The following is a 144,179-nucleotide window of genomic DNA, read 5'->3' on the forward strand; positions in this document are numbered from 1 at the left end:
AGGAAGCAGGAAGGAGCCAAAAGGGAAGCAAGTATATTAAGTTGCTCAGCTGACGAACAAGTATGCAAGTAATATGCCCTCAAGGGGGAGATGTAATTGATGTGGTCTACCATTCCCACACGATGGCATGAAGTGTCCGGCAATGGGCCAAAAATGCAGTAAAAGTGATAGGGACGTAACTATGCTGTGTAGGTACAATACTCATGCATGCACATCTGCACAAGCAAGAAGGGGGATGAATACAGGAAGAGGCCTGGCGAGTCATGTTCGACAAGTGACAGGGCATTCCCCAATGCCCCCCACCTTCTTGAGGCACTGAAAATATATAATGACACCTACATGACGACTGATCTCGTAGCTCCCCCTGGGAGCGATGTCAACCTGTTGGTCACGGGGCCAAATTATTCATAAACACAGGATGCAAAAAGGAATAGGATGTGTGTTTCAGAATTCAAAAAGATGGCACATCCGCCGTTGTTGGTACCATTCCAGTTGAGTGTTCCAGTGGGCGGCAAAGGGTCCTGTGACTAATCATGGGAAATTCTGCATGAGGCTCCCATATAAAGAAAAGAAAACATCATCTGATTCATGTTTAAGGTGAAGTGCCAGGAAGCAACCTGCTACGGTGCACGACTGGAATAGCCACAAACATTGCAGCCGTGATATACACCATGCAAAGCATCCATCCAATAGTACAACAGTTTCCCTCTGCGTTTCAGGAAGGGGCTGCCTCAAAGGAGACCGAGTGGTCTCCTTTACCCCATTAGCAGAACATCCTCAGAGAATACCCATTCACTTTCAACCACAGGTTGAAAAGGAACTCAATCATCTACTGCGCTGTGACATTATCGAGCCAGTTTCTGGTCCCACTCTGTGGGCGTCACACATAGTAGCAGTACAGAAGAAAGGTGTGGTGAATGGTAGAAGTCTGTTTGTGGATATGAGCAGGCTAACAAAGCAATCAGAAGGGAGAGACGATCGGGACTGCATCTATATGACATGATCAGTTTGCTGAATGGATCTGGATTCTTCTAAATAAATTGACCCAAATAAGGGACATCATCAGATTGAGCTGGACACAGATTACCACATTTTCCACTCAAATAGGTTTGTTTCGATATAAACGTCTAGCTTTGGCATCTCGTCAGCTCCTGAGATTTATCAAGAGTGCATTCGTAGAGTGATTCAGCACACAGAACTACTTTACAGCGATTACATTTTAATCTTTGGATCCACAGTTGACCAACATGATCAGGAACTGCTGCAAGTGTGAGAGGCACTAAAAGATGTGGGTTTAACTCTTAACCTTCAAACATGTGCATTCCAAAAGTCGCACCTAATGTTTGTGGCCAAATGTTAATCTTACAAGGTAATCCTGACCCGATGTAGAGATTCATGGGCAGCAAAACAAGCTACACTCCATATCACTCAGCCAGCGTTGTGCAACATGCGGCAAGACTATAGGAATTACTGACAGGACCACAATCAGATGCCCAGCAGAGCTGATGTTCCTGAGAAAACAGCTTCCAGATCTACCTGACAAGGTAACTATCCCGGTTCAAGATGTGGCAGTGGTGGATACATTCAGGAAACCGGATATGAAGAGATACACTGATCAGCAAAGGTGTGCTGTGAAATCATCAATACAGGCTGGAGATTGGGTTTTGGTCCGTCGCAGGCAAGAGAGAAAAATCAGGCTCCAGCCGATACTTTTAACAATTGCGCATGTCAAGGGGTTGATGGTAACCGCCCAATCCAGATTGTGTGATCACCTGAAATGTGTCCCATTTCCAAAAGGTACTTTGAGAGAAGATGAAGCTGGTGCCAATAAGCAGCGCAATGGCGTACTGGTGAATGAACAGGAGCCAAAAGTGAGTAGACACATGCCTTCACGTCCAGTCAGGTGCACCAGAAAGCACCTTATTGAAGAACTATGCATAGCTGAAGGGACAGGTCACATCCTGGCCTTGGAGGGGTTAGCCCTGAGATGAACGCCACAGGCACGTCAGATTAGGCAGCCAAATATCAGGTGGTGTGCATGGATGCTGAAGTGGGAAGATGCGGGATAAATGCAGTTTTGCATGCACCGATAATGAAGGGCATCTTCTACTCTGGCTACACACATTTCATTCACCACTCCCACCAACAGCCGTGAGCTGTCAATCAAATAGGCAGAAACAAGTCCCAAACAGTGCCTGCGCTTTACCTCACAAATCTGGACACATGGTTCACAATGTCACAGGAAGTTCCACAGGCAGCTGTGTTGTGGCTTAGGTGCCCCAGACACACCCCAAGTCCACATCCATGGCCTCCTTAAACAATCGAGATTACACAGGGTGGACTAGTGTTTCTGCACTTTCTTGGTGCCTTCCTGTTACTGTTTCACTTGACGATTTGAAGTAATGCAGCAGCTCTGCCACTTCACGATTGGCTGAGCACAGACATATGCACTTTCTGGCAAGAAGCCAACCCATACTGTGGCCCATTTTACAACTGGCTATCTCCTACAATTGTCTTCACATTGGGTTACAAACAACACGCAGGGATTTAAATAAAGATTTGACGAGTAGGAGCCAACAGCAGCTCCTTGGTACCAGACATCCATCGAGGAGGAGCCATCACTAATGATGGGAACTAGTGTTAAGAGCGCTGAAAAATCGAACTTTTACATGGAGAGACCAATTGCATAATTGAATTGTACAGGTCTATTACATGCAGCCCCGCAGAGTAGGGCTGTAACAGCCACTTGCACTCCCTAAAATTAGGCAAATAGCCCCAAAAAAGAAAAACAAGGACTACAAATACTTCGTATTTTTTTTTAAGCAGACAGAGCATCCTCTCCCTCTGCTTTCCTCCACACCGCTCAATGGACACGTTTGGATCAGAAGCGCACATAGTACCAGAAGAAGAAACTACTATTATTACTGCCTGATCGGAAGGGGAAAACATTTTACTTTTACCTTGTATGAATAACTAGATGCAAAGAAATATTATAAAATATTTCTGTTTTACATTTGTACTTGTTTATGAAATATTCCCAATGGGATTAGGACATTAAACCCTAAAACATCATTTTACTCCCACTTCAAAATCTTAGCTACAGCACCGATTGATTACATGCAAGGTAATGCAAATGGTCTTGTCTAATGCCCTTCAGCCCCTATTGGAGACCTCATTGAGCCTAGCTCTATAAGAAGAAAAAGTGTGTGGGGTTCATTAGGGGGAAGAGGCAGATGCAAAACCTGTGCCGTTGATGGATGCAGGTCAGAAGTACTGGTTCCTGTGTGCCAATAAGGGTTTGGTGGAGAAACTTGGGAGTATGTTATGCATAGGGAAGTGGCAGGTTCTGAAAAGACTACGGCTCATTGGGTGTGGCTGGGCACTGATGTGGGAGAGTGGGCAAAGAGAAGAGCTTAGAAGTGGTTCATTTAGTGCTGACATGCTTATGGCAGTTGTCTGTGGGGAGTTTGTGTGTGTAACTTAAGGTGGTAGGAGATCTTAGAGGGGTTCGAGGGGGCAGGAATCAGAGAGTAGGGCTCACAAGGCAAAACGACCTGCAACCCTGTAATCACACCCTGGCCATTTATGTTTCCCGCAAATGCCATCTATCTCTTTCTCTCTTGCTCTTCCTCTCAAACCCCCCCATTCAATGAAAATCAAACAAGTTTGCAGATGAATGAAAGGGGCAGTCTGGAAACTCCAGACATTACATGGAGCTACCTGCAGATAGCTAAGGGAGGTGTGAGCGGTCAGAAATTAGGCCCAGACACAAAATCGGACATTTTATTAAACAAAAAGGGGATTGGAATAATAACTCTAGCCCTATTCTAAAGAGAGACTTCCCTACCGAGAAACTAAAACTAAGTCTGTCAGTGTCAGGGTGTTAGTTGAAGAAAAGCTGTACTTGGTCCAAAACATCCAATTCTGACCCTCACACTAAACACATTCTGTAAGTCTTTCTGTAGTATTTGTGATACTTGGTAGACCAACTGGTGCACCCCACTGCCAGGAATCACACCATTTCAACTGTCTGGTGTACTCGCCTGCCATGACTCTTAAGGTTTCTCAGACCATCCGGTATACTCCCCTGCCAGGTATTTTAATATAACTTCAGCTGCATGTTATGCACCCCGTGTGATACACTTTGTATTGAATTGTTATGGGTTCACTGTTTGATGTGATATAAATAGTATACTCCCCTGCCAGAACTTTTCTTAATGTGTTTCAAAGTTCTTTAGTTATCACAGTTCCTGGATTATACACCACATCAGCATATACCATGAGGTACTTTGGATATTGATCAATGGCAATGTTTATTCTATCTTCTCCCCACATTGGCACCTCATGATGTATCTCTACTTGAATGGGGCTTGCTTTCATACAGTATTGAGTACATACTTTGTCTTGTCTGCATTCAAATATTCGTTGTGCCTTTTCTGTGTTGGCAACATTGTAGCATTCAAACACTTTATGGCGTGCTTGTCGGAACGCCCCGGGGGTCCCCAGCTGCTTTGGGTAGATTCACTGGTTGCTCTTAGCGTCTCCGATGCTTCTCGCACCTCTGCGGTGCGATTCCTTCACCCACCTTCCAGTTCGGACGGTGCAGACGTCTGCTCTGCATCCTGCACGGCTCTGGAGGCAAACGCCACTCTTGCTCGGACCAGATAATGCGGTTGTGTTGAGCGTCCAAACCTCCAGGAGTTCTGGTGTGGCTCCAAGCATCTCCACAGCCCTTCGTGTTCACAGGCGGGACTTCTCCTAGCTGTTCTCTCCATTACACCAGCTCCGTTGGTGTGCCTCGTGTTCCTGAACCCCAAAGTGTGGGGCAAAGTCTCCTCCTAAACTGCTCGACTTGACAGTGCGGTTGCCGGCTTTAAATGTCATGCTCATTAAAGGTTTCAACAAAAAAAAAAAAAAAAAACGAGTCTGCGTGTTAAACTTCAAGCATTTGTCAGTTTGCACAAAGTCTCTTGTCGTAGTCATCCTCGTCTCAGTACCAGGGCGGTTATGGGAGTTGGATTCCATAGTGGTTTTGGGACTTTTACTCCTCAATGGAGTCCCCTATTAATTCCACATAAAGGCACATGAGAGACAAAAGATGTGTGCAAGTTGTGAGTGTTTGAGCCAAAGGTGGAAGCCTGTCCGGAACAGTGTAAGGAAAAGGTCTCGACTTCCTCTATTGGAGGACGTGGGGGGGGGGGCTGCTAGCTGACAATAGGCCATTAAGGTCTTGGGTGCAAGAGGGTCTTCCTCATGGGGAAGGGTGGGGGGTAGGGGTGTTGTGCCTTATCCAATTAAGTCATAACATCTCCCGGTTGTCTCATCCAATGTGATCCTACTCCAAAAAAAGCAACCCCCAGGGTCAGGATCAGGTAGCGGCTGCCATCCCCTGACCACATGGGAGGAGAATCCTGCCTGGGATTCCGTTATGATCGAGTCATCACAGAGGCAAGACTTGATTCAGTGGAAGGGATGCCTATTATTTCAGGATCACATTCACCCATTGTACCTTTTGACAGTTGGGCATTTCTCGGGCATACCCTGGTCAAAGGTCTACCCTGCTGTCTCCCAAAAGCCCCAAACTTTCGTGCACAGTCCAAAATGAAATTCCCCAATACCTGTGCACCCAAAGACAACAACTTGCCAGGTTTTGACGGGACACCAGCACTTCAGTGATGTTGCGAGGGGGTTTTTCACGATGAAACAGAGCAGAAAAGATGGTGATAAAGTAATCCATAATATGTAAATGCCGAGATGGGCCCTAATGCTCCTTCATACACATCACATCCCAAAACAAAAAATAAATGTCATGATTGTATACCACCAATTGACGACTGGTAGATGTTGGTATCAAGTTAAGCAGATTCCTTTAGGATACAGGGGTTGAAAACTCCCAGGCAATTTTTAACTCTGAACACTCATACACATTCTCAGCAGGTTGAAACTAAGGATGCAGGAAAGTTGAGAACTCTCCAAATGCACACTATGGGGCTCATTACGGGTCTGGCGGTAACCATGCCGGTGCAATCAGCGGGTTGCCACCAGACCCGTAAATATTTACCAGCACCTGACTTCCGGGTGCCACCGGGAGAGTGCAACCCTGGCGGCCAGGAAAGTCAGGAGTCCTGTAGGACTCTATGGGAGTGGGGACGACATAAGCACCAGCACCGTTACTAATGGTGCCAGTGCTTCCGTGACGCTTTTCCTACCATGGCCGCTGTGCCCGCCAGGGTCACACCCGTCAGGCACGGCGGCTTCGGCAGACAGACCTGTAGTATGCAGGTAGGGAAACCACGGTGCCGGTAAGCTTACCAGCACCATAGTTTCTGGACCAGCATACTTGTAATGAGCCCCTATGTCTTCTTACTTGCCCACTCACCAATGGAATAATAATCATTTGCATTTATATAGCGCTACAAACCCTCAGGCATCCGAGCGCTGCTTATTACCCCCGGAGTGTGGTGCTCTTTTATCGCCCTCGGAAGGATGAAAGCCCGATTTTGGTCCTACCGGGATTTGAACCTGCCTTGGCAGATTCCGCACAGATGTCAAAGCAAATGCTCTACTCGCTGTGCTATCGGACCCTGCCTGTAGAGTGCAGATTTTGTAGACTGATAAAGTGAATGCTGAGGAAGCTTGTGAGGAGCTATGAATACCGAATGCTTTTAGCTCGTCCAATCAACAGGAAGGTGATTTCGTATGTCCCCTATAGGGACAAAGAAGGTAAATTGATAAGGATCAGGGCTTGAATGTTACCAACAATCCTCAGCCCGTTCAATGGCTTCCCATCATGTGCTTTGAGATTAGTTTGACTGCCGCACTTTGGAGATGCTGTAATTTACAGACTGTCCGATTTCATAAACCATGTCCAGGTTGAGAATAAGTGGAACAATTTAGATAATATTAGCAGTGTTGGGAAGCAGATCTGGAGCAGTCATTTTAGAGGTGATTGAGGAACTTGCAGCCGATTTAATCTCTCAGTTACGTGGGGCTTAGATGAGCGCAAGAGTAAAACAGTGTCTGAAAAGGGTTGCAGCATAGTTCAGATTAGTGCCAGGACTGGTCGGTATGCAGTCCTTTTGCTGTCATTTACGCACAGGCATGTTAAAACAGCAACTCAAATGCAGTTGGCCAACAGCTGGATAGCTTACATTTCCAACTTTCATAGGAATAACTTCATCATATTGTACACATTTTGGCTCCACTACGTAGCATTTCACCCCAAATGCCAAATGCACAGCCTCCGATCTATACATTAGTGGCAGGGTACAAATCTTTAACAGGAAATCACAATGAATCTAAACAGTTTGAGGACAAATAACGCAAGGCAGTTAATAAAGGAGGTTGACACATCTTCATTCTCCAAGTTTATTTTTTTACATGGAAGAGGAGCAATAATCACAAAAAAAAGATATTAAACATTTCCTTCAAAGTCAACAGGCCCTCAATTGTACCATATGAAAAAGAAATTACAGTACATACATTTGAAAGTAGGGGATACCAAGTAACTCCTTACACATAAATTCATAAAATGTTTCAGCAAATTACTTCACTGCAATTTCCTCCTGTGGGGCAACAAGAAAATTATTTTTCTGAAAGCTGTGCAAGTATGATCAGTAGCATAATGATTAGGAGGCATAATGGCTATAAAACGAAGCAACAATAAATCCACGGTCGTATACTTTATGCTTTGGCGAAGGTTGCAATAGTGACTGAAGTCTGGGACATGTTGCTGGTGTATAATGGGTAATGAAGAAACTCTTCACTTGTTGAATTTTTCCTTGAGAAATAACCCAGCTAGACAATAAGCTATTAACCAATTTCTAACCTAAAACATTCAGAACCTTAACTTCAAACCAATTTCTTTCTTTCTTTTTAAAGAGGAAAATGAAGACATCAGTAAACAGCCAAAATTGCAAATTGAGCAAATTATCTTTTCAGGTCGAATTTTTTTATAACCCCAAAAATGCTATCTTAAATCTAAACATTAAAAAAAAAATCACCCGTTTGCAAATCTAGCCACAGTAAGTTCTACTGAACCATCATCAAAAGTGCAATGTTTTGTTGAACCATAGTTCAGATCCATGCAGGTAAACATCCACTTGTCCCAGGCGTACATGGGTGCACCGGGAATGATAACATTTCAGCAGTAAACAATTACCTTTTTTGGGGTGGTCGAGCATCGGTTACCCATGGATGCAACGCCATAGTCACACCTCAAACATTGGTGGATTTTAGTTGCAAGACAATTCTACTTCATTTCGGTCAGGAATATCAGAAAACGGTCTGAGAAGAGGAGAGAAGCTTTTCAGTCAACAGTTTTCGTCAACGTAAGTGGCAACACAAACATACCATTTATAGTGACAGAGTGCCAGTCACATTACACAATGCTCTACAAAGACTGTAGAATATGTTGCCGCTTTCTATAGTAGAGTGGTGTTTAAATCAGAGATCCAGCCCAGATTTCTGGTTGCACAACAAGTGGTGCCATCAAAACAAATCACCCAGAGATCAAGTCACCCAGTCATTAATTGACCTCATCAGTCTTTACCAGTTGGTCGCCAAAAGAGGGCAAGAAAAAACTATCCTGCAACTACCAGGCATCTAAAAGCATAGGGACAGGTTAGAGCATAGATGCCTGAACCAAAAAGGGGTTTTACAATTTCATTCAACTAGCACCTTGCTACTCTTCCCATTTATTTACACTAGTCACCATTTTTCCAAAAAGTGTAAACCCTAGTGGGGAAGAGACAGAAAATAATTAAATTAGAAAATAGTTTTGTACGGGGGAAATTACTGCATTGTCTCATGAATGTCGCCGTTATGACAGAGAGAATATGTATACATAAATAAATCAATCTCCCCAGTCAAATGGTATACGTTTTTTTTTGGTCCCTTCTGTTTCTCAAAGTTGTATTTTAAAAGTTTGAGATCTTTGTTAAGTTGTTCGAAAAAGGTGATTGGTATACATATATAACACTAATCACCTTTTCGAACAACGTAAAGATCTCAAACTTTTAAAATACAACTTTGAGAAACAGAAGGGACCTAAAAAAAAAAACATTTGACTGGGGAGATTGGTGCAATATCTATTCTATTAATCATAGTTCCTGCCCCAAACACACAACATACCACAGGTCTTTCTCATCCCCTCCAGGCAGAAGGCAATTCCCCTGAGGATTGCCCTACCTTACACTACCAGGGGTTTTATAATCGCTTGTTCGAAATGGTACATCCCAATGTGTTTCACTCCCCAGGATTGTCCTTGCATGCCAAACAGAATTATTAAGATCACTCTGCGTAATGTCTCCCTCAACAGATTTCGGGGCGATGGGCAGGTCATCAGGTTACAAGGCACTTTTCTTGTGTGGTTCTTTTGCCCATCAGTGGCTTCCTAAGGATTGGTATGGGGCTGACCCAATTGACTTCCTCAAACCTGCCCTCAGACACCATGCCCTTCCAGAGCTGCTCATTCTGCCTCTAGAACTGAGGAGTTGGCCATATGGGGTTGGTTTATAGGGGCAAGAGGCATATTTTTCCATGGGTTGGCACATCTATGAACAAGGCAGATCTTCACACTCTTGCATACTCTTCATGGAGACGACACCGCATTGACTCGCTCGGAGTTAAATGCAGAAGTAGCAGCTCTCGAAACCTGGTCCTCCAGAACAGAATGGCTCTAGACCTTATCCTGGCCTCCAAGGGTGGTACTTGTAAAATCATTGGACAGGAATGCTGCACGTACATACCCGATCACTCCTCCCATGTCTCAGATATCACTCATCTCAGGGGTATTAGTTCCGCTCTACATGCAAATAAGGAGGGTGCCTCATGGTCCCTCTTTTCCTGGATGCAGATGCACTTTGTTCTTCCATACTGCATGGCATCAGGATCTTCCTGGCCCTCAATGTTGCCCTCACCATGCTGGGATGCATGTTTCAGTGTCTGCTGCATTGCTGTGCACAACAGGTCTCCCATATACCCACAGATCAGAAGCTATGGTCCTCGAAGTGCTTAAAGAACAAGGGGAGATTCCTTGCAAAGTGACATTTCAGGTCTCATGGCCATGGAGGGCAAATTGTATACTCAAATGTATAATCTTTCAAGTACGTTGTGTTCTTCCACATCTGTGTCTTCAATTTGCTGTTCCATTTCTATTCAGTGTGTCTGCTTAGGACATTTGAAATTTGGAATTTTCTGCATTTCCTTTCTGTGGTCTACACAGATTAGGGTATGGCCAAACAAGGGAGTTGTGGTGGTAACATATTGTAGTTTCCCTATGACCCATTCTGGTCCACCCATTTCTCCAGGCTAGGCAGATCTTTCCAGCCCCAGCAACCTGACGTCTCAGCTCACCGTCTTCTACCTTTGCCTTATTTGGTATTCAGTTACTGTTATTTTGCTTTTCATATGTTATTTGCGAAGGTTATGCTAGCTGGACCCATGTTAGGAAAGAGCAGAAACCAGAAGGCCTACATGGTGTTCAGAAGCCATATGTTGTAAGAAACGGTTATGCAGACTGGCTGCTAGCACCCATCTGGATTTGTGCCAATGGTACATTATATTACGGATCAGTCTATATAAGCTGATACTTTTGCACAATCCTCAGACTGCTTTGGCAACTCGGACTTGGCTTGCACTCTCTCAAAATCGCAGCTGTCATTAGTGGTCAAAATACATTAACAGTCAGCCTTGCTCAGTGGGTTTTATTTTTTCTTTGCTTCTCATACAATATATTTTGCATTATCAAAACCCATTATATGCTCTCAAGCTCATTGGTCCTGCTCCATCCCTCCCTTTCATAGTTTCCCTTCCCCCACATTGCTCAGGAATCCAGCTCTGCTCACCTTTGTAGTGCCTCTCGCCCCATCCACTGTCAGTACTTTTGCTCCCCGTCTGCCTGCTTCTATGACCAATTCACCTCCTTGCCAGATCGATTGGCAGAAGGTAAAGATTCAGGATCACAAGCAAAGTTGCAGATCTTGTGGGAGGAAATTCATTTTTCAATGATTCTCCAAATAGATAAACATTCTAATGTAAACACTGCATTCAGAAAACACTAAACCAGTGTGACGTTTCTGAAACCATTGCTGTTGGTCAACGTGTTTGGGTTGAACTCAATAATATGCAGATTACTAAAAGGCAACATGGAACATTGTGTGATTGGAGTATGATGGCAGGGTGAACATGGGTCTGATCGCTGCAAGCCGGGCTCTAGAATGTGTTGCAGCATTGTATAATAGGGAACAAACTGCTATGACATGGGCTGTAGTCTCCGTAGAGAGAGAACGGTTTACAAGCGGGGCTTAGGCAAGAGGTTTTCTTATAGATCTAAAAATACGCTTGCTGCCATCAGAACAGTTCCTCATTTACCCGTAATACATTTTTCTAACTACAAATAAAAAAATACATGTGAGCAATAAGCAAAACGTGAGGCACAACCTGTCAATAGTGAGAACTATTCAAGTTTAATGAAGTGCACGTGCGTCTCGTTCACAGACTACTTTAGCATGAAATGCATGCATTGGCTCGGTTAAGCAAAAAAGAAAACATTTAAAACTACCCAAAGAATTCCTGCCACCTTCAATAAAACACATCTTGCATTATTTCAGGCTCGTGGGGCCAAGTTGTTGATACAATGACATCAATCGAGACACTAAAGGAGGTCATTGCTCAAAGCCTATGCTTTTAGATTATGAATTGCAATTTTAAATTACTATTTGTTAAAAGCAAGAAAAGGCAATAGAAAGCAGCAAAGCATTGGAAACCCGAAGCACTATACTTTTTCAAAGGTCCCGATTATGTTTCAATTTTAACTGCAGGTCACTACGGAATATTTAATTTACTTTGCACATCCCCAATGCAAAGAGTGCACATTTAGACCCCGATTCATGGATTCTTTGCGCCGAAAAAAAAACGGGATTTGTGCGCCATTCTGCCCGCAAATCCCTGTTTAACAAATGGGGATTTGCGGGCAGAATGGTGCAGAAATCCCAATTTTTTTGGAGCAAATAATCCATGAATTACCCCATAAATTTGGTGTGCTGTAAAGACAATAAGTTGGGCCATCTAAATCCTGAAACTTTTAGGCAAGCTATATAAGGCCAGATCGCAAAGGCTGTAGCAGAAGCTGTGAGAAAGCTGTACTAATAGAAATTGAAAATAGACTTTAGCTTAAAAAGATTTTGGGGAAAAGACAACATGGATGATTAAAAAGCTCAGAGGTATAAAGCAAACTAATTAATTTTGCCTGAAACCAGGCGATCAGGTCAATTGTGTGCAGAAGCCTTTCCGAGGCTTATACATGTCACTGTAGGGTCACAGAACCAGTTTGGCCGGTCTCTGGCATTTCCTGGCCCCCAGGGTAATTCACCTTCAGCAACACTCTGTGAGCCTTTATGCTGCCTGCCCCGGCACTCCTTTCTACCCGTGGGTGTGACCTACAGAGAAGCATGCAGCAAGGGGGGCCAGCTTTCGCATGGCACTGAAAGAAATTTCAGACTCAAGTCACGTAATCACCATATACACTTTTCCTACAATCCGCACACAAAGCTGCAGAAAACGCGATCTCAATGCGGTCTCTAAAAAGTTATCAACATATAAAAGGTGCCTCCTGGGATGGCACTGTCCCCCATCTGATGGGTGTTCTTATCGTGCAAGTAGATATTTCTCCAAGGGAACAGCCAGAGGGAGAGAAGTTGCAGTAGCTGCAGCAGGCCAGACAGCTTACACATTTATAGCAGCAGCATTACAGAGAACCTCGTACCTTCTAGTACGTCTAACAGAAAATACGTTTAGAAGAACTTGGAATCTAGAGTTCATCACATTAAGTCTAGTGACCTGCAAGCTTTTCAAGTGATAGTGTTCTCAGAAGTCTTGCAATGTTAGGGCGCCCAATCTTGAGCTTATCTTAAATATATTTTAAAAAAAGGGTTTGTTAAATAGGTCGCTAGATGCCCCTTTTCCAAAGACTGCACTGGTTTGACCATGCACGAGCGAAGTGGAGACAGCCGGGCAGTCTGCGTAACAAAGACTGCATGCACACCTACAATTTCGGAGACTTTGCTTACACTAAACATCTGCAGGTGAATTGTGTAAATATTTAGATCTTTAGGAAGACGTCACGATTTATATCGCATGCAGTAAAACATGCACCCAAAAAACGAATGTTTAGTTTCCTGTTACATTGGGTCTGTACTGGCTGAAGCTTGCAGTGGTCATCACTTTAAACGAAGTACGGAGAAACGCAAGGAAGCCTGGAAGAGGGTTCACAGTCTTTAAAAGGGGACCACATGTCAGGATACAGACCCAAGAATCAGGACATCGAGCAAAAAGGTCAAGAAAATTGTAATGCTGTGTACAACAACTGCTGCGTACTGGGATTGGTTTCATTTTAGAATTTTGAGGACTAGGATAGGGACAGGGGGCGCCGGGCCGCAACAGCCACGTCCCCCCATACGGAGACACTTGATTTGATGACAAAGGCTAGGAGGAAGCTCCGGTGCATTGCTCTATACAACAGCCCAAGCGCAAATCTAAGAGGTCTTATCCAGGGGGGCCGAGTCAGACCGCAAACATGTCCCACACAAGAACAGCTTAAAGCAACTATTTTCATAAAGAGAATTCAGGCACCTTTTTGGTGTTCAAAAGATTCACAAAAACATCACTAGTTTGCGATTCACACATAACTGTATATAAATCGAGAGATAGTGCAATAAAATGAGGTTAGGATGAATGTCTGGCTCTGAAACAAACCGACTTCACAGAGCATTGTCTTGTCAGCCATCTTACACGGGGAGCGACAGTCTCCAAACCGTCGCTTCAAAAAAATCCACTACCTTAAAATGCCCAAAAAAGAAGAGTTCCCAAACAAGATGAAAGCCACAAAGGATGACCCAAGAGATGTGTGCTATAGACAACCTAGTGCAAAATAGAAACAATTTACTTCCAATGCCTAGTAAATGATTTTCATCTGTTCAGTGTTCCGGTATTGCACTATCCACACTTTGTTCCACCACCCGTTATCGATTCTTCAGACGCCAACTGGAGTGCGAGCCCATCAGATCTAAAAGAAATGGGTGAAATAAAAATACATTTACATGAATATTAGAAAAGCTTGGATGTACTTCACATTGTCAACAGGGAGCACTCTGGAATCTGGCTTCCATTTCCAGTATTCTATGGGAGGAACAGCCTTGCACCACACATGCACGGAGCCCTGAATGTAGTCCAGGCTCCCTCTGGGATTAGTAAAGTTGCAGATCTCTGAGCAGAAGCGAAACTAGCGATGCCAAATGATCTACAGAGGACTACATTACCCGACACCTAGTGTGAGGCGGCACAGCATGGGGCCTCAAGCTTGGTTGCGATTGTTAAAAATATCTAATATATGAGAACATAGTTTGACAGTAGATAAAAACCAATAATACACATTTTATTTTAAAAATGGCCACAGTCGCAATCACTTTTCCCTACAAATGTGCCAGTATTGTTGGTGAATTTGGAGAAAACATTGTACATTAGGTCAATAGCGTGGTTCAAAACTACCAGCTGCATAGTGCACAAAATCAAATAAATGGCCCACAGGGTCTCAAAAAAGCAACCCACACTAGCCAGATGGGTTGGCCTCTTGGTCATTGCCCCATTGGCCAGTCAGCGTGTAACACAAGACCTGAAAGTGGCAAAACAGTCTGGCATATGATATGATATAGCATGGCGATGGAGGTGAACCACTGTATTGCATAGGCCAAGATAACCAGCAGAAAAGCCGAGCTACTTGTACCACTTCGCACCACACGATAGTTCTCTTGAGGGACGGGAGGGGGGGGGGGAGCAGGTTGCGTTTATTTCGATGCCACGTCATGGTACAGATCAAAGATCACCCTTCACTGCTGCGAGACAGTCATATGAAAAACCCTTCCCGTGGAGGGGAAAATCTATGGGAAGAAAAGGACATCACCTAAATGTGTATCCCGGTGGCGCAGTCTGGCTCATCCACACACGCTGTACCAACATGCAGGAGGAAGGTTCCGTGAAAGGTTGTTGCAATTTGGGGGCAATTCCTTCCAGTAGCTCAGCACAACTGTCCACAGTCATTCGGAATGACATTTCAGGAAAAAAAAAAAAGGCAGAACGTCCCAAGAACAGACCAGATGAAGGAAACCTCTGCAAGGTCAATCAAGTCCGTATTTCTAGGTTTCATAGCAGACGTATTTTGGAAGGGCTCACCTGTGCGAGAGTCACCCTGTTAAAAATGGATCACCTCTGCCAAATAGAATAAAAGGGAAGATCCCACAATCCCTTTCTCGCCTGCAGCACCAACCTCTCCTGGCAGATCACCGGACAACCTCCCACGCCATGAACAGGATACAAAGAGCAAGGTATTATTTAGGCCACGGAAGTGTAGCGTATTCTTCGGAGGAGTTGCCTCTTTTAAAAGTGCACAGTCCACCAGGGATTAAGGGATGTGTGACCCACCGCGAGGTCTTGCTGCTGGTGGGAGTCCCTCGTGATTGGCCACGGCCACGCACACACACCCCCCCCCCGAACTGGCAGCCGTTTCATCAGTGTCTGCAGCAGACGTAGGTCCTGCAGTGGGTCACCGTTTCCTCCGTCCAGCCTCGGCTCCTGTCGTGCGTTTATGTTCAGGCACTAGTTCTCGCTTCTCAAAGCTCGCAGTTGGCGTTCCCACCTGGGACTAACCCGAGTAACCGAATCAGAACGCACATGCACTACCTGTCCAGGTCTGCTTTTTCGTAGCCCGAAAGTTGCAAACTGCAAACGTCACGCACTTTATGCACACCAAGCTGCACCATTCTGCCAAAAAGGGGACTCTCTCGGGAGTCTAAGTAGAGCAACCCTTAGGACAGGCTGGCGAGATATATAAGAAAACTCATGTGAGATATGAAACAACCATTCCCTGCCTTGATTATTTATAAAGCGCTCCAAACCCAGAGTTATCTGGGCGCATTACAAGAGATTTTCAGTTTCCACGTTACATTACATGTAAAACCAGGTATACATTAGAAAGGTTACATTAAATCACAAAATTACATAATAAGACATACAAAAAAAGCCATTTACAAAGATACAACAGGGTGCAGTCTACGAGGTCCTAGGTTAGGAGTGCTAGGATTGTAGTAGGTCCTTGGAGGGAAGCCAACTTTTGGTATTTTTACTAAAGTTGAAAAAGGATTGGTCTGCTCTTAAAGTTGTGGGTAAGGAGTTCCAGAGTTGGGCAGCCAGAACAGGAAAGCTGCTGCCCCTTCAAGCTCAGACTGCATTTTGGACCTGCGCTTATAATCTGTAAGTAATTAAAAATGACATGCCCTAAACATGCTAAGACTCAGAACAGTTTTTCAGAACTCTGTTTCAGCATATTTTTAAGAAACACGAGTGAACGATTTTCGCTCGGCACCATGTTGCCCTGAAGATGAAGAAAATAAAAGTTGCTCTCTGCCTTCCAATTCCTGACTGAACCTCACCAAGGCACGACTCAAACATTTTCTGTGGCCTTCTTGTGAACATTAGGATCATTGACAGATGAGAAGAGCTCCACTCTGAAGGCTGTGGTGTGCTTCACACCATGCCCCAGTGCGCACACAACGCACAAGCTTGTATGCCAAACGCAGCGATGCAGGGTATGCATCACCTCACTTAATAAAGGAGCAGCGCCGCACAATAAGCAAAGAGCCCGCAGCGGAGACCATGAGTAGAGTCTCCAATGTGTTTATTGGTCCAAGACTGCCTTGGGACTTCGGCCTTAGCAAGGGACCAACTTGACATGTGGCATCCAACCTAACACAAAGGGCCCTCTCATCCAATGCCCAGTGTCCCATCCCCCACCTGGCAGACCCAGGGGTCCATCAAAGTAGGATCCAACAACTGGCGATGAAGGTGGGATGGGGGACTGCAAAGAAACTGATGTACCCCTCGTCCCCCAGCCAAAGACCAGGGCCCCTCACAGACCTGGACACTCGCATATTCATGCTGGAATTTTAAACCCTAGGTTCGCATTCACCAGCGGCCCAAAACGGACACCCTGGGTGGAGCACTCAGAACTGTATTTTGCCACCACTAAAGAAAATGATGCGGCCAATACATCAGTGAGGTGATCCTATGCATGGCTAGGAGTCCATAAGACCTCCTGAGGACAACTTAAGTCACAACGAAAACAGCCCTACTCAAATACTCTATTCGCAAGATGAACTGAAGAGGTTCTGGCTATGCCAAGCGCACATGACCCCATCGACACCTCTCATGCAACGCTGTAGCAGCTGGCATCTACCAGCACCTTAACTGACGAAACAGTTTAAGTCCACGTCCAGCTCACCCAGGGGTGTTATTCGTGCAAACTAAGACAACAGCTATTAGGTGAATCTGGCTTTCCCCTCCAACAAATTCTGGAGCCAAGACGTTCTGATGAGCCGACTAAGAACAGAGCGGAGAAAACTGAGGCGGCCTTCCAACATGTAACAGGTTCAGGCTGTTGCCCAGAAATTGCCATGGAAAAGAGGTGAAAGTACAGAGGACAGCACTGCGAGAGACCCAAGAGCCTATTGACCACAAACCGCTACTAAACAGTACGACCATTGGGATGCCATTATGCCCCAAGCAGGTCGCTGCCCAGCGAGATAGGCCGAAGGCACTAAGTGTGGCAGGCTAAACCACTTGTGAGCATGTGCCAAGCTGGCAGGCGTGCCCCAGCCTCCATACCCCAAATCGACAGCAAGGCAAGGAGTCTGCCTAGTGGACACAACACAGGAATTTGACCCAGATAACTCGGAAGATGATCACACAGTAGTCTTCATAGCCACACTTGGCTGCAGCTCCAAGTGACGGCATCAACCAAGATACAGGGTTCAGGAACTCTGATGCAAGCACTGATCAACACCACCGCATCAGTGAAAGTAATGAGCAGTGAACAGGTCAAACTCGTGAAGCCACAGCCATGGGTTAGGATCACAACAGTCCAGATCTACATGGTAGTAATGCTCCCATCCCACTGGAATTTTTAATGTTTTTATTTTATTGTGCATTTGTAAGGCACTTATACAGCAAGTACATTGTGTTTCAAAGCACCCACAGGGCAGCAGGGAAGGAGCATGGAATTGAAAAATAAAATACAGACCTACTAGGCACTGTGAGCATTCAGAACATACAAGTGCAGAAAGAGGAGTGGGGGAGAGGGTAAAGGCTAGGAATGCCAGTGCTTGAGAGTGAGTGGCAGAGTGGGAGGCTGTTCCATAAAAGGGAGCCCGCTGAGTAAAGAGATCGGCCACCAGCCCTCTGTTTAGCGAAGGTCTCGACACACAGGGAGTTGGTACCAGAGGAACATAAAGATCTAGGGGGAAGAGTATTTAGTGAGAGCCAGTTGTAGATAGCGTGGTGCCCGGCCCCAGACAGCCTTATGGATGATGCAGAGATATTTGAATTTGATACTTGCAGTAACCGGGAGCCAGTGGAGAGTTTTTAGGGCTGGTGAGACGCGGCCCCTGTGCTTGAGGCCAAGAGTGTTGCTGCCCTATTCTGGATTAGCTGGAGGGGTTGTAGAGGGGAAGACTGTAGATTCAAGAAAAGGCTATTGCAATAGTCTATCCTAGAGAGAACCAGTGCTTTGGAGACATTGAGCTTCTGGGGGAAAGTGAGAAAAGGGAGAATTCCTTTGAGAAGGAAGAGTTGAAAGTGGGACTTCTTGGCAATGTCCTGAATGTGAGAGAGGAAGGAAAGAGGAGTCGAAGAGGACTCAGATTTCTGGCTTCGGATGAAGGAGATGGGGAGAGCCCATAGAGGATGGCCATAGGCCCAATAGGAAGGGTTTCTGGCTTCGGATGAAGGAGATTGAGTAGCGAAGATAGCTTTCCAACACAATGAGGTAGTCGACAAGCTTTACATCATGCCAGCCAATAAGTCTGTAACACAGCTGAGGAGCTGGAAGTAGTCCCATTTGCATTGGACATGCACAAAGAGGAAATTGAGAAGCTTTTAGAAAAATGCAATGTGTTATTTAGAAGCGTTGGCTACCTAGGCTTCCACAAGTGAGGCTGCACATCAACAATACGGTCCAGTCCATTGCGCTGAAACACCGGTGTGCGCTATTCCACCGGCTTCCCTAGGTGGAAGGGGAGCTGTGCAAGATGGAAAAGAGCCAGTGGCACCACACTGTGGGGGTCACTCATTGTGGCATGGACGCCAACAAGGCCAGATTAGGTACCCGTCTGTGTGGACATGTGCCTACCTAACCGAGCAGTCAAAACAAAAAGGCACCCTACACCTGGGAGATCTCGTCGCTGATATCCAGGGGGAAACAGTGCAAAGCTTGTTCTTACTGCAGGTTATCATCAGATCCCCTAGCACAAGGGCTTGAGTTCCATAACCATATTCTTGTCTCACAATGGCCTGCACCACTACAGATGCAAGAGTTTCTGCTTCACCTCCACAGCGGCGGTGTTCCAGAGCCCTGTTTAGGGAGCCCGCGCCAGGACCATGGCTGGTGTCCTCAATGTGAGTGAGGACATACTCATTCACCAGCAGTCTGTCTTGTGGGAGTGCAACCATTTCACCATCCAAGTTACTAACTGACCACAAGCCACTACCCGTAAGAGGAAATCGTCCCATTGACAGCTGCCAGCATTGTAATACCCAAACTGGAGAAAAACAATCAACATCCATGGCCTGCAGGTATCACTCAGGTCAGACAACAGACCACCCTTCAAGGGGAGCAAATTTAAGCAGTTTCTGAGCAGCCTGGAGATCAGGAATTGGAGGATCACCCTCTGCTGACCGTGACCAAAAGGAGATGGCGTACTTCATGCGCAATCTCAACAAGATGATCAGAATAGCAGCCGAGCACCAGGACGACCCTGGAAAGGGACATTTTTGAATTCCTATGGGAATACGAGACACAGCCACTTAAGGTGTGGCTCCAGCCAACATTCTGCTAGGAAAGTCATCGTGTACCACCATCCCGGCGACCTAAAACTGTACACCTGCTGAGCTAGATGCTCAGAGATGCGCCATATGGCGTGAGGGACGCCACCAAGCCGAAAGCTCACTCCAAGGAGCCAGAGAACCAGATCTTGGAGTGGAGACACCATCCTGGTAAAGAATAGGAGGCTGCAAGGGAAGGTCAACCTGCTGTTCGCCACACAGCCCCAGCTAAATAGGGCAGCATGGTAACCGCCTCCCGAGGACCAGAAACCATCACAAGAAACTCGTCACACTTCAAACCCCTAGAGAGAACCAAAACAGATGGGAGACCACACGAAGGGGTTGAAGGGGGTGGGGGTGCATCAGAAGAGGAAACAGGCGAGTCCACACCTTAGGAGGCTACATGCAATGAACCCCAGACAAAGTGGCCACAAGGACCTGACCCAGAGAAACTGAGTGAACACTGGTACCCTGTAAGGAGACCCATGCGGCTACTAGGCAAGTTCAAGGAATTTGGTATGGAGTGAAGCTACCAGCAAATGGACTTTATGAACTTCATTGATGGTGCTGAGGGATGTTTCGTCGTAGAGCTCACAAGTCTGCACAAAATGACGCAGTGATTTAGGGTATGCATCACTGCACTTAAAAAGGAGCTGCCGGGAACGTGTGAGCGAGGAGCCAACGGCTGGAACCACAAGGAGCATCTCCTGTGTTTTATTTTTCCGAGACCACCTTGGCCCTTTAAGTATCACATTGCCGAATTGTAGCTAATGCTGACGCCCTCAAGTACTCAGCCTGGTGTGTGGCAGCCAAGCTAGCAGAGGGGCCATCTGATACAAAACACAGTGGCCCCCAGCAGACCATCAAAGTAGGATCTAAAAAGGCTATAGCAGTCTGATGCCCCCATTCACCACTATCCAGGCCACCCATTCCCCCCCACATTGGTGTTGAAAAACTAAGCACTCCCTGGCCTTTTTGTATATATGTGCCTCACCTTGCCACACTGGAGCAAAGGGTAGATTCTGTTCTGCTCATTGCCCCGAATCCATGTTAGATTTTGTGGAGAATGTTGTTGATCTCTATGATCTCCCAAAGCAGAGGTTATATGCATCTTCGAAGTACTGTGACAATGAAAGGTGTGTTGGCCACGTCATATCCGCCAGGGATAGTTTTGCATGCCACCTTCAATTCAATCAGTTTATTTTTGTATAGCGTGCTAAGCCCGGGGGCATCAAGGCGCCGTTACATGTTCAGTTACTCAGTAGGAGACAGCGTATAAACTTTTCTTTCATAGCAGGGGTGCAGATAACATGGATTAATTCGTTTTCAAATTGTTAAATAAACAAGTTACTCAAAGGACTAATTGCGTACATATGCATAGCAGGGTCAACAGATGTTATGGAATAATTGGTTTTCGCAATGATCAAATCATATTAGGTGAACATTAGTGGTTTACACGAAGACCATTGCTGAAGTGGTGAAGTTCCCATCATATTCATTAACAACATTTAGTAGTGGGGTGGTGCGAGGTAAGGTTTCACTTGTAGGGCGTCGGGGGAAGCTATATATCTGCTTAAATATATTACATTTACGTTGAGTGCTTATAGGAAACACTACGTTGGTATATTCAACATTTGTAGTCTTACTTTTTATAGATCAAAAACTAACTTTACAACAACAAAAAAAGCCCCCCCCCCCTACTGAATTCTAATATTAAGTTACAGAAAGTGTGCATTTTATTGCATTGAGGAGAAGGGTATTGCATGACCCAAGAAGGCAGCTCCGAAGCATTGACCATTTGTGTGTCGAACGACAAAACTATTGTCTTTGCCAATGTTTGTCAGATGAGCCTTCTTGTGTATGCTCATACATCACCATACACTTTACGAAACAACAAATACGAAGTTCGGACCATTTGTTAGTCAACGAACAACTGATAATAAAAACTATAGGATTTGCCCGTGCTTGTTATTTCGTAAATTTTTACAGAGCGATTGTTCAGGGTAACTGAAGGTATGCACACTTTGTCAACGCACAGCTTCAAATGCCAAAACAATCGGTCATGCCAAGGCTTGTTTTTCCGTACATTTTTGCGCACGTGATTTCTTGTACTTGAATCGATGACAATTTGTTGATCAATAAACTAAAAGCGGCCGACTAGACCCTTTGCCAATACATAATGTAAGGTTTCCCCACCATGTCACAAGGCGTGCGGGGAAGAGAGGTGAAAGGCTGGTTATGCCCACTCTGCGTTAAGGTGCCTGGTTGGTGCAAGTGTTCGGGGTGCTCTATAAAGAAGAAAATACAGTCCTGTAGGTGTTCAGCCACAACACGCAAGTGGGTGCCCTCACCTTCATCCAAGTGGGTGCAGTAGGAGACAGGACCAATATAGTGACTAACCTTCTGCACGCGAGCATAGGCTCCTCCTATCTGGTTATTAGCATCTTCGTCAAATGTCACCTACCAATGCAGGCATTCAAGAATGCCTTGTTTGCTGGTGCTGCCATCGAAGGCTTGACCCACGTTTGAGCAGCATATAACTTGTGTAAAAGGCCATGGTACCCACCGAGTGTATTCTATTAAAATAAAACACTGAGCAATCATGCTGGACCATCCGCAAATCTCTAAAGGCTTGGCCGTTTACCCGAACATTGGTCTTAAACTTAATGACAACTATCTGTATATCCTTCCTGTGAGTAACTAGTTTAGGTAACAGCACCTCGATGCCCTTGGGTTTAGTGCGCTATATAAATGGAAAAATAAATAAAGGAGTGTCGGCCTACGTCTTTAAGCCTGCCCAATCTGCCAATAGAAGTATTTTGTGTGACCCCAGCAAGGATCTCCAAGCAATAGTGAAGCAGAAAAGGACGCCAGCTCCCTCAAAGCCCCTCTACGGTAAAGGGGCTTTGCTGAAGCTGGGGTCCTTTTTATAGCGCCATGTAAAGCTCTGGGTTCCCAGTGAGGACTGTGACATCTCTTGATGTTCCAGTTGTTCCTTTAATGAGTTTCCAGTACATCTTTTATGTTTCTTATGTCAAGTTCATCTGAGCTTCAGGCAACATGCACCGGCATCCTCCCGGGCAGGCTTCATCTCACCAACTCTCTCAACCATACAACAACATTCTCACCAGCAATATTCCATGTCACTCACTCCGCATTCTACTCATTCTGCAAAACATGAAAACCTAAATCACTACATGCTACCAAGTGGCGAGCAGAAGAGCTACAAAGTAACTGTCCGTCGACGAGGTTACCCAGCAACTCCTCCAAAACATCAATGCCAACAACCGCATTCAGCATTTGGGGTTGTGGAGACTGTGCAGCATACCAGCAGAGAAGAGTTCACCCCCACTCCAGATGATAAACAGCAGTTACTGCAAGAGTAAACATTTAAAATTGCAAGCTACTAGCCAGGCAAAAATCGTCACTCAACCCCATCCAGTCCCCCCACATAACACCGCCGCCCCCCCCTGAGTTGTTCACATATATACAGCATACCATTTCTTACTGGCAAAGCGTCTCTTACTTCTAGTCATGGCTAAGGGAGAGTGCAAGTTTTGAGGCATGAGTTAAGGATCACAATTGCTACAGGCATTTGGAGGATATCCAATGAGGTACAGACCTGTGAAACAGGTGGGGAAGACACCATGGAAGGCCTCTCCTGGTTGAAAGAGGACAGAGCTTCCCTTTGCAATAATTGGCATTGGTAATAATTGTTGCAGCAGCAGTTTTCAGCATCCCCCGGTTACCACTGGTGCTTTGGATTCTAGGTTCCAGTAGTTGACTGCTGAATGGCTCCTAAACATTCCCAAGATTACACAATGCTGTGCTGGAGGTCACTAAGCCCACCTATCAGGGACCATGCAAAATTCATGAGTGCGTATCCATTCCTAGCAAACAGGCTCAGAGGCAGTTGCTGGAAAGAGCCCGCAACGAGGCACGATGAGATATGGCCATTATCCAAAATAAGAGGAAGACCACCAACAAAAACAGTGGTCCAAAAAGAAGCGGATTAAAACAGGAGTAGCCATTGTAGTGGAAAAAGCACCGTAGCACAAATGAAGGCCCACAGTAGTGCAGTGTTTGAAATGAAGATTCAAATAGCAGGAGCTAAAACCAGCGCCTGTGTGTCAGGCATCACCCAGTAGACAGGAGCGTGAACACCGCAAATCTAACTTCCACAGAAGAGGCAAACTCACTTTCTGGCCATTATGTTTAAATATGTTCTAATTCTTCTTTATTATCATTCTCAAATACACAATGTCACATATTTGTATGTAAGGCACCGGTTGGCCTGGGCAGTCAAAGGTTGCTCTGTTTGTTTCAAGATATCCAGGCTCTCCTGGGCTAGAAGCAGGAGCTACATTTCGAACACTGGTAGCACACCAGTAATATACATACAAACAAGCTACTGTGCCACCAGATTGCATGGGACACACCAATAAATTGAGCAAGAAAAGTTCAGAGAAAGAGAAATGGGAGAGGGGGGGGACCACTGCACCAATCTTTCTAAGAGAGGCATTAGAACACCATCACTCCCTCTCCCCTAACCAAGGTCTGGTAGTCTTAGGGACTGACTTGGAGGAATCCAAGATCTGAATTGCAGTGACAAGTGGGGTGTAAAAAAGCACCTCACTTGTCAATAAGGGTCAGGAATAACCAAGAGGGCCAGCAGATACACCAAGGAAAGAGGCTAAAAAGCAGCAAAAAGGAAAAATCTTCCTCAACCTATTTGCACAAGATTCTCACTAAATTAATAGTCCGGAAACAAAGGGGTCGGCAAGAGGACCGTGCCTTTAGAGAGAAGCAAGAGGTCCATGGAAGAGGTGGTGAAAGCCGGAGTGTGGAACGACATTGATATGAACACAAGCCCAGGGAGCAGAGTCTAAATTAGGTCTGGAAAATCTGATGGCAGGGGTTCAGGTGGTGGAAGAAAAGCATGAAAAATAAAGTTATACCATAGCAACTTAATTAGGTAATAAGCCTCTTGATTGGGGAGGAGTAGAGTGGCGGGGGGAGCCCTTGTCCATATATGTATTTGCCCATCCTTGATACGGCCATAAGACATCAGAGCCCTGGGATGCCATGTCTGCATATTATCCAATGAATTCCTGATCAGTTGATTGCTGGCCTCTGCAGAGAGGCTGGGTAGGAGGACAGAGGCCAGGTCTGCATATTATCCAATGAATTCCTGAGCAGTCGATTGCTGGCCTCTGCAGAGAGGCTGGCTAGGAGGACAGAGGCCAGGTCTGCATATTATCCAATGAATTCCTGAGCAGTCGATTGCTGGCCTCTGCAGAGAGGCTGGCTAGGAGGACAGAGGCCAGGTCTGCATATTATCCAATGAATTCCTGAGCAGTTGATCGCTGGCCTCTGCAGAGAGGCTGGCTAGGAGGACAGAGGCCAGGTCTGCATATTATCCAATGAATTCCTGAGCAGTCGATTGCTGGCCTCTGCAGAGAGGCTGGCTAGGAGGACAGAGGCCAGGTCTGCATATTATCCAATGAATTCCTGAGCAGTCGATTGCTGGCCTCTGCAGAGAGGCTGGGTAGGAGGACAGAGGCCAGGTCTGCATAGTATCCAATGAATTCCTGAGCAGTTGATCGCTGGCCTCTGCAGAGAGGCTGGGTAGGAGGACAGAGGCCAGATCTGAATATTATCCAATGAATTCCTGATCAGTTGATTGCTGGCCTGTGCAGAGAGGCTGGCTAGGAGGACAGAGGCCAGGTCTGAATATTATCCAATGAATTCCTGATCAGTTGATTGCTGGCCTGTGCAGAGAGGCTGGGTAGGAGGACAGGGAGCATCATATCTACCAATGCAGCTTCGGTGGATCATTTGCTTAATTAAAAACACGGGACTACAATAATGGAGAAAGTTATTTGCCTTCAGCAACTGCTTGTCTTGATTTACACACAATTAACATGACAATGCGCAACAAGATCCTTTTTTTTCAAATAAAGCCGGTGACAGCAATTAAGCAATACCAAGAATAATACACAAGAGTGCGAATCAAAATCAAATTAGACAATGCAACATAAATTAGCAATTCGGGCGTTTCCACCATAGGTTTGGTGAAATGTACAGACAATGCAACAAATACATTACCTTGTTATCGAGGAACTGGTAATTTGCATCACGTGCACCCCATCCAGCCCCAGACCTCTTCTCCATGCAGAAGGCAATGATCTTTAAGAAAGAGAAAACCTTTAAAAAATGGCAGGTCATCATGCACACCAATGCTACACATCATTCACCTACCGCCCGCTGCGATGGATATTCCTGCAGAGCTGCATGTACAAACCCTTAAGCCATGGCAGTATGTTCAGGTGGGGAGAGAGGAGGGCATGGTGGTGGGGGAACTGTACATGGTATTAAATCTAGAGGCTGGCCAGAGCATGCACATTAAAAGAGACGTCCTAGAAGTACTTTGCACACAACAGTCACACCTCTGGGTACACCCAGGTCCTATTGCTGTGCGGCCTCATATACGGCATTCATTAACAGGTAACTAGTCTCTTCCACACACCCCCACCCCCAAGTCGATTGCACACTTTAGTAGTAATAGGTACGTTGGAGCTTCTTTATTTTTTCCAGGTGCTCTCTGACATTCTCTAGCCATACTCACATGCAGGCATACGGTTCTTCGCTTCGTGTTGCTCGGTCAATGATCAGAGTGATATGAACCTGCATTTTCCATACATGCCCCAGAAAATCAATAGTACAACTCGCACAAAGATGACCCCCTTTTTGGCAGTCTCTATAAATGGATACTTGGCCATCAGCCTGGAGTTTGGAACTTGGTCACCCTGAGTTACCTGCTCACTGTGCTCAGAGAGGCACAGCTTCACCTCACTGATGATGCCCAACAAGGCTGAAACACGTGTATGGGGTTGCTGATGGTACTCTTGTTCAGAGAGGAATTGCCATAGCATTTCGGTGCTGGACTGCCCATGTGGGCAGGACAATGGTTATTTCCCCAACTGTGAAAGGTACAGTGAGCAAAAAGCAGATGGCTGCGAACTCTCAAAGTGGGAAAAAAAACACAGAACAGGTTATCATGCCATGTTCTTTCTGGAGAGCGCCTACTACCTTTTTTGAAAAAATGGAGTTTGGACTCCCCTGTGCCTTTCCTGTGGAGACCTGACCAGCACTAGTGGGCAGCGTTAGGAGCCTGGCACGGACAAGGAGAACCTCAGACCCAAGAACTATCGATCTGTCCCTGTTCATCAGCCCATAGTCAAAACCTTGAATTAACTACAGTGTCTCGAATTGTATCAGTTTAGCCTACACAAAGTTCAGTTCACTATAGTTTTATGGAAGTACACAAAGGCAGTCACACCTTTACAGTAATCAGCCAAATAATACAAAGCCTGGTCCCAGTGCTACAGGGAGCCATTGCATCCCCAGTGCCCAGTGGCTCTAGAACAGCATTTGGGGTAGTAATCAAGATCTAAGTTGAAAGTGTCCCGGGCAGGTGAGGCAGCTCCGCTAGAGGAGTAGCAGATACAGATGTCAATATGTAGTTTAAGATTACAGTTTGAATCCAGACAGGCCCACGAGTCACAAGTCGAGAAGAGGAGTGCCAACACGAAATAAGACCACCCATTTGCAGACATAACCATTTTACGATGTGGACTAGATCAATGGAGAATACTATAATAAAGGTCTAGTACTGTGGGGAAACCAGACCATACATACAAAGTTGCAATTCCGCATGTTTCATGGGCCGTTATTGAGAGCATGCAAGACAATCGGACAACATGAAAGAGAGGGAGGGAGAAAGCTACAGTAAGGTGTGATGAAACTGGACAATTTGTCCCTTCTCCCCAGACGGGAGCCACCCCCTTTAGGGCTAGGGAAGTGAGCTTGCTAAGCAAGACCCTCCCTAGGAGTCTGGGCAAGTGCGACCTCACGACTCCCTTCTGGGGGACAAGGACTTTGATTCCACCAAGGAACTCACGGTCCAATGAGAGATATATATATATGGCATTTCTAACGTGCCTATACACAAGTGTTTAAAGGCGCGACGAGGCAAGGGAGGGGAAACAGAGGGTGGACAGAGAGAGCAATCCTACTAGGCCAGGTGACATTGAGATCCAGCAAGTGCAGGGGGGGGGGGAGGGGTGCTGGGGCAAAGGGAAGGGGACAGTGCAGTACATAGGATAACAGCAAGATAAATAAGGACAATAAATAAGAGTGTGGCCAACTGGTGGCAAGTGCAAGGGTAAGTGCAGACATCCGGTGTGGTGCTAGTAGGGGCTGTAGGGATACAGAACAGTCCCAGGGTGCAAGGGTTGCCAGGGGGGCAGTGCAGGTGTGCAACTGGAGGGGAGGCGACCTGGGCCTCGGGATCAGAGGGTAGCCAGTTAACCAGTGCAGTTTCAGATTCAGCCAGGAGATCAGCAGGGGAGAGGCGGAGAGAAAGCAGAAGCAAAGAGGAAGGTCTTGAAGTGCTTCCAGAACCAGAGATGGTTCTCCTCAAGTTTCAGAGAGGCAGGGAGGCTGTTCCAGAGGAAGACCCCAGCAGAAGAAAGATCTACCACCAACTCGCTGTTTGGAGAAGCAGCTGACCCTGAGGGAGTTGGTGGGGGGATGAGCGAAGAGCTCGAGAGGGTAGATATTTAGGAAGAGAGAGTTGAAGGTATTGAGGCCCCAGAAGGCCGTGTGGACAATGCAGAGGGGTTTGAACTTAATCCTTGCCGCCACTGGAAGCCAGTGCAGAGATATCAGTCCAGGAGAGCTACCATCCCTGTGCTTGAGGCCAAGGACAAGTCTCGCAGTCCTGTTTTGGATGAGTTGCAGTGGGGGGGGGGGAAGAAGAGTAGCGGCAGGCAGATTTAGAAAGAGGATGTTGCAGTAGTTCAGCCTAGAGAGAACCAGAGGTCTGGAGACAGTGAGCTTCTGGGGGAAGGAGAGGAAATGGAGAATACCTCGGAGGAGGTGCAGCTTGTATGGTGACTTTGACAGAGACGTCAGAGATGTGAGGAGAGAAGGAAAGTGTGGAGTCGAAGATGACCAAGTTTTTATGTCTCACAGATGGGAGCAGGAAGAGGGCCAAGAGAGGCCAGCCAGAGTGCAATAGGAAAAGGGAGCAGGTGTGCCGATGAGGAGAATCTCAGTCTTACTGGCATTAAGGCAGAGATCATTGGCGACGCACCACTCCTGGATGGCGGACAGACAGATGAGAGAAGGAGAAGAGGTGGTTGAAGGAGCGTCATCTGCATAGCACTGAAAGGTGGGGCAGAGAGCACCAATGTGGTGGGCAAGAAGTGCCAGGTATTGGTTGAACAGCCAGGGAGAGGGGTTAGACCCCTGGGGAACAGCACAGATAGAGTTAGAGGAAAGACCCAAGTTGGACCTGGGAGGGTCAGAGAGGGAGGTCGTCAGCCAAGCCAAGGCCCGATTGGCGATACCCAGGTTATCACGGAGACGGTTGAGCAGGAGGGCATGGTTGACCAGGTCAAAGGCAGAGGAGAGATCAAGTAAGAGGAGGACACAGATGTTGAATCGAGGTTGGAGAGCAGGTCTTCACGGATGTTCAGGAGAGCAGTTTCCGTGCTTCTGGCGGCTCTGAAGCCAGACTGATGGTCATGGAGACAACCAACAGATTCAGTGCGAAGATTAAGCTGGGAGATGCCCAGCTTTTCCAGGAGTTTGCTCAGGAAAGGAGTGAGGAGATTGGACGATAGTTAGCCCGGCAGGAAGGATCGGCAGAGGGTTTAAGAAGAGGATGCACAAGGTAGTGCTTCAGGGGGGAGCGAAAGAATCTGGTGGGGAAGGAGTGGTTGCAGAAAACAGCCAGAGCAGGAGCCAGGGTGTAAATGTGGTCCTTGATGGCTTTGGAGGAACAGGGGTGAACCGGTTTTGACAAGACGTTCATAGATCAAACTTGTCTAGAAACCTTGTCTGAGGTGAACAGGGGAAAGGCAGAGAAGAAGGGAGGAGAGGTGGCTGCAGAATAGCTAGAGAAGAGCAGGGAGTAGAGGGACGAGGGGGGGGGGGAAGAGAGGGAAGAGAGAGAGAGGACAGGATGTCCTGGGTTTTAGAGATGAAATAAGAAGCCAGAGCCGTGCAGAGGGCCTGGGAGGGAAGAGGAGAGGTAGAGACTGCAGCAGGAATGGCAAGCTCCTTGCAGATTTTAGAGTTTGGCCGAGTTGTTAGATGCCGTGGAGATGCGACCTTGGATGTGGGCCCTCTTCTTGGTGCGGACAGAGAGCCGGTATTGCCTCTCGAGCAGGCAGCAGGTCAGTTTGTCAGAGGATGCACCAGAAGCACGTCATTTCCTCTCAGCCACCCTGCACTTGCGTTTAAGGGTGACAAGGTCCAAGTCGAACCAAGAGTTGCACTTGGCTTTGGGCTTCAAGTGGATTCTCACGACAGGGGCAAGAACATCGAGAGTATCACATATAGCAGAGTGGAGCATGGAAAGGGCTGTGTCAGTGTGTGAGTCAGCCAAGGAGGGAAGGGGGCTGAGAAAGTGGCGGTGAAAGCCTCAACTGACACACGTTTCATGGGTCAGATAAGATGAACATTATCTGCATATATAGGAGAACTGGAGAGACTGTTGCTTCTTTGATGAAAACACCAAACAAAGATTCTGATTCTCTGACTTCAGGTAATGCTGGAGATTGTCCGAGTGCCGCAGTCAAAGAAGGACCCCCCTTCGTTTGTGAGAACTTTTCCAAAAAAAAAAACAAAAAAAAAAAAACTAACTGAATCAGAGGGAGGAGAACCGCTACGCAGAGATGAGCCTCTGCAGAATTGACATCCTGGAGGGGCAGAGCCATGCAAGGCTGCGGACCATGTGGCAGCAAGGAAGGTGAGTGCCGCACTAGCTGAACGCCTCAAGTTGGCATTCTACCTGACCGAGAAGCAGAGGTCGGAGTAGAGGCAGAGAGAGAAACACAATCATCTCATTTGGTGGCACGATCATGAAGCAGCTGTGGTGGGGGCCAGGCAGCCTGTAACTGACACTGAAACCAGATCACCTGAGGGAGCCTTGGTCCCCGAGCTCCTCACGCACACCGTAGCTACCAAGCCAAGTAGCAACGAGGAGAGCCAACAAGGTTTCGGGAGCCTAAGAAATCAGACATCAAATATACTGTTACAAAGAACAAACATTGTGTGTAACAGCTGGAAAAGCTATCAAGGTTACGGGAGCCTGAGAAACAAGAGTGTGCAAATATCATATGGTTTATTCTTTTGTTCACATTATAAGTCTGCTCTATAAAACAGAGCATTATTTGAGTGTGTGATTTTTTTTTTTCTCTTCCCCCTCTCCCTCAGTATCAGTTCCCAGTTCAATATGTATATTGTCCGAGTGCCTTGGCTGTGTCCAATCCGCACCTATAACTCTTGCTCCGATATTACTCCTTCCTAACCATCTTCCTCAGATAGTGAACCTCTTAAGATACTTTCCTCAGACGATCTGGAATCCATACCTCCTTTTCAAAGTTCCTTGCCAAAACACTTTCTCTTTACCTCAATCTCGTGGATACAATGACTTGTCACTGCATCACTTCCCACACCATCTGATGGCTATGCACTTTTCCGTGGCACCGAAAGGATTCTTCTGGCAAAAGCATCCCATCCCTATATCCGTCATTCAATGCCTTTTCTGTTCCTTTCTCATTTGCTGGTGTAGGGCCTTCCTTCTACTAATCTGCTTTGGTATTTGGTGTGGGTCTGCCCCTCATTGTTTTCTGCGTTCCTCACTATCCAATCAGTGGATGGGTGGGTGGGGAGGGAGCGAGGGAGGGGCACTTGCAGCTGCCAATTTACCTTTCACTGTGCATTTCTTCATTCCACCCGCCAACATTTCATACAGCTTCTCATCCCATTGCAAAGATACAAATTGCTGCTGGGACGTGCTGCTGTTCATCAGGGTTGCTTCTCTTGGGGAAACTACATTTTTTTATTTTTTATTTTTTTTTAAACGCATGCCCTTTATTATCCACAACATGCAATAAAAACACTGCCTAAGGATTTCTGGCCCAAGTTTGAAAATTCTTCTTGTGCTACGAGAAGGGATAGGGTGGTCAGGGAGGGGAGTGGAGGGGGGGGAGGTAAGGTATGAAAGAAAGGTTACTGTGCATGGAGAGGTTGGGACCTCCAAAGGCTATCTAAACTATCAAGGTCTTTGAAAAGCGCCGAGTTCAGACCAACCTAATTGCAATGCCGCAGCCCAGACTCTGGATGCCGCATCATTCGTCAGATCCCTGCCTTCCCTTCAGCTCATAGCTTCCACAGACTTAGAGTCTTTGTACTTGTACGCATATGTAGATTCCAGTTTACGTGAAGTGAGAATAGCAACCAATAGCTGGTGGGTTGCCATAGTCCAAACAGGCTCTTTTCTCAATGCACTCGGTCATGAAGGTCCCTGAGAGGTCTTCTAGATCTCATGAGCGGTTTCTCCCACGTGAAGCTCGATGTGGACAGACTGTTTAATGGGTGGGACTGGAGATTCCACCAAAGTGAAAATACCTTGTGCGACTCAAGAGGTACCACGGTTTCAAGGTAAAAGGACTGCAAGGCCTTCGGACCATGAATAACCTCCATTGATGGCCATTTCCCATTGGGATCCCAAACTTCCAGTTCATTCACAGCTATTGTATCAGGATTGTGGGTTGCAATCTGTACTCCTTGCTAGGGGTTGTGTTTGTACCAGGTCGATTGTATTTGCCTTAGGGACAAAGGAACACCCAGGGATAACATTGAACATGGTGATTGGTACCAAGGTTAGGTTGGTCTGCATCCGAGGCCTTCGTTAACACTGGGAAGGATAAAAAGCTTTAGGAAGAAAGGATGGCTGAGCGGGGGTTAAGCGCGATCAGATACCGTTTCAGGCAATGTTAGTTAACTGCAGAGATTTCTTTTTTGGAAAAGGCTGTAAAAGCATCGGTACTTTTAAAAATAACACACATTACCCAGAAAACTCAAGACCCCCCCAAGGGGGACAAGGGACAATGTCACAGTCCAGGCAAGTACCTATTTCAATCACTTCTCAGGAGTTTACAAAATATGTTTCCAAAAGTTGCCTACATGGATCAATTGGGCAAACCTGATAGACCCGCTGTCATTATGGGTAAAGGCTAGGCAAGTACTACCAACTATTCATAAATGCAGCGGGAGAGATAACAAGCAGGCTGGGAAGTTTGAGGGATCCGCACAGAAGAGATCAAGGTTTGGTTTGCTGGTGGCTGGGAGAGATCACTGTATAGTGAGCAGTCTCACAACTGTGCAATATGCTGTGGTATGGCAGAAGAGACACTTCTCTGCACTCAGCACCAAGAGTCCCAGGGCCTGCAATGCAACCTAACATGGGATCAGATCCAAGGGCCCAGGGACAAGACCTCTCAACACAAACTGAAGGAATTGTTCCATAATGGAGGATGCACAGGCGAATTTCAGGGGCCGACCCAAGTCTGGTAGCTGGGATCTCAGGTGGGTGTGACTTGAACCCACTAAACTGCAAGGACCCAGATGAGGTGCTCTCAGCGAGAAAGACAACCTTGGAGGACAGCCGAGAAGGTAGAGGACACTGCAGGGGTTAAAGGCAGCACAGCAGGGTACCAGGGTTCAAGAAAAGAAGTAGGAAGGGTCCTACGATGAAGGCAACAGCTGGAGACAACTCAAGATGTCCCACAATGAGATGAGGCAGAGTAGCAGGTCAGCACAGCAGAGGGGTGCTCACCCTTAACCAATGCCAGAAGGATTTCACAGGAGTCAGCAGGGGCTTCAGACGAGGAAGCGTCCATGAGTGGATTCTCTGGCCATTCTTGCTGGAGACTGGCGAAGGGAAAGCCCTAGGAAGGATTATTGCACCAGCAGAGAGAAGCAGAGGTTTAGAGAAAAAGAAAGGGGGCGCATTCAATATGGCCATACCAGGATTCTCAGCAGCAAGCCATCTCATCAAGCGAGTGTCAAAGCACATATGTGGAATAACCTGGGTCCCCCGTTTATACCATTCATAGAGCAGGCCTAAGCCAATCCAATACCGAGCCAAGCATCACCCACAGTTTTGGAGGCCAGCCACTTGGGGCTGGCCATGAAAACGGCCAAACACACAGGTACTCCCACTCAGGATGTAGCTTTGGAGGTCTGACTGGCTTAAATTAAAACCGAGGGTGTCCTTGTGGAGTCAGAATGATCCAAAGTCAACAAAACGGCCATTTTGGCCATGCCTCCTGAACCACACAAACAAAGGTCACAAAACAGTAGGGTGTATGGTTTGAATAAAATACAGTAGTATGCAAAAAAGCTACACTGGCTACTAAGCCAAAACAAGAAGAGCTGCCCCAGCCTACTCCCCAACATACTTTTAGTGTTATACAACCACCAGGGACCAACATGGAATGTCTAAAAATCACCCCAACCACGATGCCACATGGTGACGGCAGAGCAGTACATCACCATTAGCTGGCGTGAGAAACAGGCTTCAGTAGAAGCTCCGTTGAGAACAAAAAGAAAGTCAGAAAACCGGAAAAGGCAGAGAAATAGTTTAGGGGTCGGGGGGGCACAAAGTTGCCAAAAAAATTGGAATTCTCCTCTAAAGTGAATATCCAAAAACAAAACAGGACAGTGTGCATCCAAACAGGGTAAAAGAACACCGGCTACTGCAGACAATAAAGGGTTGCCAGACTGCTGCGGCATACTCTGCCTGATCCGGAGCAAATGTAAGGGAGAAACAGAAAAAACAAATACAAGTTTCAAAAAGTTCTGCACAACATATTTCAATAAATATGATTTGCTCCATTTGTATGCAAGTATATTTGAACCTGGCTAGCACAGCCTTATCGGTTTGCATGAAGCCTAGTTAACACCTCATTTCCAGTTTCCTGCAAACACATTTAGAAGGTCACTGCCCGTTTTCATTTGGCCCACTTGGCACATCACGGACAGTTTCACTATACCCCGTTAGACCATCATTGGTACTTTTGTAACACCCAATTAACACATCCGTTCAGGTTTGTGGCTCCCCACATCACAGTTGGTTGCCAACAGCTTCACCCAGCATCATTTCCAAACATTACCCCCCTTTGAAAGCAGGCTTTACTCTCTATCGTCGATCATGGAAAGAAGGCTGGCTGAAGCTCCCCACTGTGTTCTACAGCCGTCACAGGCAGCATTGGAAAGAGACTGTCCTTGAGGAAGTGTCCGCTATTGACTTTCAGGCCAGCTGCAGATTTGGTAAACCGCCATGCCGAACCCGCTTCAGGAGGGCGGAAAGCAAATGCACTGGAGTTTGAGCCACAACAGCCTTGCCCCGCTGGGAGCTACTTTATGACAAGTAGTATACACGTGCTATATCGCTGAGGCAATGACGCGCTGTACACTGGTCTTCGCGAACAAGCGCTGACCAGATTTATTTCGCCAGAGAAATGGCAACATATGGCTTGATTTTGCATTGGAGGAATCGAAGAAAAGTACTTAAAAACAGGGCAGAAGGTGTTGAAGGTGCGGTGCCGTGAGCACATGGGCCTCCCTTATCAGTGCTGGGGACGCCCAGTGTATTCTTCTGTTGCCATTGTGGCGGGTTGGTTTGTGGGCACGCAGGCCATCCCGACCAGTGCTGGGGGCACCCATCAGTTTCTCCAGTTGCTGTAGTCACACGGTGGACATCAGTTGCTGGGCGGATCCCATGCTTGCAACTGAGCTGTGATCACACAGTGGACTGGGGGGCACCCAGGTCACACATACTGATATGGGAATCACCCAGATCAGTGATCACACAGCAGGCCCAGTAAATGAGATACGGGACAGAGGTGCTATTTCCTGAGTTTGCAAAATGCACGTGCTGGCTGAGGCTCCTTTTATTGGGAGCCAGTTCCGACACACATTCTTAAAGAGGATACAACACCACAGAAGGTAATACAGAAATAAATAGGAGTTGGGGTGCAGAGGAAGACAATTGGCACACATGGTCGGGTGTGAAGTACAACCCTAACGTTATCTAGTTTTTGGATAGTTGAAATATTTGCGCGCTAAATCACAAGTATTTTGTGTGTGTTAATGATACAGTAAACAGGTTCTCTTGTGCTCCACACTGTAGCCCTACTCTTCCCCATCTACCTCCTTAGTTGCTGCATGGTTGCAGCGGTTGTGAATCGGACAATGGGGAGTAGCCACAGCAATAATGCATGCATGGGACCACAGCACTTTCAGAAACAGCAGACCCCCGCCCACCAGCAGTACAGTGCCCATGCAGACAACCATGTTCCTCACATCTCAGGTGCAATGGTAAAAAGCGTGTCCAAAAGGGAGATAGCCACGTCAGTCGTCACGACTGAAAACTTATGCAACACCGTCTCACTAAGAGCATATGGACAACCACATATATAAAACAAAGACTGTTGATGAAAAAAACTGGCACAAAATTGTGCACAGAATAGTGAAGCATACCTTTCTGTTATAGTGATAAACTGCATACAGAGCGATGGCAATAACCACTGTGGCAATCACGTAGGCATAGAAATGGCTGCTTAAACGTTCCTCCTTTGGCCCGCTCCGGTTCTGCGGGTCTGAAAAGTCATAATCAAGCGATTCATCACTATTGTCCAATGGTGCTTCATAGCCCTCCTCTAGGCTTGGTAAAACATCCAAGCGACTCTGCACTCCATCCTCACCATCAGAAGGCATTGTATCGTTGTTTCTCTGCAGGCCTGGCATGGGGTAATCCTCATCCAGGTTTAACCATGGCATGCGGTTACCATCTTCCTGAGATTCAGATGCTGCCTCGTCATCCTGGTCCTCCTCAAAGATAAACCATGTGTTGTCATTTTCCTCCTGAGATTTTGAAGGTGCATCTTCATAATCATCGTCCTCCTCAATGACAAATATTGTGTAGTGGTCATCTTTCGGAGGTTTTTCCTCACGCCGCGCCTGAAGGATTGACATTAGGTCTTCATCAGACCACTCCACCCGATCAACGGTCACATTTTGCTGCTGGAGAGGATTTGAGTCATTGCCTTCCTCTTCCTTGGAATCCTTTTGAACGTCTTCTACCTTTCCCTGATCGTGGGGCGAATACACCGTTGCCCATTCCTGAATCAATGAATCATCCTCGCTCTTTCCTCCTTCATCGCCCTTCAACAAAGAGGACACTTCAATGGCCGGTGTATTGTCCTCTTCGTCCTCTTCCTGCTCTCCCTCCTCTTCTGACACCAATTCTTCTTCCTCAATAGCTTTTTCCTCATCCAACATTGGTGCCGTTACCTCCTCTTCCTCAGACTCAATTGGAACCTCAACCTTTTCTCGAGTTGGCAACTTCACTTCATCCTTATTTGAGTTAAGGGCCAATGACTTTACTGCCTCACTATTGACGGTTACCTTGATCTCTTTAGCCTCAGTCAGTGTCTCAGCGACAGCCAACACTACCTGATCCTTATCCTGGAAAGTAGGATTCTCCTCTTCCTCAGTTATGGCTTTCGGCCTCTCTTGAAGCAGGACAGGCGTTGTATTGTCATCATTCTGTGCATTGGAACTTTCCTTTGAGACTCCTGGCAACTCCTGCAGATTGACGTTCGACTCCTTACTGATATGGTAAACATTGTCAAGCAGTTCCTGTTTCTGGGCAGCAGGTTTATCCTGTGTGTTTAAATCCTCCTCTAGAATGCTCGGGTTAGGCCATCTTCCTTCCAGAACATTTGACGGGGCAGACACAGGATTCTCATCCTCCACAAGACCTAAAGAACAAGACAAGAATTTAGATCACTACCACTATCCATTGCAAATAGAACAGCCTTATACTTAAGGTCATCACATATGGTTCCCTTACATTTCAGTTGCACGTTCTGGGCTAAAGGTAATATTTAAAAAGGAGGAAAAGCCAAATTCAAACATAAATATTCTAACAAATCTCTTTTCCGCTAGTCTTGGGCAAACCATCTATGTCCAGCCACATGCCCTCAAATAAAAAGAATTAGTTAACCCACACAAAATTCAAGTAAAGGGTACTGTTATTAAGACATGGCACTATGAATCAGATTTCATGGTTCACGATTCCAGAAATGAAGCTTCCCCAGAAATTAAGTGCTTCCCTTACTTTTCCAATGCAGATTATCACAAGGCGTTCTGTCCGGTCTGTTCAGAAGAAACCACTACATTTCCCACAAATAAATTGAATAAGCAGATCCAGGACAAGAAACCAATTTCTTTTTAAAACATCATAGTCTACATATAATTCATGAAAATACCCCACAAGTGTGTAAATAGCTTATGCCAACCCTGGGCTTTAAAAATGATTTGTTCTGAATAGTATGACTTCAACGGTACATTAACCCATGCATTATATCCCATGGGTTTTGAGCCTTCCAATTTACGAGCAAAGTGGAGCTCTGCAAGAACAATACCATTAAAGAGGAACGGATCTCATATGGCCCACTCTCTCTCTAAAAAGGTAGAAAACACTGTTTAAACCAATCAAACTTAATCTCTGTCAGGCCAAATGGAAAATCTAGATATATAGTCAAAAACAGAAGACCAGCATTTTATTAATCCTGTGTAAACAAAGAACATATGAATATGATTTGATGATTGATCACCACAACATGGATAGCGAATCACACCTACTTGAAAACCAACTGACCAAACTGTGTTGGATTAAAAAAAAATAAAAGGAAAAAAAAATAAAAAGTTCAACTAAAAATGTGCAATGATGTACCATTTAAGTGTTAGAAACGCTAAAGAACAGCACGCAAGACTTACCCCTCATAAAGTGGATTATATTGAGGACGAGCTAGCTAAGCCTCTTAATAACCAGGACGGGAATTAATTTCAAAGCATTGATAATTTACCAATTAGAAGTGGATATGGGCACATTCTGTTGAGTTTTCTGAAATCTGAGTCTGAAGTCTGAGCAGGAGTGGGTAACAGAAAATCCAGAATTTGAAGGTATTAATAAAATAATAGAAATAAAATAAACAGTTCAGAATAAAATACTGTTCACAGTGACATTCAATGGAGCAAAACATTGTACCATTGTTGAAATTGCTAAATATGTGCAGTCCTACAGTTTCCCAACCATCAGCAATATCTTCTGTGACTAGCACAGGAAATCAGCGGTTGACTGCATCTTGGTATTAATAAAAATTGTAATAGCAGTAGACAAAATAGCTCAGAGAACCTCCTCTGATAGGTTAAGAGCCCCTTTAAACAGGACTTTTTGAAAGAACTTGGGGTCCCAAAATGTGGTACTCCGTGGACGTATGGTTCTGTTTTTAGAAGTTAAATAAACGGGCTAGTCATCCAGATAATTATTTAATATAATTTAGTTCAGACTCCCAGTTATACCAGTGAAAGTCCGGGATCGAAACACCACAGACCACCTATTCTGTACGACGCCTCACACTTCTGTGTGGCCGATTGCCACTTGATTATGGACTTCTTTATCCAATCAAATCCTGTCTGTTCACTCTACCAATAATGGAAATTGGGAAGTGGCCACATTGAGTGAAAATGGCCTCGGTTTCACGCATTCTCTTTCAAGTGCATTTGCTGGATTTTATAAAGATCCCAACAAAGAAGCCCACTCAGAATGTTTTACTTTCTTGGTTTCATGACCAGTACGTTCAAGGGAATGACTACACTGTTTGGACGGGGTTCAGTTGATGCCCCAACAGTCTTCCATGCACCTAGAATTGCATGGGTATTGTATGATCGGCATCAAAAGGAGTACACTACAAATATCAGCATACAGCAGCAATCCGATTTGTATACCCCTTTCCCTTAAAAACGACACAAAATCGCTATGTTGCTGTATCAGTAGGGTGAAGAGCTCAATATAAATTGCAAACCAGGGGAAACAGCATCCCTACCTGACCTCCGATTCTCTTGACTGATCCCAGTTAAACATAGGGGGGCACTACATAAAAGTATTGTCATGCAATAATGTCAATTAATAAGGAAAAGTCATCCTGGACATCATGACCCAACGCCATTAAATGCATTTTAATTTGTTTAGAAGACTGCAGAACAGAGGAAGGCCATTGGAACATGAAGAGTAAAGAGCAAGATGGGACCCCCCCCCCTTTAGTAGAATACTTCAAAGAACTCGTAAGAGTGTGAACTTGGTTGTTTGAAAAATGTGTGATCAGCTCTTGTGATATGAATCCCCTTGAGACATGTCCTGTCACAACGTCTGTTTTGGATACATCTAAACTCTGCATCACACGAGTGCTGAATTTAACCCATCTACATTCCAGGAGTATAGTTTAAGTTATGTATTCAATGAATGTTACGATGTATCCAATGAAACAGGAGATCGACTTGCATTTTTAACCAACTGCCGCTGGCATTCTCGGAGACGCTGAGACACACTCAACAGTGTGGGTTTGCTTTTACACCGCATTTCAGTTTATTTTAATTTCCTTTTAGGCGCTACTGCGCCAGGCGGCTGACTGGACGCCTTTCCAGCTTTTAGCAACAAAAGCTACTTAAATTTCTATCCTCTTTATTACTTTTGCTTCCTTGTATTCCGCTGCATTGCGGCGCCACGTATGCCTGGACTTGTGTGGGAAAACGGCGCTCGTGCAGAGACTACATTTCCCAGCTATCCTTGTTTTCAATCACGCACACAGCTGGGGGCGAATACTCCCTCGCTTTCTTTGAATCAGTCACTGGGCTCCGCCCAGGACTGGTCTCTGCAATACAATGACAGGGTTACTTAAGAAACCTCACCAGGAGCGCAGCGACTGAGCACAGTCCAGAGTCAGGCCAAAGTTTGGCTCATCTGCGCAGAGTCCATGCTCTGGTCGTGCCATTCTGAGGACCTTATATGGTCACAGACACAATTACTAGTGATGGCATCTACGGACATGTGCTTTCCCGTGGGCTGGAACGAGTCCTTAAGCGCACCATCACTTGTATCATCAAGTGCGCCTCATAGCGGTCATCTCTGAGCTCAACTTATTAATACACACTCACTAGTGGCACATAGTTTAGAAATTTGCACTTTTATTGAAAATCATTCACCGGATTTGGTCTTTATCAACGAGACCTGGCTCTCAGACTACTCATGACCGGATGTGGTGCAAGCCCTGCTGCCGGGTTACGCGATCCTCCAGGTAAACAGTTTCCACATATCCAAGGGGGGTCGGGGGGTGTAGCCCTGATCCATAAAGTAGATTATGTCTGTTCCTTACTGACCTCATCTATAAAGGAAAATATAGAGCATTTACTAGCCACAGTAGTAGTTAATGCGTCATGTGTCTATCATTTTTTGTTAGGTTATCGCCCCCCTTTGGCAAATTTACAAAATTTGAGAAAATCCTCCTGAATGACGTCTACAATTTATTGTTGCAACATGAGAAACTCATTATCTTGGGAGACTTTAATCTTTGGGCCGAGGCTGGCTCCACCAGTTTTCCTAAAGTCTTCTTGAAAGCAATGAGTCATCTATAGCTGACACAACTTATCCTGGGTCCTACGCATGTTAAAGGCCACACTCTGGCTCTGGACCTTATTTTTGGGGATCCTCAATGGTTGCATGTCTTGCCTGTCCACCTGCTTTCCTGGTCTGACCGCAGGATTATTCCTTTTACTTTTCAGGCCCCAAAGAGTAATGGGAAAGAAAAAAAATAAATAAAAAATAAATAAAAAAACTCTTCCAAAAAGGAGCTGGGCCAAAGTGGATCCAGATGTTCTGTTCTCAAAAATGTCATCTCATTACTTAGTGGCATTACAAGAACCCCAGCCAATTCCTTCCCCCATGGGTAGACGGCTGACTGTGGTTGACGCCACAGTGAATGTATTGGCACCCTTTAAATGGGTTACTGCTCCCGCCACCCCTTCTGCACCCTGGTTTACAGTGGCGTCTTCATTGTCTGACCCGCCAAGCAGAACGTAGATGGCGAAAACACTACGATACCCAATTTAGCAAGGAGTTAAAAAAAAAAAATAAAAAAAACAATTCTCAGTATATCAAAGCCATAAAAACAGCTAAATCAGCCTACTTTGCCCACTCAATTGAGTCAGCTATAAATGCCCCGAAAAAAACTCTGATCCAATCTGGTCAGGACCTCGGGGTCCTCAAATTCACAGGTATTTGATCTTTTGTCCAGCTTTTTTGTTGACAAAAATTGAGGGAATTGGGAAAGACATCTATAGCAAGGGAGCACCAAGAGACGGCTCTGCTACACTTTCGGAGCGCTCGCCTGCCCACACACAGTCTAGATAGCTGGTCAGCACCCCATTCAATTGCTGCCCCCACTCCATTTGTGAGCATAAAGCAAAGTGGTGGCAGGCCTTAAGACATCATCGACCCTTGACGATCGTTGTTCCCATTTAAGCAGGTGCGTGAGGGTGCGATTCTTGCACAGGCGGTGAACTTTTTGCTAGTGCATGGCTTAATCCCCTCTAAATTGAAAGAAGCAATGGTGATCCCCCTGCTAAATAAAATCCATCACTGGACGCCTCAGGCTTCTCTATCGCCCAATTTCATTACTGCCTTTTTTCATGAAGGTGCTGCAAGCGGTGGTTAACCCCCCCCACCACCACCACCAAGTGAGGGATTTTTTGGAGGGAAAAAACATCTTGGACCCCTGCCAGATGGGTTTCCGTCCCATGATGGGAACGGAGTTGGTGCTGGTAGCAGTATTGGATGATCTCACCATGATTAGGGAGGAGGGCGGGGTGGCAGGTCTTATTCTATTGGACCCGTCGGCCGCCTTTGACACTATTGATCATGGGATCCTACTCTCCAGACTACAAGGGGTGGGTTTTTCTGGTCCAGTCCTTCACTGGTTCCATGCTTTTGTCCTCCCATGTTCGGATGGTTTCTCCCCCCCCCCCTCCTCTTTAGGTCCCCTCCAGTTGCGGTCACATGCGGGGTCCTGCAGGAGTCTGCCCTGTCCCTTCTGCTTTTTAACTTGTATATTCTCCCCCTGCTGATGCTCATTCAGTCGCTCAGGTTTCGTGTCTTCTCATATGCTGACAATACCCAGATATTGTTTAGGCCGGGCCCAGGCCAAATGGTAACAGCATTTAAACTGAAGCTCGGTCCTGATGCCATCAGAGGGTGGATGGAAGCCAACTGGCTGAAACTGAATGGCGGGAAGAGAGGTTCTGATTTTGGGACCACCGGAAGCCCCTGCAAGCTGGACTTTTAATTTCTTGCCTTCTGCGTTAGTCCCATTACCTGAGCCGGTTTAAGTAGTCCAGCACCTGGGCATTAAGAGATCTGCCTCACTTACCATGTACAGCCAGATCAACTCAGTCTGTGGGCTTGGCTTTCTGAAACCGCTGAAGAAAGTCCTCCCCTTCATTCCCAGAGAACGTCATGCCCAAGTAGTAGCAGCCTATCTAAATGGCAGTATTGACTATTGCAATGCCGTCTACCTTTCTCAGCCTGCCCATCTCATAGGCCGCTTTCAGGTTTTGCAAAAATGCAGCAGTTCGGCAGGTGAAAGGGATTCCTTTCGGGCAGCAGGTCTCGAAGGTGCGCCAGCCTTTACACCGGCTGCCTGTGGAAGCCCGGTTAAAATGTAAGGCTTTGTGTATGATCCAGCATGCCCTGAATGGGAAAGGCTGCTTGGCGATGAAGGTGAAATTGCGCAGCTATTGCCCTGGTCACTCCTTGAGATATGCTGATGCACTTTTATCTGTCCCCAGGTGTCGCAAATAGCGAGTCGGGGGGGTGGGGGGAGGGGGGGGGAAGCTTTCTCAGTGGCGGGTCCCAAACTGTAGAACTCGTTCCCACTTTCCCAACGGCTGATCAATGACTTTAAACGCAACCTCAAACCCCATCTTTTTGGGTGAGCCCCCTTTTCTGTCATCTAGTCTCTCAAATATCTTGGACTGTGCCATGCCGCCTTCGGTGACAGTGCGCATTATAGGTAACCGATTGATTTTCATCCTTATGAATGCCAACGCAAATTGTTAATGTGTGCAAGCCGACCCCCCCCACCATTTAAACGCCTCCATGCTCCCTAGAATCATCATCATCACCCTTTGTACCCCCAAAGTGCATAGAAACTCTGTTGCGAAGAAAAAAAAAAACTGAGGGAGCATTCCGACGAAAGCCGGTTCATTCAGCCCCCTTCATCAAACTCCTTAAACAAGGATAGCTCTGAAGTCCCCATCTTTACCTATTGAGGAAGCATTTACAGCGCAAATGAAATAATGATTTAGCTAGCAATGTGGGGCCTGTGTTGCTTCTAGTGAGACTTGAGAGGACCAGAACATGGCTTTAGTAGAGGGACAAAAAAATAAAGTGCCAAAATATGCCTTGGAGTGCAAAATATGAAACCAACAGGACATAGATCATCAAAATAAAAGTGGGGGGGGACCAAAAACACTGACAAATGACACAAGGCCTAGTAGGACCGAGATTGTTGTTTTCTTCCCAGTCATCCCCTACCCCTTTCTGTCATGTGGTGACTCAATTGCCCCTGTAGGGCGTGATTTCTGCCCCCCCTCGAAACCCCAGGTAGGGCTGTGTGAAGTGGGCATGGAATCAAAAGTGGTATTTTACGATAAGAGGTGCCCCTGGAGTTTGGTCTAACGCTTGGACAGTCTCCCTGAGTGTTCAAACCCCTTGACACACTTGACAAAATAAAGCTAGGAAAATGTTGTGAAGTTCTTCTGGACTCAGAGACATCATTCTGAAGCATTACTCAGAAATATGAAACTGACACTTGAAGGTAGCAACACGCTCTGATTCTCATTGCACCTGCTATGGAAGCAGCAATTATAACATAGCAAATTGCCATACATGTGAAGAGCACTATTGCATAAGCCAAGAGCACGATTTACATCTACCAACGAACAAGCATAAGCAATCATTTTAAGGTACCAGCTTGAGTAACATAGAATGTAGGTTATATTGGTCTATACTAAGCTATGGACTGGAGTGGTGTAGCAAACCAAATGCCTGCTGTCTCACAAAATGCATACAGTTCGACTTCCACATTTGAAATCACACTTTTAGGACTCGCTGGGTTGCATACGAATTGACCACGGCTTCCTGGTCAATCGGCCTGCTTGCGCCTCTGCTCGAGGACCTGCGATGGACGTACCTTCCCAGCCCCCCAGGGTTCGCATTTTTCTGTGGTGCTGTGTGTCAGACCCCGTCAGCCTGTGCTTTTTATCGTAAGACAGGCCTTTCGTCTGCCTATCATGCGTGCGTCATTTCCGCCCCCTGGAAAGTTAAAATCTAGAGCTTAAAACTGTTCCTGTGTTTTGCTTCGCTTTGAACACATGATATACCTATGTGCAAACTGGAGAAAAGGAGCTACCTTTGACCCTTGGTTGTTTCCCCTTAGAGTGGATGGGCTTCTGCTCAGGGGAAGAGTAAAGCGTGTCATTTGCTCCTAGACAACTTCAACCACCATTATAGTAACTGAGCTTTTGAAGAGATAAACAGCGACATTTGTTTTCACACACTTAACTGCGTGCATGCACTGGGTGTCTATTGGTGCTTCCTGTTTTATCAGATGTAGCTGGTTTAAAAAAAACAAAGAAAGGCACCTCTTGAACTCACTATTTGCCGTTTGAGACAGGAAGCTACCCTTTTGTGGTTAAGTTTTGTTTTGCTGAAAAGAGGAAGCTAGTTTGTCGCCTGCTAAAAACAAGCAACAGGCTATTCATGCGTTTTTCTAAACCCACTTGCGTTATTCAGTAAAGGGACTATAGTTTTCTACAGTAAGTGTCTACATCTGTCTCTTGACACTAGCCCTTGCCTTATGTCGAACCGTGTACATTGTATTCAACGCACATTAGTGGTCTCTCGCTGTTGCCATGACTGAAGTCGCCTGATCTGTGACTGTTTTAGCTCGTTCGGCCATCATGCATAATTCATAAAAGCGGCACCTTGAAACACCAGTTGCTCTATAGGCTCTTTACAAAGAACAATAAATAAATGGTAGCTTGACAGGGAGAGGGAGCATATCAGGTATGTGAACAGGAGACCCTAGAAAAGGTGGAAGATTAATGACAATCGAGATCAGCAATAAAGAAGCACAAATAACCACAAAGAATATCTTGACGTTAGCCCACTTCAAGATGGCACCCACAGTTCTCCCAGAAAGTAGCAAGTACTTCTGGGGTGAGTAAGCAGGATTTCAATTGTTATGATAGCTAGTTCAGTACCAGGCTTGGCAACTTTCTCCAGTTCTTTCTGGCCTTTGTCAGCCCCCTACTTTTCTTCCGACTTTCTTTTCATGAGCCCAATCTTTATCATCAGGGGATGCCTCACCGATGCTTTGTGCAAGTCCGTTATGCTGCACAGGACTGACTCATCTCCGGATGAAGCCTCCTCCATCTGGCCAGACCTGTAGCGCTACTTTGTTTGCACACATCCCACTGTTCCATAGCAGGATCGGAAGCACCACTTGCTCTGGTGAGAACTCCAAGTTGCCTCCTGCTGAGCTAGACTGAACAGCCTTATGCCTCATTCAAACAAATCCTGAGTTCACTAGCTCCTCTTGTTTTGAGGTTGACTTGGCCCTTACTCAAACCACCCCTCTTGTTTTCATTGTTCGGCTGAAGGTTTTGGGCATAATCTCACTTCCTATAGACTATTCTGGGATCTGCAGTGCGCACTGGAGCTATGCCACCTGAACTCCACACAAGATACGCTAAAGAATCTTGCTAGGTGAATTCCCAAACTGTACAGAGAGGAAGTTGTAATTAACTCCTTGCTTTTGTATAGTTACATGTGTTCCCACAAGTAGAAGGGACCTGGCTCTTCTTCCAAAGGGGTTCAGAGTGGTCTTGTTTTTGTGTGATCCCACTACCTACAAAGGGAATGGGTAGTATTAGTATCTGTTATTCAACATTCCATTGATTCCTGGCAGTACAAGGGCATCTTAGCAGATTAGTACAATCACAGATTTAATATACTTCCCTTTCCAAACCAGTTTGTCATTCGGTTCGTATTGAGCACAAATACCCCAACCTCTGCCTTGGTCTGTAAGTAGTGCACATTGTTATTCTGTATAAAATCGAGGCATATCGACCTTCTCAGGTAAGCCTCAAAGCCCCTTTTATTTCTAAGGACATTCACCAGTGCCTTCTGTCACTGGCATCATCCAGTTGTAGAGGGAGCTTCATCTGTATAATGCAACATTAATATGAAACTGCCTTGCTAAAATTCTTGCCTGGTGATGGCTAATAAGATTTTCAAAGAGAAGTTCAATACTGTCTGAAACCGTTTCTATAAAAATCCTAGTGTTTAAAGTCTGAAGTAGTGAGACCAGGTCTTCAGTGTCTTCCATTATGCCAAATATGTGAATGTTGATGTGCCTAGCATTCATTTGAAGGTATCCCAATTGTAGCTCCATCTGCCTTATACGTCGATACATGCGGAGCCAGTCCTGTTTAAATTCCTGCACCACTAAACCTTTCCCCAGGATACTATTGCACAATACACAGTATGAAAAGGACCTCCTCAGAAGATCCATGGGGAAGATAGGACCTTTCTAGGTGATGCTCATAAAATGACTGATCAAGTTAACCCCAGGAGTTATCTAAATAAACCTTAATCAAAAAGTACAGGATTCATCCATGGTACACGGAATATAGTGGGCACGAGAATCATTCTTTTTAGGTATTTGGTGATCACTAATCCACCTGCCCTTTCAAGAAGTTCTGTTAATGCCACAGAGGACTGAAACATGTTGGCGTTATGATATATATGCAGATGTAGATCCCGCATGCTGAGAGAACTAAATGTTATATGAGGTATAACAAACCTGGGGCCTGACAAACCAGTATAAGGAAGTAAGTTCCAACATTAAGCAGCACAATGAACATGGGCTCATATGCCATTTGCCGTTTCCTCAACTGATCATCTATAGGTGGTTTTTGTTACTTTTCTGACACTTACGACTTCGTATGATGTGTGATATTATTGATGTTTTGTTCACAACGAAAATCTGACTTGTAAGTAAATGCAATTACCATATTGGTACAATATAGGTTGTCATAATTATTTTAATTTCTTCCCTAAACCAATGGTACAGGGGAGACCCCCGGCCGGCCCATAGAGCCGGGGTTTGCTCCCGAGTACTTCTTTAAGATGAGATAGCTGCCCCTTTGAGATGGATGGGGGTGCAGGTGTATTACTCCAAAAAGGTTTATTACTCCAAAAACAATCAATAAGGACAACCCAATGGTTTGGCAAAGGGAGTCCGTTTAATGACAATACAAAACGGGGACTCATTTAAATCAACAGTGATGCGATAGTCCGTCTCGCTTCAACTCCAACGAACTTCATTCAAACAATAACATTTATACTCAAAACCCGTCATAATTGACGTATAACACTTAAGTTAGTATGCAATTCTATTGGTTAGGAAAAGGTAACTTTAATATAGGTACTAGATCTGTATATGTTAACAGAGTGAGGGGATTGGATAAACACTATCAGGTGGGCGTCTAAGCCCTTCCTTCAAACAGACGTCACTACGAGTACGACGTCCCATTGGTTCTGCTATCTATAGGACCCTAGATTATTTGGTCCATTGGGATTGGGTTGGCTTCAACCCCATGCATACATTTCTACTATACTTGTCAGCACGCAGAATGGTCAGCCAGGTGCAGGGTGCCCACGATTCACCCGGCCTTCCTTCAATCAATCATTACTTTATTGGCTATGTGTCAATTAGTTAGCTGTGGTTGGCCTCGAAACTGCATCTTCTTGTCAGGAAAAAAGTTATGCTATTTCTGTCTGGGCGGCTGTCAAGCATAGGTCTGAACCCGTGCTCCTTCTTGCTCGGGTGGTCACGCGCTGCTCACACCGTGAATTGGCTGAGTTTGCCTCAATTTGTGCATTTAATTCTTATTTGGCTTGCCACCTGCCTACGCCTCCTTATCTCGACCTTCCAAAGACAGGATATTCTGCTCTTAAGTTTCAATTATGCGAAGCTACTGTTCGTTCCTTCCATTGGTCTGACCTTGGCTCTTCCTGGCGCAAGTTGCATCTGCTGAGTTTCGATTCAGCCGTCTCTTCTCGTTACAGCTGGAATAAGAATCGTGTCCTGTTTGGCCTCTAGTAACCAGAGTTGATTCTGCTTTTGTGTAAAGTAGACTTGCACTTCTAATACTGTGCTTCTTTTTGAGGTAGATTATGTACAATGGCGCTTGCCGCTCTGTTCTTCTACTTAGCGTAGCAAGCTGCACTGTTTTCTTAGCTTTCTTGCGGTTTCAAGCACATGTAGCTGGTTGAATGACTTCATCCTGCTTTACAGCTTAAGCTTCTTTATATTTCAACATCGTTCTCTCATTCTAGGTTCACGATATCCTTATTCATGGCATTTCGTCTCTTGTGTCATCCTTGGGTCGTCATATCTTCTGTCTGCAAGTCCGTCCGGGCCTTCGTGACGTCACCATTCATCTTCCATCAAGGCCTTTTTGGTTACTTCCGGGATGGTACTTAGGCAATCTTCATTTCGTCTTATTTGCTGGTAGGATTTTCTCAATGGATACCTTACTGTCTATGGTTTTCTGGGTATTGGTACTTCAACAGGTGTTCTTCTGATAGGCACTGGGCAGAGCCCTACTGCAGCTCTCTGCTGGTTTATTTGTTCATCATACATCACATATTTTGGTGTGAACGTTCCTAGTACTTCAAAATGGGCGATGGGAGTGCAGGCTTTATTTGGGACCTCCTCTACACAATTTTCACAAGAGTTTGACTGACACGGACATCCTAGATCAACATTACATAGGGGGAAAGGGAAAAGCGGTATAGGTCTGTACTATGAACATAATGATTGTGACAGTCTGTAGTTAATGTAGATACATTCCCAGCATTGCCACCTTCATTCACGACTCCAAACCGCTTGGAGCCTCCGGCTACCCTCTTTTTATTGATACAGTTTAAATCCTTTCACATCAGATTTTGCAGTGGTCAGATTTTCCTAGTTTCCTTGAAATGTCAAGTAACTCAATATTACCCTTGAGGGCTGCTATACCTTTTTGCAAATCAAACGTATTTGTTGCGCAAGGTTTGCTTTGCCTAGCATCCTGCTTAGTACCCTTACTTTTCTTCAGCATGCAGAGAATGAAAGTTCAGTACTCGCATGCGTCCTTCATGCATCGGTCTGCTTCCAACTGGGGTTAGCCGGAGTGTGTGGCTGGGAGCCCAGGGATGGCCAGCAAAATCATCAATTTGTTTTAATGCAAAAACATCAACCAATACGAGAAAAGTGGCACTTGCCGACTGAGAATTATGACTGAAATGGTCAACTGGCAGAGGAGGGCATTCCGAGCAAGGTTTGGATATCAACACATCATCAACAATGTGTTCTGCATCCCGGTAGGTCACTCCCTTTGTGCCACCTTTGGATTGAAGTGTGGCCGGTCCAGTGTCAAGAGGTTGACCTATTACCAGACTTTGTGCGGGCAATAACACCCCAGAGGCATAAGTGTTGTTTAGGAGAGTAATTCAATAGCACAATTACTTGACATTTTGCAAAACCTACCTGCACGGGTGCACACGCCGATTATGCATCAGCAGAAGGTGGTACATGCACAATCTATCTAGATAGTGCTTGAGGCATTGTTGGAGCCAACATCGGCACTTGTATCAGAGGCAAGAGCTGTGACTATCAACCCACATTGGGTCATAGGAGGAGCAGAGGCCTCAACAGCTCTGCTACTGTTCATGGGGGGCCAAAGCTGATGGGTGCTCAACTGCTCTGGCCCATTAGTGCAGAAAACTAACTAGTCAGCCTGTGTCCTCCCCACAAATGCACATGCTTAACAGAGATAAGAAACCGTGGGTGGCCTCTGCAGCCTCCTCGCCCAAGTTTAAGCTTTGTAGTTCCTATGGCCTCCATTTGGCCAACAATGACAACGTCCTGCCTGACCGTCATCCAAGATAGATAAGCAAGTGCTGATGTTCCACGTCCATTTCCAGAAGCAAGTTCATGTCAAAGAGCAGAAGGGAGAGATGGACGAAATCCCTCATCCACCGATCTTGTTAAATCGGTCCACTGGGGCAGACCCTGAGCCAGTCAGGCGGCCTCCCCCGTGGAAGACCTACTGGAGACTATGCCATACCCCAACCACCCCCAGCAATACCACCAAGAGAACCATTATGAAAAATCCTTGTGGAACAGCTGCCAAGCATTGGCCCAGGATGATGAATGCCAGAGTATCCTTGCAGTCCTAAAGTCAAGCTTAGAGTAGAAATCACGGGATGGTACAGATAAAATTGCTTCTAGTGAGTCTACTGCCACAATGATTTTAGTCTTCAATTTACAGCAGGACTTTATTAACTGAATTGGGGGCACTGATAGCTAGCTGAAAAAGATTATTTTAAATTATTTAACTATTGTATGCCTATTCATGCAATTCCGAGCAGCTAATTACTGAGCAGCTGTTCCTATGTGATAACTGGGCTTGAACTCCCATTTCCCCAATATCACCCACGGCGCGCATTGCCATGATGCTCTTGCGACGCGCCACAGGCTTTAACTGTTCAGGCCGTAAACTGGCCTAGACAGTCGGCAGGGGCGGCTGCCGGTCAGAGGCCGTGATTTTGGGGATACATTGATTTTGGGGATATACTGACTTTTTGCTTATCAGGTGGGTCCTCTGTTAAATATAGAGGTGACTGTAACAGTAACTATGGAAGGCCATAGTTATAAAGGGCACACCCTAAAGGCACTGGATAATAATAAGGGGGAATTCCACACTGAGAACACTGAATAAAATTAGAGATTTAGTTATTTCCCGACCCAATGAGGTGAACACCATTAGAAACCCTTAGCTGGGTATGAAGGCAGCATTAATCAATGCCAGATCTGCCTGTGCCCATGAAACAGAAGTAGCTAATTTGATTGAAGCTTAGATGTTCTCCCGATTACTGAAACATGGTTTTCAGACACCTCGCAGGCCCTATTCCACGATTTAATACCAGAACTTTTTCTGATACCACGTATTAAAATTGAATTGGTAAACATGGTTGGGGGGGGTGGTATTGTAGTTATCTATAGGAATTCAGTGCAAATCTCCCATTTAAACACCTTATATTGGGGTCACGATTCACAAATGGGACAATTGACTGTTTTCAACCTCAGCTGTTCACATTGTGCTGGGATACAGAACCCCAAGGGCCCCATATAACCTTTTTAGAAAATGTAGATTTATTTGTATCTACATCAGGGAACAAACAGAGATTTTACTGGTGGGTTATATATCTGGCTAGATGACTCCAAACATCCAGACTCCAAAGAACTCTGGGATATTCTAGAAAATCATGGCCTCCGGTCATTGGGAAACCCACCTACACACACTAAAGACCACTGCCTGGATGTGCTTATAGTAAGAGGTAATCCCCCCCCCCCTTACAGACATTTTACCTGTTCCTTGGTCAGACCATTCTGTTCAGCCATTTACCCTGACTGCCTCCCAGAGGAATATTCAAGGGTCTACAAGCAACCCCAGCACATTAACACCGAAACACAAACACCTAAATTCCCTGCATCAGATGAGGGAATTGCTAGCCTCAGTCGACATTACTCTACCCAGTGAGGATTTCCTCACAGTTGAGACTAAGCTTATGGATACTGTATGTGTCAACCTTGCACCTATGAAACCTAAGAGGAGAAGGGTTTCAAAACCCTGGTTTACACAGAATGTAGTCCCCTTATGAAAACTAGTTAGTTCTACAGGACATGAATGGCAAAAGATTCAAACCTTGGAGAACATTGATAAAGCTAAAACTGCATTATTCAACTACAAAATAGCTAAAGAGAAATTCTTCATAAGAAATTGTGGATGCCAGTAGTCAACCAAGAGAACCTTTATCGTATCCAAGTGTTGCCATCCTATTAGTAAGGGCTCCTCTATCACACCATCACTAGCGCAAACTAATGCCTTCAATAGATTGAGTAGAAAATTGAATGCACTAAGAGCTATATTGTAGCCAAAGGTCCGTGCCCACATTAACCTCCTGGGACAGACTATTAATCAATCCATCCTGGGACGGGAGCAGCTCAGGGGTGTTGATACTATGAAGCAGTTCGACTTTTATCCTGTATCAGAGGACCATATATGTTCATTGGTCAAAGTCTGAAAAATACCAACGATTCTCTATTTCCACTGCCTGCACTGGCAGCAAAGTGCATGGCAGAGGAAATGTCACCTTTCCTGACCGTATTTATTAATAAATCCCTGAATCAGGGTTCAGTGGCACAGACGTTGAAACATACAATACTAACAACTTTGTTAAAAAAATACAACCTGGACTCTCTGGTCCTTGAATTACGGACCCGTTGCAGGAATTCCTTGGCCCGGGAAAGTCCTGGATAAAGTTACCCAGGAGTTGCAGGCTTTTGTAGAAGAGGAGCCTCTTCTTGACCCCTTTCAATCTGGGTTTCGTCCAAAGTTTGGCATGGAGACAGCTTTGCTGGCAGTCCACGATGAACTCCTGGAAGCTGCTGACCAGGGGGAACTCTCACTTCTGGTAATGTTAGATCGGTCTGCAGCTTTCGACACAGTCAACCACTCTACTCTGCTTGACCGGTTGAGGATGGTTGGTAGAGTGTCAGAGCATGCTATTAAATGGTTTGAGTCTTTTCTGGAGAACCGCCAGTAATGTGTCAGACTTGGAGGCTTTACCTCAGATCCCATCACTATGGGTTATGATGTACTGCAGGGGTCCTCTCCGTTAACTCTTCTTTTCAACCTCTATCTTCGACCTCGAGTGGAGATCTTGAGACGTCATAGGAAGAGTTATCAATCTTATTCTGATGAAGAAACCTTTGCCAGGGTCAATCAGTGCCTACAAGAGATCATTGAGTGGATGTCTATTAATCAAATTCAATTGAATGCCTCTAAAACAGAGTTTGTGCTGTTTGGGCCTAAACATTGACTCACAGCCTTAAAAAATAAAAAATAAAAAAAAAACTGCCAAACACCTCTTGGGGGTTGAGCAGAGCTTTGTCTGTAAGGTAAAGAATCTGGGTTGTATCTGGCAAGACAACTTAGGCTGTGAAGGCCAGTTTTGTGCAAAGATACAGGCAAGATTTCTTTGCCAGGTTCTTCCATATATCCCACAAGAAGATCACGCTTCGTTGGTGGGAGCTCGGACTAATGCCCATCTGGATTATTGTAATAGTCGGTTGATGGGCATTGCAGCAAAACACCACAGGCTTCAGAGGGGCCCAGAATGTGGCAGTTAGACTGGTCTGTGGACTGAGTAAAACGGCCAGTTTCTCCTCCTTGCCAAGCACTACATTGGCTGGCTGTGGAAGTATGCATTAAGGTCAAAGTGGCATGTCTTGTATTAAACGCCTGAATGGACTAGCTCCAGGCTATCTAAGGGACAAGATTACCCTTTATCAGCCCTCCAGGTACCTACAATCACAGGATCAATTACTGTGGAGTATCCCGTCATCCGTTTTTGTATCAAGGGGGGAATAGAAGATTTGCCGTCTTTGGCCCAAGGCTCTGGAATAGTATTCCCAGAGAGATTAGTGCCCTGGACTCTATCAATTGTGCATGGCACTCAAAACATTCCTGTTTAGGTAATATGTTTATCAATCTGTCTATGATATGAAATCTGCATAAATTTGAAGGTGGGATAACTTGTCCTTTGACCTCCTTCACAATGTCAGCTGCACTACTATACGGTTTGGCCCGTCAAGAGGGTGATACAAATATTCAATGGAGCACAATTGGGAAGAGATTAGATACAAAAAAACAATTCAAAGACTCCCCATGTAGCAGTCTGAAGCAAAGTACGAACAGCAGCAACCATGAGACAAGAGCTTCAATAGAGAAACAAAGGTTTCAGTCCTGATTATTCCATCAGGCAAAAGATCTGAAAAACACATCCCCTTGCACCTGCCTCTTTTGGAAGTCCTCAGAAAATGGCGCCAACAAGCAGGGTTAGCAGCACTCATGCGGAGCCAATGAGCCAGCGGGGGGGGGGGGGGGGGGGGGGAGGATACAGACAGGGAAGGCCCACTATGAATCAGTGGCATTCATATTGTAGGTCAGCTTTCAATTGGTTTGATGAAAAGTCCAACACTCATGGCCATGTCCGGTCAAGAGCTGAAACCAATTTTTTGCGACAGGGAACAAGCCACCACCTATCACACAAGATCCTGGCAGAAAGAAAAGCAAAAGTCAGCCTTTTAGGTACGATGGTTTAGCATGGCTCAAAGATTGCAACATCCTAGTAAAATTCCCAGTTTTATTGCATTCAATTTTATGAGGTAGGTCATACAGGAACCGGGAACAAACAACATTGCATTTTAGCTATTGGGTCAAAGGAGAAAATTGTGCAACAGGAGAATAGTTCACAACATTCCAAAACATGTAAAATATCGAGCTCAAATACCAGAAGTCGTATGGGGATGAGGGGAGGAATAAAGGCCAGGTCGCTATTTGACAAAATGTCATAGAAGAGTGGGTAAAGGATTGATACGGGTATGTCAGGGCAGGAATCGGTGGTCAAAGAAACATGTAGGGGGGTGCGGGGGGGGGGGGGGGGGAGAAAAAAAGACCGATGTGGGAACAGATGGAAGGAGAACAATAGGATGCACAGCAATTGCCACTCTCAACGTGTATTTTTCTGTCAAAGCAGATGAAAGCAGTGACCATGTGTCACACCTGATGGACAGGGAGGGCAGCTGTCAGTTGATGGTGGATCCTTGGAAGGAGAGCTTCTGAGCAACTGGGGCAGATGGAAAAGTTAAAGTAAACCAAGGATTGGAGATTGAGACAAGTGTGCAGATCAGACATCAGGTAGGAACTGGACAGACTAGAAGCATTTGTCCTTTTATGTAAATGAGTCTCAAGTGGCATGACCTTTGCCATGGTGGTGGCTCCCTGGCACTAGGGTCTGCAAGGGAAAGGGTTGGAGTGTTAGTGTGAGCAGACAGAGTTGCAAATCATGTTGTGTTGAGTGCAGTTATGATTTGCATTTTAGTATTCCGCACATAACGATGCGCCCTGTGTTTTGGAATGGCTATGAACCAAGTGGGGGAAATGTAGAACGTTAAAGGGAGATGGGCAGTTGGAATTGGTAGCTGAGCAGGCTGGAGGTGCAGCAGCCATCCCTGCATGTAATCTTAACAAAGAAGACTGTGAAACAACAAACCAGAGTTTCAGTATGAGCCATGAGTTTTGTGTTGGGACCCCATTGATATTTCATTGCGTACCAAGACATTTCATTATACAAGCATTGCTAGGTGTATCAAACATGTCAGCATGGTAGAAGAGTGGTTTGTCTAAGGGAATCTTAGTTAATTGAGGTACGGAGTGCCAGGCGCATCCTTGGAAGAGTGAACATGTATGTGATAATTGAATGGTTAGTGGAAATTAGTTAGGTTGGTTATTCAAGCAAATCAGGGTGGTTGATTCTTTGGCGCATGTACATTTTTTCTGTCCCACTCCCCCCGACCCCCACCCCAGGTCAACCAGGTGTGCTTGTAGTTATCTTTGAATGTGCCATTTAGTTGTTTATCGCTTAAGGACTGCAATTAGGGAGTTCATTTATTGACCTGACCGGACCAGTTTGTGGAGGAGCAGCATGTGAGGAATAGCCATCTGGCAAGCCCCAACTTTTTTTTATTTGTTTTACTATTTAATAAAATGAGGCAGGTATTTATATCTCAGTAAGGGTGGTCTGCTAACCAGGCCCCTTTCATTAAAGCTCCATGGTTAAAGCATAGCGAGACATGGGCCCTGCTGCACCAGGCACCCAGATCTGCAGTACCTGCTCTTCAGTGGCCCAAGGCAGGTTCAGAGGTCACAGGTGCCCCTTTAACCCCTGCTGCGACAGCTAAGTCACTGGAGCACAAAGGCTGAATTCAAGGTCTGCACCACTGTTCCAAAGCAGGATTTGATGTTGCCAGCAGCTAGTTAGCTCCTGCTTCTAGCCGAGGAGAACCTGTTCAGCTTGAAACCAACTGCAACAAATAGCGAGATTTGACTCCACCGGCCAACTGGTTCCTTACATACCGGAATATTCGACATTAACTTGCAGTAATTGAGAACATTAATAAAGAAGAACTAGGACATAAATAGTATACGTTTAAACACAACGGATCAAACAGAATGGGCAAAATGTTACAGTGTGCATCTCATGAGGAAGTTAGATTTGCAGTCTTCTCGGCACGCGCTCCTGGTTCCCAAGCCGTAACTCCTATTGCGCGAAGCCCGACACCCAGGAACTCAATCTTAATTTCAAAGCCACATTATTCATAAGGTTGTGGTTTGGTGGCTGGTAATTCACATACATTTTAAAGAACCATCTGATCTGAATCGCCTATGCGTCAACACTGGAAGCCCAGGCCAGCTGTGCAAGGGTTGTGTGTATTCTAGTCAGACAGCCTGTCCATGCAAGCCAGCAGGACCCGATACTGAAAGACTGCCTTTCCGGTAACACCCGTCACCAGCATGACAGCCCCTCAACAGGAGTAAACTGGAATGAAAGGGCACACCCTGCACAGAGGCCTCACACCAGGGTGTTGCATACCAAAAGGCCTTTGATGCTATAGGTTGGGCAAGAGGTAGAGGTTAGTGTGGACATGAGGAAAGGACAGTTGGGGAAATGTTTGACAGTTTCTCTCTACCCCTCCTTCCTTCCGGTTTTGTCCAATTTCCTTAGCACAAAGCACTTGGGTATGATGCAAGGAGGCAAAGGCCACTTCAGAAGGACAGGATTGAACCCCTCAAAGCAGGATTGCTTTTGTCCATTCACCTGTGAAACCTTGCCTAGAACAGAGGTGGTCTCACCCATTCTTTGATCCATTTGGGGAATTTCATGAATTCTAGAAGAATTCGTTTTGACCCTACTTTTCAAAATGTTCCATTTGTGAGGTGAAGGCAGGTGTTCCAAAGCAGAAGCAAGCTATGCTTCCTAACCATCCCCAGGTTACATGGAGAGTGGCCTTCTAATGGAGCAAGACCTTACTCTTTGTCAGCCACACTGGTACCCAGGAACTCACTGGAGGCGTTTGGCAGTCTCACTTGTGTTGGAAGAAAATTAAAAAAAACAATGACTCATCTTGTCCCGGGCCCCCTGGAATGGGAACTAAATCATCCACAAGATTTCAAGCAGCTGGTCTCTGGTGTTCTCTTCCATCGAGCACCATTGAACCAACCATTGGCACCATTACAAAGCCGACTTCTGGTGCTGCCTTTGGTACATTTCAAAAATCTTCGAAACAGTATGCTACCCGTTGCACCAGCTCACCACTGCACCGTGCTAGCTAAGCACATTGCATGCCCCAGCTAGAGTAATGAAGCTGTTCAAAATGCTAGCATCTTCAAGCCCACCCAGTCGACCAACCCTGGTGGCCTCACTGAACTGCAACATCCGAGTGCCACTGCAACCTCAGGGCACTGCACAAACCTCCTTCTCTCAAACAGTGTATCCAGTCACCAGCATCTTCACTGTCGAACCATCCATCCATCCATCCATCCATCCATCGTTGAACCAACCCTGGTGCCATCACAATTCGCATTCTTTGACCGCCACTTCAAATCACAGCAAATCCAGTCTCGGGAGGATAGCTCAGGGGCAACGTGCTCACCTTGAAAGCAAGACAACACAGGTTCGATCTCCGGGTCCACGCTTAGAAACCTCTGGGTAATAAGCGCGTTATAAATAACCTATCTTATCATATCATATCATATCATAGCAAACCTCCGCTCAACCACGAATCGATGCCTGCTCTCCGTTTGGAACACCGCAACTGCTGCAATTGAGCCTGGTTCAAGACACTCGCAGAGCGCTACGAGAATTGGGATGACGACAAACCGCCAAGAACAACAAGAAGGTATTATTGACTCCCAACTGTCATCCAGGTCCAGCTTTCAGCCCAAGAGTCTGGTTAGGTCACCTGTTGATTCCTTTCTTGCACAAGGCATATGCATTTACAAACATTGTGGTCATTACTGTCCTAAATCCCAATTTCATGACCAAGAATGCTGCATCCTTCAATTGCTTGCATAACAGGTGTTCTTGCAGTGTTGTTCTATTTTGTTATTTTTCAGGAGGTGGTTAAAAAAAAAGTATCTATATTATAGTGCAGCGGTCACCACAGTATACTTAAACTGAGTATCGAGTGCCATATGAAGCACAAAACATGAATTGCTAATAACTTTTGACTGGATGACAGATTTCATTGAAATTCTGGGAAAGATCTGTTATTAGTACCCTGCGAGAGTCAAGCAGAATGCAACACGCATTCTGATTGGCTCTCGCTGGGTCCTTAACCGGCCGAGAATACTTCGATTCTCGGCCGGGATTCCAGCCGCCTTGTCCTCGGCGGGGGGTGTGGCAGCCCCTCAGCCAATGAGGAGGCTCGAAGCGGGCCATCCCCGCTCCGAGCCTCCCCACGACTGAGAGGCTGCCTTCGTCCCCCGCCGGGGACTCAGGGAAGCTTTTTTTTTTTTTCCCCCTTCCCTCCCTCCTCTCTGCCCTCCCCGCCCCACTTACCTGCTTGCTCCTGCGTCCCCGGTGGGGGGCGATAGCAGCCTCCAGCAGTGTGGAGACTCGGAGTGGAGCCATTTTCTTTTTTTTTTTTCTCTCCCTTCCCCTCCCTCACTCTCTCCCTCCCTCCCACCCAAACCCACTTACCTTCTGCTTCTTTTTATTTTTCGGGAGCGGACGCGCTGGGAACACTTGTGATCCCAGCGGGTCCGCTCCCGATGGCCGCCATGGAAAGGGAAAACTGACTCCATTTTCCCTTTATATGGAAAAAAAATGCGGAGTGCCCCGGTCATGCACATAATGCAGGCCGGGGTACTAATAGCAATATTACCCTCGTGGCGGGGGCATTACCGACTCAGGTAATGCCCCCGCCGCTCGGGTCATATTGCTTAAATAAATAAAGTGATTAAGAAGAAGCAAAATGAAGGAATAAAACCTGCAGTTTCAGGAAAAACTGCTGGATGCAATTGGACCAGGTACGACACAACTCTGGCACGAAGCGTGGACTTAATTTGTCAGGGGCGGAGGGGGTTGGCAGGTGGAATATCTAGAAGAAACCAAAACAGCACATTTTTCAGTCCATTCATTTGCCCATAGAGAATAAGTGTGGCTTTTGAATAGCCAAAGCGTGAAAACTGCAGGGCAGATTTGGACAAAATAAGAAACAACTTGGGCACGAAGCGGAGACTTAACTGGTTTGGGGTAAATCCATCAGGTGTTTTTTAAAATATTTGACAGATAAGGGGTGGGCCCCATCCTCATTAAAACCTTTATATAGGCCTTGGTGCTTTTTATAGCAGAGAGGCTGAGCGAGGCTAATCGCTTTTGACTTGCTGGATGGATTTGGATGAAAACTTTCCAAACAATAAGGTTTGTCGAGAGCCCCATTAAACTGGAAATGTTGTTAACAATTCCTAAGAAAATGAAAAAGTTATTAAGAAAACATAGAAATGCTGTTTTCAGCCTACTCTCATTTTCCCATAGAGAAAAAAGTGCAGTTTTTGAACAGCCGAAGCGTGGAAACCACTTGGTAGATTTGGACACAACGCATTGACTTAATTTCCTCGACTGGTGTGGGGTAAATCCATCCAGTAATTTTTAAAATATTCAACAGAGACATGGGGGTGCCTCCATGTTCCTTAAAACCTTTGTATAGATCAGCCTTGTAATATCCCAATATCATCATTGTGGTCATATGCTGCGCAACAGGGTGTAGCAAGTTAAGGTGGCTTTGCCCCAATTGGTTTCCCCAATTTCAGGGGTTTTGTCAAGTTAATTGTTCCCCTTAGCGTCCGAGTAACTAAAGTTTTTTTCCATGAATTTCAAATATATATTTATTGTATTCCTTTATTTTGGACCCTTTGCTACAGTGGTTTGGGTTGGTACAGTTTCACTTCCACACCCCTCTTAAGTGTATAATCTGCCCTTTGTCTACATTTCCACAAAAGGCGCAGGGGGATAGATAGATCTGTGGAGTGCCTTTGTCAGGCTGGGCGAGGGCTGGAGGTTTTTTCCAAATGAAATCTTTTTTAAAACTAATTTTTGGACAAATAAAGCTAAAACTTTTTACTTCTCTTGGATTACGGTGCAGTTTGTGGTTGTGAGCTGGGTACCTGCCTTTGGAATTCCACTCTTGAGTGCGGCTCAATATCACTCCATTCAGTCGGAGGGAAAGAATTCAATATATATATATATATATATATATATATATATATAGCTGTGGCCGTTTCACCTTGGGATCTGTGATGACTCCTGCGGAGTCCTCACAAAGACCCTTCCTAATGCCTCCACCCAGGTGGCCAGGGAAAGGCAGACGCTTCCTGATCCTGACCCCGGCGGGGGTACTAGCCGGGAGGAGAAGGGCCCCAGGGGAGCAGGAGGACTCCGTTGGATGAGACGCAGTATTCATCTTCCTCAAGGGAGGAAATGTCAGTGATACCAAAGTATGTAATGGATTGCTATCAGAGAGAGCTGTTAACTTTCCAAGCTAACTATCTCAATGTGGGTAAAACCAATCATAACCACATATGCCTTGGGAAGAAGAAAACCCCTTTAAAGGTCATGGACATTCACAGAGATGAAAGTTCCCATAATTAGCAGAGGAATATTAGACGAGTCTGTAAATATTACTGACTCTCTGAAAATCATAATTCCTTGGTAAAGCCAAATCCTTCATTTAATCCTTGTAATAATCCTTTAAAGAACATAAACAAGGAGAGGAATGATTTGGATATTGGTGTTTTCCTCTCCCAGTCCCAGGATTCTCAAGTACTGGGACGAAAAAAGGATAGTTGCATAGGCACAAGCCTGCAAATGGCAGACTATTAGTAATAATGACCCACACCTGAGCGAGACTGGGAGGCATAAAAGGCTCACTAACATGCAGGCCATAGAGAAAGAGAGTAGCAGTAGAACCTCCAAGTGGCAGCAGAAGCAAACTTAAGAGGAGAGAAGAGACATGGTGACCACCCTTGTGAGGGGGAACGGGTGTCGGTCCTAAGAGGGTCTCCTCTTTCCAAGACCTTAATTATAGAGTTTGCGAAGCAGAAAGCTTCGAGGATGGCTTTCCCCCTGAGAATTGCAGGTGCGGAGGTCGTGCAACAGAAGCATACCATTTAAAAGCTTTCCGTAGTTTCAGCATGGCTCCGGTGGCAGGTGAGCACCAGCGAGTCATAGGAGCAAGGAGAGCTTGTTTTTCAAAGTGCATGAGTCGCGGGAACCTTTTGAGTTAATAAAATGGCATCTTTTGAAAAATCTTCACAAAGTGGTCTGCCTCACATGTCTGACCCCTGACAGAGCACTCTTGCTTTGTAGAAGTTTGAGGGCTATGTAGGTGGTTAAGCCACTACTCATCCTTCAGGTGAAACCCAAGGTTACTAATATGCGAAACAAGGGGGTTCTTTACCTCACTGTCCCTTTTACAGAGGAGAAATATTCCTGCATATCAGTCAGAACCCCCTTCCACCTTATTTTGCATATTAAGTAACTTTGGGTTTCACCCTATGTTACCAAGGGATTCCAGACATGGACCCCTTGCTCAATGTTCTTAGAGAGGCACAGCTCCACCTCACCATTGAGGCACAACTAGGCCAATCAAGTGTCTGGGGTTGCTGTTGGTTGTTCAGAGGAGAATTGCCTAGCATTTCGGTGCTGGACTGCCCCTGGGCAGGACAAAGACTCCTATGCAGGGATATTTCTCCTCTGTGAAAGGGACAGTGAGCTAACGACTTGGTTGACTCTCTCAGGGCCATCCACCCAAGAACAGGTTGATGGGCCATGTTCGTGCCGGTAAAAGGGACTCCCAGAAACCCCCTCGTTTTGCATAGAAAGTGCCAGTTTGATTGAAAATCGTTTTAACGCCAGGGCAACACGCTCGCCTTCGAAGCAAGACGACGTTTAGCAACACAGGTTCGATCCCCGAGTCCGGGCTTATAAACCTCTGGGTATTAAGCACGTTATAAAAAACCAATCATAATCCCCTTGCTTCATAGAAAGTGCCCGTCTACCTGAAAATCGTTTTTAGCTGTGCCCCGTTGCTGCAGAGTAAGTACCTACTTGTCTGAAACCACCCCCCACTGTTCTCCCGTACACCCCCACCAATGTGCCTCAGTGCATCGGCCTGGTAAGTGTCCTCCTCACCACTGCAGCGATATATGTCACTATCTCTCTAACTGCTTCCCTATTTCCTATCCCTCTCCCATCACTAAAACTGTCCGGAAATAATGCGCTCCACACCAGGCCTTCCTACTGCAGACACCTATGTTATAGCTTCCGCCAGAGAGACTCTCACAGACATCCTCGGTCATTCCCTCACCCGACATATGGACCCAATACATGGCTGACTTTCTCTCTCCTATCGCCTCTTCTCCCATTAATGGTGGCAACAGCTGGGAGGTCCTCCTTGACCTCCATTTCCAGGGTCATCATTAAGGTCTATCTGAATGGAATCATCATGGTTCAGGGTCCTCATCCCAACCTGCTTCTCTTCGACAGGGTTCTACCTCGCCTCTCAAACCTTACCTCTCCCCCTGAACAGGCTCCCCTACCTGCTGTGCCTTAATCTGCCTCTGAACAGGTTCCCTTAGCAGCTGTGCCTTCCTTCGCCTCTGCAAAGGCAGCCTGTACTTGCCTTACTGTCCCGACTGCCTTGTCGACATTAGCCCCTCTGCCACCCTCCACTAATCCTCTGGCTCTCTTGCCACCGTCGGGGAAGAGGGGGGGGGGCATCATCCCCTGAACCCCCAGTGGAAGACCTTCAAAGATGCCAAGCTGCTCCATATTGCCACTCTTGACTCTCGCTCTGCTGTCAAATACTCGTCCTACATCTGCAACCTCCTTGAACACATGGATCTCGATGTGCTCGCCATCACGGAGACATGGTTCAAGGACATCTCCGCCATGAGCTTTGACACTTTTTCCTGAAGGATTCAAGATCCTCTCTATATCTAGGCCCAAGGGGTCAGGGGGGGAGTGGCATTGATCTCCCCAGAATGGATACTTGTGTCCATCATCCCCACTCAGGCCTACTCCTCCTTCGAATGCCTAGTCTGCAGGCTCCCACCCTCTCCTAAATCTTCTCCTTATGGACACCTATCGGCCACCAGGGCAATCCACACCCTTCCTCTCGGAATGGGCCGACTTGGCCTCCTCTCTACTCTCCTCTTCGCAACTCTCCCTGTTGGGCAACCTCAACATTCATCTGGACTCTGCAGACTCCAAACCTTTCTGCAACCTATGCGGTTCCCTCTCCCTCTCTATCATACCTTCTGGCTCCATGACCACAGCGGCCTACACTTTGGATGCTCTCATCTCTACCAACATCCCTCTCTTTCTTGGACAGACCACTCTCCTTACCTGAAGCTCTCTTGCATCGGCACACCCGGCGCAACCACTCTGATTCAAAGACAACAGACCCATGACAAGAGCTGGAGCCTTTGCCTCCACCTACTCTCCGCCTCCTACTCCTGCGGCTGACTTCCACCCCGACACAGCCCTCGCTTACTTTAATCTCTCTATCTCCAACACCCTTGACACTCTTGCCTTTGTTATGGGGGGTCCGACTGAAGCCTCCCAAAAAGTGCAACTCTTGGTACAATCTGGCTGCCCTTAAACGCAAGTGTAGGGCAGCGGAGCGGAAACTGAATGAATGAGTCATGCAGAGCCTCTGACAAACTGGCCTGCTGCCTCCTTCAAAGGCAATATCGACTCTGCATCCACACCAAGAAAACAGTCTTTATTCAAGCTTGCATCTCCGTGGCATCAAACAACACTGCCGAACTTTCAAAGTCTGTAAGGAACTGGACAATCCTGCAGCAGCCTCCTGTTCCGTCCCACCCACCCAGGACCTTTGCTCGGCCCCAGCCTCACACTTCACTGCAAAAACCTGTGACATCCTTTCCTCTCTCACTTCCACACCACATCATACACTAACACCTCTGTAGCCTCCCTTGGCCTCTCCACCACTTCTCTCTTCACTCACTTCCATCACACCTGATGAGGTTGCCAGACATGTCCAGTCTATGAAGGCCTCATCCAAACAGGTGGGCCCCTACCCCTCCAAAACCATTAAGGACAACATTGACTCTCTCACCCCAGCCCTGGCTGATCGCTGCCATCTCTCTTTTGCCACTGGAGTTTTCCCAGCTTCTCTCAAGTACACCCTTGTGCACCATCTGCTTAAGAAACCCTCTGCCGACACCTCCATTCCAGCAAACTACTGCCCCATCTTCATCACTCCTTTCCTGGGCAAACTCCTGGAGAAGCTGGCCATCTCAGCTCATCCTCCACACGGAATCTGCTGTTGCCTCCATGACGATCAGTCTGGCTTAGTTTAGAGCATCTAGAGGCACGGAAACTACTCTTCTGAAAACCAGTGAAGACCTGCTCTCAAATCTTGACACCAACACTCCCTCTGTCCTCATTCTTCTTTACCACTCCTCTGCCTGTGGCACAGTAAATAACAACATCCTTGCATGTCTCCGGGACACCCTAGGAATCACAGGTCAGGCTCTGGCATGGTTAACCTCCTTCCTTTCTGACCGCCCATCCCAGGTGGAACTTCGGTCCTTTCGCCCTACTGTCACTCTTTCAACCTGCGGCATCCCCCCGGGGTTCCAACCTATCCTCCTGGTTCTTCAATGTCTACATGGCTGCCCTGGGACGTGGGATTGCCAGTTTCACCACCAACTTCCAGTGTTATGCGGATGACACGCAACTCTCCTTCAGGCTACCCTCAGCCACCTTCTCTACCTTGCTCATATCGGACTGTCTTTCCAGAATGCAGTCAAGGTGTGCTGCAAATGACCTGTGCCTCAAGTCTAGTAAGACTGAGATCAAGTCCAGTAAGACTGAGATTGTATGCATTGGGACCCCTGCTCCTGCTTTCCCACTCTCACTTTGGCCGGTCTCCCTTGGTCCTGTGACGCAAAACACCTTGGGGTCATCTTCGACTCCACTCTCTCCTTTTCCACTCATATTTCGGAAATCTGTAGAAAGTCCAATTACCAGTGTACCTCTTAAGAGGTACTCTTCCTTTCCACACCTTCCCCCAGAGGCTCACTGTCTCCAGAACCCCGATTCTCTCAAAGCTGGACTACTGCAACATCCTCTTTCTCAACCTCCCTGCCTCTGCTTTGCACCCTCTGCAACTCATCCAGAACAGAACTGCTAGGCTTATCCCTGTCCTCAAGCCCAGGGACCGCAACTCTCTGGCACCGAAATCCCTCCACTGGCTTCATGTGGCGGCACCAAAATCCCTCCAATGGCTTCATGTGGCGGCACCAAAATCCCTCCACTGGCTTCACGTGGCTGCAAGGATCAAGTTCAAGATGTCTACATTGTCCACAAGGCTTTATGGGCCTGGGACCCAACTATCTGCATCAATGCCTTCCTATATACAGTCCCTCCTGAGCCCTCCAATCATCTACCTCCAACCTTCTGCGAGTGAGCCTTCTCTAAGCAGAGATTTGGAGGGAGATCCTTATCAGCAGGGGCCTCCCTCTGGAATAGCATCCCTGCCGCCCTCCGTCTTGAGCCTGATCGCCTTAAGGTTTGGAAATTCCTTAAGACATACCTCCCTCTCTCTCTCCCTCGCTCTCCCCCTCTCCCCCCCCTCCTTCTTTCCTGCCTTTTCCCACACAGCATGCAGACTGGTGGCCGGATGTACCTCAGTCCTCTAGCACTTGCCTCAGGGACTTCACTTGCCTCATTGCTACTGCACTTGGTCATTGACCCATGAGAATGGCATCTCTCAGCACTTATCCAGTTTTCTGACTAACTGGGTGCCCTTTGATTCCCCCTCCACCTGTCCTCACCCCCCCCTCTCCCATACTGTCTGTGCACTTGCACGATCTGAACGTACCATGCCTTGAAGATCGTCTCCCTGTCTCCCATCCTTGAATAGTGGTGCCTCTATGCTCTTGGAAAAACTGCAGAATCCTCGTCAGACCCATTTGCTGTTATCTACACTATTAACTGTATTATATGCATTTACTCTGCCTGGGAACACTTGTATCACTCACAAATTCAAGGGCTCTGAATTACTTTCCCCTCATTGCCCTTGTTCCCTACCCTCCTTTAGCGTTTTGAAACACTTGCCTTGTGTATAGGCGCTTTACAAATAAACATTACCATACCATAATATGTAAAATTGCAGGTTGACCTGGAAGAGTCTGGAGACTTAACATAGCAAAGTGCACAGAGAAACAATTCATGGAGATGCTGCTGTACAGCAGATTCCATTGCTGACAATGTATAGCCCATAGGTGTTAACGGATAGGCATTCAAAAAGAGAACCTCCTTCCTTTAGGACAGAAATACAACAGGTCAGATTTGGATCTTTGCACTCTGAGTCATTCAACTTTATATACGGTGTTCCTCATTGATCAGGCTTCTCCCTGTAGTGATTTAGCAGATAAGTGAAATACTTGCAGAGATCTTGGAATTATTCTTAATCCCAGTTTAGATGTACATTTATAAAGCACAATTACTTTCAAGACACCACTGGCTGATAATGCCCACAATAGCTCACCATCTCTGGGTGTCAAGAAATTGCGCAATATCACCTCTACTGAAAGCATCAAAAACAAAACTCCCGTTTGTAGGATCTAAAAACTTCATGATTCTGCCCTTGAATTGGTCACCCACTTCAGGCCCGACTTACTGAAGGCAAGACCGTGGGGTGGTTCATTGAGAACAAGATCTCTTAAAACAGACAGAGCAAGGAGGCCTCTAAAGCCTGCCATTTCCACCCCCTACTTGCTCCAACACATCCTGCATTTCCACAACAGAAAGAAAGAAACTAGAGCATGGGTTCTGGCTATACAGGATTACTAAAACCGTGTGTACTCGGGCCTGCCACAACACCTGGCACACACCTTGCAGTTCACCCAGAATAAAACAGTATAGCTCATCTTGTGGCTAAAACCTTTTACACGGTCTCCCGCTGAAGGCAAGGATAGTCTTTTTAAAGTACTGTGTAATATACATTTTGCATTCAATGGCAGTGGTCCCCTTTACATAAAGCCATTTCTCCAGAAATACTCCTGCTCACTGAACAGAAAACAGGAGGACAAGGAGACTTGCTGCCACCACCTTAAAAAAAAGAAGAAAAAAAAGCTTCGAACAGGATTGGTTAGTTCAGGGACATCTTCTCTCTGGAACGCTCTGAACATTAAATCTGAACACAAGTCAAGGGAAATTCAAAAGTCAACTCAGTTCTTCAAACAGGTGACAGACTAATGGGAAGGGGTCCCTATAAACATAAAGGTGCAGTTAATGACCCCGCAGCTACTAGGCGATCTTGAACCTCTACCCTGCCTCCCTGCTTGCAAGCAGAACTTGGGACACTGACTCATGGAGATGCCGGGCCCTCTTTTTTGCAAGCTACTTTTTCTATAGTTTTCCCTACAGCTACTTCCCCGTCTGTCCTACCATGTTGGTGAACTTCGATCCTTTTGTTGTTGCATGGAGTTCGGCCTGGTAAGAAACTTCTGCTTTGCGGGAAAAGCTAAAAAAAACAATGTGAAGTGTTCAAGTTTTTCTTGAAGAGCAAAGATCTAAATGGTCTCCGAAATTTCGGGTTCATCCATAGTGTAGGTTAGAGAACAGCAAATGTTGTTCTTCCATCTGAAAGGGAAGCATTTTGTGATTATTCGCTGCAGACAGAGGGGAAACTACACTCCAGTAGGCCCAGTGGGCCAGTCAGCATTTTGAAGTCATCCTGCCAATGAAGATCTTTCAAAGACAGGGGTGATGTGCTCTCTAGGTTGAAGCCCTAAAATGACTGTTGCTGCCTCGCGTCCTAGTTGAATTTGATAAAAATCATACTTTTGTGAGGCCAAGGTGTAAACTAATATAGTAATTTAAAAAAGGGGTAGGAGTCTTCCTCTAGTCGCTAACTTTATGAGGCACATTCAAGAAGGGAAGAATTCTCTTCAAAGCGAGTAGGTCGTACCAAAATCTTTTTGTAAGGTCCTGAATTTGTTGCATGAATGCAGAAAAACAAAAAAGAGGCGATGGTTGGAAGGTTTAGAATAAATCTCAACCTCTGGCATTGCTCTGGGCAACCCTCCAGACCATCGTTCTTCGCCTGCCAAGCGATTACAAAAGGGGAAAGACCATATGCAAATCAGGCTTGGTCCCACCCCCAAAGGGGTAGTCCAGCCCGAACTGCCAGGTCACATCCCTTTTGCACGAGACCACATGCATCCCCAGACATGTTTCAACCTTGTTGGGAGTCATCAGTGAGGAGTAGCTTTAATGAAAGTCGGCCATCAAAATAAATTTAAAAAAATGTACAGACACGTCAGCGATGGCACAGTGGCCCCTAATGCTTGGACAGGGGAGCCGACATTCAGGGACAGAACAAAAAACACTATTATCGATCACCCAATTTTGTAAACAAGATGGACAGGCTGAGATGATATTCAGGCTGGAAGGGGAGCCATCTAGCTTGAAAATCTCATGGGTGTCATCTGTAAAAGTTGGAAGAGACAGTAAGAAGGAGCTGCGATGTTTGCTAGAGGCCTTGGTGCACCTCATATTTGGTAACCATAGCCGTAGATAGAAATAACCACAATTCAACTTGAGACCATCATATTAAAGAATGAAGCGGTACATTTATTTATAATCACAACCCTCAATGCCCATGGAGGTTTCTAGTTGTTGGAGTAGTGCATTGTGAGTCACCATATTAAAAGCAGCAGATGGGTCCAGCAAGGAGAGACTAGAGGGGTGGGCGAGAATCATCCTTCGTGCAGATTCAGTGCCTCTGAAGGGACTAAAACTAGATTGGTGGTCAGGTTCAGAGTGTCATTGAATTCCAAGAGTTGTAGACAGGACATTTTCTCCAGAATCTTACTGAACAACAGTGATGGTGAGGAGTGACTTATGGGCCTTCAAGGGCAAGACTCGGATAGAACCGCTTTCTTTTGTAAACAGTGGGACAGAGATTTTGTTTCGGCATGGTATAACTGCAAGGAGAGGGGAATGATCATACCAAGGACTGGGCTGGAGCTTTGCATCAGTAAGGATAAGGTTCAAAGAGATGAAGGTCTCAAAAACGTGTAACCTCATACATGGGTAGATATGGAAGGCATAAGGTGAAGGTTCAAGGGGTCACAGTAGTTCAAAAAGAGGCTAGTGTATCGATTAGCGGGTGTATAGAACCAATGTTAATATCTCCCAAAGTTAGGATATTCTCAGACGTGACAGAGTAGAGATAAAGTACGCCCATTCTTTAGTCAAAGCAGAGGATTTTCCAGGGTGCTTGTAGAGGACCACACCTGCAATGCAAGTATTAGGGTTAGTGCATTTGCAGGGAAAATATTTTAAAGGTGGTTTTGTGGGTGAAGATCCTTATGGCAGAGAAGTAGCACGGTGAGATGAGGGCAACCCCCTCCACCAGCCATAGAGATTCGTTTGTTAACGGATTAAATATCCAGTCAGGAGAAGGGTGTCAACAATCTTAGTACAATAAGCCATATTAAGCAACATCAAACAGTACCAAAATGTCAGAGTCAAGTTGAGGGGAGGGGGAGAGAATGCTACAATTTTACACTTTTTTCCTAACATATGTGCACTTTTCAAGTTATCTTTAAAAGCAGAGTATTGTTGAAAGCCAGACATGGGGGTGGGGAGGGGAATTGATGAGAAAGCAAACAAGTCATGAGTATTTGCTCACAAAAAAAGGCAAGAGATTTTGCAATCCTGGACAATGGTGCAGTCATTTTTCAATGATTGTGGCTGCTTTTCAGGGCACAAGTAAAGGACACGTGCATGGACAGCATAACCTTTTTTTTTCCATAGGACGAACACCACCCCGGTTTTTCTTTTTTAGGGAGGCAAGCATGCTCAAGTATTTGGCTACCAGTATTTTACTCAGGTTGTTATGTTCCCAGTGCAGACACTTACCCACAAGCACTGGTTTCATATTGGGATTTTATTTTCCAGGGAACATTTCACGACAGATTGCTGGGTTTGAAAGGTGAGCACCTTTTATACTTTGCCAGCATATTTATTGCAACATTTCCTCTCAGGTTATTTTTCAGGTGGTCATAACTTTTTTGTAAAAGTTCAATGCTATTTTGTCTTAAGCACTTTGTTCTAAGGGGAAGGTCAATAGAACTATATTTTAATATAAGATTCAGGTTTGCTTACTGTGCGTATATTCATGGGGGCCATCTTTTGATTTTTGTGATGGGGACAAAAGTACCTGAGCATATGTTATTCTTGCAGCCGGTCATTTTTTTTTACCTTTTCCGTACTGCTTAAAATGGGGTTAGTTGAGGTTGTACAATGCATCACCATGGTCACCAAGAGACCAGCCATAAAATAAGGGGCTTATAGCACGTTGCTTAACCAAAGTGTTGCGATCCTTGGCAAAAATTTAATCTCATTGTGCATTGCCTCAATAATTGTGAGTTCTCATAGCCTGCCATCTTTTATACAGAAAAATAACACTGTCAAAACAGGTCAAAATCAGTCTGTGATTGATGAACATCTTTGAGCGATGGGTTGAAAGTGTTTTTAAAATATAGAGTGGGCACGTCCAAAGGCCATGCCCAGCGTTTTACAATGGACACGACTGAAGGACATGGCCAGTGGTGCGAAAGAAAATCTATGGAATAACAAAACCCTTGAAACTCAAGGAAAAATTTAGTTCATGATCAGTTAAGGTAAGAAGCGTATCGCTACAAAACCCCTGAAATACAACACATTAGGAAACTCAGGACCGGCTTAACTTTGCACATTACTGTTGCAAAGCTGAAAATCACACATTAATAAGAGAAGGGATTCACAATGCCATACAAAATGGCATTATAGGGGCTATAGTATTATAGGGGAGCCAGTGTGCAGGGCATGTGTAGGGGTCTGGTAGTGTTCCAAAATGGACATTGGCTGTGCCCAGTGATCAATAGCCAAGTGCCATGGCTAGTAGTTTGGTAGGGATTTTAAAAATATAGCGGGCATGGCCGGAGGAGGGCGTGGCTCTTCCCTGGTTCCATAACATTTAGCTTTATGAAAGGGCAGGGTCTGGTTGGCCGACATTTCCTGAGATGGAATTACCCTAATCATTTTATTATTTGATATACATCAAACAAAGGCAGGGCTTCTACACCATTGCCGGATGGCAATTCCTCACAGCTGTCATGTGGGACAATGGCCAGGAAGCTGCCTTGTTTGATCTCCCAGAGGTAGGCCAACATCCTCCTTCAGGCTACAGGAACCCGCCCCAGGTTGGGAACTGGTGCCTCAAGGCAGCACTGACAAAGACACACACACACACCGGGTGCTGACCACTGGAGTCTCGTTGAAGACAGAAGACATGGGAAGGGGACAGAGTAGCCACAGGAGACAGTAGGTTATGGGAGAGGTTCCACAATCTTGGTTTCTTCTACAGCTCTTTAGAGCGTCCTATCCTCCCAAATCCACTCCCCCATTTCCTACAGGACAAGGCACTCTTGGGGTGATGTTAGAAGGCAAAGGGATCTTGTTACAACAGCCTGGGTGGGACCCCTTTCCAGTAGGCTTGCTTTGGAGCAATCAATCATAACATTTCGCCTTCAGAAGGAGGGGACACTCCCTCCTTCGGATTAATCTTTGGACGTTCAAGGCAAGATGGAGGATTCCCTGGACCTCTCTTGGGGATACCGCTTCTCACAAAGTCCTCTGCTGGAGAGGTTAAGAAAGAAGGTCTCCACGACAGAGTCATGCCCTGGCCCCTAACAAGTCCCAGGAAACAGGAGGGGTGAACTGTTGTGGACCAACCCCTCTCTGCTGGCTACACTGGAGCCAGTATCCATTTCAATGGAGGTAAAGGATCACCTGTAGGTGCCAGACACCTCCTGGAGTGGAAGTTTAGAACTGAAGGACTCAACTTTTCATAGAAACTTCAGCAGGATTCGGCTTCCCAGCAACCCAGAAGCCCAAAGCAGCTGGAATCCTGTTTTGTCGCCTGTAGTCATCTTTGAGCTTGATCGACTGCGATCAATGTTTTTCGAGCCACCACACTACCATGGTGCTCCTTTTGGAACTCTATGAAACTTCGAACCACCTGCTGCACTTTGAGCTACACAGACTCCGTCTCGACTGTTTAGACTTGTCTCCACCCAATGTGCAGCCTCGCGATTGGGGAAGGAAATAGTGCTGTTTCGACAGCTGTAAACCATCAACTGGCCATTCTTAAATGCTCACTTGCCGGAGCAAAACCATCATCTTGCCACTGACTGCCTGGGATAGTTGGAAGCCATCATGAACACTGACTCCACACAGTGGGAACCCGCATCTTCAGTGGTATTGCATTGACTCAAATATCTCAACATTGGCTCGACCACCGCAAAAGGGCCTTGAATCCCAGTCCGGCACTGTTGGGCACCAAGGCAAGATTTTAAAAAGGTACTGTGAATAGGCCCTGTGCCCACGGTCCACTATTTGGGATCACGGTGACTTTTATGCTCCCTTCCAAAGAAAATGGGCCTCATAAATTTGGTGGTGCAATAAAAAAGTGGGAGTTAATTGTCGCCATTTTTAACGCACTGCCGAATTCCAAGTTTGGAGGATTTACATTCAGCAAAAAGCTGGATGTAAACCCAGCACTTTTCCTCCAAAAATCAGTGGAATTAACAGCAGAATTATTGCTTGTGGTAATTCCAGCAGAATCCCCATGGAGTCCTATGGACTCAGAAAATGGGAACTTACGCCACCCTACCACCATTTGTAATCCGGCGGTAAATCTGCAGGACCAAGTGGTGGTAATGATAAATCGTGTTTGGCAATATTTCGGGGGATTTACTGCCAAAATACCACCAATCTTGCAAAGAGGACCAATATGCTTAACAATTAACACTGCTGCCAAGTATTTTACCAGAACACCCCCGCTTATCAACCTAGAGTAACCTTACACATCAAAGATCTGAATTGTCTTTCATTTGCATGGGTTGCAATTGTTTTTATCTAGCTTATTTGCGTTGGTTGTTTGCATCAATTTTTACAGACATTTTTGAACCATTGTACTAACGCTGCCTGGGTTGCTACTTTTATCAGCTCACATTCCTCCGAACAGTATAGCACGGCCTCGGCCACGGTACTAAATGAGGTGAAGGAGGTATACCCGTCGAGCTGCGAGTTTCAACTTCATGAACGGAATCTCTGCCAGATTAGACGTAGTGTGGGGCTGAGTAGGCTGTTTAGCCACTGCCCATCCCTGTACTCCTGCAGAGCAGTAGTTTTGTCACAATCGCACATCACACGTTCATCTCAATAGACAATGCCAGCAGACCGCAACATAAGGCCACACATGCACTCACACATTAGATGACAGACAACAATCACCCACCACATTCACAGCCACCAGATCTACACTACAATTGTCAGAGCAGTAATCATGCTACATTCGTCATCAGGTTCTCACTACTATGCATAGGAATCTAACCATTCTACACCGTCACCTTGTTCCCATTAGTCAGCGTCACCGGACCCAAATGGCTTCCACCATAATTACATTACAACCACCTGCGGTCCACAACAATCAATCATGAATACCAAGAGCACCACAATCCCCATCACCACAACTGCCAAAAATGCACTACCAACTTCATGACCACTAAATCCATTAGCCACCGCGTACTACTCATTTCCTATTGTCACAACCCACACATTCATGTCAACATAACCTCATCATCTGCCTCATAGGTGCCTGTTGCTGAGAGCAACCACTGATCAAGACCAACACCACCTTGGCCACCACAGGGCTCTACCCCAACAGGTCAGCTTTCATCACTGGGGGACTCCGTTGCTGGTTTCCTCCAGCCTCACTGCCCATTCTCACAACCAGTCGACACCACGAGCTTACGGGCAGTGACCCCACAATCATCACCCTTCTTCCCGCCCCCGGCACACGCCTATCGGGGTGCAGGCTCGACTGCCTGTCTGCACCATTTGGGCATTGACGGCCAAGAACTAGCCACCGTCAACTAAAGGCAGGCAACCAAACTAACTGTTATAAAACGCTGCACCGTGTTTTCCATGCTAAGCGGTGCAATTGTGCGCAATGTTTTGACTTTGGCAAGGTCTGAATATATTCCGTGTCAAGCAGCCAACATACAATCTCACACAATAACCAGCACCCGCCTGCCTTTACACTAGAACCTTTCTCACGACACTCAAACCTTTGAAACATAGCAAATTTCCTTGCACACACCTTGAACTCTTTTCGTCACCTTGGCCTTCACACCGACTAAAAACAAATCTTGTTGATTATTAAACCCATCCGGGATGATGGCGTAGCCAATCCCTACCAGCAGCAGCTACTGGCCACCGGAGGAGGCCACCCTTCACCACACACAACAAAAAAGCTTTCTTTGCAATTAGAGGCTTTCCTGCAGCACAGCACAATATCCCTCACATCACTGCTGCAGAATGCCCATCTTGCTCTGCTCTACACCACAAACACACACACACACACACACGAATTATTAAGCACCACTGATTAATCCTAACCACTTCCCTGAGAAACCCAGTGACGTACACATCACCTCACAAACTCTGACGAATAAAAACCACAAGGGCCTATATGCCCACCAGCCTCTGGACATGGTGCCCCCACTCACAAATCAGAACAGTAATAACATGCATTAGATTTTCCAGCCCTTCCGTCCCTTACCCCAGTACAGAAACACTCTCCGACAAAACTTGACTTGAAGAACATTTAGTTTCCGAACTCCAGCCAGGACAGCCCTCAAAAAACACAGACTGGAGGGTGATGAGGAGAGCAGTTCCGTCCCCTCATCACTACAGCTCAGGAATTAAGCCCTCACAGTCACCAACCCGTTGAGGTTGTGGATATGTCATTTTAAAAATCCTACAACATAAAACCCCACTGCTCAAATGCTTCCAGTCTAACATTATACAAATGGTCTACAGTATATCACCACATGCCCCCACAGTATATATTGCAGCATACTGTAATAACCAATAGAATTCTACGGTAATTTGAGCCAATTACTATGCAGTATGTAGTATTGTACAATATCAAAGAACAGCACACATGCTAGTTGTAAAAACTGCAATAAATGGTTTCCACGTTGCAGTATTTGTAGAAATGTATAGAACAGGTCAGTGTTCCACAGTATTTGCAGCAAAACTGCAGTAATTTCTAGTAAACGTTATAGTACATGAATTGTATCTTGTATAGCACTATATAATCTTCAGTTTATGGTAGTGCACAGAACTGTACAAGTGCTCACAATAAATACTAATTGTTTCCACACTGTAGTTTTATACCGTGCATACTGCATTTCCTGCAATATTGATATTGGTGCCTGGAAACACCTGTGTATGGGCGCCATATAAATGTCCAATAAATCAAACTGCAGCCCGATGGATAGCTCCCATGCAATGAAACAATGGGGGCGTGGCGAACTCTGCCCATCATACTTCCAAGATCAATAAACTTAGCATTACAAGTGGGTCATAACAATGACGGCACATATGTCAAGTTACTACCCACTTTCGAGGCATAAAAACCACCTCAATTCCATACAGATAGGCAGCACACCATTTCTTGCTTGCCATTTCTTGCTTGTCAAGAGTAGAGATGGCGAGTGCAAATGTTGCGTCCGGACAATAATTATTGATAAGAAGCAGATCTGCATAAAGCAAAATATAAAATGATCAGATTATTGTTAATCACCCTGGAGTTTTACATTTCCCACACCAGAGATTGAAGTTAAGATTGAATAAGCAGGAGCTAAAAAGCTCTTGACCCTACCACTGGGGAACAAGGAGCCAACACACAGCAAATCTAACTTCCATATAATATGCAAACATAATTGTCTCCATTATGTGTGACCGTTTTTGCTTTAAAATGTTGTGTACATGTGCCTGAAAGTATATGTATAGATTGTCCCATATGCACAGAGTAAAATTCACACTTTCTTAGACACCAGTTGGCCTCGGGTGACAAAAATCACTCCATGTAGATATCCGGCTAGCCAGGCACCGCTAAGCAACTAGCAGGAGCAAAATAGCTCCCAGCTCCCCTGTATTGTATCAACAGCCCACTCTTAGATTCTAACAGGGCCCATGCATTTGTTCAGTGGTTTAATCGGAACATGACTGCGACTCTAAAATGCTGACGGTGCTTTTACTGCACTGTCAGCATTTTAGAGACTGCCGACTGTCATTACTGTGCCCGAGTGGAGCGGGGGGGGTGGGAGGGGGAGGGGCAGATGGGGGTATGTCCCCTGGTTATCAATACGGTAAGCGGGGGACAGGAAAAAGAATATATATATTTTTCTTTAAAAAGGGCCCGGCGGCGTCAGCACCGCCCCACGTAAGTGGGAGGAACTGACGCTGCAAAGTTACAAGGGAGTCTGCGGCACACAAAGTTGTGTGCCGCAGTAAAAGGTAAGTGGGTGGGGATCGGAGTATTGCAGGGGGGAAAATAATGTATCTGATCGCCGTGCCATAATTGGTGTAGACATTTTCAGTGTCGCAGTTACGGGCAGCACAGTGATGACAGATTGGTTTAATCTTTGGATAATTAGAACACCTTTAAAATGACAAGGCTGTAAGATTACGATACTGCTTTACTTTTTGTTTAGAATCAATGAAGAAACATATGTGTATGATGGATGCATGCAATATTCTTCTGCATGTTAGGCAGAATCACATGCTAGTACCCTTTGGGAACACTACACACAATTAAGACTACAAGTGTCAGTACAATTTCACCTTGGTACAAGCCTGTACTACACAGTAATGTGATAGCAGTGGCTGAGCAGCTAGACTTATCTCAAGAGTAAAGTGAGCAGTACAAGGGGTTACACAAAGGACTGCCAATCACAGTGATTCAAACAAACACTTAAGGTTTCTTGGTAAAAGAATATACATTTATTTACACAGTCAGTTGAAAAACATTCCACTAGCAAGAGCAGCTCAATATCACAATCTAATATACTACAATACACAAGGTTCAGCTCCCCTGAAGTGGGAGCAAAATGGCACTTGTTACTATAAAAAGGGCTAAAAATACAAGGATATAAGAATCAAAAGCACAAATACTTTCAGAGGTAGGGCTAATAGTTTCAGTTCACTACTACCAGCAATTCAATTCAATTCAATAGGCCTGGGCCAAAGTCAATGGTTCAGAGTCTTGGATGGGATAGCACAGTTCTGGTAGTAAACGGTTAAGTCTTTGCCACGATTTTCAGAAGTAGTTGGTCAGACAAAAAGTTAGATGTTAGTTTAGGGAAGGACAAGCCTTCAAAGTTGGGAAGGTTTCACAAACTTTCACCACGGCCGAACCGAGTTCTTGACCGCACTTGCACAGTACCTTTTAAATGAAGAGCTGTAGCTGAGGCAGTTGTTCCTGGCAGATCTCGCTGTTCCTGAGCTTCAGTCATGGGGACAAGAAGGAGGACGTCGGGAGGTTCCTGCACTGGCCAGGGAAGAGACCACAAGCTTGGCAAAAGTCGGTTTAAGGTGAGTGCCTTAAAGACCACAAACTGGTATCCTTCCCACTGGCTATCTGGTTTTCAACAGCACTCTGAAGAAAATTCTACCAGTATAGGGACTGTGTCCTGGTGACTTGCAAGTTGTTTGTTCCCACCAAACTCAAGGGGAGAAGTTAACCTTGAACGGCTTCTCGGTCGATGGAGTTTCAGGCAATTAGGACCTGCAGCAAGGCTTCATCGGTGGACCAGGATTTGCAGCAGTCTTCCTTCAGCTCGTCTTCGGTTCTTTCGTTTCAGTGGTCGACTCTGCTTTCCAAGTCCCAGAGGCCTGCTTTTAAACCATTCCCCCCCCCCCATTCATTCCAGCCTGGCTGTCACTCACACAGCAGGGTGGCATCACGCCATAGTGCATTCAGGTCTCCTAGGAGACTTAGCACAGGGAGTTTCGGGCCCCTCCCTCACAACCTGTCCACCCCAGACACTCAGGCGCCAGAGGAGGGCTTCTGCACTAAAGCCCAACGAACAAAGGGATCAAACCTGGTTTGGAGCGCAGAATTAAACACAAGAAGGACCTTTTCTAAAAGAAACAGCGAAAAAAGTTGACCGGAGTCTGTTTTTACAGATAGGTCTTGGGCGCCATATTGGAAAACATGGACGACCCGAGTTTTAGCTACCGGTGTTTGCAGTCGGGAAAAATCATGGTAGTTTGTTAAAAACCACTGCCACCAGCCATTTCAAGTAGAAAAGGGAAACATTTGACTGTTACATGAGTGTTTAGACTCAGGGGAGGCTAGGCAACCTCCCCAGCACTCCATAGGAAGATGGTGTGTGCTGGGTCTGTAACTTTAAAAAGACTAGTAAAGACAATTTAACTTTACATGCTCTGGGAGACAGTAGTCAGTCCCACAGAAGTTATTTAAACCTTGAGGAGTCTGCATGACACCCATGTGCCACTGTGCTGTGTGACACACAAGAAAAAGATGATGCCTATGGAGTTGTTTTAAAACTACATATCCAAAGAACACAAAAGTAAAACATACATCAAAATACATGAAAGAGTGGGGGAAAAAAAAAAAAAAAAAAAAAAAAAAAGAGGCTCACACTATCCAGGTAAAAAATAAAATCCTAGAAATCCAGCAAAGTTGCTGAGGGTCTCAAAAGGTAAGGGAAATTAGCACATTCTTGAGAATTCTCCCTAACACTGCACAACATATTTTCACCAGATAATACATTAGATATAATGCTTCGGGTTTTACAGTGCTTATTTATGCATAGTTTCTGTCTGTATTTATCCACATTTATTTTCTGGTCATTTTTTTCTGTATTTATCCAGATTTAAATTTGGTATGTAAAAATAGAAGTTGTAACTAGTATTTTTCCACATTTATTCAAATAAATGTCAGTAATGGGAAGCTCCTGGAGTTGCGTTTTTGCACAAGTCAGAGTCTACATATGTGCAGCCATTTGAAAAAAATAAAAAAATGTAATTCCTATTTCAAGCTGTTATGTTACTTTGCACAGCCATTGACATGCAATGCAAGTGGGGCAACTTTAAAAGACCCAAACAAGAGACATGCGTTTCATGTCATTAAATACGGAAGCGTAAAATAATGTTTTCTATCTGTATTTGTGTGTAAAAATGGAAAGCAGCGAAACGTTTATACTAAAGGCAGCTCTTATGGCCCGAGCCCTTCACAAACTCACATGCCCCCTGCACACAGCACCTTCACTCCCCGGTGTTTTGACGCAAACATGCTATACCATCAGGCAACGTAATGGTCCTAACAGAGCTCATTTGAACCCTCGGCAGACCTCCTATGAGCTCCTACTTAAAGCGGCCCTTCACGCATCCGTAGAAACCGACACTGAGGCCCCCAACAGACCTTCACGAAGTCCACACACAGATCCTGAACCCTCCTGCCCGCCCGCCCGCCCGCAAGGGCTCTCTGTGACCTACATTGCATCTCCAACAACATATATGAAAAGTGACTCACAACGAGCGTGTGCAGTAAGCGTTGGACAACAGCTGAAATGATCCAGAGTAACAGAACAGTTAAATGCCCCGACACCCTGTGCACTGCCATTAGTCGCTACTGAACCTCCGCGATTAGCAGCGCGAACTAAAGGGGGTGTCTAGCCCCCATCCTCCAACTGTCCCCAATACACACACACACTTTTAATCACCGACTCCGTGTTGTCCCTTACTTCGCGTTCCTCTTCTGTGCTATCCAGCGCCTTCAGGGTGACATAGATAACAAGCAGAACCGGTTTGCTTGCTTCCCCTGCTAACGCTGTCGCGCCTACATAGTTTTTAAGCAGCTTCAAAACGGTTTTAAGTGCTTTTGGGGCAAGTGCCAATGTAACATAATAATCGGGACCGTCCCCCACACGCCGCCCTCACCCTAACCCCCGCCATCGACCTCACCTTCTAAATCAGCCTCCCTGACGCAATTGGAATCTCTTCCTCCCCTTCCCCGACCCCTTCACCTGCGCCGACCACCGAGCCCTCGGCCCCCTTGCATGATACTCCGCGGTCCCATCACGCCCCCGAACCCGTATTACATACCTACTGGGAGACCCCTGGTCAGGGACCCGCACAGAAGAACACACACCGCCAGGAGCTGCATCGTTATCATGGAGACAGTCTGCAAACATCGAGCAAACGACTTCCGTATCACGCCACACCTCCTTGTAGGGGAGTGTACACAGGCGTGGAAAAAGAAACTGGACTGATAGGTGCAGAAGCCGTGGCCACGTTACATGCGATCGAATACCGTTTTCAACCAAGGACAAAGCTGCAGTAAACTGTGGAATTGCCAGCGCAAGTGGGCCAATCGAAATAAAAACATCACACACGTGTACTGTTTAGTTATTATATCATCCTCTGATTGGTGCAAACAGTACATGGTTTATGAAGTTCATATTAGAAGGGTGCAGACACTGAAGGATACGCTGATTTGCCTAGGATCACACACTCTAGTTAACTTTTGAAGCTAGGATTTGAGAACAGTGCCGGCGACACTGATGGGCTTGGCCTCATATGTTCTCATGATTAGTTGGTAGAAATGTGTTGAATGTTTATGCTTCAAGAATACTATCTGAGATTACTTAAAAACTACACAAATCACAGTAAACCAACTTGCAAATCTATAAACCCCTTTAGAAATATATTCAGCAAAGAGTATACATGTAGCTTTCTTTTCACCCTGCCTTGATTGGAATACTACGACTTGCAGAATGAAACGTAATATGTGTCATGTGACAGGGCACAGGGTTGATTCCCATTGGGGGTTTCCAACTTTATAGCCTTATTCTCGAGCCCCCCCCCCTCCGACGGCTGCAGACACCGGAAGTCCCAGAGGTCGCCCCCCCCTCCCCTTTCACAGACTCAGAGGTTGACTCTGGAATCTCCAGGTCAATCCTGCAGGTCTGGTCAGTACTCCTCTTAAAAAACATAGTGTATTCTACTGCATAATGTGTTAAACAAACTAAAGATAGTGCTTTGTACTCTACCATACATACTACAGTAAAGTCTGTAGTTAATATAGTAAGAATGCGGTTCTATGTGATGTCATGTTCGATGCATTTTTTACCGAAAACAATCAATCGAAAAAATAATAGATATATTTAACGAATATTTTTTATTTGGGGGGGGGTATCCCCTAGCTCCCCGTGTGCCTATTTTTTTAACCCTCCCACCCGGTTTTAACCCCTTAACTCCATATATATATATATATATATATATATATATATATATATATTTTTTTTTTTTTTAAATCTTTTTTTTCCGGTGTGTTCACTATAATCCAAGAAATACTGTAGTACATACTAAAGTGAAGCAGTAACTGCTGTGCATACATGCCCCCCAACCCTTTGAGTCTCCAGGACTGGTGAACACAGAGGATTTTAAATGTGTGGGTGAGAACCCATTGAATTCTATGGATAGGGAAGGGGCTTGGGTGTGAGTGGACTGACTAAATAGAGAGTGACACCAGCCAAAAGCCTGTGAGTTGAGAAGTATGTGCATGTGTTGTGCAGAATAATGTATGTTTTCACATATGTTTCAACAGTGATTCCAAACAAAAGTTTGAAGCAGCATCATACCCTTGCTTATGGCATTGTCTTTTTATGTTTATGTTTACGTTTATTGAATTTATACAGCGCTTTAAGCCAAAGCGCTTTACAATATAACAACAGGTACAAAAGTGAGAGAAGCATATTTACAAACATGAACAGGTCATCAGAACACTAAGTAGAACAATTTACAAGGGGGAGAGGATGGGGGAGGGTAGAGGAGGGGGTAGGTGAAGGGAGTTACAGTGTATAATTTGGGGGAGGGTAAGGGAGGAGGGAAGGGGGAGTGATCTGGTGTCCTCATTGCCCTTAAGTAGTATTTGTTACCAATTTAAGGTCAGAGGGGGAGGAGAGAGGATGGGGGAAAGCAGGGGGGCAAGGGTAGGAGGGGTAGGGAAAGGAAGCACAACCTTCTTAGCCAGCGATTACATTGCTGAGCAAACACAGGCATACATCTAACCCTTTTTAGTCACCAGGGCAGGTGAGAGCCCATTGAATTCTATGGATAGGTAAGGAGCTTGGAGGGTGAGTGAAATGACTCCATGGTTGGTGACACCCACCAAAAGGGTGTGAGTTAGGAGGTATGCACAGAATTGCTGTGTCTGTTAGTATCTATCAATGTGATGTTGATACCATGCAGTGTGGGACATGTAAAATGCATGTGTAATTTAATGCTGTGCATCTTTAAGCATAGGGTAAGTAAAAAAAAAATACATACAAGTATGGATAACCCATCTACGAACTAGTGCAACCTTGAGCTTTTATTTATTTTTGCCATGTGAAATGAGGGTGTCTTTCTCTCTTAGAAAGTGCGCTGTAATAAACAGGCCTCATTTTAAATTTTGCCATGCTGAAAAGTTTAGTTCTCATGTACTTTGCTGGGCCCTATCTGCTGACACACAGCAGCTACAATGTGGCAGCAAGGCAGCTACCAAGTAACATGTGTCCTGCTAAAAGAGCTGACTGGAAGTAACGCGCAGGGGCTGACTTTAAAAGTACTGGCACCCACGTTCAAAATATATCTAGCAGCATAACCTCAGCTGTCCAGAGGCAGAGCTTTGGTTAAAGATACTTTTAAAGCTATCCCTGGTTTGATATAGTGTCAGATGAGGAGATACAATTACGTTTTCTAAAACCCAATCTGTTGTAATGTATTATTTCCCCTTGGTTTCCACCTGGCCTGCAGCTGCAGGGCCATTTGTGTATTGTGTCTGTCCTGGACGTTAAATCCACACTACATTGAGGGCCTTTCCCAAGGTCTTTGTTCTCTGCTGGGAAGCTTTGGCACCCCTTAGTGGAGAAAAGGCATACCACTGAATTCATACACATTGGGCGGGTGGCACCTGCCATGGAATCAGTTCACTCATTCACCAAGCTCCTTGCCCATCCATAAACGTCAATGGGCCATCATCCATCCAAAATAAAATTCTCTGTTTTCTCCCACCGTGGTGACTCAAAAGGTTGAGAGGCCATGCCCCCTATAGGGGTGTGCTGGGAGGGGAGCGTTAAAATTTCCTCTGCAACAAAATGGGGAAGTCATACCATGAAGATAATTACAGCAGTCCTTGATCTGTGGCAAACAGGTGGGGGGAGCAGTGTAGCTGCAGAGGACCTTCACACTGGGGAAGGGGCTAGCCATCTTGGATCTGAGAGGCCCCCACTTCCTTCCTGAGATCCCAATAACTTCCTGCAGACAAGGCACCTTGAGAGCTGACATTGCAAGGAATAATCCTTGCTATAACAGCAAGGATTGGTACCTTACAGAAGGCTTAGAATGGACCATCTGTTGTGGCAAAATTACTATAAAAGGGGTTGAGAATCCCTCCTTAATTGAAACATCTTCGAAACACCTCTTGGAGCATCATCTCAAAGAACGATCTTGAAGAATACTCTTAGGAGCATCTTAAAGAAGGAGTCACTATAGCATTTTTGGGGTAAAGGCTGTCCAAAGGTCCCATCCATTGGGTGAAGAGAAGGATTTCCAAGAAGGATGCAAACCCTCTCCCTAACCCCTTCAGTAAAGCATTGGAAATGACCTGCAAAGGGATAGTCTGAATGCAGCTGGACATTGGTAACCAGGATTCTTCCTGCTGAAGTGGCAGCCCTGCAATTGGCACAGGTAACCTTCCTGGCTTTTAAGGGCAGAAGATCATCTCTAAAGAAGATGCCTTTGACACCTTTTTAACTTCAAACAGCTTAGAGCTGCCCCATGTTCGAGCTGACACTGAACCAAACATTGCAGCCTGATTCAAGCTTCTTCAAGCCATGAGCCATTGCCCCATGTCAAATCACACCACTTTGTCAGAAGCAGTTTCTTCACATCGCGACCCTGTCGTGCCTTCGAGCTACGCCGACTCAAACATCTCCTGTGTGTCCCAAGTTTCTTTGTGCCATGAGCCTTTGCCGCTTGTTGAATCGCACCATGTTGTTGCATCCCATTGAGTCAGCTCACCAACTCAACCTAATTTGAAGCATTGGACAACACTGAAGAATCCTGCTCATCGCTGTCAAGAACCTGCAATATGATAAGGTATATTTCGGCTGCTTTGCCTCCCTAGGACTGTTCTTTGTTCTCTACTTGGGTAAATGAAGTATGATTTATTGTTATGGGATGGAGGAAAAACAAATTTACTAATGGCAAGCACTGAGCTAGCCTAATACCTTTCTGCAGACTGCATTAAAATAATTTCCTGAATATAAAAAAAGTATTTAGATGTAAGTGTCTGAACAGTGTCACACATAATACATCACACTTACACAAACTGAAAACACAGAGATGTTGGCAACGCACACACCTCACATACACACACTCTCGCTCTCTCTCGCTCTCTCTCGCTCTCTCTCTCTCTCTCTCTCTCTCTCACATAGAGGAATGCAGTTCCTACACAATACTGATTCTAAAGACACCATGGCAATTGATAGTGTGGAAAAAAATCAGTTTGCTTATACCAGTGGGTGAAGGACTTACTTGTGGTGGTGGCTCCCATTGTACTAGCGGTTATGCTTTTTTGAAAGGTGAATGGGGCCGAGCACACTTTCAGGGCAGAAAGCAAAGTGATTTACTTCATGTGAGCAGTGCTTTTTCACTGAGCAATACATCACTCTTTGAGATCTAACTGAGGGGGCTGTACGGAAGGCATGGTATCACAAGTATGACACTAACGCAATGGATACAATTTGTAAAACCTTGATTGAAAATGTTGGGGTCGGACAAGTTCCTAATTTGCCCTATAACTAAAATGGGAGTAGTCTCAACCATTAAACGATAATCAGTCCTAATGGCGTCAGTCAAATCAAAATGGCCTATGCTAACAAAACATAATGCCTGCCTTATCTCTTATACAAAAAGTGTAAAATGAGAAATGTATGCAAAAGGATAAATCTGTGTTTAAAAGAATAAAACTAAGTGAACCAGTTCCCCTCCTCACAAAACACATCAAGGAGTAGGGCTGTCCCTGTAGGCAGTGTAGTGGAGGCAGTATCACAAGTTTGACACTGACACAATGGTTACAATTTGTAAAACCTTTATTGAAATTGTTGGGGTTGGAGAACCTCCTATTCTGCCCTATAACTAAGATGGGGTAGTCTCGACCATCAGATAATAAATAACGCAGTCCTAGTGTAGTCTGTCAAATCAAAATGGCCTATGCTAACAAAACCTAATGCCTGCCCTATCTCTTGTACAAAAAAGTGCAAAAATGACAAATGTATGCAAAGGAAAAATCTGTGTTCAAATGAGTAAAGGTGATTGTACCAGCTCTAGCTGCCATGTTAGACCTCACGGAGTAAGGCTGTCCCTGCAGACAGGATGACACACATTGGCTCAGCTTTCAATCCAATAAACCGCTCCAGAACGTGGATCAAGAACCATCTGGCCTTCCATGTTTAAGTTTCTTTTCTCAACTTCAAAATAATGTTTTAAACAAAAGGTTCAGAGGTCCTCCTCTGTCAGGCTCAGACCTTTCACCACACAGTACTCGTAGGTCCCCATCAGCTGGTCTCAAACCTCTTGCGAAAAGGTTCAACACAAACTTGCCAGGGGGATCCCTTCCCCAAGCTTTTTTCAAATCGGGTCTCCCTCTGTCGGGCTCAGACCGCTTTTGGATGTCGAAGACTTTCAAATGTGCGTGGTTTACCTTTCAGACCACTGCAGGACCACTTTGACTAAAAGTTTACAGTTCAGTTTTCACTCTCCCCTTCTCTAAGAGTTAAACCTCGTTATTTCACTTTTGCTGTTCTTTTGTTTTCTCGCTTCAAACACTTTACTTTTCATGGAGACTTTTGAGTGGGCTACTTCCTTTCTCCGGACCACTCCATTACTTAGTATCGCTGATTTTGAAGCTATCGTTTACTTCAAAGGTCATTCACAGGTCTGCCTTTCCTTGCATCTCACTCACACGCATGCAGCCTTCACTTGTGATAAAATGTTGCTATTTCAAACTTTAACGCAGGCCAGTCTTTCAGGTCGCTTGAGAACTCACTGGCCGTGTGCATCTTTTTATTGGCTTTGTGAGTCCCAATTCACGAGTCAAGGTTAGTACCACAGGCTTGGCCTCACCTCCCCAACTCTGCCGTTCACCCCAGAGGGTCACTGGCACCCTTGAAACACAATGCAGTCTTCACTTGTTGGATCTGGCCTTCTCCATGTTTTTTCCATGGCCTGTCGGAAGCAACAACCTCCTGTAGGGAACTCCTGGGGTTTTTGACCCACTGTTCTCACCCCTTGGTCCATTGCTCTGCTCCAGTAGGTTTGACTTCATCCTGGAAGTTCTGCTCGTACTCACGTTGCGCCTTGCTCAGAGTGCGGCTTTGGGTTCTGCCTTTTAATCGTGTGAGTAGAGCTAACTGGTATCAGGTGTATGCACTTCGTGTAAAGTACCTGACTTTGCCTGACCAGATTAATTGGACATGTCCAGTACGATGTGAGAGCCAAACACTCATCAGATTTGGTGATGGTTCATAGATATTTAAATGTATGAAAATAATGTTGAAAAATAGGTGGTTTTTGCTTTGTTTTTTTTCATGGACCTCAAACAATCACCCTGTCTGAACACATGTTTCAAAATGTTTTTTGGTCCACACTTAGCCCTTATCGGGGACTGGTTCATAGCAGAATCCAGCCTTTCTCACCCACTTTATAATCCAGTGATTAGCACACACATTGCATCAGCTTTAAGACATTGTGGCCATAGAATAGAAACATATTTGTGTCCAAGAATATTGGAACACAAGGAATTACTACAAAACATCACTTTCAGGTAGTATCGTGATTTATATTTAGCTTCATGCAAATCTGCTTCTTAGCACTGTAATAATTGGTGCAATTATTATTACCCACTTACTTGTAGTGCTCAGTTTATAGATCTTGGGTAGATGAAGGGCTGAGTTGGCCCAAACAAGTTGGTAAACTCAAGTCTCATGGCATTGTACTGTTCCCAAAGGTCCAGGTTTGCATAGGTGCTATCCTGTGGCTTCAGTTTGATGTGAATACTGTAGAAACTGTAGTGCATGGAAACCATTAGCTACAGTATTAATTGCCAAACAATTCCACACTTTTGTAATAATCTACAGTGCAAAACCATAAACTGCACAATGTATTGCAGTATACTAAGGTCAAGTTCATGTATTACAGTCTGTATTAGAAATTCCACATTTTACCTGTGAATACTACAGAAGCCTAATACTGTAATATATACTGTACATTGGTACAAATACTGCAGTGTGGATACCATTTGCTACTTTTTTTTTTCGACCAGCAATTGTGCAATTCTGTTATAATTTTCTCAGTACACTAGTGTATACTGCAAGGTATATTGCAGTATATTAGAGACTCAAGTCATGCACTATTGTTTCTGCTAAAGAATTACTGCATCTTAGCTCCGAATACTGTAGTAAACTATCAAATATATAATTAATGCGTATACATTTTCCAGTGCACACAATATATGCACCACAGTAATAATCCCAAAAACTGTAGAAATCTAAAGCTCAATACAGCATACTGCAACATACTGTGGGGCATATTATAATATATGCTAGAATATTTTTGTATTTAATATAATGTGTCAACTAGTTCATAGATCTATTTCACATATACACATTTAAAAAAAATGAGGCATTAGATCCTTAACATCATTTACATACTAAAAGAAAAGAAAAAGAAAGTTGGAAGAACAATTAAAAATCCTCCAAATTAAAACGGTCAATATAATACAGTACCCAATGAAAAGGGCAGGCATCAATTTTTCTTTGTATCGCTTGCCAAACATTATGTAAAGCGATCAACAATGATGTGCTACATGAATTCAAACAAGTCCAAAAACCCTCTTCACATAGCCCCTCTATCCTATGAACATTGTAATGGAAAATCTCTTTTGCATCCAGGCATGAGTGATACTCCAACCCAAGTTACAACAGTTTTCAATCTTGGCTTCAAATTTCATTGTCTATTTCCCAAACCCTGTATGCTTAGAAAAATGATTGTCCTACTCCCTCTGGGTCAGAAGCATCTTATAGTCATTTCTTCTACCTGGGTCTTCCAGAGCTACAAATATGGAACTTGTAGTCGGTGGAAGGGGCATGCCACCCCATCCCTGTCTCACTTCACTGGTTGCCTGTGAGGCAGAGTGTAAATGTAAGTCTTTGGGAATGCTTCAGCATGCCTTCCACAGATAGGGCCTCTCAATGCTAATGGAGATATTCAGATGATCTAACTCTATGCCCTAAATTTGTACTTCCATCTTTTTTCTTATGGAGGTTCCAATTCAGCAGTTTAAGCGTAAGGTAGTTCTCTTCTAATCAGTTATTGCCCCATTCATTGGTGCTCTCGCCTTCTTTCTAACTTTTGGTTAGAGGGAATCTTTGCATTCGGAAGGGTAATTAAGATGTATATGTTTCACCCTTAGCTGACCTTTTCCACTTGAGCTCTGGCACTCTGCTGCTTGCCCAGAATGCCTCATAACATATATTTGACATTACAAATCCTCATATCAAGTGCGAAAAGGGAGCAAGAAGTAATGTGTGTGCAGCTGGGGGCTGGTCTGTGGAGTGCGTGTTTTGGTATGTGTTTGTGTGTGTGTGTGCATGCGTGTGTGTGTCGTCTTCACTACAGACAAGCTCATTCTCTGCTGTATTCTATTCTATTAATTTGTACGAGTGAAGCGCTTTTGTCAAAGTGCTGTACACTTTTCAAATATAAGCAGTTACAAAAATTTGACAAATCTACAAAACTGATCAAACATGAAGAAGAATTTCCTTCAAGAAGAAGGTTTGAAGAGAAGAGCAGAAAATAGCCAACTTGGGACTGAGATGGGAACGGGAGACCATTCCATAGTTTACGATCCAAGAGTGTGAGAGAAAGAAAACAAGGTTTTGCAAAAGGATGAGGTATGTCCATAGAAACTTAGATGAAGAACAAAGTGTCCGATATGGTAGATAAACGGACCCCAAAGAAGATTGAGAATGAGGATCAAGATCAAGGATGGACTTAATGTAAAGCAGAGAAAACTAAACCATGGGCAGGCAGGAAAAAGAAGTCAGTGAAGAGAAACAACAGATGGAGCAAAGGTTAAACAGGGAGGAGGGGAGCAGAGCAAGAGAATAACAGAATTGAGAATGGAATGAAGAGAAACAAGAGCATAGGTGGACAGTCCCAGGAGAAGAGAGGAAAAATAATTTTTGGTGTGAAAAGACCATTGTAACAGTAAGAGTTTTAGCAACAGAAAAACAAAGAGAAGGACGAATATTCTAGAGTGGATAGCAGCAAGAATGTAATAATGGTGGCCTAAGCAGAAAGAATGGTCGGATGTGAATCAGAAAAGAAGGGAAACAAGAAAAAAACTTGAGTCATCAGCATGGACATGACAGGAAAATCTCAAAGATGAGCAATAGAAGAAAGACGATTGTTTTATAAAGAAAGGAGTAAGGGACTGTGATGAATCCAGTGGAGTCATCACTGATTCCCTGGCGTTCACCTCCTCCCATGTGGCCAGGCGATGGCAGCCGCTACCTGAACCTGACCCCGGGGGCGTCAATATGAGAGAGGATCACATGGGAGGAGCCAACTACTGGACGAGGTGGTGACTCCATCGGACAAAATGCAGTATTCCCCCTCTTCCCTGAAGAAGACCCTATAAAACCAGAGCTCCTAATGGCACATTGTCATTCTAGTCAAGCCCACATTTATGACTCAAATACTGACAACTTACTCATAACATCCTCTGTTTCTGATGTGTCTTTATGTGAGACTTGTGAACAACAATATCCAAGAAATCCAATAACATCTATGGACTTCAACACCCATAAACCCTCAGGTGCTGAGACGAGGAAGAGGAGGAAGGAGTTTAGGCAAACTAAGAGAAGGCCGAAGCCTAACGTGCGGGCCAGTTGTTTTACTGGACCTAAAGTGCACGGGACATTTAAAAATGGCATCTGCACTAATGGGAAAGGCAGCGAGGGAGAGAACAGTGCAGGAGAAAGCATTGCGAGAAAAGACCTGCAAATCCATGCTGCGGCTCACGAATCCGAGACACACATATTGGTGTGGCAAGAAGGGAGGAGAGGCGCAGCAGGCACTGGGAGCTGCAGAGGTGATCCTGGAGGTACGGTCCTGGAGAGGGCCAAGGAGGAAAGCCAGCGAGTGATTGCAGAGCTGTAGGAAACACTGGGGTAACGTCCGCACAGTGTTAGAAGCCGAGCCTCAGAGGTATTCTTCCTTTCCTCTCCTTCCTCCAGAAGATCACTGTCTCCAGAGCTCTGGTTCCCTCTAGGCTGGACTACTGCAACAGCCTATTTCTGTGATTAGGGAGGAAGTGGTAAAGAGGAAAGTCAAGAGGAGCTTCCGGAATTTAAGAAAGTCCTGCTCAAGACAAAGAGGGAGGGGGAGGCTGTTCCAAAGAAGGGAACCAGCTGAGGAAAGCGATCGATTACCTGCCTTCTGTTTAGCTAAATGCTTTACACACAAAGAGTTGGTGCCAGAGGATTGCAGGGGTCTGTAGGGGGAATATTTAGTAAGAGAGCATTGCAGATAGTGTGGTCCCTGGCCCTAGACAGCCTTGTGGATGATACAGAGGGATTTTAATTTAATCTGTGAAGCAACCAGGAGCCAGTGAAAGCTTTTTTGGGCAGGAGACATGTGGTCCCTGGACTTGAGGCCAAGAATAGGTCTTGCTGTCATATTCTGAATTAACTGGAGAGGTTGCATAGTGTTTGAAGGGAGATTCAGGAGGAGGCTTTTGCAATAGTCAATCCTAGAGAGAACCAGGGGTCGGGTAACATTGAGCTTCTGGTGGGAAGTGAGAAAAGGGAGAATTCCTTTGAAAAGGCAATAAATATCCTGAGTGTGAGGGAGGAAAGAGAGAGATGAGTCAAAGATCACTCCAAGGTTTCTGGCTTCAGAAGAGGGAGCAGGGGGGGAGCCCATGGAAGGAGGCCAGAGTGAAGGGAAGAAGTCGGGGGCAGGGGTTCTAATGGGAAGGATCTCTGTTTTACTGGCATTTAGGCAGAGATCATTGGAAGTGTACCAGACCTGTATGGCAGAATGGCAATCCAGGATGATGGAAGGTGTGAGAGGATCAGCAGGGAGTTTGAAGAAGAGTTGTGTGTATCGGCATAACACTGGAAGTTGAGGGGAGAAGGAGATGAGGAGTGCCAGCTCAGTGATGTAGACATTAAAGAGCCAAGGCGAGAGGATAGAGCCCTGGGGTATGCCACAGGCGGAGAAGGAAGTAGGAGAGTAGAAGGTGCCCATGATGATTTGAGAGGAGCGATCAGTAAGGAAAGAGATCAGCCAGTCCAGTGCCCGCTCCGAGATACCAAGGGTGTTGTGGAGCCTTTGTATGAGGATGGAGTGGTTGACCCTGTCAAATGCAGAAGAGAGATCAAGATGGGTGAGGACAGCTGGGGAGTTGGAATCTAGGGATGCAAGCAGTTCTTCACGGGTTTTCAGGAGAGCAGTTTCAGTGCCTATGGATTCTCGGAATCCAGATTGATTGTTGTGTAGACCACCAACTAGTTCAGTGGCAGAGTTGAGTTGGGACATGGCCAACTTCTCCAGCAGTTTCCCCAGGAAGGTGGTGATGGAGATAGGGCGGTAGTCGGCTTGACAGGTAGGCTCAGCTGCCACTTTTTTTAGGATGGGGCATTGCTTGAGGGAGGCTGCGACGGAACCAGTAGCAAAGGAGTGGTTACAGAGATCAGCGAGTGCAGGGGCAAGAGAGCCAATATTGTCCTTGATGGTTCTGAAGGAGCAAGGGGAAACCTGTTTGGACGGGACCTTCATGAAGCAGACAACTCTGGTGACTTCATCAGGTGAGACAAGGGCGAAGGAGGAGAAGTATGAAGAAGGAGGGTGAGTGGCCAAGGGAGGCAAGGGGTTGGAGGATGCGTTGGGAGAGTGTGCAACAAGGCCGTTCAGGATGTCCTGAGCTTTGAGTGGCAAGCACTTTGCAGAGAGCCTGAGAGGGAGTAGGGGAGGAGGATACTGCAGAAGGGTTAGCTAGTTCCCTGCAGATTTTGAAAAGGTCTGCTGTTTTGTTGGACGTGCCCGATACCCATGCTTGAATGTGGGCCCTTTTCTTGGCACGGATAGAGAGTCTGTATTGCCTTTGGAGCAGGCGGCAAGCTAGTTTGTCAGAGGGTGCTCCCAAGGTTTGCCACTTCCGTTCCGCAGGTCTACACTTTCGTTTTAGGGCTGCAAGTTTGGAGTCGTACCAGGTGTTGCGCTTAGAGGTGGATTTCAAACGGATCCTCATGACTGGGGCAGGAATGTCAAGGGTGTTGGAGATGGACAGGTGGAGGTTGCTGAGAGCAGAGTAGATGGTATAGTCTGAGTTGGGGGACAGGGGGATAAGGGTAGAAGTGAAGGCAGCAGCTGACACACATTTCATCGGGCAAATGTTCGTGAATGAGGTTGGCAGGGCATTTGGAGGTGAGGTCACAGGGCCATAGTGACCAAGGTGGGAGGAGAGAAGAGAGTGGTCTGAACAAGAGAGAGGGGTGACCATGGGAGATGAGAGGGGGAGTAGATGAGGGTATCCAGAGTGTGGCCAGAAGATATTAAAATAGGATAGCTTACTTGTCTGCACTATGAAAAATGTTTTCCGGTGGGGAAGAACCACGTTCCCAAGACGGTGGTGGTTCCTCAGTCTCTGAGACCTGGTTTGACCCTCTCCGGAAACATTCCCACTGCCCTTGCTCTATGTTAGTCTCACCCCAGGACCTGACTCACAATGGTATGGATTGAAAGACTTCCTACATGATCTAAGGGGAAGATATATAGAACATAAGGGGAGGGATTTATGGCTAATATTGTAAGGATTAAGGATAAACCAAAATAGAAAGTACAAGGCTCTAACCTAGTTGGACTTGATGTCCAAGTCCGATTACCATTGCCTAACCTAAATCACTGGAGTCACAGAATTACTTGTTCTTAGTCTTGACAGTTGGTACTTGGAACGGGGATATCCTTCTGGGGCTTTAACAGTGATTATCCGTCAGAACCTATGAATACCAATGAACCTATGGGTTTAGCAGAAATGTCTCCCCCTGCTTAGCTGCCTTTTAGAAGCTGTATTTTCTTCATCTGCAGCTCAGGGTTTCTCTCAAGATAGAGCCCCGTACAGGCCCTGGTTTATCCTTGATGTACGGCTGCCCTCTAGAGAAACACGTATCTCCTTTTCTCAGGTTCTCTTATTTTCTCCCAGGGTGTTGGTATGTGGCACACAGCAGGGTGACAAACTCCTCTTTATGATGGCTTTTGGTCCCAGGACCCCAGCAGACTGACAAATCCTCCTTCACAAGACTGTTGGTCTACAGTCACCAGCTATGTCTGAATATGTGCCCCCCCCCCAGGCTGACAAACTCCTTCATCTGTCTGGTGGCCTTTGTCTCACACCAGGGTCTTGAATTAAACCTCAAGAAGGCTCTGGGCAAGGTGCGTCTGGCTGGCCGTGTTTGCCTCGGGGGGCAATGGAAAGAGCTCCAAGCCGGCTCTGGACCAGATGCCTTCCCTCCAAACACGTGCGCTGTGCTACGCTGCTCAAGACTCTCCTCCTCCCACTTCCTCTCTCTACAATGTCCTTCTCAGCAAGTACACCAACCACCTGGAGCAATGTCCCAACTCCCTCACTGATGACTTTCCTGAGCCCCCTTTCATACTCTTTCTAGTGTCTCAATAAAGTACCTGATTGGCTATTATCCTTTCTGCTTATCTCTAAACTGTCTGATTGAGCATAGTTTCATGTGTTCACCTCTGTTTCATGTGTTTCCGACCCCTTAATCATTCCCTGCATGTGCTGTGCATTTATTTGACTTAATGGTCTGGCCTCCGTGATCATAGAGCATAAGAACACTGACTGCTATCTTAGAGTCATGCAACATCAAAATAGTGGTGTGGTGGGTCCAGAGCTTGGCTCCCTCCCCTGCCATAGAGTTTTCTCTCCCTCTATGCTTTCCTCGTCTTTGCAAGTGCAGGACCCATTCACTTGCTATTAGTCACAAACCTGTGCTTCCTTCAGTTGTTCGGTCCATGATCAATATTCCATTTCTGAGAAACACTCTGTGGGAAATCCTGCTGCTCTGAGATTGAACTCCTAGACTGTATTTGACCATGTTATTGTGTTCAATGCCTCTGTGTCTCCTGATGGGCCACTGAGCACATTACCTGAGAAAGTTAGAGTGAGGTGTGATGAATGTAGCGATGTCATCACTCCCTCTCCAGGGAAAACCTCTTCCCACAAGGCCAGGGCAGGGCAGCCGCTACCTGATTCTGACCCTGTGGGTGGCTGCCTGAGGGATGAAAATATGGGGGAAGACAACCCTCATGGGAGGTAAGGTGACTCACTGACAGGAACATGGTATCCCTCTTTCTATTCAGGGTATGACACCAATCCTTTGACTTCACAAACCTGTATGGCATATTGTGATATAGATCCAGTCCATCCTTAGGGCTCTTTCCTATACTTTTTGCAAAACAACAAAAACTGCAGAACCAGAGACACACTCTAGTGGTTGGATGGATCCGATAGGTGCAGGGACATTTAAAACTCTGGCACTGCAAGGAAGATGGAGATCCACTATACCTGACCTGGGTCAGGAAGCGAGGAGGAAGCCAGCTGCAGAAGGGGACAGGAGAGCTCCTACCAGCGCCATCAGAAGAAGCTCTGAGGTCAAAGGTTTGCTGCACCGAGGCCTGCAGCAGCAGACAACGTGAAGAGAATGTCAAGTCACAGCGAGTACCGGACAGCAGATGCAATGGCAGCAGAAGGAGAAAGTGCCCCGCTGGAGAAACTGAAGACCATTGTCGGGGTGATCTCCCGGGGCCAGCAGAGCCGTCCGCAGACCTCCGGGGCTGGGGAGGCCCCAACTCCTCCCGCGTCCCAAAAGGAGTATGAGGCACACACAAGAGCAAAGTAATTACTGCTGTTTATCATAGTAACTGCAGGGATTGTTCTCAGCCCGTATGCATCCGGGGAGACGCTCTTTCTCGTTCTTAGTGGGGCTCGCAGGCCCTTTTTACCGTAGTATGATGCGCTACTCGCATCACCTGGGAAAAATCGTCACAAAACCTATCGCCACTTCGGGTTGGCTCCCCGAGTGGTGGGGTTAGTATAGATGCCTATATGGAGGAATATTAGTGGATAAGGACGGGTCAGGTGGCACACTTGGGATGTCCCTAACACTTGCTACAATAAATTGGTTACATGGGGACCCTTGGTGATTGGCTAACTGAAATGGCATCAGTGAGGAGCCCCTCGTACGTTGATTGGTTCCCTTGTGAGCCCCCAAGCCTGGGACCATCGCTGTTCCCAGCTCGCGAGGTACCTGGTGTTGGCAACATTGTGCAACTATGTGTTAGTGGTGGACAATGGACAGGTCTTTGCTAGTGGCTGATGATCCCGCCTTTCCCATCGGTGTAGGTGTCCAACTTGTCGCTTCGTTGTTGCAACCTGTGTCCCAGGCGTGGGACCCCGGCGACTTTCTGTCTCGTGAGCTTGGCATCTTGTCAGTTTGGCTTGGTCACGTGTGGAGAGACCGTAGCTGGAGTGCAATTATGAGCATTTGATTTGTTTTTCGGCCCAGAGGGGCGCTTGGCGGCGGCAGGTGTAACCTTGGCACTGAGAACTCAGCATGTGGGTTGCAACATTGCAGCCTTGGCTGTGGGCTCTCGCTGGGACTCGTTCTGTATGATCAGCACATTGCTTTTCATCTCGAGAGGGTTTTCGTTTTAGAGGCTTCTGCCTGAAGACTCTTGTTTGCGGCCTACTAGGCCTAGTTTTCTGGGAGGCGGTATATGATCCATAACATGGATGCCGTAGGGCGACAGAGTGTCACAAGTAGCAGTGGATGTATATATGATGTCATTTCTATGGGGACAGGGTAGCATGAAGCGTCTGCAAGCGTATTCATGAGCTCTTCAGGCATCTTGTGTTTCTGCGGTGCAGTAGGAGGCCTATGTGAAAAATAACAACGATGCATGTCCGTGGGTGTGCCAGTCCGCTACGTCATAGCACTGGGTATGTTCTTCGTGTAGGTTGGTGTGTGAGTGACCAGTGTGCATGGTGGCACGTGTGTTCTTGTCTGTTGGCTATGTCGTCATGGCATATCTAACAATGTTGATACTCCATGGCTGTTGTTTTAGTCGGTCTGGTCCATGTCGCAGGCATCGGCTTGACCAGGGCATGGTAGTGGGCATGCTCTTCGTGCATGTGGGCCACGAACACATGGTACCTTGTCGTCTGATAAGGAGGTGAGCGGGTCAAACTCCTCTTGCGGGGGGTGCTTGGGCCGCAATCCTCTAGGACAGGGTCTGTGTGAGAATGGGGGAAGGGTGTTTTCCCATTTTCCCACTTCACCATGGAGAACTCCAAAGCAGCCACAAGATACTGGTGAGCCAGAAAAGGGAATTGGGACACTAGGGTTCTTTGCAGTGTATACTGCACGAGGACAGACAGAGACATTTACAGGGCGAAATCGAGCAAGTAGAGCTGGGACGCCAAGTGCATTAGAGAATGATACAGATGAAAGGGGATCAAAGACCCATTCGCTGAATGAGTCCCATTGATATGTGTGGGGAAAGCCCTGGCAGGAGAGCATACCAGGCGACCTGTTGCGAGTCTGGGACCCACACCAATTATAAAGTGAACATTGTGAAAACCCTGGCAGATGAGTATACCAGGTAACCTATTGCGAGTCTGGGACCCACACCCAATTATAAAGTGAACATTGTGAAAGACCTGACAGGAGAGTATACCAGGCAATGTGATTGCGAGTCTGGGACCCGCACCCAATTGCGAATAAACTATAAGAATCAAGAAACAGAAAGACAGCCGCTTGAATGGGTGAAATCCAGGGCAAGGGAGCCATACCCCCTGGGCTGGAAACGTGAAGGAATGTTGACAATCAAGGAGAAATAGAGAAACCCTTGAGTGTGCGAAATCCAGGGGAAGGGAGCCATACCACCTGTACTGGAAAACTGCATTTTCTGAGAAAGAGAACTGTACCTGTGAGCTGTAAAGAAGCTGAGAACCACAGGGGAAGGGGACTCCCTCCTAAGGGTTGTGGAACCTTGTGGAACTTTGATTATTTGTTTATTTTTGCTTTTTTTGGAACTTTGGAAAAAGCTACAGATGGCCAGTTGAAAGACGACATCCCTTTGCACCTTATTTTGAGGTTGGCATGTAAGGGTCAGATTAGGATTTTGGACACAGGACATAGAACTCGTTATTTTTGGACATTCTGACACCAACGTCCATTAGTTTCAATGAGGTCTGGAAACCCCACGTAGAGATAGGGCGAGATAGGTTTTTCTCCAACTCTCCTTTTTCCTTTAAATAAAGTCTATAGCAAGTCTATAGCAACCATCACAATGCCCCTGTGTACGACTCTTACTACTGATTCACTACAGAGGTTAGATGCATCTCACAGTCTGCCAACCAACATACTTAGGAAGGTGAAATGGGTGCTGTGGGTCGTCATATCTCAAGCAGCCCTTTCTCTGTGCCGAAAGTGCTTGCCTCTCATAAGACTTAGTACATAACTTATGGTAAAGAAAGGAGACTTTAGACTGTCCCTTTCTCTTATCTCCCATTTCCCAGATCGTTGTTGCACAAAGGTCACAAAGTATGTTTGAGAGGGAGAGAAAGACAGGCATTGACATCGTCAGTGTGAGAAATTGCAATTGGGCCTGTCTGCAAGAGGTCAGTGGTCGGAGTGCACTAGGTTGTTTTGCCTTGTAAGGCTGACTCCCCTCTAAAATCTCCACTCCTATACATGCAAGGGGTGGAGATTTTTGATTTGATCAGCAATCAGGGCACAGGCACTTCCAACCTGCATCCATCAACGCCACAGGTTTCGAATCAGCCTCTCCCCTGTCCACTAACAGCGCAGGAAATGCATATGGCAGAAGGCCGCTATAGAAGACCACTTTACATTAACTACGTTACAACCTGTTGGATACACAAACGGTTAATGTTAAATCCGCACTCTACAATGTATGAGCACCAAAAAAAGAATACAGTTGAAACTGTGTCTATACTTTTTATCCTTGAAAATGTGGAAAATGGTTGAAAGTCGTGCATTTTTAAAGGGACTTAAAACAATAACTAAAACCTAGAAGTGTGAATAAAACATACTCCTCACCTACCATATCTGTCATCTTTTGAACCATAATTAGGTTGACATTGCTAATTTTGACAGAACATTGGGCAAGTATCACGGGTGATGGCTACATAGGATTCCAATGCCACCTTCTAGGGAAGGAGTTTGGGGTTTCCCTTTAGTTTGATCAACACATGTAGTGGAAAACAGTGCATTTTAAAGCGCATTTGGCCAGTAACATTGGTTCAAAACCAAAAGTACATGGCACTTCTTTTATGCCCAGTCACAACATAATGTCTAGTTTCCGCTATCCCCAGTATGTACATCATTGCCAGTTTCTGTTGCTGCCATTCAACACATCAGAAGACTGAAGATGAAGTTACAAAAGCAAAAGAGGAAATCGAGAGATTGGATAGATCTGGTAATATTTAAAAAGAATTACATTGTGATTAAAGAATTCCAAGACAAGATAAAACTGAAAAAATGAAGAAAACAAATCCGAGATGAAAAGGATTACAGGTTATATAAGGTATACACATACCAACTGCGCTATGACTATCTAATAAAAATAGTTCCAAAAACAAAACTGGTAATACCATACCTAATAGTTCAGATGCTGAGAGCATATACATTCTGGGAGAAACTGCAAAATCTAATACAGAATGCAAAATAAAATACCTTGCAGGAATTGAAAGGTACGGGAGAGGGAATAGACAGCAGGCATATACAAAAAGGACTACTTTTTAGGCACTGATGCAGGATTTGGAACATTCAGAAGATGAAGTTGTAGAGGAGGAAAGCATAACCACAAGAGTACTACGCGGCGAAGATAAAAAAACAAAGGACTAAGGACAAGAGCACAAATCAGGAGAAACAGACAATACAGAGGAATGAAAATCATCGGTCATACTTGACAACATTTGACATTATTCTATAAGTGCCTTCCCTTTTCCCCAGTACAAGATGTGTTCCAATGAATTTGTGCGTAGATCTCTTTAGATTTTGAAGAAAACTGAAATTCCATGAATGTAGTAAAATGACAAACCCATCATCGCATACAATACATGATGAGGTTAACACGAAACTACACTTAGGAACTCTAGGCCCTGAAGAATCTTGCATATTGTATGTTTACGACATAATGCAATATTGTGACACACGTGCTGGCCATATGATGATGAAAATATGGAAATTCATTTTGTAACCTATGAATACAGATATTTTGAGTTGGTACCAAAAGCATTAGGACTGAATGTACAGGAAATGATTTATTTGTTGTAAATCTGTGCACATGAATGTACAGATTTCTATAGAATCGTGTTACAGGTATAAGTTTTCCGTTTCGTATTTTCTTTCCAATTTGCAATAGATCATATATACGATTGCACGAGAAACAGTTGAACATATAACATTTAGCACATCACTTATGGTTTCTATAATGTCATGCAATGCAATGGAAAGGGGGTTTGAATATTGAAACTTCTGCCATTTTGGTGGCCATGTGTTATAGATCTTATAGGTTTTAATAGGTCGTTTTAGGTCGTATGGGTGTTATAGGTCGTATAGGTGTGGTAGGTCGCACAGGTTGTTATAGGTCGTTATAGGTTATAGGTCTTATAGGTGTTATAGGTCCTATAGGAGAGGGGAAAGGAGAAGTTAATTGGAACAGTGGGAGAGGCATCATAGGTGTTATATGTGATAGATCGTGTATGTGTTAGAGGTTGTGCATCATGTGAAACATGTAGAGCGGATGTGTGCAGATCATAAGAAGAACCCGCTCTCTGTGTCACGCTATGTTCCTATGTCCATTTCTGAAAGGGCACTTGGGGTATTTTTTTCTCCAAAAGGGAGCCCCAGATGTGGGTATCCTGCTCGGTTTGCTACTAACAAGGGTAAGGGTGTTTTAATGGTTGCTGTAGTGCTCTCTGTGACGGGCAGGTGGTGAGGGGTGTAGAGCTCGGGTGGTATTAGTGTGTGCAGTGGAAGGGCTACTGGCAGATGTTAACCGGAAGTGCGCAAGTGAGTAGTTGATGTTTGTTGTGGGAGGTGGAAAGTTGAATGGTGAGTTGGTTAGGGAGGTTTCAACCAATCAAGAGCCAAATGTCCTCCAATCAAACAAGGACCACTGTGTATAAAGCAGCAGGCAACCAAAGAGCAGTAAACAGCTGGCCACAGCCAGAGACATCTTAATGTGCGAGCAAAAGGACCACCGTCCCAGGCCGCCACCCTGTAAGAGTCCTCGACCTGGATGGCTAATGCAAAGAAATCACTGCACATATTTTGCAAAACATAAGTAACACCTGCCATGCTACTGTGTTCTGCTGAGGCGTTGAACCTGCTGTCTGACAACTAAGTTCTGCTCTGATAACTTAATCCTGTAGTGCATTGTGTGTTCATTGTAGTGCATTCACTTGGTGTGGACCTCTAAAGCATTACTTATGTAGCTTTAATACTTTTTTTGGGGAACATGTTCATCATGGGCAATAGCCGAACTAGGAATGCATATTAACCAAGCACTGGCAAGGCCAACAGTTTGGGCTTTTGTGTAGGAATGGGAAAGGAGCTTGCCAGGCACTGCCATGGTGGTATTAACTGGTCATTGATGGTAGAAGGTGCAGAATGTCTGAGTACCTGGACATCTAATAGCAGTTCCTGGCAAATTCCTAATACTTAAAAACACAGGTACAACTGTTGATTTTGTCAATGCTTGTTTTTAACAGGATTTCAGTGAACGACACACATAGTGCTTATACATCGAGTGGTCGAAGGCAGACCTGGTTAAGAGATTTTTATTTCACCAGTAGGACGTTTACTGCTCCAATTAAGTCATTAACTCTCAAAACACTGGCAGGCACTTGAGTGTAAAGTTTGATGGTAAAGCTTGATTAAAATTAGCTCAAACAGTTCCCATGAGAAGGTGTTTTTGGCGGGGAGGGACAGGAACTCGGTGGGAATGGCCATAGGGATTAGCATGGCCCTTGGCAGTCAATGGGTGGACACATAACCAAGCAACACCTATAAGCTTTGTGTTCCTCCTCATATGCCATTTCTCCCTATCTGTACTATGTATTGTATTTTTATTTGTAACGTGTATTGAATTTTTATTTGTAGCATGACGAAAACCCACTCTAATGCAATAGGCTTGCACCACCTAATGGAGCAAAATAAAAATGTGAGTGCCACAATGGTTCTGAGGATAGCTAAGTATGTTAACACTTATTGCATGGATATAAATTAATATGCCAGATTATCCAAGAAAGGCGACTCAGACTTTCCTTTCTCACAGGTTGATACATTTGAGTATAAGCACTTTGGTGATAGTATCATCTACTAAGATACAAATCAGCATAATAAAAAGAGCTAGATATTCTTTTGAAGTCTGTTTTTTGACACAAACATTGGTTTACTTTTTTCTAGAAAGTCACATAATCCTCGTTCACATTATAAATAACAATCTCCAAGTCTGTGTCAAACAATGGCTATTCGCAAGTGATACCTTTCTTTTGTTGTGTGTATTTAAAATATAGTATGAAAAACACCATGTTATTGTTTAGGCCCACAGCAACTGGAATTCTGGTACTTGTAGGAACTTCTATTTATTACGGAGAAAATATAGATATAATCCCGATTTTCTTAATAGCAAGTGAAGATAAGGATTTCTTTTTAAAATATTGGTCTGTTGGTTGATCATGTGAGTTGTGTGATTTTCAAGTTGTATCTATAAAACAGAGTATTATTGTTCTTAAAAGTCAAACTTTCACAAATAATTCCACCTTGCAGTAGACAAGATGTAGGAAACAATGTGGTAAATTGTTGAAAATGACGACTTGTCTCAAATCCCAGCTTCACTCTTTAACCAACGTGTTGGGCCCTGGACAGCTCATTGAACCTCGTAGTGCCTAGCCTGCCAGCATTCGCAGTCCCTAAGTATTTCAAAATAAATTGTCAGTCCCTAAAGGCAATTTAGTTTTCAACATCCATTTTATTTATTTGTTAAACTCATGCTTTACCTGGATATAGTATTCCTTTACTTAATAGCGACCAGTCACACATTACACACCACAAGTCATTTGTTCATTGCCTCTCTCATCCTAGTAGCACCTGTGTACCATGGCCCTCTTCCAATCTCAGTTCATGTTAAAATATATGTGCCATCCTGGTAACCTTTAATCCTTGTCTACTATCTATGGTATAGCATGTGTACCATACTTGTTGCTTCATTTATCCATGCTTGCACACATGCACATTGCGTGATGCTGCTAGTCTGTGTCCTCCATCTATGGTAGGTCTATGTGTGCTCTCTTCATAACTTCTAATCTCTCTCATGTATTTGTAACTTTCTTATGGCTTCCAGTCGGTGTCTGGTATGAAAGCTAAGAGATATGCGCCTTCCTCTTCGCTTCTAAGCTCAAAGCTTACAACTCAAAGCACATGCTCTTGTGTATGTTCCTTCCATGTGCCTTTTGAATTGAGTCCTGAATCTATGCCGGGGAATGAGTAGCTTTTTCCTATGGCTACTGATCTGTGTTGTGCATCTCTATCACATATTATATACCTTTCCCATTCCTGCTATTATTAAAATGTGTCCTTTGCGTACACTAGAAAACAAGTACTCTCATTGCGGACTGCTAATGTTGCAACTCTTGGAATGCACTTGTGGATTATTATGATTCCAGTAACAGGAACTTGCCTTGGACAAACATCTTTGGTCACACCCCCCATGCACAGGTGTCAAAAAATAGGATTACTCAAAAAATAATTTCACATGTATTGTATTTTATTGAATTAAAACAAAATTGTATCAAATGCATTTAAAAAGAAAATGTCAAGTACAATATTAATACACAAAAACGAACTTAAATATATTATTCATCAGAAAAAATTCCAAATTCTTAAACCAAAGGTTTTACCTACATATTCTTGTCTGAAAGAGCCCATTCAGTTACAAGTGTACATTCAATATTGGAATCAAATTTGAAGTCCTAGAATAAAAAATCGGGATGTTTTGGGTCAAATGACACTTCGTCAGCAGGAGATCCCACATCTTCTCACTGGAAAAGTAATTACCTTTGTATTAATTTATGCAAAGAAGCTAATCCACATAGGCCTAATCAAGGCAGTTCAACGTACCACAAATACTTCAAGTGTGACCTTGAGTTCCAGCCAGATAATTGCATGAATGACACCTTCACTCATTGTACGTGGGATACATAATCTTACACAGAGGTATGTTTTTAAGAAACATTTTAAAGCAATAAATAGAGATCTATCTCTGAGTATCATAATAAAAAAGCTTTTAATACTCACATGGGTTGATTTACAAAAAAGATGATTAACGTTTTGGAGCAGTCTTAATCTAAAGTCAATCTATGGATATATATCCGTGATCTACAATTAAAGATACATACAATAGAAGTGTCAATTATTTGAGGTCCATTTTACTAGAGGAGATTATTTTATACAAAGGTAGTTTGCTATTTAAGTTGTCTTACCCAATTTATAGTGATAAAAACACTCATACACCTCATAATTTCCTTGCAATCCTTGATGGGTTAAAGAGATATTTCCAAATGACCAAACAACTATAATTTTGTAACTGCACCTACACGAGGAAGTAGATTATCATTCTCTACCCTACAATATAAGGTACACAGTAACCCAAAACGGTGTACTAATGTTTATGATGTCTTATATTTCAGAATGGTTTCATCACATATCCAATATTAAATGCACTTAAAGAAATTAAGTTTAAACAATAGCACTGTTTAAATGTCTCTCAGACATGGGCATTCTGCAAAGTAAATGGCGGATACCAATAGTGCAATATTCAAATAAGTAAGCAAACTTGTCAAATCTGGTTTATAACTCAATACATATAATGAATTTTTGATATAGTTTGTTAGGAAACAGACAAAACCTACAAACATTGTATAAGGGATATCAATAGGTCTAATTTTCGTTTTTCAAAATGGCGGATGCGACTAGCTAACAATCCTTAATCCACTCTTAATACTATTGTCAGAACGTAACAAACAAGTTTAGCGTCAAGTTACTAAAAGTAAACACTAAGGAGAATCCAGAAGTGTTACACATAACCACATTTATTTTATCAAAGTACAAAATTGTGGAAGAAAATCACAAACAATTGTGTAACTTTTTTAACTGTATTCCTACTTTACATCAATTATTTCCAAACACACAGATTGTTACTTACAGAAAAAGCAAGCTTTTTTGGGAGTTTCTGTGTTAGCCGATATGAGAGAGGAAAAAGGACAACAATAGGGCAAACACAAGAGTCACATTCCAGTGCCTCAATTGTCAGCACTATTGAAATATAATTAAATGAAACTTTATTTTGCTTCCAAATACAGGCAAAAAGGTTTGGATTAACGATTACAGTACCTGTGATTCTACAATTGGTATATACGGGATAAATGCCCATGCGGGATCTATTATATAGGAAAAAGAAATAGGAAAGCCAAAATCAACTGGACAGAGCATAAATCAAGCATGGGAACAGGTAATATAAAAACACCACTTTGACGAAATGACTACTTCTCTGTAGGGGTACAGTGATGAGTAATGGCTACACCAACTACTCAGCCTCACACTAATACAAACCAGCATTGATCCCAATCATAGATTTGAAACAGGCACAGTCATACCTTCTTTGCCTTTTCCAGTAAAGTGGGCCGAGGACAGACCCTCGTTCTTAAGAGGGGTGTGAATGTGATGGCAGTAGCAATCCAAACAGCATTAGGAACAACATCCCCAGTATAAAAGAATGCCTAATTAAGGTTCTATAGACATATCTATACTTTCATTAAACAAACAAATATGCAATCAACTATCTAGAAAAATCCTCATAAAAACCCAAGCCTGCTGAAAGAACACAGACAATGCAGAATGTGTATGTGAACGCGCTCTTGGCACTTTAGAAGAGGTGAACAGCTAAGAATTGAAACAATTACATTTTAAAATGAATATGTGTTTTAGACAAAGGTTAAAAAAGGTGGCTTACTAGTCACTTTGATCCCAAAAGTGGACAAGAGGGGACTGGGCTTCTCAAAAGTACCTTATTCTGTTCTTTGGCAGTTCAACAGCATCGAAGTAGGCTTTGGGGTGCTGTCCTTGCAGGTCAAACCAGGTTTGAGTGTGGTGAGTCGCGTTGATCCAGGTGGTGAGTCAGCATGAAGTCAAATTCCAAGCAGAGCTCTGGATGGTTCGCTGCAGCGTATGAGTTGTGCGGTTTGACGGGTGAGCCATTTCAAGATGATGGTTTCCCCTGGGTCAATTTGATGTGTGACATGATGCTTCCAGAGGTTCTAGCCGAAGTCTGGGTCAGTTTGATTCAAATATGCTGGTGGTTAATTGCGTTGCTCAAGGATGCTGCGGTTGGAAGGCTTGGGCAGTGTTGAGATCTTGTTTGACCTGAAGTGGTGATGAGTGTGGCTGGCTCAATGCAGAAACGAACCAGTTCGATGAATGTAAGCAGCAGTTAGAAGTTTGATGAGAGGGCCAAAGGCAGCACTGCAGTTTCCTGTCTGGCACAAATGCTTTGAACACAGTCACATTTAGTCCAAAGCATTACAAAAGGAGTCCAGACTGCTATGGTCCTTCACTTCCAGTAAAGAGCCTGGTTCCAGTGAAGCTCGCAGTGTGGCAGGCCTGTTCCTTAGGGATGGTTAGCGGACAGAACTCACCTTGGTCTTGGATACACCTGCCTTCACTGTTGGAAGTTGACTTTGGAATGGACTGCACTCATGAGTCCAATTAATTCTTATTTTCTTGTACAAAGTCTGAAATTAATCAAGGAGTGGGAGACCCCTTCCCAATAAAGGGAAAAGGGCAGAGTGGATTGGACAAAAGCAAGCCTGCTCTTAGGGGTCCAATCCCAGTTGCTGTGATATGTTACTTTGCCTTCTTGCATCATACACAGAGTACCTTGTTCTGTGGGAGAAGACAGAAAGGTAAGGGAGACACAATTAAAGGCAAGATCGTGAACCCCTTCTTGGGTCCCTTCTGCCCCTTCAGACTCATCTAAACCCATCCCTTCCCACGCCTGAAGCTTCACAGGCCCTTTGGTGTGCAGCATCCTGGTGTGAGGCAGGCTTTTGTTATGTAACTGTCCCTTTGAAATGTGGTTCCCAAGAGATCTTCTGGTGTTGAATGGAGGTGTTACCCTGCATCCAAGTGGATCAAAGTAGAGCATCATCCGGCCTTTTGTATCACTTGATGAAGTGGTGCCAGGCATGCTCACCCTCAATACACACAGCCTTTCCATGGTACTACCCGAATTGTTCGTTTAAAATTGTTCGAATTAACAATTGACTGATTTTAAAGTGTCACAATTGACCTTTTCACAATTGACCGAATATATATATATATATATATATATATATATATATATATATATATATATATATATATATATATATATATATATATGGTTTTGGGGTTTTTTGCGTTGGGTGGGGGTTTGAAGGGGGTTCCCCCGCATATATGTTACAATTGACCTTGACAATTTGGTCAATTGTGAAAAGGTCAATTGTAACTCAAACAATTCGTATACAACCCTTTCCATAGCTGACCTGGCTCACATGGTTTGACACTTGAATGATACCAATTTGATGTGACTTTAATAGAATGCACTATAAGTGACCATATCAAAACCAAGTATGGCATGTTCATAGAGTTTACCCTGCCACCAGAGTTTTCTTTGCCACCAGACAGATAAGGCCACAAATAATATGTTTTGGATCAGAAGCACAGATGTTAAATGCAGCCTCCATCTGCAGTAACTTTGTGTCACAACAGCAGCCAAAAAGGCATATGTGACCTTTTTAACCAGCTCTGTGATACCAACGAGCAGGTGCTCCATCTGAAGGGAGACTGATGCAGTAGGGCACATGTGCACATTATGGTTCTGGCATGAGCATTAGAAAAGAGGGGTCTGATTAGCAGAACACCCCTTCTGAGACAAAATTACCTGCATCATTTGATTATTTAATAAACATTTTTAAAAACTAGCAATTTCACACCCTTACCAGATTGTTAAATCATTTTGATAACTGAATAAATATAGTGACTTTTTAAAATAGTTTTAAGGAATTTTCTAAGGGCCTTCAATGGATATACTGTTCCTGTTCCAAATTGGCGGACGTGACTAGCTCACATTCTTTAATCCAATTTTAAAATATCGTCAGAACATAAACAATTATGCTATGTTAAAGTCAGATATTGCACTGCTAAAGTTTAGTAAAAGTGCTAGATACATATGGATATTTCGAACTATATTAAAAGGTCATTATATTTATCGAGATACCAACAACAACAATCCTGTTTCACTGTACATAAACATTTGGCGACATTCTTATGTGTGATTTTATACCCTTACATCTAGGTCTAATTTATAGAGATCTAGTCTATGGCACGGCCTGATTAATACTTCCTGGACCTATCGACAGGATTCCGGGACCAGCCTAACTGGTTGAGACCATGGTAAATATATTTTCTCACATATTGCTTTTCAGACCTCATGACGCAATTGAGTTATGGTTAACGGGTTGGGCCCTTTGGGTTTCACTCACATATCATCCACTTTTATATGTCTATTTTTCATATTGTTGATGTAACTGTTTAAATTTTCTATTTTTTTCTTTGTTCCTCTGTGTTTACATTTTAGGTGTGTTTTATACATTGTTAAATGTTTAACCCTGTTTTCTAAATATATTGTGTAAATAAAGACACAGATGAATTTTCAAAGAATCATGACGCCTACAGGAATGCCACATCCTGATGAAGATGGATATCATCGGCTTTCGAGTTAGATGTGTTGTCTCCATCGAAACTACTATCTGTTAATCGTGCAAGGTCTATTGTACTGTATGTCACATTGTTCCTGTCCTGACACAAGAGTAGTTGACGCATAGCATCCCTTGGCTAATTTTAGCGTTTTTTCAATGTTTATGTGTTCATTATATTGTGCAGTGCTGTAACTAACCATTGTGGTTGGCTGCAGGATCCTTTAGTGACCAGATTGCTCTTTGTTGATTTATTTTTTGGCCCTTTTGCCTTCAGATCTGAATAGGCGATTGTGATTTCCCTTACCGAGTGACTTTCCTCGCTCGCACGGGAAACCCCTTTTTGGGATCAATCTAGTAGCATCTAGGTCTAATGTGATTTATTTCTCTGACTTTTTCACTTACAGCCAACAGTGAAACTAGCACCCAGTCACTTTACACAATGCACTTTATGATTGTATGATTGATACATTAATGTTGTCACCTTGCGTATCTTTTGTATAGAATTTCAGATGATTTAATACTTATTTTAACGAGTACAAATTCTAAATGAATACAGTATTTTTAACGATTGTTTCGCTCTTAGTGGATTGATCTGTGTTGTGACCCTTGGGGGCCCTTCCCCGTTTTGGGTGCCTTTTAGTGGCCTGTTTGAGTATCTTCAATTTATTCAGCTGGCTGGATTTTCATTTATATTGATCGCTGCTTCCCCTCTGCCAGCGAAGTAGGGGAAACCCACCTCTTTGTTTTGCGGTATTTGTGCAGTGTTTCAATGCGTGGGTTCTACTCTATCTAGGGCGTAAGGCCCTTGTTTTTCTTCTCCAGGTTTTTTACATTGGTTGCAGTGAAGCTGAGAGTATCCTTTCCGGTTTTCAGCAAAGCTGAGAGTATCCCTTCTGGTTATCTTTAGCTGAGGCAAGTCACATTCATTTTTATTCTTCTTATTCTTGTGCCTGTATTTGCTGCAATATGTCTGCTTTTGATACCTATTCGTTTAGTGAAGAACAACTGGCTGAGGCCACCCGGGTACCTTCGTTTTTTGACTCATTGACCCAGGCAATTGGGGATGAACTTAACACGGGCATTACTAGTGAAGGCATTCTGAAGTTGAGAAAAAGAAATTCAGAACAGAGATGCATGGGCACCTGCTTACAGAATATCTCAAAAAGAATATTATACCGCAAGGGCTCCTAGTTAGGAATGAACCTTGTTTGTTTGTCGACGACTTAGAATACAAAATAGCGTTCTCTGGTATAGGCACCAAGTGCAGCAGGGACTGGATGTTGCTAACCATCAACACAGCCCTCAAGAAAAGTGTACTCGTCGGCAATGAGATAGATGCAGCAGAAGCTGCCTTTGCTCTCGACACAACCATCTTAAACATAAAGGAAAAACTTGATCTTATAGACAAACACACGAAAGAGTTTATCAAGCTCACTACGAACAAAAAGATGGAAAAACTTAAGAAGGACATCTCTACTTTCTCTAAAGAATCTGCTTACCCGTATTTGAGCCCTGATTATGCGGGACCTGGTCAATGGATCGATCCTTCCTATCCTAACTTAGGTCCACAATCGTACAGAAAAAGAGTTACATTTTCTGATAGTTCCTCCGATGGCAGTGGTTCTTTTCCAAACCAAAACACACGTGGCCAAAGAGGACGTCAGTGGAACAGAGGCCAACGAAGGGGGCGACGAGGTCGTCAAAATTGGCATTATCAGCAATATATGCAGATGCCAATGTATGGTCCCCAGGGCCCATACCCGACCTTCCCTCCACCCAATCTCCCTTTTCCAAACCAGGAGGAGATCGTACCAGCGTTAACAGATCTGTCAGCAGTTTACAACATTTCTAAGCGGACCCTTACTTTAGATGAAATCGCGGTTCTTGTGAAAGGTTTTTCCTTTATTCCGATGCGAAATCCGAGCCAAATGGATCTAGAAATGGAACTCTGGGGCTTTTTTAGAAAAATACGGTTACGCAACTACTTTGGAACCAATAGCAGTAATGTAGATGATAACGTTAATACACCATTTAAACCTAAGTCCACATTTACGCCAACATCTCACATGGTATCCAATGAAACCGTTACTTTTGAACGCGCCGTTCTTCGGGATTTCCATTATATTTCTTCCTCTCTGGTTGACTCTAAACATAACCGTTGCTACAACTTCTCTAAAAAGGAGTGGACCAGCCTTCAAGAACTCAAGCAAGACACAACTATTGTTATTAAGCAGGCTGACAAAGGTGAGGGGTTGGTAGTCTGTGATGCCTCTTCTTATGACACCGAAGTATTGAGACAACTTGATAATCCTGATTTTTACCTCAAACTTAGAGGGGACCCCACAGAAGGAATATGGAATGAAATTCTAGCACTTGTTACACGGGGCAAAGATGCTGAAATTTTGAGTTCCAAAGAATTCCAATTCTTCACGACTAAAGGCAGGAGGGCCCCTCTATTTTATATTCTTCCAAATATTCATAAGATTATGCTTAATCCCCCAGGCAGACCGATTGTGTCTCTTTGTGGGTCCATCTTGGAACCTTTGGGTAAATATATTGATTATTTTCTCAAACCTTTGGCTGCCGAAACTCCCACTTTTTTGTCAGATACTACTGATGCCATTGTCCACCTGGAAGGCCTACCCTTTGACTCTGTTAATAATTTGTTTATTACTTTAGACGTGGAATCATTATATTCTAATATCCCACAGTCTGAGTCGTTGCCGATTATGAACTTTTTCCTGGACATTCGAAGTGATCCGCAGCTGGTCCCTAGTGAATTTATTGTAGATTTGCTAGAAATTGCCCTAACTAAAAATTACTTTAGGTTTAAAGATAATTTTTACTTACAAGTCAAGGGAACCGCAATGGCCACAGCCTTTGCTCCCAATTACGCAACCCTCTTTATGTGGGCCTTTGAAAAGGTCTCCATTTTTGACGATTCCAACCCTTATCAGCAATCCATCATTTTTTATAAGAGATATACAGACAATATCATCATTATTTGGGACACAACTAAGGGAAACCATGATCAATTTTTGACATGGATTAATTCCCAAAATTACCATCTATGGTTTACTATGTCTACCAGCAGTACGTCTATTTCCTTTTAGGATCTCCAATTAAAAACAAAGGATGGAAAAATTACAACAGACTTGTATCGTAAAACTACTGACCGTAATATGATCTTACATTTTGAGAGTTTTCATCCCCAATCCCTAAGGGAAAGCATCCCCTATGGACAATTCCTCAGGGCTAGACGGAATTGTACCGACAAGAAGGATTTTGTGACACAATCCAACATTATAGAGGATAGACTTTCCAAGAGAGGGTACCCTCGGCATATATTGCGGCAGTCACGTAAAAGGGCGCGTTACCAACACCGCGAGGTACTATTGGCCAAAAACACTTGTGTAAATTCGAACCACTCACGCATGGTCTGTGCTATGACTTATAGCACGTACCATGCAGAGATTAAGAAGGCCATAGGCAGACATTGGCATCTGCTCCAAATGAATATAGCAGACCTTGAGCGTCCGATGTATGCCTTCAAAAAGGGAAAGAACCTCAAGAGTTGGCTATCTCAGGCGGATAGGTCACATGCCACCAAGGCACCATTAACTATCACTCAAATGTGGGGCATGGAGAAGGTCACTGGCCACTACCCGTGTGGGCAGTGTTGCCAGTGCAGATTTACTACGACTACCAACACCGTCACCATTAACCACAAGCCTTGGAAATTGAGGGACCACACCACATGTAATTCCAAGAATGTGGTCTATGTTATAACGTGCCCATGCATGAAGTCCTATATTGGCAAGACATCGAGACCTATTAAATTGAGGATTTCAGAGCACAGGTCCCGTATTAGAATGCACAATTTGTCTTCGCCCTTAGTGGGGCATTTTATTGAGTATCAACATAGTTGTAAGGACTTACAATGGTGGTGCCTAGAGTGTGTCTCAGGGCCTTATCAATATGCTACGGCTAATAGACTTGCCTCATGCGAACACTGGTGGATATATAATACTCAAAGCCATATATCCGGATTAAACGCTCAGGAGGAATGGCAATCAGTGTTCAACAGGACTCCCAGATACTAGTGTTGACAGGGGATTTTGCCTTGGCTGGGAGATCCTGTACAGTGCCCACGTATACTTAATTAGAAGGCAATCTTATCCACCTAGATATAATGAATCTTTCATGATGTGAGATAGGTTTTTCTGGTTATGTGACATTACTTGTCAGCCTGCTATGTGTATTTGCTACCTCGCTGCGTTTTGAGTCCCTGTGGGTGTATTCCATCAGTTGACAGCCTGAATCTCTTGGCTGTTATTCTATTCAGCTTTGCATTATTTGTGATAACGTGAACTTATTCCACTACTTAAATGGTACATTTTTTATTGACTTTGCCACAGCTACGGCATGTTGTTGCTTTCTATTATTTTTTATATTTATTTTTATTTTGCTTTTCAGTGTTTTCGAAAACGGTAACTCACCTTATTACTTAAATGGCACACTTTTTTCTGATTCCGCTGCTGCCACGGCATGTTGTTATTTTTTATAAGCACATGACGTTCAGCGCTGCGAGCAGTCTAGTTCCATTTTCTCTTACGGAACGCTAGACTGGTTACGCCCTATGCGCTTGACGTGCATTTAAATGAAAAAACAGGCGTTACACGGCAGCTTGTCACTTCCGGGCCTGTTGCCATCAGTGTACGCTGGACTTCCTAATTTAAGGTAAGGTGGAGGATACCTGTAGGTGCACGTTTCGAGTTAGCCTCCGCTCCAAGTGCGGTTACTTTAGCATCTTTCTTTGTGAACAGTTGGCGTTTTGATTTGTCGTCGCTAATGAGGGCACTTATGCCTTTTATGGTTTCCATTGTAGTGTGCTCTGATAGCCGCCGCGTTCCGCGGCGCCTGTGTACATGCCGCTCCCAGGTTGGGGCTCTTTATGGAGTAGATTTTCGTTCCGCTTGGATTTCTCTTTCTCTGGGGATCGGTGTTAGCAATAAAGATCTCATTTGTTTATGCTTAAATTCCTCTAGGGACGGTGAAGCTGCTAGGCATTTTGATCGTATGCCTCGAGAAACTGGAAGAGGCGATTTGCTTGCAATGCATTATTGTTAACTCCACAACTAATTTGCGCATTCTAATCACAGCAATTTTTGAACAGTTGTTTCACAGCCCTTCGTTGGATTTATCCTCGCATAGCTGGAGTATTGAGGCTCAATAAAGCTGGCCTCCACTGCAACAGTTCAAATGGCCATATTGGCGGCACACTTTTTTGGATGCTGCCCGTATTATACTATTTCTTCTGAAGCACAGAAAACCATACATTTTGGAACTGACTTGACTCTATGGATTTGTTCTAGCGTTACATTGGTGAGTTTAATGTTCGCATTGATATGTATTTTACATATATGGTATTCCAATTGGGAGGGGCTTTGTTCCCCATTGCACTTTTAGGATATAAATGGTTCTACATTAAATCTTCTTTTCCTTCTTTTTTCCTTTTTGCTTTTCTGGATTTATTTATTTTTTCTTACATCTTGTTTTATATGTAGCTGAACTTGCCACTTTGGATACTCCTGTTTCACTGTACATAAATATTTGGCGACATTCTTATGTGTGATTTTATACCCTTACATCTAGGTCTAATTTATAGAGATCTAGTCTGTGGCACGGCCTGATTAATACTTCCTGGACTTATCGACAGGATTCCGGGACCAGTCTAACTGGTTAAGACCATGGTAAATACATTTTCTCCCATATTGTTTTTCAGACCTCATGACGCAATTGAGCTATGGTTAACGGGTTGGGCCCTTTGGGTTTCACTCACAGATCATCCTCTTTTATATGTCTATTTTTCATATTGTTGATGTAACTGTTTACATTTTCTATTTTTTTCTTTTTTCCTCTGTGTTTACATTTTAGGTGTATTTTATACATTGTTAAATGTTTAACCCTGTTTTCTAAATATATTGTGTAAATAAAGACACAGATGAATTTCAAAGAATCATAACGCCTACGGGAATGCCACGTCCTGATGAAGATGGATATCATCGGCTTTTGAGTTAGATGTGTTGTCTCCATCGAAACTACTATCTGTTAATCGTGCCAGGTCTATTGTACTGTATGTCACATTGTTCCTGTCCTGACACAAGAGTAGTTGACGCATAGCATCCCTTGGCTAATTCTAGCATTTTTTTCAATGTTTTTGTGTTCATTATATTGTGCAGTGCTGTAACTAACCATTGTGGTTGGCTGCAGGATCCTTTAGTGACCAGATTGCTCTTTGTTGATTTCTTTTTTGGCCCTTTTGCCTTCAGATCTGAATAGGCGATTTTGGTTTCCCTTACCGAGTGACTTTCCTCGCTCGCACGGGAAACCCCTTTTTGGGATCAATCTAGTAGCATCTAGGTCTAATGTGATTTATTTCTCTGACTTTTTCACTTACAGCCAACAGTGAAACTAGCATTCAGTCACTTTACACGATGCACTTTATGATTGATACATTAATGTTGTCACTTTGCGTATCTTTTGTATAGAATTTCAGATGATTTAATACTTATTTTAACGAGTACAAATTCTAAATAAATACAGTATTTTTAACGATTGTTTCGTTCTTAGTGGATTGATCTGTGTTGTGACCCTTGGGAGTCCTTCCCCGTTTTGGTGGCCTTTTACTGGCCTGTTTGAGTATCTTCAATTTGTTCCGCTGGCTGGATTTTCATTTCTATATATCAACAACATTTGACATTTTTGTTTACTTATTTGAATAGCCTTAATGTACAGAATTGAAACTACAAAACATTGCTCTATGGGTATGGGATCCGCCATTGTCTTTGCGGAGCGACCACATTTGAGAGGCATGTAAATGGCATTGATGTTTATATTTGGGGCCTCATTTTGAGTGTGGTCCTAATTTGTGGGTAAATATGCCAAATTACTGCCAAACTCGGTTACCGTTACTACCATTTGGCCCTGTGGGTTTACCACAGGTTTACAAGTGGTGGCAGATGGTGTAATTTCCCATTTTTAGAGTCCTTAGGACTCCAACAGGATTTTTGGCAGATTTCTGCAGGATTTATCTCCAACAACAACCCGGGGGTGAATTTGCCACTTTTTTTCCCACACAGTAATTGTGCCGGGGCTAAATCCAGCAAAAATTATAATTTGGCGATGTGGTAAAAATAGCTGCAATACCGTTACCACCAAAATAATTGGCAGTAATGGAATTACCACTACTTTTTCCCTCAACAGCCACCTTGGTATAAGCCCCACAGTACTCCAAAATGGTGTACACATTTGTATAAAAGCCTATGATTCCTCTTTACTTTCGGAATTGTTGCATAAGGTATCCAAAAGAAATGCACCAAATGAAACCAAGGGCCTCATTACAAGTACAGCGGCGTGGCCAAAAACGGCAGTATTGTGGCAGTAATTCTGTTACTGCCATTTAAAAGTCTTCATTTTTTTGGGTACTTTTGGTCATCATGAATTCGACAAGTATTTTATTTAAATGCCCCCCCCCCCCAATTCCCTTAAAAGTAAATCATCAAAAAACCTGAAGGGCTCCTATTTTTCGCCCATTTCCTACAGAATGCCTCCTCCCCCACCTTAGCCAGATGAGTTTGATAGGTCATGTCGCAAGCATGGATTATCATGTCTTACTTGGTGACTAGTCTACCAGGGGTGCCATTGCCACCAAGGTTTATTGGGAGGGCACATGTTGGAGGATACCCTCAGGTCAGCGGACTAGTCCAATAACTGTTTTGTTAGTACTTTTTTTTTTTTTTACAAACCTGGTGATCAAATTTCTTAATTGGTTTTATCTACACTTTGAACTTGTATAATAGGAAACTTCGTGCCCTGCCAATAAATGGTAACTTTGTTAGTATATGATGAAAAGTTGAGATTGTATTAAGGACATAGATGTAAGTATTATGCCATTGCTATGATGTTACATTTTCTCTGCCCACCCCAATGTCACTCGCAATGACATTGCAGCTTCGAGTTCGGGTGGCATGCTGTTTGGTTTTGAGCATGGTCAATGACGAGTAGCAAAAGGCTGATGTGACGTCTTTCGTGATGTAATGGAAAACGCCAAGACAAGAAAGAAAGGCAAGGCAGAGGAAGAGACATGATGAACAATTTCTCCCTATGGGTGAAGGATGGGATTATGGGATTTGGAGTCCCATACCCGAGGATAGCACAGGGGCAACGCACTGGTCTTGGAAGCAAGATACGCAGAGCAACAGAGGGGGGAATCCCAGATCCGTGCTTAGAAACTGAACTCAGGTATGGTGTTATAAAAAAACTATTAAATCAAAAGCTTTTCAAGAAATTAAATAATCTGTACTGGTAGAAAGTAATGTGGTTTTGATGCTTTACACGGCCGTACCCTTAACAAAATCTAAACTTGTTGCTGTATACTGGCCCAATCTCTATAGCACATATGAATTAACTATATTTTTGGTTTAGCCTTATTCCGATTTATTCCAACATTGACAGAATATTAATGCATTGTCTAGTTTAGAAGAGTATATAGATAGAATTAAAGAAATACTTATTTCTCTTTCTCTAGATTCTGGCTTGGACTACGGAACTGCAATGTTAATGAGTTCTTCTATGTACGTTATCCTCTTTACATGGCCAGCTCCACCTGGCCATTGCTTATATTCTATCTAGTCAAGACATTGCGCCAGATTCTCATAAATGGGCACATATTTATTTATTGTATTGATTTATTTCATTTATAGAGTGCTAAGCAGCCAAGGCCATTGCAGCGCTGTTCTAGATTGTCATTACGTAGTCATTTTGTACAGTTTAGTTACATGCAGTACCTACAGATGCAGAGTCAGTGTAGGTGATAACAACATTACAGGGTGGATGGCATGTGGCCCGAGTCTACTCGGACTAGTTGAACAACCAGGTTTTTAGAGCTTTACAGAAGGGCCAGTATAATATTCAGCTCTCAGGGAGGGCGGCAGTGAGGTCCACTGCTTGGCGGCAATGAAGGGAAGGCTGCCACCTCCTGCTTTAGACCGCCTGACTTTAGGTTGTATGAGACACTGGGTATAGGGGGTTCTAGTGGGCCTGGAAGAACATGCTTTTGTGATCTTTTGGGAGAGGTATGGGGGTGCTGTTTTGGAGATGCAGTTGTGGGTGATGAACAGTGTTGTTTTAAAGCGAACGCGCTCTACCATGAGCAGCCAGTGGGCTGCTCTCCTAGATGCAGCTATGTGATCTCTTTTATGGATATGCAGGGCAGCTCTTAGTGCATTATTCTGAATGGTTTGAAGCTTCTGGATGTTTTTGGCGGTGGTACCTGCGAAGAGGACATTGTAATAGTCCAACTTTGAGCCTATAATCGCTCTGACGATGGTGAGGCAGCTTTCGGTTGAGAGGAATGGTTTGGCCACATTCCATAATTTGGTTGCGTAGGGTGAAGTGAATGCTATGGAGTTGACCTGGCCAGACAGCGAGAGAGTGGAGTCCAGGTGCACTCCCATGGTCTTAACTGAGGTCGAGAGGGGTATTCAGATGGTGTCGATGTTGAATGCTGATTATTGGTCATTGAGCTTTTTTAATACAGAGGGAGGGCCCACCAGCAGGAGTTCTGTCTTATCCCCGTTGAGGCAGAGACAGTTGGCTGCCATCCAGGTCTGGATTGTGGAATAGCCATCATTTAGGGTTTTAGAATCTTCTGCGTAGTTGCCTGATAGTGGGATGAGGATTTGAGTATCATCGCCGTAGTTTGTGTAGACTATGCCGCTGGTGAGTATATTATAGAGTGTGGGGGAGATGCAGGAGCCTTGTGGAACCCTGCAGGGTACGGAGGAAGGGGCTGTGCTAGCCTGTTCTAAAAACACTCTCATGACTCATCCTACAAGGAAAGAGGTGATCCAGTTAGTGGCTTCTTGTGAGAAGTGTGCTGCAGCAGTGAGGTAAAGGCAAAGGATTTTGTGATCTACTAGGTCGAAGGCAGCTGGCAGGTCCAAGAGGAGGAGCAGGGCTGGTTTAGGTGGTTGAGATGAGCATATGCTTCGTAGTTGGGTGCGGGGCCCAGTGATTTCCTGAGTGGATGCTGATCATGTTGAAGTTCTTGGTGTCAGTGGGCGTGGTTTCACTGTTGATGGCGTTAAGCCTGCAGGCCTTACTTGCAATGGTAGACAAGTGTGGTGGCTTGTTAGCAGCACTAGCATGAGTTGTTTGGTGGTGAGAGTGTAGGAGAGGGTTCAATTGTGGCAAGCACCGGGAGCAGGAACCGAGCCAGCAATTTCTGGATGTGGTTTCCCTCGGGGCAGATGGGTGCTGCACGGGACAACTGCAAACTCTAAGTGTGCAGTTCCGGTCAAGTCGGGGAGCATGGTGCATGCCACAGTGCTTGTGGCTTTTGCGGCAGGCGCATTATCTGGTCGGTGCTGGCGGGAGTCTGACGGTCTCACCTGATGCAACAGAGGCTGTGAAGTTAGCAGCGAGGCTGCAGCGGGATGGCGCCAGCCGGGTTTGGCTCGGCTTGTGTGGTGACGGTGCCGTTTTTGATGCAGGGCTTTGATTTAGTAGTACGGCTAATGAGTGTGGCATATTTGCTGCCAGAGAGGACTTTAGCACTGGATGAAGGGTCTCAGCGCTGACTGGTGGTCTGAGGAGTCTCAAGAAGGGGTTAGGGATGGGGGTGTGAGCCGCGGCAGTTATAACGGGACCCATAGACTGAGAGGATTTTGAGCAAGCATGTGAGAGGAAATAACCTGGGCATTTGCTCATTCTCTCTGCCCCTTTACTTTCCCTCCCATTAAGGTGCAAAATGAGACATGTCTTCTTTTGGGCATAAAAAGGCTGCAGATTTATTTTCACAACGTAATAAATTAAAAACACTGCAAACAACACCACTGTGTGAAAATAGTTCCGAAGGTGCAGCGACTGCTCCGTGTCCAAAAACCTGCTTCCCTCTTTTCCCGAACAAAGACCACAGTAGGCACAACTCCCCTAACCATTTGTGTTCCTGGGCTGGGGGAGTGCCGTTTTTCCAGGGAAGCTGAGCCCTCATTGCTACCACCAGACGCCCCCACCGCTTAGGCCCGCAAGAGGCGCTGGTCCCGAGAAGAGCTAAGACCCTTCTGGCTTTCCCCTGGCTCATTCGGAGAATGTATCTTGCCACTGGTCGCCAAAACACTGCCTTGCCGTCCCGCAACGCCAACGGCCATGCCCTGCCGTACCGCTGTTCCTTATGTAGGGTGGGTGAGTGGAAAACAAAACCAAATCCTCTGGTGCGGCGGGCGTCCTTCTGCTTGGGGCTGGATGCTCCTGCAGTAGGACTCCCACCGGCTTATATGCCGCAAGGCACGCCCCCTTCCTTTGTCGCCCTTTGCAGGCTTTTCCTTAGGGTTGGCACGCTTGCCACAGCCTTCCTCCTTACCCAGGGTGGAGGGAGGAGGACCCTGCCCACGTTATCCGGGCGCTTCCTAAATTTTTCCTCCGTTGTCACCTCCATAACCTGGGCATTTGTCCATCTCTGTACCATCACATTTGCTCATTCTCTTTGCCCCTTTACTTTCCCTCCCAGTAAGTTGCAGAATGAGACATGTCTTCTTTTTGGCATAAAAATGATGCACATGTGTTTTCACAACATAATAAATTCAAAACACTGCAAACAACACCAGTGTGTGAAAATAGTTCCGAAGGTGCAGCGACTGCTCCGTGTCCAAAAACCTGCATCCCCCTTTTCCGAACAAAGTCCACAGTAGGCACAACTCCCCTAACCCTTCGTGTTCCTCGGCGGGGGAGTGCAGTTTTTCCAGCAGAAGCTGAGCCCTTATTGCTACCACCAGACGCCCCCGCCGCTTAGGCCCCCAAGAGGCGCTGGTCCTGAAAAGAGCAAAGACCCTTCTGGCTTTCCCATGGCTCATTCGGAGACTGTGTCTTGCCATTGGTCGTCAAAACACTACCACGCCAAAGGTGGGTTACCGCCCACCGTGGCTCCCCCCTTTCCAACTTTAAAATTTCAGGAGCTTTGTGCAAACATTCCAATAAAACAGATAAATCACAGATGCCGACAAATGCACTCCATCCTTCAAGTAATACTCCGGGGAGTTCAAATTAATCAATCCGTGCCTGATCTGTGGAAAAACCTCTGCCCATGCAAAATTTCGCCATTGCGCCATTCAATTTTCTCCTTGACTTCTCCACTGCTGAGCGACTCTCAGCGCCCCACCATTCCTGCCTTGGAATGATCTACGACCACAAAGTTTCAGTTTCGCCCAGCTGCGAGGACAACTCCTGTAATGAAAACATCTGTCAAGTCATTCCCTCCTAAGTGAATAATCAGCACATCCGGCCTTTGCTGCTTACCCAGCAATTTGTTGACATGCCCGTGCCCCTGAGCCCATCTCATTCCGGGCACCCCGTGCAACCAAATCCGGTACTCACCTGCGGTCAGTTCCTCTCTCACAGTCGTCCAGCTCACCCCGGCCCTCGACACAAATGAATGCCCTACTACCCAGAGGGACCGTCTTCTCCTCTGTGCCGCTGTTAGTTAGAAGGAGATGAGAAGGAAGCTGTTAACACTACATTTTATCCGGCCTGATGTATCTCCTGAAACATCCAGATTTCCATCCCCCTATTATCCTGATTGCTTCCGGACCCAGGCCTACCTCAGCCGCTGATGTGGCTGCCCCTATCCTGAAGGAGTGCGTCCCAAACACCCCTTTGTTACCCCCATCTTCTCTAATGCCATGTCCATGACCCTCCTGAACTGAAAACGGCTCAAGGCCGACCCTTCCCTGTGTATGAAAAGAGGAGGCCCTGCGCCCGCCGGCTGACTATGTTGGAGGTATTTTGCCAAGCCCGTTACAGGGCACACTGTGCTCCCCTGGATGTTATGGAGTGTAACCGTCCTCCCTTTCCCCTTCTGATCGGTTTTGGACCTTCTAAGATAAATGCATACCCGTCCTTCAGTCAACTGCACATCCTCCAACCTTAGAAACCCAGAGCTCCTACCATCCCTATTCTCGAGCACCAGCTCACTTACTCTAAAGGCTCCCAAGAACGCCAATGCGAATGCTGAGGTGAACAAAAGCCTCTGTAACTCATCATGGCAAACCACCTGCAGTATTTCAATTAAACTGTGCAGTTTCACAATATCAATGGGCTGTCTGGCATCTGGCTTCCTCAGCTTGCTTGGCCCAATCCTTCATCGCCATCACAATCTAATGCTCCTTAGTTGGGTCGGCCTTGCCCCTAGTTTGAAATAATGTGCTATGTCGCCCAGGATGGTTACAAACCGCTCCCAGCACTCCTTGTATCTTCTTGCTGTGCCAGGTGCCAGAGCAGTGTGTATCAAAAAATTCAGATCCCCCCAATCATGCCCCACCGCTGTGCCTTAAATGAGGTCCTCGTCTTGCTTGCTTCTGGGCAGTTCCCCTGAAACTTCTCCCACTGCAAACGAGAAAGAGAGTCAGCGGCGACGTTTCTCACACCTGGAATATGAAGTGCTCTAACTTCGGTGTTCAATATAAGCAAGCATTTTGTGATCTCTCTCAGTAGTTTCAATACCCTTGAATTGCTGGACGTCCCCTGATTGATGATCTGGACCACTGCCAAATTATCCGACCAGGGCAACACTTTTTTGTTATTCAACTCTTTCCCCCACAACTTGAAAGCCACCACAATGGGGAACAATTCTAGCAACGTAGAATCCCTTCCTGATGCCACGCTGCCGCCCATGCTTGGCCACAGCAATTGCTCCCCAAAATGGCCCCGAAACCATGGGAGCCCGATGAGTCAGTGAACAGTTTGAATTTGTCGTTGTTGGCCCACTCCTCCCTCCATAGCAGGACACCATTAAACTCATCCAAAAACCCATCCCACATTCTGAGGTCCTCCTTTACCTCCGCCCCCAGTTGCACATGCTGTGATGAGTGTTGCAAACCCACCGTTTTGAGCTCAACACTCCTAGCAAACACCTTCCCTGCCGGGTTGACCTTTCCCACAAAGTTTAGGTTACCTGCCAATGATTGTAGCTCCCTCAGGGTAGCCTTGCTCCTGCCCCTCAACTCCTTGATTGTTCCCTTCAATTTCAACACCTTGTCACTGGGCAACCTGCACTCCCCTGCAACTGAGTCAATCTCAATCCCCCGGAATGTCAGCATTGTGACCAGGCCAACTGTTTTACCCCTGGCTAGCAAAACCCCCATTTCCTCCATTAATACCTGAAACGTGCTCATGAGCGACCCGCACTCTACTGACGCCTCCTTCTGATGAACAAAAAATCGTCGACGTAGTGCAGGACCTCTCCCCTTTGCGCCCTCTGCTTCAATGCAAATTACAAAAAGGTACTACATTTTTCAAAGTAGGCACATGAAATGGTGCATCCGATTGGTAAGCGTTTGTCATAAAAGTACTCCTATTTCACTTTGAATCCCAAAAGATGATAGCTCTAACCTGAAAGCCGACTCAATGTCGGGTTTCCCCATGAGAGTGCCTCTCCCAGAAGATCTTACCAATTCCACTGCATCATCAAACGATGAGTAGTGAACCCTGCACATCTCCTCAGCTATGCCATCATTATCCGATTCCCCCTCGGGAAAGGAGAGGTGCTGAATTAGGCTAAACTCACCAAACTCCTTCTTTGTTACCAATCCCAGAGGTGTCACTACAAAATTGTCCAGTGGAGGGGAGGTGAATGGGCCCGCCTCCCTCCCCAGCTTGATCTCTTTAGCCACTTTTTGTGCCACAACCTCAGGCATACCCAGTGCTGATTTCCAATTCTTCCCTGCTTTCCATCGCCCTCTTGTAAGGGATCCTGAATCCCCACCAGAAACCTTCCCAGAGTAACTTTGCATCCATACTGTTGTGATAAACATTGAGAAAAGGAATCAATCTATGCAGGTAAACAGGGGTGAGCAAATGTGTTTTAATTACGTTTCACTTTTTCTTTTGGTTTGCCAACACTGCTCTGTTTTCCCTCTCTGGGGGGAGAGCTGTGGTCCCCTGCACCTCTGCCTCCTCAATGCCTAAATCTACATGTTTTACCAAAGGGGTAGTACCCCTCAGCAAATTTCCAGCAAGGAGCCTGCTCACCCTGGTACCTGGGCCGGCTGTTCCAGGAGGAGCGCCCATGAAAGGACACTCTTCCCCGGTATGAACAAGACCCTCTGAATCTCCCAAAATGAGGCTTCTCACCCTGTGCCTTATCACCCGTCTCCCTTGTTGGTACCATTTTCTCTATGTACCCCCTCACATCTACCTCATCCCAGGATATCGCTGTCCAGACCTGCATTTTGAGCCTAAAACGTTTGGCATATTTCAGCCAAGCGTCACCGCCATAAGTCAAATACAATGTATGTTTATACTGCTCATAAGCTATCAGCACACAAGCATCATGCGGGTATCTTTCAATCATGATGGATGCCAACATCCTAAACGCTGCCAACCAATTGTTAATGCTCTCCCCCCCTTGGGCCACTCCCTGTCCTTCTTCTCCCTCTCTTTTTCAGTTAATTCCCGCAAACCTATCCCCATGTCCAATAAGCGAAAGAGCTAAAAAAAAAAATTCCGCCAGATCCTCTCCTTATAAACCAATGGTATGTGACAAACCAGCGAGTTCCCTGCTGCCCGTGGAGGGGCAAATCCTGACATTGCTGTTCCATATTGTGTGGCATCTCCCCCAATTACACCCAGCATTTGCCTTGCTGCTGTTGTTTGCCATGGTTGTCGCCCAAGACTGCCCCCACCACCGGGGATTTCCTGTGAGATCGCCGCCCCTTAAATCCCCAAGGCTGACCCCTGCCCTTGTAGGGCTGATGGTGCAAAAGCCTGTTGTAACTGACTCATCCCCCCAGATGCTGAGATTGCCCCGGCCACCGGTGATGCCTGCACCAGGCCCTAGTGGGTCAGCTCTGCACCTAAGCGCTCCAACCCCAATTTCTCCCCCCGATGGTGAACAGCCTCAGCATTCCGCCCTATCTGATTAAATGCATTTACATTACCACTTAACAACTGACCATTGCCACCATTCCCCCATGCGTGCATACATTGCATGAACATACCTTTCACCTGCTCCAAGGATGTGAGTCCCTCTGCTGCCACCACCGCATTGGTCACAGGAGCGCTGGGTGCACTGCCACTGTTCCTTGGAGCCTCAGCAGGTAAGGGCGCCATCAAGGCCACAGGCCCCTGCACTCTGTCCCTTCATCTGGTCCCAGCCGATTTGCATTTCTTAGCAGCCTCTGCCTGCTGTTTGCTGGCCCTTACCTTTGCAGGCATGGTCCTCTTTCTCTTAGTTGCCGGTTCCTCCTCTTCGCTCTGCCCGTCCTCTCCATCCTCTTCCTCTTCCTCATCTATGGCCTGGATCTCACGAAAGGTCTCATCTGCAGTCAAGCTCGGAAACATCAGAGGTGAATCAGTCCTCTGACTTGGCCCAGCTGCATCATCGCCAAGGTGAGTTTTAACCAAGTTCAACCAGCTTGGCCCATGCTTGGCCGCTGCCATCCACCCCATAGCTAAGAAGGCTTCCAAATCTTTGTCAGGGCAGCAAACCCCTGCCCCCCCCCGTGCTTGTGTAGACATCTCCCTTGCTGAAGGTTTCCTCTTCTTTTTCTTTTCCTCAATCAACCAAACCTGGGCACATGCACTGCCAACTTGCAGCAGCCTTCAGCCAGTCCTTCAGGTTGTCTTTTCTGTGTGCTTAGTGCTGTTCTCCAATATTCTCAGTCCCAGCAGACTCGTAGTCCAGCACTGCACAAGTCTGAAGGATTGTATACGAATTGTTCGAATGTCAATTTTTCGAATAACAAGTGACCTTCTGCACAATTGACCGAATTTAAACAGTCCCCCTCCCAATCCCCTTATATTATTATTACACCAACCCAACCCATAATATATATTAAAATGACCATACGGTCAATTGTGCAGAAGGTCAATTAGGACCCCTATTATTCGAACAATTGTGTCATTCGAACAATTGTAAACGAACAATTCGGGTAATACCGTCTGAAGCAGCCTTCAGGCAATGTTTCTCGTTCGCCGCAACTTCTTATAACTATCCCAGCGTAACAACAACAGTAACTTCCACCCTAAACGGCTGTTGTCCCCAGAAACGTTTTTTGGTAGCACTTCCCTCTTGTCTGATTCCCCCTAATGCAAATCAGACACCTTCCAACGTGGCGGTTTCCCTAAAAATGCAGGCGATTGTTTAAAAGGCACTAATCCGTCAATTCTTCAGACCCGATCAAATCGCAAATTGGTTCACTCCCGGCTGCCCGGCTTTTTCATAAAATTGTAATAATACTTTATAGTTAATGCCGCGTTTCTACGCAGCCTTCTGCTTCTGTTTGTTTCACCTAAAAAGCGGCCCGGGCGCCCGTATCCACCTACCGATCAAATGCGGCAAAATGTTTCATTTCATATTTTTTCACCCCCGGCGGCCCGGCTGCTTCACAAAATTATTGTAATCCTGTATAGTTAATGCCGCGTTTTGACGCAGCCTTTCGTTTCCCTTTGTTTCACCCAAAAGCGGCCCGCGGGCCCATGTCTGCCTACCTTTGCTCCGCTTGCCGCCGCTTCATTTGGCACCGTCCGTGTGCAGGGGTGAGCTCCGCCTGCTCTGCTCTCTCCGACCTGCTCCGATGGCTCTTAGACCTCCTCCAGTTCTCTGCTGTCACTTCGAGGTCCCTCGCTGCCTCCGGCTTCACACAGCGGCCCCAGGCACCAGCACCGTGTCTCAGGATCCCATGCCACCCACTCGCTCTGCGACGGCAGCTCCTCTTCTAAGTGATGCATGCGGCGGCTCCAGCTACCAGCAGTAGCTACGGCTCCCTCGCTGCGTGTGCGTCTCCTTCCACTGCTTCCTCTGCTGTTTGCAGGGTTCACGCTCCGGCAGCACCTCGACACGAACTGTAATAAAAGAGAGAAAAAACAAAACCAAGTCCACTGGTGTGGCAGGCGTCCTTCTGCTTGGGGCTGGATGCTCCTGCAGTAGGACGCCCACCTGCTTATATGCCATAAGGCATGCCCATTCATCAGTCACCCTTCGCTGGCTTTTACTTAGGTTTGGTGAGCTTGCCAGGGCCCTCCCCCTTACCCAGCGGGTAGGGAGGAGGACTCTGCCCACGTTATCCGGGCCCCTCCTACATTTTTCCTCTGTCGTCACCTCCATAGGAGGGGGAGGGCATCGGGTTGCGAGCAGTGCAAGAGATGTTAAGTAAGCAGGGGATTGTACGTGGAGGGTGGACAGGACGACAGCAGAGGAGCCCTAGAGCTTTCTGCTTACCCTCTTTCTGAGAGTCATTCGTCGGCTGTAGGGGGCACCGGGCAGGGTATCATGGGATCATGGGTTGGAGGGTATCATGGGAGGAAGGGCAGGGTATCATGAAAGGAGTGCAGAGAATGCACTTGTTTCATTTGCGCACAATGCTGGAGTGCTCCGGTCACCTCATTCTCAAAGGTGACCTGAGCATTTCAGGAGGGGCTGGACCGTGGCGCAAAGAATCGCTGTTCAGCCTCCTTGCATGTATGACATGCTCCCAGCAACCACATGGTTGTCAGGAGCTCATTTCTCAGAGACGGGTCATTAAAGTGCCCATCTCAGTGAAATGCCTGAGAAAATAACATTTCCATCCCTGTTTGGGGGAAGGAAATGCAAGTGTATCAGGCACGTTTTGGCTGTCACACTTCAAAAACGAATTATTAAAGGGTCTAAAATGATCCTGCCATGATTTGCAAGACCCCGTCACCTCCGCCTGTTTCAAAAGGCGCAGGGGGATGACCCTCCTTTCTGGGATTTTAAATGTGCATCCTGCTTGTGAATTTGCGATGCTCTTTTAAATGCCCAGAAATGCCCCTTTTTTGGGTAAAGGGGGTATAAAATGCACCTGAAAGAGCGCATGCGAAATGCCCTCATTCTGATGCCCTTTGAGAATCGGCATGCTCCTTTTTTTGGCGCAAGTAAGGGGATGCACCAGAGCATTTTTTTACTTTTATTATTGTGTTTAACCATTGAAGACTTTTACAACTTGTTTCGTTCTTCTTTCATAGTTCATGTGTTGTACTTAAGACACCACTGTCGTCTTCTCTTGCGGAGCCCTTTGTCTGAGAAGGACTGACATTACTTCACTGGTACGCCGCTTTCCGTTGTCGGGTTAGCCTTTTTGAGTGCTATCTCCAAGAGATTTGCGGCCGCCCTAGACCATCTGGCTGAGTCGCCTGCGATTAGTCGTCTTCAACTGGTTTCTTCGTATAACGCCGACGGATAGGATATAAGTGGTGCTAAGTACGCCTCTCTTTCCTTAATCATTTCGGGACAAGTCGTAAGCAGGTGTCTTATAGTTTCTGATTGATCTTTATTTTCGCAGAGCCGACAAGTGGCTGTGGGAGAGAGAGATCTGATAGCCAAGATTTCCCTTGTGTGGAGCAGATTTAAACGGGCTCTCATAAAGAGTTTTCTCAGTGCCTTGTCTGCAAATTTTTCACAATACTTCAGTGGTGTTTTTAATTTGTTGTGGCCGGGTGGAAGGGGCTTTAGTAACTTGTTGGACAGGATCTTATCATTTGTGGTGGTCCAGTCTTGCTGCTCCATTTTGGTTTTCACTTTTTCTGGATTAGTAATGAGATGATCTTCAGTGCAGGCTATCTCTTCCAGTTTTCCTTGGAGTTTTCTTACCCAGTTGTTAAGTGATTTGCATCTGCCGCTCTTTATTTCATCAGCCACCACCTGGAACACTGGAAGAGTGTTGGTCAGCAGGGTCTTTCTATACAACTGTATGGCGTTTTGCTCCACCACTGACGCTAGAGACACAAGGCCTAGTTCTCGCTGGATCGCTGCCATAGGGGCTGACTTCGGAAGACCCGGGCCGACTGCCACAGGAAACCTTTGAGTTGAACGCAGATTGCCGTTGGCATATTTAGATTGGCGCTCATTCCATATGTCAATGCTGGCATGACTTTGGATTTGTAAAATTGCAGTGCTGGGATCCACAAACATTTTCCACATTTTTTGTCCACGACTCTGGTTTGTGCCATCAGGTTTCTTGTTTTATCCCATAGGGACTTTTGCATGCTGTTTTCTTTCAATGAGTTGTCAATCCATACACCGAGGTATTTATATTCTTTCACTACTTCAATTTTTGTGTTTTCTAGGAACCACGCCGGGCGAGCTTTGCCTTCATTTGATGATTTAGAGAATAGGAGAACTTTTGTCTTTGATTTGTTAATTTCCAAGTTGTTACTTTTCATGTAAGATGTCAAGTTCGCTAGCTGACGTTGAAGCCCTATTTTGGTCTGATCCATAAGTATCAGGTCGTCCACATACCACAGTCTGGGCACTCTGCTCTGTCCCACCTTAGGAGAGAAGGCTCGGATTTTGTTTTCGGAGACTTGAAAGTCTCCAATGAAGGTGATGAAAAGCGCTGGGGCCAATGGGCAGCCTTGGTTGACCCCTCGTTCCGAATAAATGTTGTCTGAAAGTTGCCCTTGTTGGCTTAAGCGGACACGCATAGATGTTGTCGAATGCAAGGCCATTATCGGTTCGAGCACTGGTGAAGGACATTTCCAGGTTTTTAATTTTGACCAAAGTTTACTGCGGTCCACCACATAAAAGGCCTGCGAGAGGTCCACTAGCGCCAGATGTATCTTTGGCGCGCGTGCTTTCACTTTGGATTTTATTATATTTAAGACTAATAAGTTGACCGCCGTGCTGGCACCCTTCTGAAATCCCTTCTGGAACACATCCGCGGAAGGCGAACCTCTGGCCCATTTTTGAAAGTGTGAGAGCAATAGTGTCGTGAAAATTTTGCCAATGATATCCAGCAGGGCAATTGGCCTATAGTTGGCCGGATTTTCTCTGCATCCTTTTTTAAAGATTGGGATGAATACTGCTTCTGTCCAAGATTCTGGAATTTGTTTTGATTTTTGACATTGTTTGAAAATTTCGCTGATCACTGCCGCCCACTCTTCTGGATGCCTTTTGAGATCAATGTTTGTAGGGCCGTCAGGGCCTGGAGCTCTCGAGGACTTAAGTTGGGCAATTGCTCTTATGATGTCGTCTACATCGGTTAGAGATATCCATGGTTCCTGACTCAACAGTGTTTCCTTTGTTTCAGAGGGTGAAGGGGGCTGAAACAGGTCTTTAAAGTGGCTGACCCATTTTGTTTCAGAGATGGTGTTCGAGAGAGATGGGAAATTCTGTCTGTTTATGCTCTTTAGTAAGTTCCAGAAGTCTCTGGTGTTTCTGCAGGCCCAAGTGTTCAACATGGCTTCAGCATCGTTTTGATACAGAGTCAGACTGTAGTGTTTAATACACGATTTGTAGTGCTTCGCTCCCTTGTAATGTGCGGTCAAAGCCTCTTCTGTTCAATGGCAGAGTGCAGTGTTTTTCAAGTTTCTCAGTTCGCGGCGCTTGGAGACCACCATTTGATCGAAGGTGTGGTTGTGTCGTGGTTGTTTCCGTTTGTTTCCTGCAAAACTCACTCTGTGGGCCGATAGTAGATGTAGATAATTAGGTCTCTTAGCGTCCGACCCCAGTGGCATTGCCCCTGGATCTATGATTAGTTTTTCTTTTATAGTTCTTATGTTTCCTGATGTAAGGCGTAGGCGAGTTTGCCGCTTGTTTGATTCAACGGCCGATGGGTAGATGTTTTTTACAGGGCCAAGGCCCCCCCAAGACATCAGTAGGAGGTTATGGTCGCTCTCAATTGTTTTCTGGACCTTGAATGAGTTTATATGGGGAATTAGGCCCTGAGTTATGAAAATATAGTCCAGAGTGGCCGAAGCCTCTTGCCTTTCCCAAGTTGGGATCTGGGGGTCGTTTGATTGAATTGTCGCCACATTGTGAAAGTTTCTGGATTTCATTAATTTTGACCACGCCAAACCTCTTTCGCCCGCTGAGGGGCGAAGAAATGTAGAACTTGAGATTGTGTTTGTCATCCCGCATTTGACATTCAAGTCTCCACAGATGATGATATTGGCAACTTCAAGGTCCACGTTAATGGAATCGATGGCGTTTGTGACAGACTTGCAAAATTCTTTTGTGGTTGTTCTCTCAGGGTTCCAATATAAATTGGTTATGGCCAGGTCCGATGTGGTCCAAGTGTTGTATTCTGGCTCGAGATGGTGTCATGATGTTAAAGTGGCAAGCATGCCATAGGATTCCATTCTTTTTCTTTTTGTCGCTATGCCTGAGCCTATGCGAATTGCGGTCAATAGGCCTGAGGATGGTCTGCCCATCAGGGACCTAGATGCAGGAGACAGTTCAACAGCGGACCCATCCAATGAGGGTTTGTCGGTTAGCCAGGTTTCCTGTAGGCATATGATATCAAAAGTTCCCATATTTACGTCACTGGGGCGGGTTAGATGTTTGTACCCTCTGGTATTCCAAGAAGCCATCGCCATTGGATTCTTGGAGGTCTTTAACGTTGATCTTTCAGGCTGATTAAAGTGACGGTGGGAACTCAGTGTTTGACAATCTGGCCCATGGTGTTCACATATTGTATTAATGTGTCTCTTTAAACTTGGGTTGTGATGTTCATTTAGCTCGAATACCTTTAAATTAAATTTGCTTATAGTTGACATATCTGATCGCCGCACAATGCATTTGTTGCATATGATAACTGTGAGTTTGCAATAAAAATGATTAGACTTTTTCATAAAAGTGCAGGGCATTCTGGGAAACGTTTTACCTGTTCTCCAACCAGAGAGGTATAATACAGAACTGGTGTGCTAACTCTGCCTCCCAGAATGTACAGGCAGTGAACCCCAGTGCTGGGTAGAACAGCTTCAGTACCCTTCACACCTGAACTTATGGATAAAAACGGTCCTTCACCACGTGCTTCATTTTGATTTCGTAAGGGAAAAGGACCTTGCTGTCCCCTCCCATGGATACAATGTTTTCAGTATGGCGTTCTATTACGGAATCTGAGTTTTTAGTGTGTTTTAATGCAGATCCCACGTTTTCTTCAGAGGTGCACTGGTGTGGCGCTGCCACAATAAGCACAATCAGAAATGTGATCTGTTTTTAAGACCTTATTGGCTGCTTAATGAAACAATGTTTCCCTCTGCTGGTCAGGCGTTTTGCAACTTGTGACAGCGGATACTGTCAAAATGTCTGTCAAAAGATACTGAAAACCGCACTGCTTTAATGTTACCAAACCAGAAACAGCAGTTTATATCAACCATAACAAGCACATATTCTATTAACCATTAATTATATGAGTGTAGTGGTGCATGTTTTCAATGCTACACGAAGAAGTACAAGAGAATACCACACCATGAGTTAAAATTAGATATATATATGAAACTGCATGATTTTGCTTCCTCCCACTTTGTGAAATTCCTAACTAAATTTACAACATTTTGTCAAATTGCAGAAACCTGACAAATCCCATTGTACGTCGACCATCTTCCACACAAGGCAATATTTGAAAAGATGTGGTATGGCACAGGAGCAGGTGATTGTTGAGTGTTGCAGAATACTATGGCAAGACCGCTCACAATATGCCCTCTCTTTACTCAACTCGGCGGCGCAGCATTAAACTTTAAGAACTCAACCGACTACATTTCTCAAGAATCTACAAGGTAAATGGTAGTCCAACAGAAACCCACTATGCATAACAGGGCCGGTCAAATCTTAGTCCATCTCTCCTTTCAATAGCCCTGCCCTTCTCTGTCACGGCCTCCTTGATGCAATGAAAACCAGAACTTCAACTTCGACTTCTTCCAGCGTGGAACATTCCAACACCCAAAAGCTCAACTCGATGCACCTGCCTCTCTCCTTGCCAGCAGTGCAGGTTGCCATGGAGGCCATCCCTGTAAAATAAGCAACAGGCAAGAACTGGTGCAATCAGACATCCATAACATCAATCGTGTATTCTGCACAGCACAGTAAACGCTTCACTAAGCATCAACTTTACCCAAGTAAACCTGCACTCACAGCCACACATTTCTTTACCTGAGCTTGCTCTCTTACCAGTAATCCTCATGATATGGATTTGCACAGGCTTCGACTGGCCTATATGGCCGTACCAAAAACACAAAATGCTGGTGTGGGCCATTTTCTTTGGTCAAAGTGGGCCACTTTTATGGCCAATGTGGGCCAGTTTGATGAGTTACTTCACTGTGCAGCTAGTAGTTTTGAGCAGTGTTGCTGAATATTCTTTAAAATAAACAATTTGCATCACATTTTATCAAAAAACTCCTCCTTGGGTACTATTCAAACAGTGTCACAAAAGGAATGAATGGCCATTTGCAACAGTGGGACACTGCTTACATGTTTCCTTCCCTTTTCACTGAACACCTGTAAAGAAGGAATAAAGCAAGTACCTTTGCTTTTGAACTCTTGGTGTGTGGCGAAGGCATTGTAATGTCACAGTCTCACAGCAACACCCCACTCGCGTGACTTTAAAAGCAATGCCTGTATAGAAGAAACGTTTAAATCAGAAGGCATTCAGCAATATGATTCGATGCAAACTTTTCACATTTTCCTGTAAGACTGGAACGACTAGCTAGTACATTGTTAATTGTGAATATTCAGGTTGTTGCATATGAAGCCAGGCATTCTTCCTTGACCTTTTTGAACACAATCGTCTAACGGCAAACAAGCACAATGCTACATGAATGACTGATCGAAAACAATGATGGTTATACAGCTTGCAGTGATGAAAGTATGCCAAGGGCAGGGCTGCATGGAAGCGCACAGACTCACGAAACCTAAACTAAGAATCAGTGACTGTGTTACAAAGTACCCAAAACATGACACAAGCATAAAAAGTGCAGATGTAAGGACAGACAACTACCAGGCATTCCATGAGATATGTGTAAACCCTGCCCCAAACAGGGCCCTTCAGGCAACGGGTTATAGATGGTCATAGGTAGGGAGGGGGAAAAAATCAAATAAAACACACACATTTCAGGGGTTCTATTCATGGGGCCGGAATCGGTGATGGTATCGATCCTGGGTGACTTGCCTTTTCTCCAAGACCGCGGATGGGTCAGAGTTCTGATTCTCCTTGACCTCTCTGTGGTGTTTGATACTATCGACCACCAAGCTTTTCTGCAGAGCCTGGACAAGCAGGACTGGCATGGCCAATCCTGGCTTGGTTTTCTTCTTTTTTGGAGGAATTCATGCAGACTGCGTCCCTTTAGGGTTCTGTGCACCCCCCAACACCAATTCTGTGTGGTGTGCCTCAGGGATCATTCTTATCCCCTTTACTGTTTAACTTATATCTGCACCCTCTGGCAAATTTTATTGCGTTGTCTGGCGTATGCTTCTATGCATATGCCGACAATACGCAATTAGTTTTTTAATTGAATGTCCCGTTATCCAGCCCCACTTCCAAAATAAAATGTTGTCTTGCTGAGATTGGTCACTGGATGTCTCAAAACTAGTTGAGGCTCAATGGCTTCAAATCAGAGATTATTATAGCCGGCCCCTAATGATCATTCCTTTTGGCATTCTGATTTCTGGTCTGAAGCTCAGGGACCCTGCCCTGAACTCTAGCCCCTATGGTAAGAGCTTCGGGGTTAATCGCTTTCTCCCCAGGCGCTCTTTGCAGTCGTCCTCTGCCAATCTGCTGGCACTCCTTTTGGCGCTAGACATTGTGGAACTCCCTTCTGGCCTTTCTGAGAGAGACCTCAGTTGATTTGTGTTTCCGTAGAGACTGTCTTGTTCTGAGAAGGGTGTGGATCCTGTTGATCCTTCTTGCTTGGTGGCTACACCCAGATGCCCTCTGACCTTGGTTTGCGTTCAATACATTCATTGACATTACATTACATTTAAATAGATGTATTAATGTTTATGTGTGTGACTGTGTTTAGACCAACTTACCTGACTGTACCAAGTTTCCCCACCATTGGGGACACACAGAACGCTGGGACTGAGGACAATTGGCAGGATTCCTCTGCCAAACAGGCTGGACTTACCTCAGAGAAGATTCCAAGCCAGGAGAGGACCGTTGGAAGGAGTGAAGAGAGAACAGAAAAAAGAAGAGCGAAGAAAAGGAAAGGAGAAAGAGAGAAGGAAAAGAGAGCACTCAATGAGGAACCGCAGCCTTGAGCGCCCCCTGGTCTCTTGTGACTGGTGGGTGGGCTGTGTATGTCAGCTGCGCAGCCACACATTCCCCAAGCCCCGGGCTGCATGTCGGAGCAGCCGGGGTGAATTAACAGTCCCAATCTGGGTCCGGCATGTGTACAGCACGGCCCCATAAACAATGCCCAATCTATTGACCCATATAGATGGGTCTGGAAGGAACGGCAAAGATTTGTGCCCTGGGCCATGTGAGAGGTGCGGCCTAGATGAAGGATCGCTCTCAGCCTGTCGTCATGTGGCAGAGGGGTGATTCCGGTAAGTGGCGTGGCCTGGAAGGCAACAGCCCACCTCAGGGCCAATCTAGATGGGCCGGTAAGGAAGCAAGGCCCTGGTTATGTGAGGAATGCGGCCTGGGTGAAGAGGCGCCCCAGTCCAAGGCCACATAATCGGGGCGTCCCGAACTGGGGCATGGCCTGAGTGCCTTACGGTCCGTCTGAGGGCCGGACAGGGCAGACTGGAGAAGATCTGAAGTCCTACACTGCATGGTGAGTGGCGGCGCGCATGAAGATTGCTCATAGAATATGGAGCAGTCCACCTGCCTCAGGGCCAGACAGGTGGCCGGTAAAGATCTGTATCTTTGATGGCAAAGCGGCATGAAGAGGGGACGACTGTACCGCAGGGCTCGCTCCCTCCCCAGAAACAGACAAAGAGAGCAGCACACAAGAGACTTACCTGGAGCCCCGCCCATTGCATCCCGAGTGGCCGGGGCTCAGAAGTGGAGTGCAGCGGTTCATCATGGGCTCTGCCCACATGGGCAGGACCAGGGCGGAGCCCAACAGAAGACTTAGCTGCACCATCCCGGCAAAGGGCCAGGTCTGAAAAATAACTTTGTCACGGAGGAAGGCAGGGCTGTTTAACACCACCACAGAGGAAATAGTTAAAAAGATCACCACAATGGCGGAAAGCAGGGTTGTTCAAGCTCATCAATTAAGAAAATAACTTCACACTCATTGAAGAAATTTGTGTTGGCAATTCCATCGTTGCCTTGTCTTATCTAGGGACTTAGTTAACTGTTTGAACACCACCCCATCCGTGCAACAAAGCAGGGTTCTGCAAGACAGATAGGTGTGAAAGTATGGCTAAGTGATTAAAACTACTGTGCTCAGGATTGCGATATTTAGGCTTTAAGGGAAGTTGTCAAACTCGGACTAATGTTTTGGGACTGATGGTAACAGTTAAGGGCAGACAGCAGCTGCCAATGTTATTTGAAGATGAAGAAATAACTATGACATTGAAGGGGAAAGCCCTCTGGCATAACTTAACAAACAGTGATTTGGAAAACTGAAGATGGCAGCAAGAGAGGTGAAAGATGATTAAATATGGTATGTTTTTAAACTCCCCTCTGATGTACTGTGCCTTATTCGATATTAGGAACACCGGTTTTTGGACCATCTCCTGTGTTAACATGGGTTCAATTGCAGGTTGCCTAGCGGCTCACCTTAACCAGCTGGTCCAGGATGGTGGGTTGGTTCCAGTGTGGTCCATGTCTGGCCTGGGGTAAATTAAAAGTGTGCGCTCACCCAGGCCAGAGCCAGAAAACTCATGGGCTACACAAGAATAACAAGTTATCCGTCTGTATGGCAACAACACCCTTGAGACATTTAGGAATCTTTGCCATTCTTTAGCAATAATTACAAAGTAACACAAATAGACTGATGACTGTATAAATGACATTGTGCAGAGGAGGCACTTCCCGTCTTGAATGTAAAACACAGGGCCGAATCATATCACTGTACTAAACCGTAGACAATGTAACTCTCCAGAGAGAGAGAGAGAGAGAGAGAAAAGACTCAGACATTTCAGTTCTACTGTCTCCTGTGTAGTCTGGTGATACATCGTGTCCCTGGGCTTCAGACAGAAAGTAGCTTTGGCTGAAAAATATCAGGCATCCAGTCATCAATCTAGTATTGCTACTTTGCAATGGTTGCTGCAGAGTGGCACAGATTCCTTCTGAAATGGCGGGCCCCAGCTGCCTAATGGAGTCAACTTGAGTGCTCATTTTGGGGCAAATTTGCATATTTACATATGGTAAATTGCAAATCTGCAAGGCACCACTAATGATTATGCCGACGCTTATAAAGAAAATGATACATTATACCACTCCTTTGATGATTTGGAGCTCTATTGCAAATAGGTGATGTTTGGTGACATAAGCAATGTTGGATTTAAATACAAGTTCAAAGAGTGTGAATATATTTAATACACCTCACCTGCTAGAAAATGGTGTGGGGGAAGATGAGCTCAGACTTTGCTTTATTGTAAATTGTAACAACCTGCTTGTGCCATAGATTACCCTGTAATTGCCAACGTTTTGTAGAAAAGGAGGGCTGCATGGAGTGGGGAATTGGATGTGTTGACTGGTAAAACCCAATGGCCTCATTATGGAATTGGCAGTGCGGTAACGTGTGACAGTAATTCTGTTATCAACTACCAGCGATTAAGGCAATTATGCACAGTACTGATTGCACCTTTGTAGTCAACACTACTAAATGTCATCAAAAACATATCACAAATGACTGGTTACATTCAACAATCATTATAGATAGACATTGCTGGCCAAGGCATTTCAGATCATCGGGGTCCTTCATCAGGGAAATGTCTGTAAACAACATAACGAACACCAAGGTAATAGTTGAGAACCCCCCAAAAAGAATGTGTGCATATTGTTATAAATATGAACATTTGATGATAATATGGTTCTTATTAAGTATGAAGAAACGTACCTGGCCAGAAGATGCACCAGGAGAACCTCTTAAAAATGGGTATTGATTGTACCAAAGAACAGAATCTGTATGCATTCAAAAATAAAAATCACAAAGAATTCAAATATATACTTGAAAAAAGTGGCATTCATTTAAAAAAGGAAAGACCACAGAAACGTACCTGGCTAGAAGAAGTGCCAAAAAGGACATGGTTTTGAAAATGTGCGGATCTCCAAAATCTGTGCAAGTTCCAAAAGAGAGGAGGAAGTACATCAGTACAATACTGAACATGCATAGTGTAAGGCTAATCTTTGTAATGAGTATACGATTTTTATTTTAAATAAAAGAATATAAAAGTATCTGTGTCACAGGATTTAATGTATATTCTTGGTACTGAAAACTGTGGGACCAGAAAAAAATCACAACATATCAAAAGTCATTGAAAAATGTTTCAGCGAATGGTACTGTTGCAAAAAATGGTTACCAGAGAAGCACTATCCTAGTAAAGTAGAAAAGGCTTTCCATTTAAGTGGAAGTCACCAGCACACAATTCAGGCCAGAACAGCTTGAGAGGAAAGTGTCTAACAAATGCTTTGTTGTATTAAAAAATGGCAGCTGTTAAAACCTTGGCCATGCCAATGTGCAATGATGTCATCATGCCGCACTGTGTGATGACGTCATTGCGAGTGGGTATCAAAATATTGCCAAATAATGGGAAACAAAAAACATAGTGGAACAATACCATATTAAAAAATTGAATTAAACGTATGGGTAAGAGTGGGGCCGTGGAAGGAAAAATATATATAAGTGGGGGAGTAAAAATGAAGCAGAATATAGTAAGTGAATTGCATAAACAGTACTTAGAAAAAAATGTAAAACTCTTTGCATTCAATGTTATTAATCATTATACGAGTCATATTACATCAACGTCTATACTAATAACAAAAGCATGTCTCATACATTCAATGTCATTAGTGGTGTTGGACATAAAGACATGTTGAACATTAAACGTATGCATAAACTCAAATTTGATCTATCTGGAATAGAGCATAGTACACCAAATATACAGTCATATCTAGTCTCACAGTTTTCAATATGTCATACAAATGTTTAGAGAATAATGACATGTTTATCTAATCAAAATGCAAATGCAGTTCTTTAAGTAACTGTCAGTATGTCAATATACAGTTACACCAATATTCCAGAAACACTCATGAACACTCTAGTCCATACATTTCCCTTATGTAATTTCATTGAATCCATTATATGCCATAGTGGTCTTTTGATTATATCCACAAAACATTCTCAGTTCATTCCAAATTGTATCGACATTTTGCTATGTTTGTATATGTGGGTCCACATCAAAAATGGATGAAAAATGCAAACTCACTTTCTCAAATCTTTTAAGATACATTCCAGGCAGAATGCCCAAGCAGTAGGTCCATCTTTATAAATGTATTCACAACCAAACATAAAAACAGCAAATTAGCTGATGGTAGGATGCATGCATTATAGAAAGTAGTGTGAGAGGAGTTCTCCAACCATTCATCCTAGTATCAAACTGTTTAATCAATCTGTCCAATATGCCTATCTTTGCTCTGTTTTCTTTTACATATGCCACAAGAGAGATTTCTGACATCAATCACCTCCAAAATCTGAAACCGTAATTGACTGAGCAGGAGCCAATATTCTTTGAAGTTTCTAGCTACTGAATAATTTGGGTTCTTTATTCTAATGTTGGACCTATGCTCATTCTATCAGATCCTAGCTTTCCTTGATGTTTAGCCTACATAGTAGAGGACTCAAGGGCAACGGATCAAGTAAAGGACGTGTCTAAAGTGACAAAACTCTTCAACTGAATTATCTCCTCAATTGTTGAATGGAATTCCACATTACCTTTAACAACATTGTTGCAATTATTGTAATGTAATCATGGATTCATGTGTGTGTACTTTTATCTGTTTATCATCATCAGTGCATAATAGTAAGTATCTACATTTACTACTTCTCCCATACGAAAATAAAGGAGGTTCTGGAAATAAATCTTTGGCCCTGCTGTCGCCTTTTAGACTTGCCATTGTTTGTATATGCTCTTAAAAAATCTTGCTGCCTTGTATTTAATATTTAGAAACAAACATCATATCTGTTTGGGATCTGACCTTTTTGTCATGCATAAGAGACTGCCTTTTTCTGCTTAGTATCTTATTCTGGGCTATAGCTAAGTGTACTTGAGAATAGCCTCCTTCCGAGAATCTGTGACGTCTCCTCTCAAATTCTCTTTTGCACGGGTACTCATCACTTCTAATCCATGTAACTATTAGTAATCGACTGTATAGTAGCTTTGTATGGTTCTGAGGGATGAAAACTCAAGTGGTCGAGTAAATTATTCCTATCAATTGGTTTATGATGTATATTTGCCACAATCTTCAGAGCCTGTTTCATGATGTCAACATCTCAAGAATGTACTCCTGGATCACCGATGTCAGCAGTAAATTGGATTTGGTCATCTATCTAGATAATGTACTCCAGAAAATCGTGTAGTGCCTCCAATTGAACATGTCAAATACAGAACAAGTTGTCTTGTTGTCTTCACCAATATTTGAAGTACTTATGCCACACAGGGTGGGGAATGATGTAATCAGATTCCAATGTGTGCAGGAAACAGTTGTCATCCATAGGTGTCATTATTGCCCCCATGGATATGCCTGATATTTGTAGGCAATATATATTTTTTTTAATTATTTATTTTCAAGAATACCACAACATTGAAATAATATGTACACAAAATTACATCATAAAGTAATGACAACAAAGCAAACAAAACTATATACCGCTGAAAAAAAACCCTCCCGCCCCAGGAGTCACAAAACAATCAATGAACTGGTCTAATATAATAGCAGAAATTTACCCCAAATCTTGTTAAATAATGTAGTTTTCTTCTCTCTCTGATATAACACTCTCTCCATATCCACTAGAGAATGCATTTCTGAAATCCATTCCTCAATAGTAATAGGGTTAGACGTTTTCCAATGTCTCAAAATTAGTTTCTTCCCCACCATTGCCCCACGAAAGATCCATTTCTTCTGGGAAGTAGTCAGGTCGTCCAATAAATCCCCACAGCCTAGTACAATTGTCTTAAAATCCATATGAACCGTCTCCTCCAAAATCTTTTCACAGATCTGATCAAACTCAAACCACAAACCTCTCACCCTCGAACATCCCCCCAACATATGCTCCAAGGTGCCCTCCTCATGTGAACACGCCCAACATTCCGAGCTGTCACTCATCCCTCTTTTCATCATTCTCTCAGGTGTACAGTATGTTCTATTCAAAATCTGTATTTGACGCGACCTATCAGCAAGATTCAAAGAACACAATTTCACATTCTCACAAATACTTGTCCAATCCTCCTCAGTAATATCCTCACCAATTCTCCGATTCCAATCCAATCTCAAAGCATCATTAGCCCGATAGTTCGACACAACCAGTCTATAGACATAACTAACCGGCCACATCCACTCACTCCAGGTATCCATCCAAGCATGTCTATGTTGATTCTCTTTTCCAAGTCCACCTCCCCCACCGCCCTCCTGATCTTCCGATAGTCCGACAAACAAAAAGTAGGAATTTCAAACTTCAACCGAAATTCCCTAGCCGTCATCCAACGCAAACCATTGAACAAATCACTAATCCAATGCACCCCGGCTAGATACCAATCCTGCCAGAACAAAGTTTTCCCTTCAAGCGTAATACATGGATTCATCCAAATTGAAGCACTCGGATCTCTCAAAGCATTGAAACCCAGACACTCACACAAGGCCACCCAAGAGTTCCGTAAACTCCTAGTTAGCAGGCCTTCCACGCTTGTTCGCAATGGCTTACTGGTCAAACTGGCCCTAGGCGACAAAGGACTGACATGGCTAGACTCTGCACACATCCAGTCCTCATGTTCCGATTTTAGAAAATCAAAAATATTCCGCGACATAAACGACAGATGGTATGCCTTAAAATTAGGGACCCCCAACCCACCCTTAGACAAAGGCAATTGCAATTTGCTAATATTCAGGCGAGGAGGTTTATTATCCCACAAAAATTCCTGCATGAGGCTATCTAACTCATGCCAAAAATGCTTTTCAATATCTAAAGGGATCATACTCAACAAAATTCACACGAGTAGTCGACACCATTTTCAAAGCATTCACCTTCCCCCAAAGGGAAAGGTGCAACACATTCTATCTCTTCAAATCTGATTTGAGGTTAGTACACACCATCATCATATTTTCTCTCACAAAATCAGCAACATTAGGCAAAATCCATAGCCCCAAGTACAGTAGTTTTTCAGCACACCACTTGAATCCCAAGCGGGTTATAAATTGTTTGTCACACAGCGGCACTAACGGTAAAACCTCTGATTTTGCCCAATTAATCTTATAACCAGAACACTGGTGAAAGGCTTCGAGAATGTTCATAAGAACCGGTACTGACTCACCAAGATTCTTGAGGACCAATAACAAGTCATCTGCGTATAACCAAATTTTTTGCAACATCCCCCAACAACTTATGCCTTGTAAACCCTCCTCATTTCTCAATGCTCTAGCCAACGGTTCAATACTCAGTACGAATAACAAAGGAGACAATGGGCAACCTTGTCTCGTGCCACGTTCCAAATCAAAAGGTGCCGACCTCTGACCATTAGTTTTGACATCAGCGGTCGGCCTGGTATACAGTAGTCTAATCCATGAACAAAACTGAATTCCAAAACCCATCTTTTCCAATACTTTAAACATAAATCGCCAGTCAACTCTATCGAATGCCTTTTCTGCATCGAGTGATAGGACAGCTGAGTCCTCAGACAACTCTGACGCCTTCATGATCGTACACTGCAATGTTCTCATGTTACTGGACGTCATCCTACCTTTAACAAAACCAGATTGGTTGCGATCTATCAACCCCGGCAAAAGATTCTCCATTCGCAGAGCCAGAATCTTGGCCAAAATCTTATTGTCCACATTGATCAAACTAATCGGTCTGTAGCTGGACGCCATTGTTTCATCCCTGCCTTTCTTCAGAAAGACAGAGATAGTTGCATGTCTAGTAGAGTCCGGAAGTATGCCCCTAGCCTTTGAAGTCTTATACACTTCCGTCAAAAGTGTCAACGCCGAACTAGGCAACCATCTATAGAATTCAACTGGCAGTCCATCAGGCCCTGGAGACCTACCAACATTCAATTTTGATATCGCAAACTTGACTTCGTCCACCGAGATATCTTCCTCCAATAAAGTAGAATCCTCCCCTGAAATTCCAGGGACCTGAATCTCATTCAGGAAATCTCCATTATCTGCATCAATATGTGACTCATTCTTATATAAATCCACATAAAACTTTCTGATTACTTCATTAATACCATCCGGAGTGAAAGTGACTTGACCATTAGAATCAGCAATACACAGAATAGAACGCTCAGACTCTCTCAACCTCAATCTATACGCCAACCAGCGATCACATTTCTCCCCATGTTCAAAATAAGAGCATTTTTGGTGGAAATACTTCTTATCCACTCTACCAGAAATCAAGTCCCTCAACTCTCTTTTTACCTTGTTCAACTCGGGAAGCAAATCCACTCTCGTGGGATCCACCATCAGAACCCCTGACAAATCTCTGATCTTCAGTTCTAATACATTCTGTGTATTGTCCCATTTTTATTCAGACCACTCGCTAAACTAATAAACATACCTCGAACAGTGCACTTAAATGCTTCCCAAACCATATCAGATCCAACTTCCCCAGTACAATTCTCCTCCACAAAATAGTCTATTTCAGTTGCAATTTTGTCCATCTCATCCAGCTTGTCCAGCAATATGGTATTTAGTCTCCAAGTTTTTTGTCTACACAAAGTATAACTCCAATCCAAATCCACCGAAACATGAGCATGGTCAGTCAGCACAATATTACCTATACTACTTGTTTTGTATTCCTGCAACAAATCTCCTCCCATCAACACCATGTCAATTCTGGAATATGTAGCATGTGCACCGTAATAAAAAGTATATTCCCTCTTTAAGTGATTTTCCATTGGCCAACAGTCTTTCAGATTATGTTCCTCAAGCAGATCATGAAAAGCCCGAGACTGCATGTTCATTCTACGACAATGTCTAGTATTGCTCCTGTCCAAAGTTGAATCCACAACTGTATTGAAATCGCCACCCAGGATTATGTTACTGGATCTAAGTTCTTGAAGTGTCGGAGCTACCTTTCTGAAAAAGGCACCATCATCCGATGTCGGCGCATAAATATTACAAAAAATTACATTCTTTCCTTGAATATTTGTCAAAACAGCAACCATTCTGCCTTCCTTGTAACATATCTCCTTGACCACCTTGATTGGTGCATTTTTCCTTATAAGAATAGCCACACCCCTAGACCTAGACTCAAAGGACGAGCCATAGACCTGCCCAACCCAACCTTTTTTCAAACCATCCAGATCTGCTTCCAAAAGGTGTGTTTCTTGGAGAAAATAAACATCCCCCTTCAACTCATTCATATACGCCAAAATTTTCCGTTTCTTCTGTGCATTGTTCATACAATTCACATTCCACGAGATAACTCGCAATTGATCCCCCATATTCGAACACA

General features: G+C 45.0%; 1 protein-coding gene across 1 annotated transcript; it reads right to left on the reverse strand.

Annotated features, from left to right (window-relative positions):
* Nucleotides 1-11,445: 11,445 nt before the first annotated feature.
* LOC138492017 (trans-Golgi network integral membrane protein TGN38-like) lies at nt 11,446-80,988 on the reverse strand. The gene is made up of 4 exons (XM_069618936.1): nt 80,852-80,988; nt 36,334-37,616; nt 26,038-26,118; nt 11,446-14,065 (listed from the first exon to the last, which is right to left on the reverse strand). Exons 1-4 carry the CDS (start codon nt 80,919-80,921, stop codon nt 14,060-14,062), a joined length of 1,440 nt encoding a protein of 479 aa, XP_069475037.1. The 5' UTR covers nt 80,922-80,988; the 3' UTR covers nt 11,446-14,059.
* Nucleotides 80,989-144,179: the final 63,191 nt, after the last annotated feature.

Source organism: Ambystoma mexicanum, chromosome 10 (assembly GCF_040938575.1).
Source record: "Ambystoma mexicanum isolate Mex_15411 chromosome 10, UKY_AmexF1_1, whole genome shotgun sequence".
NCBI classification, from domain to species: Eukaryota; Metazoa; Chordata; class Amphibia; order Caudata; family Ambystomatidae; genus Ambystoma; species Ambystoma mexicanum.

Excerpts from the sequence above, each read along its gene's own strand:
- LOC138492017 (XM_069618936.1), bottom strand. The coding sequence starts at position 80,921 with ATGATAACGATGCAGCTCCTGGCGGTGTGTGTTCTTCTGTGCGGGTCC. Across the intron at positions 37,617-80,851 it reads GACCAGGGGTCTCCCAGTAG|GTCTTGTGGAGGATGAGAAT; the intron begins GTATGTAATACG and ends CTTGTTCTTTAG. Across the intron at positions 26,119-36,333 it reads TTTATCACTATAACAGAAAG|ATCATTGCCTTCTGCATGGA; the intron begins GTATGCTTCACT and ends TCTTTCTTAAAG.